General features: G+C 37.5%; 2 protein-coding genes and 1 non-coding gene across 4 annotated transcripts; 2 read left to right on the top strand and 1 right to left on the bottom strand.

Annotated features, from left to right (window-relative positions):
* Positions 1-10,363: 10,363 nt before the first annotated feature.
* RABL3 (RAB, member of RAS oncogene family like 3) lies at positions 10,364-57,243 on the bottom strand. Its single transcript, XM_037051543.1, has 8 exons — positions 57,170-57,243; positions 52,308-52,399; positions 30,129-30,258; positions 25,329-25,443; positions 18,796-18,946; positions 15,455-15,526; positions 12,631-12,669; positions 10,364-11,869 (listed from the first exon to the last, which is right to left on the bottom strand). Exons 1-8 carry the CDS (start codon positions 57,213-57,215, stop codon positions 11,804-11,806), a joined length of 711 nt encoding a protein of 236 aa, XP_036907438.1. The 5' UTR covers positions 57,216-57,243; the 3' UTR covers positions 10,364-11,803.
* Positions 57,244-57,393: 150 nt separating this feature from the next.
* GTF2E1 (general transcription factor IIE subunit 1) lies at positions 57,394-106,699 on the top strand. 2 transcript variants are annotated; one of them, XM_037051541.1, is made up of 5 exons: positions 57,394-57,502; positions 62,412-62,889; positions 83,087-83,288; positions 88,226-88,467; positions 104,889-106,699. In XM_037051541.1, the coding sequence occupies exons 2-5, from the start codon at positions 62,442-62,444 to the stop codon at positions 105,311-105,313; spliced, it is 1,317 nt and encodes a 438-aa protein (XP_036907436.1). In that variant the 5' UTR covers positions 57,394-57,502; positions 62,412-62,441; the 3' UTR covers positions 105,314-106,699. The 2 variants fall into 2 exon arrangements, with proteins under 2 accessions (XP_036907436.1, XP_036907437.1); XM_037051542.1 differs by lacking the exon at positions 57,394-57,502 and adding an exon at positions 61,503-61,521.
* Positions 101,399-101,502, top strand: LOC118990781 (U6 spliceosomal RNA). The gene has a single exon (XR_005067294.1). It is a non-coding gene; the product is annotated as a U6 spliceosomal RNA (small nuclear RNA).
* Positions 106,700-110,548: the final 3,849 nt, after the last annotated feature.

Genomic DNA, 110,548 nt, shown 5'->3' with positions numbered 1-110,548 from the left:
AAATAAAAAATTGGAAAATAAAATAAAATAGAAATAAAAATGAGGAAAAATCAAGACTTGTAGAAGTGAAGCAATTTAAGAACATACTGGTCTTTTCAATATAATTTTCATGTTTTATCTTTTGAATTTTCTCCCCCTGGTTGTGCTTTTATGTAAATGTGATTTTACCTGAGGCTTTGTGTTGACATACCCATTAAAGTGAAGAAATAAAAGCTGAGAAATATTTTTAAACATAAAATGCTTATTGATTAGAATGATGCAATCTGGCTTTTGGTGCTTGGATTCTTGATCTCTACAACTAACCTTTCCTCCCAGAGATTAGACAGCAGGCCGGGAAGGACGCCTTTGAAACTGAGAACAAAGACCAGCATGCAATTTACATTAGTACACTGGCTCTGTGCATAGTAAGTTGCTTACAGACTTCAGCAGGATAGGATTTTAAATATAATTTATTTATAAAGGGTAAGGATGTTTCCAACCCCTGCTGAACTCCCCCATAGGATTTTCATCAGGAAACACAGTTTTTATGAATTCTCCTCTTCCAAGACTTCAACTACACTTTTGCTATGATGACCTGCCATATCTATTCTCCTAACCTTACCCACTGCCCCAAGATCTGGATCCATACATCTGACCACCTCCAGGGGATCTCAACTTGGCTCTCCCTGAAACTGAAATTTAGCTGAAACATTCTTGGACCCCAGAGCATGCGGGGCACTCTGTGTGTGCTGTGCCTTTGTACATAACCCACACATATTTGTCATTTGCACATTAAATGATAAAAAGGAATTATTTCTCAGAGGAAGTGCTAAGACTTCTACTGGCCAAGGGCTGCTGTGGGCCTCAAAATAACTGAGTAGATTAAACATATCTAATTAGTCAGCCAAAGGCAGTCCAGAAGCTGCAGCAACAGGAAGGTGCTGAGAGTGAGGGTCTGGGAGAAGAAAACACAGTGAGAAATCTACCAACCCATGGCAGGAGGGAACCCTTTTGATATCTACTGGTTCCCAAGACAATATTTGAAATGAACAAAAGCAAAGGACTGATAATAAGGGCTTCATCTCTCCCCCATCAACCTCTCCAACCGCCCCCAGACCCAGCCATGCCTATGGACACCATAGTGAAGACAGGGGTTTGGACCAGGGCCTAAGCCCTTCCTAAGGAATTCTCAGAACCTTCTGTAAGTTCTGGCTGAAGTAGCCACAGCAAACTTGGTAGCTTCTTACCTTCAGTTCTGCCATTTTCCTCCCACTGCACGTGTGGTGATTTCAGGAAACTCAAGCCCAGAGAGAGTATGAAGCCAAAATGCTTCTTCAAACCGCTCTCTGAATCTTCTTATTCTCACCACTTTGCTGTGCTCACTGGTCAGCAGGTCACCCACACTAATGACAAGAATTGTCTAACTGACAAAGTAGGGAGAAAGTCCAGCATGTTTATTTCCAACTAACTGCTTACACAATTGTCTTTGTTTACTGATCTCAGGCTGTTTCCTGAAGTGTCTTCAGAAGCCTGCCTCCTCTTCTCCTGATGTTAAGATTGGCTAAGGATTTATTCCAGTTGAAAAAATGCTTACTACTAGTGGCAGATAATTTACTGTAGTAGTTAGCACCTGCTGTGTGTGACAGAGACTTCTCTACTCAGTCCTGACTCAAGCTGGGAAGGAACAGGGAAGAGTGTTCACTCTCTGAAGGGCAGTGAGAAAATGACCTGTGCTCTGACACAGGGATTTGCACAGAGCTGCCTGCAATGGCGACCGGGTCCAGACAGCTCTCCACAGGTGCCTCCCAAGGGTGAGCTGGGTGAACAGTTCAGAGCCCAAAGAACTGATGTTTACTACTATTGCTCCTCTTAATTTCTTAAAAATTTTAAAATAATCTTATTCCCTAATACCTTATTTCTCTGAGAACAGACCAACGGGTTACTTTCTGGCCACTTTTCCCATGACTCCCTTGTCCTTCATCTTGGCTATTCTCCTAAACCATGGTCGGGTATCAACTTCGTGGCTAATTGTATTCAGGAAGGAAGAAACCATATATTGAATGCGTGTTCTTGCCAAATTTTCCACAGACATTACCTCATTTAATTTCACAAAAACAATCTTGTGAACTGGGCTTTATTATTACAAACTCAACAGGCCAGGCAGGAAATGTAAATGGGTTAAGTCGTATAGGTGATTTTTCCAAATGGAACTTTTATACAACACTGCAATTTTTTAAACACTGGCAACTAAATAAATGAATGAATGAATAAGTGAATAAAACCAATGTGGTAGATTGCAAAAATGCCCACAATTCCCTTCCATCCTTGTATGCATGCCCCTTTGCAATGTGACTTTTATGGTCCTCCCATCAGGAGATTGTCTCTCTCTCTCTCTCTCTTTGATTTCCTGGGATTTTACTTTGGCTGATAGCAAACATGTCACAAGCAGAGGCACAAGATTTCTTCCTACTTGAGACAAACACACAATGGGCTAGTCTTACGAGAATGAGAGATCACGTGGAGAGAGAAGTTCAGGCAACAGCCTAGCACTAAGTACCAGGCGTGTGAATGAGGGAATCTGGCTGCCAGATGACTGCAGACACACGAGTGATCCCAGGTGAGACCAGTGGAAGAACCAGCAACTACCCTAGTCTCAATGGCTGACCAATAGAATTGTGAGTAAACAGAATGGTGTATTTTATGCTACCAACGTCTGGGGTGGTTTGGTAAGCAGCGATAGATAACTGATACAATTATGTCAAAAAACATGCATATAAGTTTGACATGGCTATGGGCTGCCAGTTTAGACCCTCTGCTTTAAATGAATGGGTTGAAACAACATCCAGAAGAGGTCCCTGGGCTCTAGCATAATGCAGTAGCAGCAGAATGAGTTGTCTGTGTATAAGGTGTTAGTACACAGAGAGCCAGACCAAAGGGACTATGGTGATGGAAACAAGTGACAGGTTGCTAGCAAACTGTGTGGATTGATACCTGTGGACCAGGCAGCGTCTAGGACATCTCAGCATACATCAGCATAAACGGATGACATTGTGGTACTACATAAACTTCTCTGGAATTTATATGCAAGCCTTTGAAAAAGGGGGCTGAAGACCCCAGCTTTACTGAGGCCGAGTTTTTATATTTCCTTTGGTGTGCAGACTCAAAAGTAAATTCAAGAAAAGCCAAAAATAAATTCAAGAGAAGTATTTGTTTCCAACTGAGTTGAGTACATTGGATCTAAGTGTAGGACCTCTATTGATCCTAAAAGTTAGTCTTCGGTGGTTAGAAAAATAAATGGAAGACAATAAAAGACAGAGGAAAAGCTTTTCTGCTTTATTTTTCCTTAAACTTTCTCTGCTTTATCCATTGACGCAGCTTTGAAGGCAGATTTCAGAGGTGTTTCAGTTCCTCCTAAGGTGTGAGAAATTTCCTGAAGAGAGTGGTAACACATCCTTGACTGGATGAAAATTACTTAGAGGGGCCTGAAAACACTTAAAATTGAATGAACCTGTCATGAAACTTTAGGGGTTTCTTCCAAGTGGATTAACTATTTCTTGTCTTTCTCTTTTTTTATAGCAATGATTCAGTAAAACGAGCATTTGCTTTGTAACTACCATGTGCCAGGCCCTGTGCTAGATATGCACAGGGGACATAAGAATAAATATTAAGTTCTGATTGGCTTTCCATTTTTATGTAGTCACACACTTATTTCTTTATTTTACAACTACCAAAGACCTGCTATGTGCCAGCCTCTGTGAGATGTGGGGGACACAAAGATGACCTTGTCCTGTTCTCTAGCCGACAGTGTACTGGTGAAACTGACTAATAAATGGGCCATTACAACTGACTGCCACAAGCGCTGTGACAGGTAGAGGCCGGGGTGCTGCAGGAGGGATTGGGGGGCCACCTAGTCCTGACCAGGGGGGCACAGAAGGCTTCCCAGAGAAGATGCCTGAGCCAAGTCACGTGGAATTAGAGTTGGATGGGGCACTGAGCAGAGGGAAGAGTGTGAGTGAAGACAGAGGGGAAACGTGGTGCATTTGAAGAACTGTGTTCAGGGCCGTGTAACTGAAATAGTAGGGTGGAGGGGGCAAGTGAGGGAAAGCTTCCAGGAAGGGGAGAGTTTGGGCAGACATTTGAAATAGGGAAATAAGGACATCTTCTGGCCTGGGCATGTCTTTTGGGGTTCAAAGACACCCTGTGGAAGTCAGTTGTATGTAGGGGCAAGGCAGACATATACTGGACCAGAACGGAGTCACAATATCAAAGTGTTCAGCAGAAAGAACAAAGATCCTAAAAACCAGGCAGAGGAGAATGGATTTGGTGAACTGACATGAGGAACATGTGAGGTGAAGATTNCATTTGAAATAGGGAAATAAGGACATCTTCTGGCCTGGGCATGTCTTTTAGGGTTCAAAGACACCCTGTGGAAGTCAGTTGTGTGTAGGGGCAAGGCAGACATATACTGGACCAGAACGGAGTCACAATATCAAAGTGTTCAGCAGAAAGAACAAAGATCCTAAAAACCAGGCAGAGGAGAATGGATTTGGTGAACTGACATGAGGAACATGTGAGGTGAAGATTTTCAAAAAGACTAGGAATTGGAGATACCAGATACCTGCTTCTCCCAGATTCTAGCACAAGATGGGTTTACTGTTCACAGGAGCTCTAGAAGCAAAGTCAGAGAAGTTTCAGACACACAAACACCAGGGAGTGGGGACTAACCAAGTGTGACAAGTGATGATGAAACCGCCAGCCTCCTCTTCTTGGTGCCCTTCCAGCATTCTATCAGCAAGTGTTTTACTGCCCCCAGGCAGGAGACTGGAAGACTTTTCTCTAGGAAATGGTCTATAAATGCTATACATTTTTAAAAGTGATTTGAGAGACATGAGGGGAGGCATCAATTTGTTGTTCCACTTATTGATGCATTCATTGATTGATTCTTATATGTACCCTGACTGGGGATCAAACCCATTACCTTGGCGTATCATGATGCCGCTCTAACTAAACTGAGCTATCTGGCCAGTGGCTATGTTTTGATAAGTAATTGTTAAGTATAAAAGATTAAGTATTATAGTTAAGTATAAAAGTTAAGTATTAAGTCTTTCTGGAAATGATTCTTTTAATGAGATGGATGGCTCCCTTCCCCCATTAAGCCATATATCCATGAATAATTATTTTTAGAATGAGATAGGAGTCATCATCATTTAATCATATATTTTGGTTTTACAAACATAAGCACTGAGATTTGTTCACACAGTAGTAGATATGCCTAGAAGAAATTTTACTATGGTATCACTCACTTCTCCTCCTGAGTTAAAAACTAATAAACACAGTGTTCTATCATTAAACATTATTATTAATGACCTCTATCAATCAACTCAGTAAGGTTCTCCTTTAATTTTGTTGCAAGGAAATAATTGGAAGCCTGATTGGAAAAGGGTTGGCTACCTAACTATTGGAATCACTGACTGAGGTGCTTTGTCTAACTCATTACTTAGAAAGAGTTGGGAAACTAAGAATTTTAATTTTGTACACCTTTGTTTGTATAATTATATTTGATAAAAATGTCATTTTGAGATTTTGATAGACCAAGCAAGAAGCTGTGCCATGAAAGAATGTGTCACAGCCTTGGGTATTTCTTACCAGAGTTCTTTGCTTTGTTCTCAGGAACTCTTCTTTAAGAGCTTCGTATTTTTAAAAATAACTGTAAGAAGGGGGAAAACATCCTTTAAATAAAATGAATATTCAGAATTGTTCTTTTGTTGGCACCCTTAAGACATTTACAGCTTGGGGCAATATATCATGCTTCTATTGTACTACTAGTAAGATGTTCCTTTTCTGTAGCGGGGAAGGGAGATTCTAAAAGTAGAGGTAGAGGATACGAACTAGCATTGATCTGCATTCGCAAGCATTTCAATTTTAAAATTGAAATGCTTGTGAATGCAGATGGGAATTGATGATCTGGAAAATGATTCCTGTGAAACTATCTGTGCCCATGTACCTCCTGGAGGGGGTATTTGAACTCATCCCAGTTGGAAGACCACTGATCCACATCAAGAAAGTAGACAACATGCCATCCAGGAAGCTGGGGATTGTCACGTAAAGGAGAGTGGGATAGGCTTACAGAGCAATCAGGCCAGAATGGAGTTAGAGAATAAAGAACTCAAGGACAGATGTCTCCAAGAAAGGGATGGAACTGACAGATTGCCTGATGTACTTGATGGCATAGAGCAAGATTTTGCCCCTTTGTTAGAGTTTAGGGGGTTTACTTCTTCACCATTATTTACTGATGATCTTGAGAAAGCTTAGCAGTTAGCCTGCTGAGAACATAAATGTGGTAGTGTTCGTTGAAAAAACCCATATAAGTGGACCCATAAAGTTCAAATCTGTGTTAAGAATGAACTATACAAAATCCTGGCCCTATTCTACATACAAAGAATTGGGAGAGGGGGTAGGGTAAGTCTTGGAATTTGAATTAAAATTTTTTTTTTATTCTTACCCAATGACATTTTTTTTCACTGCTTTTTTTTAGAGAGAAGGGAAGGGAGAAACGTCAGTGTGAGAGGGGAACATCAATTGGTTATCTTCTGGACTATAGATCAAACCTGTAAGCTAGGTATGTGCCCTGATCAGGAATCAAACCTGCAACCTCCTTGTTACTGAAAGACACTCCAAACAACTGAGTCACACTGGCCAGGGCATGGAATCTGCATTTCAAACAAACACTCATAGAAATTCAACGTATTTTTGAGTTTGAAACCCATTGCTTCAACTCCTTAAATGGAAATGCTGAGTAATTGTAACTGAAATTCAGAGCCTTTTCCTACTCTCTGGAGCAGCCCTGGTGGGTTCCAGCTACAATACTGCATCAGGAATATCATGGAATATTTGAGGCTCAGGGTTCTCCCAGAGCTAGACTTCCTGGAACCCTTTCTCTCCTACCACAGTGATTTAACTCAGTCTTGGGACTATGGGGAAATAAATTTTTTATTTCACTCTCTTCGTTTCTCCAAAACACTATCCTCCTTTGAATTTTAATAGATATTAAATCAATGCAGACATCCGGTTAGACCTTTAATCTTCTTCAAATAGTTGTTACCTGTACTTTGGAATTTTCAATTAAACCAATATATATATTAAACACCCATTCAAGGACATACCCAGGTTGGGTGCTACAGTCCACACTATTGAAATGCGGGCTCAAAAGCTCTCATTATGGCAGCAATTAGAAGCTCCTCATTTCAGTCCAATGGTCTTAGCACATACAGTCCATTTTCAGAATGGACAGAAAAACATCAGTATCAAGGCATTTGGGTTATATCACCCATGTTTCTTTTTTAAAAATATATTTTATTCATTATGCTGTTATCCTACTTTTTTCTCTCCTTTATTCCCCCTCCACCTTGCACACACCCCCCACCAGCCAACCCCTCCCCTCTTAGTTCACGTCTATGGGTCGCACATATAAGTTCTTGGGTTCTCCATTTCCTATACTATTCTTAACCTCCCCTATTTTGTACCTACCATTTATGCTTCTTATTTCCTGTAGTTTTTCCTCCATTCTCCACCCTCCCTCTCCCCACTGATAACCCTCTCTGTGATCTCCATTTCTGTGGTTCTGTTCCTGTTCTAGTTGTTTCTTTAGTTTTTTGTTTTTTTTTTTAATTTTAGGTGTGGTTGTTAGTAATTGTAAGTTTGCTGACATTTTAGTGTACATGTTTTTTATCTTCTTTTTCTTAGATAAGTCCCTTTAACATTTCAGATAATAAGAGCTTGGTGATGATGAACTCCTTTAACTTGACTTTATCCGGGAAGCACTTTATCTGCCCTTCCATTTTAAATGAAAGCTTTGCTGGATAGAGTAATCTTGGATGTATGTCCTTGCCTTTCACTACTTTGAATACTTCTTTCCAGTCCCTTCTTGCCTGCAGTTTCTTTTGAGAAATCAGGTGATAGCTTTATGGGCCCTCCTTTGTAGGTAACTGTCTCCTTTCTCTTGCTGCTTTTAAGATTCTCTCCTTATCTTTAATCTTGGCTAATGTAATGATTGTGTGCTTCCTTGGGTCCAACTTCTTTGGGACTCACTGGGCTTCCCGGACTTCCTGGAAGTCTATTTCCTTTGCCAGATTGGGAAGTTATCCATTGTTTTTTTCCGGCAAGTTTTCAGTTTCTTGCTCTTCCTCTTCTCCTTCTGGCACTGCTATGATTCGGATGTTGGAACATAGAGAGTTGTTGTGGAGGTTCCTAAGCCTTTCTTCATTTTTTTGAATTCTTGTTTCTTCATTCTGTTCTGGTTGAATGCTTATTTCTTCCTTCTGTTCCAAACTGTTGATTTGAGCCCTGGTTTCCTTCCCTTCACTGTTAGTTCCTTGTATGTTTTAATTTCATTTTGCATAGCCTTCACTTTTTCCTCTATTTGGTGACCATATTCAACCATTTCTGTGCGCATCCTCATTACCAGTATTTTGAACTGTGCATCCGACAGGTTGGCTATCTCTTCATTGCTTAGTTGTATTTTTTCAGGAATTTTGATCTGTTATTTGGGCCATTTTTTTTTTCTGTCTCTGTATGCCTGTTATGCAGTAAGGGGCAAAGCCTTAGGTATTTGTCAGGGCAAGGCAACCCATGTCACTGCATTGTGGTGCTGTATGTGGGGGAGGGGTATGAGAGGAAACAATGCCACTTGCTCAGCTCTGCCTGCTTTCAGTCACTTCTTCCACTACCCACAGCAAATTAGGGCCTTCTCGTGCTGATTCCTGGGTGGGTGGGTTTGTGTATTCTAGAACTCTGTGGGTCTCTCTAACAAACTCTCTCATGAGGCTGGGAGTCTCTCCCAACACTGCAATCTCCAGATTTTTACAGCCAGAAGTTCTGAGGCTTTATTTCCCCATGCTATAACCCTGGTTTATGCGGTCTATCTTGCTCCCCAGTTGTTCCTTCTGGTTTATCTGCACACAAATATGGGGACCACCCAGTCGGCCAGCTACCACCTTGCCCACCCGGTCCTCCAGGTCCCACCTTGCCACACATCCTCTTAGCCCCAGCTGCCTGTCTCCACCCTCTTACCAGCTAAATGAATGTATCTTCTTTATGGTTGTTGGACTTCCATACAGTTCAGTTTCTTGGCAGTTCTGGTTATTTTTTTGTTTTTTAATTTGTTGTTGTCCTTCTTTTGGTTATGTGAGGAAACATAGTATAGTGTATCTACCTATGCCTCCATCTTGGCCGGAAGTCATGACTATATATCATGGATGTTTCAATTTTAGGGACTTCTGAGAACCCAAAATAAAGCTGATATAAATCAAACCTTTTGAGAGAAGCTTTTCTGAGAGAACTCAGGTGAAGATACCAACCCAAATCCTTTCCAACTTAGGGTTCTGCCACCTGAGGGGCAGATGACTGGCCATATGCTTCCACATTTGGTTGACTCCACAATGAGTAAGAACATTGGCTAGACATCTAAATCACAAGAGAAAAAAAATCTTTCTATTGCTAGCAACTTATTCCATCTGAAAGAAAATGAAAGACTTAATTAACACCTTTTAGAAAGTATTTGGTATTTACACTTATTTGTTACTTAAAAGCCGTTTTTATGTGCAGATCTGAGGAAGACTCAGCAAAAATTATGCTTCAAAATATTCTTTTTGAAGAACTCTGGCTAATAACATTCATTTTGGAAAACAGCCTTACTTTGTTGTTATTAATACTTGCAACAAACAGGCTATTAAAACTTTTTTCTTAGAAAACTGTAATTCAGAGAGTCAAGCTTGACCGCAAAAAGAAATGGACTTGAGGAGTGTCAGTTTTTCAAAGTTGACCCTGAAGCCAAGAGTGATGGGTTACTTTTATTTTTTAATAAGGAAGAACATAAAGAAATTGGAATAATTTAAAAAAATTTTTTGAAGATTTTATTTATTTTTAGAGAGAGGGAAGGGAGAGCAAGGAGAGAAACATCATTGTGTGAGAGATACATTGATTGGTTGCCTCTCATACACCCCCAAACTGGGGACCTGGTCTGTAACTGGGCCTGTGCCCTGACTAGGAATCAAACTGGTGACCTTTTGGTTTGCAGGCTGGCATTCAATAGACTGAGCTATACCAGCCAAGGCTGGGATAGATTTTTTTTAACTAAGGGAAAGAAAGGAAGACAGGGGGACAAGGCATAAGGAAAGAGTTACTGATTTATTTGTAAAAGGAATACAAAGAGCTTTAGTTGGTTTATTCATTTGGTGTCTACTTCCTAACTGCACAGCCTCTGTCACAATGCATTTGTGCCAAATTCCACATACAGATCCTGATTTGCATAGCTCTCTTAATGTCAAAAAAGAAATCAGAACTAACTCTTGCGGGGGAGGATGCGAAGAAAGACTGAAGAATATTCTAGCTGATGAAAAGTGCTTTAATCATCCTTTTCCAAATTCCAAATACTGCCTTTCTAAAAGCACTCTCTAACATTGTTATTTGAACATCCTCTTTCAGCATATCTTGATTTCCACAGTACTTTTGAAATTTAATTAAATAGAGTAGAAAGTGAATTTATTTTTCTTTCCCCTGGTTTTAAAATGAGTAGCTGAAACTCTGTATTATTATTATTATTATTATTATATTTTAATATGGAGCAAAATCATAAGTACAGAGATCCACAGGAGAGCCAGAGAGAGAATATGGGTGGAAAGGTGTTGCTGAATAAGGCAGCAAGTTACAGTTTTTGGAAACTAGGTTTATATATTTAAGAATAACCATGATAGAATTAAACAAGCAAAAACATGACTAAAAAAATAACAATTATGCATATACACACACACTACACCGCCCCCCAAATTTTGTCTTATGAAATCCAAGAATTCTAGTCCAAAATTCATGTATAAATGTGTTGCTGTGGAACTTATTTTTACTTTTATCCATAAATACATTGTTGACACAAAAAATGTTATTCTTAGTTTATAGACTACAGTTAAGAGTCATTTCAGGAGTTATCTTTTCCTTCAAAAAAAAAAAACACAACATGAAGAGGTTGTAAATCTTTCTTACTGCCTTTGTGCAGGTCTTAGATTTCATCCTACCCATTTCCAAAAAGAAAACAGTAAGAGAATGCAGACAGCTGTAACCTAAAGAGTGAAGGATTTAGTGAGCTGTCAATTTCTTATAGAATTCTTCTTTTCTGGCACTGCTGTTCTCTATGTATTATTAATCTATTTATGTTTAACTCCAGCCATTAGTCCTCTTCTTCCAGCCACTGAACTGTTTATAAAGGAGAGGCGAGGGAACGAACGAGGGTTGCTATTATTAGGCATCCTTGTGTGTGACGTGAGCGTGGAGACAATTAAATAACACCATTTTGCTGCTTTGAAAATGAGAGAGTACTTCAGATGGACAACTCAGGGCTGGTTAACATAACCTTTCCCCTCAAAAAGGTAAAACAACAGAGACACATTTTTGAAGTATTTAATTAAGTCTTCAGCAAGGAGTGCAGGAAAATTACAGACCCATTAAAAACCCTCTCTGTTCTAGGCAAGAGTAAATTTTCTCTGCAGCACTCTGTCACTGCTCATTTACTGCATCATTTTGACAACATCTCTTATTTCCGCAAAGCCTTTACATCATCTATAAACAGGAACAGAAAGGTGAGGACAGATAATGGGGACAAAGTTTGGACCTCCCACACTGTCACTTTCTTTTGGTTTTCCATTGAAGGGTGAGGGTGCAGGGTGGCATTTTAAGGTGATCATTAAAAGGCTGAGACACTAGTAACTGACGCAGCAAGAAGAATGCTGTGAAAAACTGCCACCTCTTGCTCACTCTTCCAAAGAATGAGTGTAATTCAGTCATAATGAAGGTTCTTTAATGTTCCTCCCCCAAACCTCTTTCGATCAGGAAAGCCTGGAATCTGTAGGCAAGAAAGATAATCACATTAAGTCTCAAGTAAGCAGAGTTCAAATGCTAATAACCTTTATTTTTTTCCCTTTAAAATGTCAGTCAGTTGTTCCTGAAAGAACCACCATTCTGTGGTTTTACCCAGAAAACCACAGCAGATTAAATAATAAAAATAAATTCTACCAAAATAAAAAACATTTGTAAACAAATTGGTGTTATCTAAATCAGAGAGGATGAAGGTAAAAGTGAATCTCATAATATTCAGCTATTGGACTTTGTATGAATTATTTGCTTGTGATAGACTTTAAATATATACCTTTGGATTCTCAAGCAAATGCTTTTCTTTTATTATTTTATAATGTAAGCTTATCCCTGGATTTTTTTTTCTCTTGGACCCTTACTTTCCCTTGATCTGACTTTCTTTTGTATTTAACAGAAGGATATCAAAAGGTTATGCCTACAAAGGGACTTACTCCACTTTTTTTAAGCCCTCTAAAATTTTTTTTATTTATTTTTGGAGTGAGGGGAAGGGAGGGAAAACGAGAGGGAGGGCCTGTCACATGTCCCTCACGGGGGATCTGGCCCACAGCCTAGGCATGTACCCTGACTGGGAATCAAACCAGTGACCCTTTGATTCGCAGCCTGAGCTCAATCCACTGAGCTACACCAGACAGGGCTTACTCTACTTTTTTTTAACCACTTCTGAAAATAAATTTGTCAATCATCTCTCTATAAATGTAAGAACTCATTTTATGAAGAAAAAATAGTACTGACCTGATTACTGTCTCTTAAAAAGTATCTCTTCTCTATGACCTGTGAGAAACAAAGATTTTAAGGGTTTAGCACACGTAACTGGAAAAAGTGGCTAACTGTAATGTGGCTAAGTGCCACTGGGGCTAAAAGGCATATATCCAAATTATGAGTCTTTCCAATAGCTATAGACATCTGGTACAATGAGTTGAATTTGGTGCTAATGAGATCAGGATTGTGAGAGTATTTCCATTAGAGCCTGCTTCATTCCAGAAATCAGAGAATGACATATAATCCCATGCAACTCTTAGTATGTAGCAGAAAATTTAGCTTTAAATTGTCCTAGCAGTCAGCCCAAAAGGTACCAAACAGAATCCGTAAAATAAAAGCAAAGCACTTGCCTTAACAGTACAGCTATTCCTTAAAGAGGAGTCTGTGTGATGCAATGAACCACACATCCCTCTAGTCAACATAGTGAAGTGAGAAATTCTGTAGGGCCTCTATGGAGACAGATGACATAACATCAAAAGTAGTCAATTAGATTTTTTTAATGGACTTAATTTTGGTTCAGCAGTCTTAGAACTGTCTGTATTTGGTGAGTCGGAAAAACACAGCAGTGGACGTATCTGTACAAATCCATCCCCACTATCACACAGAAGCTCTCAAATGACTTGCCTAATATAGTGGATTTAAGGAGCACCACATTTTCAGATGATGAAAAATGTTTTTTAAAAAATAATGAGTTCTGTTCTAACATTGGAGAAACAGCAATGATTGCAAAGACAGTACTGTTTTCTTTATATAGAACTGTTGTGACTGAGAAAAGTTAATCACGTAAGAATACACAGAGATTAGCTGGAGATTATTTCTAAGACATTAGAATCTCAAATTCTGAAAATAAAAATTCCTCTGAATGAGCAGTGAGCTTCCAGGACTGTATCAGCTTACTGTCAACTGCCTAACAGCCAAATATCTGGATTTTTCTATCTTTAAGAACATAGCTGGGTTGCTGTTAGCTACAAGAGATCTGGGGTAGGGTTGCATTCACTGGTCCCAGAGGTAGAAAGCTGGTTCATGATTAATATACGTGTACATCTCAAAATACTTGGTCTTACAGAAAGCAAGAAGGGACTGATTATCTTTCCTCCTTCCAAGGAAGGACAGAAAAAATCCTATCATTCTAGAGTAGGGACAAATTAATGCTAGCCAAGGGAGTCTGGAGGAGTGTCCGATTCGAAGAAATCTTTACATTAAATTCTTGCAGATATGATGTATAGAAAACTGGATGATATTTAACTGCTACTTCCCTTGGCTTCAGACAGCCATCTCGGTCTGGAAGTCTGGCCAACCTCCCAATGTACATACCTCTCTCTGTGTTTAGGCAATGGAAAGAGAAGTTACTTTTTTGCTTTTGCACATAATTCCCTACCTTCAACTTGTAATGTCTCCATACTAAATCTTGCTCTCTTCTTAAAGCCAATCAAGTTCGCTCTGATACATTTTAAAAAATAAAACCTTGACTGACAACTTGGGTCACACTAGTCTATAACCCATTGTTTTTCTAGGATATAACTTATTACATTTAACATTTCAATTTCAAGATTAAACTATTTAAAAATTTAAAGTATACTGTGGGATTTTTCCATGTCAGACACAGATCTATAAGATGTGGCTTTCAGGGGATAATAACATTTTGTATGAGATGGGATCAGGGATCTAAACCAAATGAAAGTTCTTACATTTTAAGTTTGAAAACAATATAGACAGAAAATGTGGTTCCTTGCAGTGCATCCCATTTACAAAATGCTAATATTTGTACAGCACACTGGGGTAAATGGAAGAGGCTGCCAATCACCCAACCCCAGGGGCTCCAGCTGCTCTGAGAACTGAGGGAAATCAATATCTCAGCACACCTGTTTGTGACACACCAATTGGGAAGTTCTGGAATGAAGCAAAAATTTCCCAGTGATCTCATATTAAATAGGGAGGGGTGTGGGGCTGATCTTCTTCTGACATATTAGATAATGAGCTAAATATCAGATCCCTAAATTGCTAAAAAAATGATTCATAAGACAGACCTATGAAGAAAGAAATGTTTTTGGGAGGATTACACTTAAAAGGAAATATAATACAGCAATTAATCTTTTTCAATAACACATACAAAAATGCATCCTATTTTACTTTCCCTCACGATGTCATTGTCATTGTGAGGGAAAGTAAAAGCATTGGGCAAGCAACTTAAACTTGGTCAATTCTATGTGCAATGCAGCTGTATAGCCTTGTGAAGGAAAGAAGAGTGCTCTAATTTACTAGCACGCTGAATCATTCTACATCTTCATTCTATAATAAGATTATGCTAGCAAGAGTCAATAATTGAAATGCAAAGGTTTTTAATAAGGAAACAACAGGGAAGTGAGAAGATGAAATAACCTTAAAAATAACAATGACAACAATTAATAGCTGGGAGAGCAAAAAAAACAAAAACTCAGGGCTTTAAGCAGAATCTCCTCAGTTCAGTGTCTTTTGTACGGGTTAGGGGTGAATGAATACAAAAAGAGCTAGAAAGTTGGGAAACATAAATGATTTTAAGGAGGGGAATTACGTATCTTTAAAAAACTCCCATTTCAATCCAGTAGCTTTCATCCTTTGCTGAGAGAACACTGGTAATACAATAAATACCCCAGCAGGCCTTGAGCAATTATACCAACAGATAAGAGAGATCAAAACAAGTATTATTCAGTCTGTGACGTTCAGGATGAAGGCTTAAAAGAATAAAGCATTCTACCCAAAATTTAAAGTCTCATAATATATAAATTAAGTTTAAAAATAACTTAATGGAGGCCATTACCTTATCAAAAAACCTACTGAGCTTGACAGCGTTGGAAGAACCGGCAGCAAGGTACCTTGGATTTGTGCAATCCTAGAAGGTAAAACGTAGGTCTGCAATTAAAAGTCAGGGACCGTAAGCTCCTTGTTAGTATCACCGCTCCTGTTGCACATTTCTACACTAAAATACCAGCTATAATGCTCTCATAAAATATCTGTGTAATTTTCAAATTATGATGCACAAAGCAAAGAGGAAAGTGCTAAAGGAGGGTAACTCACCTTTTTGTTATTTAAGCAATTTTAGAGGACACTGAACCAATGTATTCATCATCCAATAATTCGTAAGGGAAGACGGGACTGCTAATAAACACTAGTAAACACTTTAAAAGACTTACTATACTTTTATTGAAATTCCAACGTCGTGATGTCTTTGCTTATCATTACTGATTTGCCACCTCAAGAGATAAGAATACTTTGACTTTTACCTCAGAGGGCACATAAGACCAAACTACGACAATATCGTGTAGACTCCTTGCAAGAATTATGTTTGTCTTTCAGGCTGTGTCCCCTGGGAAATGACTGAAATTATTGGTGTTGCATTTATTGTTTTGTAATCTATATGCCTATATGATTCCTTTCCAATGCATTTTACAGTCCCTTATATTTTATCCATATATAACATTTCATGGCCCACATTTTTATTTTTATTTTTTTAAGTATATTTTATTTATTTTTTAAGTGGGATTCAAAAGGTAAATCTATTTATTTATTTATTTATTTATTTATTTTTTAAGGCCCCCATTTTTAATTTTGGCTAGAATCTACAATACATTCTCAAACACGCACACACATACACACACACTGAGACTACAACAAACTTTTCAAAGATCACAGGATACTAGAAGCCAGCAAGCTCTGTATGTGTAAGAACATTTCTAGATTATGTGACATTGGTTAGGTTATTAAATCTTTAAAGTGGAGCTCCTTTATGAAATGGGGTAATGATACTTATCTCATAGGATTTCTGTGAAAATTAAATAAGGTAACATATATCTGGAAAATAGCAGGTACTGAAATATTAGTTCCCTTCTCTCTTCATCCCAAGAAATGCTATCAGGCTGAATTTTCAGACACAAAACACCTACCATAAAATATAATTCCATATACAAATCAAATTGACTAAAATATCATTGTGGAAACTACTGTATTTGAAATAATGTGTGAGTACATTTACACAGCAGTTGGGACCTACGAGAGATAAACCTTAGATGGACCTGTGTAGACATTTTACAAAATGTTACTGCTGACACAGTTATCAGAATTGCGAAAGTACTTCACAGACCATTCCAAATAGAGCTAAAGTACTAAATACCAAGCAGCAAACAAACAAAACTTCCCAAAGGTTTAATTCTAAGGTTGCACAATTTCAGCTTGACCACGCTAGAAAAGTTCTATGATTTTCAGAATAACAATTTTAAAACTGAAAAAGGTCATCTGTTATTGCTCATGGCAGAGGGCAAAGCTTGAAAATTAATAGCTCTAAAATGCTTGTCCAAACTTGAGAAAGGAATAATAACTAGAGAAGATGCTTCGATATGTTTGGTTTAAAGTACATGTATGACAGAAAAATTTGTTCTAGACACAATAAGCCTAACATGATTTAAAAAAATAAATATGGAAAACTTCAGTATGCTTGGCATAACTTAGGTATGTCAATTGGCTTTTTCAAATGTAAATTTTATGAAATCTAAATACAGAGCAAATATTTTGAATGAAAAATTAGTATCTAATTAAGAACTAGAGTGTAAAAGACACACCAAATTTTGAAGACTTAGTATTAAAATATTTTATTAATATTTATGTTATTAATGCTTTTAAATATTGATCACGTTGAAATGGTAAAATTTGGATATACTGAATAAAATATATTTAAATTAATTTTACCTTTCCCTTGTTACTTTTTAAAATATATTTTATTGATTATGCCATTATAGTTGTCCCATTCCCCCCCATCCTGCACACCCCCTCCCCTCCATTCCCCCTCTTTAGTTCATGTCCATGTGTCACAAGTTCTTTAGATTCTGTATTTCCCACACTATTCTTGCCCTCCCTCCTATTTTCTACCTATCATCTATGCTACTTATTCTCTGTACCTTCTCCCACCCCCTCCTCCTCCCACTCCCCTGTTGCTAACCCTCCATGTGACCTCCAATTCTATGGTTCCACTCCTGATCTAGCTGTCCTCTTTGTTTGCTTTTGTTTTAGGTGTGGTTGTTAATAACTGTGAGTTTGCTGTCCTTTCACTGTTCATATTTTTTATCTTCTTTTTCTTAGATAAGTCCCTTTAACATTTCATATAATAAGGGTTTGGTGATGATGAACTCCTTGAACTTGACCTTATCTGAGAAGCACTTTATCTGCCCTTCCATTCTAAATGAAAGCTTTGCTGGATAGAGCAATCCTGGATGTAGGTCTTTGGCTTTCCAGACTTGGAATACTTCTTTCCAGCCCCTTCTTGCCTGTAAGGTCTCTTTTGAGAAATCATCTGACAGTCTGATGGGAACTCCTTTGTAGGTGACTGTCCCCTTATCTCTTGCTGCTTCTAGGATTCTCTCCTTCATTATAATCTTGGTTAATGTAATTATGCTGTGCCTTGGTGTGTTCCTTCTTGGGTCCATCTTCTTTGGGATTCTCTGAGCTTCCTGGACTTCCTGGAAGTCTATTTCCTTTGCCAGATTGGGGAAGTACTCCTTTATTATTTGTTCAAATAAGTTTTCCACTTGTTGCTCTTCCTCTTCTCCTTCCAGAACCCCTATAATTCGGATGTTGGAACGTTTGAAGATGTCCTGGAGGTTCCTCAGCCTCTCCTCATTTTTATGAATTCTTGTTTCTTCGTTCTGTTCTGACTGGATGTTTCTTTCTTCCTTCTGGTCCACACCGCTGATTTGAGTCCCAGTTTCCTTCCCATCACTATTGGTTCCCTGTACATTTTCCTTTATTTCACTTAGTGTAGCCTTCATTTTTTCATTTAATTTGCAACCAAATTCAACCAATTCTGAGAGCATCCTGATTACCAGTGTTTTGAACTGTACATCTGATAGATTGGCTATCTCTTCATTGCTTAGTTGTATTTTTTCTGAACCTTTGATCTGTTCTTTCATTTGGGCCATTTTTTTTGTCTTGATGTGCCTGTTACATAGTGAGGGATGGAGCCTTAGGTATCACCTGGGCGGGGTAACCCACGTCCCTGTGTTGTGACGCTGTATGTGGGGAAGGGGTCTGAGATGTAACAATGCCACTTGAAGTCTTAGATTTTGCTTTCAGCTGATAATAATACAAACATGCAGTAGTGAAAATACACACCAAATTAATCTCTTCTGCATTGAAATCCTCAGCCAGGAAAGCAGTCCTAATCAAAACTTCATGGCGCTTGGTTTCATGAATCTGGTCCAATTTAGTCCCTATTACCAACAATGGGATTTGGTTTTCAGCAAACTGTTCCCGGTCATAATCCCTGTAAGAAATAATGAAGAGGTGAATAGAATTTATTCTTTTGATGTAGATATGTAAAATAGCTTATACTATTTTACTGATAATTCACTGACTCTTGTTCACCTACCACCTATAAAACTACTTTTTCCCTAATTTCTTCCATCTACTTGTTTGTCAATCTATCCTCACCATTTATAGAGTTCTAACTATTCATCTAATCTCAAAATTTGTCCCCATGAGTCTTTATAGACTACTTGAATAACAGAGTGCCTACCCAGTATTACAAGGTGAGTTGAGTTGACTTCTCCCAAAGCTTTGTCTTTTAAGGCTCAGGAATTTTTTTGTATAGTTGCAAAGAGTGGACTGAAACCTCAGCGGGGAGAAAACCCTGGAACCTAGCATGGCACTCAAGCCTTGAGTCAGAGCGGAAAATGACAAGCTTCTGGGTGCCTTCAGGGACATGCATGTGCTCTATACTTCCATACACATTTCTGTTTAGGAATAAATTATTTAAGGAAAATAGGAAATAGGGACATTAAAGCCAGAATAAATCAACCATAGGTGATGCTATAGCCTAGGGAAAGGTGGATTCAACAGATGGAAAGGGAAATAAACAGCTGAATCACAAAGTGAATAGTAAAAGGAAAGAATTAAGTACCAAATAGATGTCTGTTTGGAAACGTGTGCTGTGGGAGACAGAGGACAGGCAATACAAATCCCTCAGGGTCACTGGCCATTACAATTCTTTTTTTCTATTTCTATCCAATTGATAGAGTGGTATTCCTTTTTTACTAAAAGGAACACAGAGCCCAATGAATGTTGTTGAATTAATTTAAATTCTACTCATACATGAGAAATAAAAGGTTTGGATTTTGGACACATTATAAGCTCAATTTACAACAGTCAGCAAAATCTGGTTTCAAACACTGTATGACAGGGAATCAATATTGCATAATCCAATCAATACAACCCAGTTGAGGATAGCTTTTTCTCTTCTTTTGACATTACTTTCTTTCTCTGTGAATAACCTACATTGGGGGTGTGCGTGCAAATTATCAAATCGTTTTGCCCTGCATAAAAACCCTACAGAGCCTCAGTTATTGTTCAGCCTTGGCACACAATTGCTTTGAACAATGTAACCTCCCATTTTATAAAAATATTATCACTCTTTGTTTGCATCAAAGACAATGAAGCTTCAGTTCAAGGTCTTTGATTCTTTTTACCAGCCTCAACCCTGATTTAGGAGAAACTATCCAAAACTGAAATTTGCTTTATTAGAGAAAAAAGTGTTGAGAGTGACCTCCTTCAGGACTATTTCCTTTTCTTATACTCACTAACTCTGGCTCACATAGAAATTCTTGTATACAGTTTATCAAACATCATCTCTGATACACATATATTTCTGTCACTTGCAGTCTTGCATAATCTCTTGCATATCAACATATATATGTATTACATATATTAATAAAATATATATTGCAATATACATATAATTTGCTCTCTCATATGTCTCCTAAGTTTTCTTTTTACTCTCTTTCATTAAATATTACATCCCATTTGACTTTGGCAAAAACAACAACAAAAACACCTTGCATCAGCCCTGGCTGGCATAGCTCAGTGGATTGAGCACAGGCCTGCGAACCAGAGGATCGCAGTTCAATTCCCAGTCAGGGCACATGCCTGGGTTGCAGGCCAGTTCCCTGCAGGCCAACTCCCAGCAGGGGATGCATGAAAGGCAACCATACATTGATATTTCTCTCCCTCTCTCCTTCTACTCTAAAGATAAATAAATAAATAAAATCTTAAAAAAAAACTTGCATCTTTCAGACCACTATTTTTAACTACCATTTTAGAGAAGACTTAGGATTCAGAGAAACAAATTTAACAGCACTAAAGGCATAAAATCACCAAAGGCTGGAATACAGGAAACTCTACAGGACAAACAAGCCATCTATTTTTCACAAATAAACTGCTACAGGGAAAAAAATAAAAATGAAGAAGGGAACGGGAAGTTAAGATGAAAAGAAATCAAACACAATGAGTGGACCTTATTTAGATACAGTTTTGAATATACCAATATTTTGGAGAAATTTGAGAAAATTAAAGTAAAATTCCACATTAAAGAATTATTGTTCATTTTAAGTATGACAATATATTTAGGTTATGTTCAAAAAGTTTTTAACCTTTAATGTTTAACATTGAAGTACTATATATCTAGACGAAATGATATCATGTTTACGATTTTCTTCAACATAAATGAAGAGACACACTATATTCATGGATGGGACAATACAACAGAAATTCTCCCTGATTTGATCTGTAGGTTTATTGCAATTCCAATAGAAATTCAAGCATAATTTCTGTTAATATAGACAAGCTGATTTCAATTTTATATGGAAAAGCAAATAAGATGAGCTAAACCATTTTGAAAAGGAATAAAGTGGAAGGAATCACACTGTCTAATTTTAAGACTTACTATTAATGCTACAGTAATCAAGACTGTAATATCAGTGAAGGGGCAGACACACATATCAATGGAACAGACCTAGAAATAGACCCATATAAATATGGTCAAATTATTTTTGGCAAAAGAGTAAAAGAAATTCAATGGAAAAGGACAATCTTGTCAATAAATGGTGTTAGAGGGAAGTTCATAGAGATACAGGCCTACCTAAGAAAAGATGGAAACATTTCAAACAAACAAGCTAACACTACATCTACAAGAACTGGAGGAACAACAATAAACAAAGAGCAGAGCAAGTAGAAAGAAGGAAATAACCAGGATCAGGACAGAATTAAATGACACAGAGACTAAAAGAACAATTCTAAGGATCAATAAATCCAGCAGCTGGTTCTTTGAAAAGATAAACAAAATCGACAAAGCCTTTAACCAGACTTATCAAGACGAAAAGACAGAGGACCTGCCCTGGTTGGTGTAGCTCAGTGGATTCAGCATGGGCCTGTGAACCAAAGGATTGAGGTTCGATTCCCAGTCGGGGCATATGCCTGGGTTGCAGGCTGGTTTCTGGCAGGGGATGCACGAGAGGCAACCATACATTGATATTTCTCTCCCTTTCTCCTTCCCTTCCCCCTAAAGATAAATAAATAAATAAATTAAAAAAACAAGACAGAGGACCCAAATAAATAAAATTAGAAATGAAAGGGGAAAGATTAAAACTAATACCATAGAAATACAAAGGATTGTAAAAAATTACTAAGAACAAATATATGCTAAGAAATTTGCAAACCTCAGTGAAATGGACAAATTTCTAGAAAAATATAATCTTCTAAAACTGATTCGAGAAGCAGCAGAAAGCCTGAAAAGAATGATAACAGCTGGTGAAATTGAAGCAGAAATAAAAAAAAAGTCCTGGCACACAAAAGCTCTGGACCAGACTACAAAGTTTAGCAGGGGAAGTTTACAAAACATCTAATCCCTATCTTTCTCAGACTATTCCAAAATACCCAAGAAGACAGAAGACTCCCAAGCTCTTTTTATGAGGCCAGCATCACCCTAATCCCCAAACTAGATAAAGACACAACAAAGAAAAGTACAGGCCAATATTACTGATGAAAATAGATGCTAAAATCCTCAACTAAATACTGGCAAACTGCATAGAGAAATACAGTACAAAGATCATACACCATGATGAAGCGGCATTCATCCTAGGGATGCAAAGATGGTACAATATTCTCAAATCAATAGAAGTAATACATCACATAAACAAAACAAAATAAAAAATCATATGATCATCATTATCAATTGATGCAGAAAAAGCATTTGACAATGTACAGCACCCATTCATGATAAAAACACTCACCAAAGTGGGAGTAGAGGGAGCATTCCTCAATATAATAAAGGCCATATACAAGAAACTTACAGCCAACATCACATTCAATGGGCAAAAACTAAAAGGTTTCCCACTAAGATCAGGAACAAGACAAGGATGTCTTCTTTCTCCACTTCTATTCAACATAGTATTGGAAGTTTTAGCTACAGCAATCAGACAAGAAAAAGAAATAAAAGGCACCCAAATTGGAAAGGAGGAAGTAAAGCTTTCACTGTTTGCAGATGACATGATAGTGTACATAGAAAATCCTATAGACTCCACGAAAAAACTACTTGACCTAATAAGTGAATTAGGCAAAGCAGCAGGATACAAAGTCAATATTCAGAAATCAAAGGCATTTTTGTACACCACCAACAAAATATAAGGAATAGAAATGAGAAAAAATCCCTTTTGATATAGGAACAAGAAAAATAAAGTACCTGGGAATAAACCTAACCAAGGAGGTAAAAGACCTATACTCAGAAACTACACAACACTGAAGAAAGAAACTAAGGAAGATACAAACAAATGGAAGCATATACTATGTTCATGGATTGGAAGAATTAACATCATCAAAATGTCCATACTACCCAAAGCAATTTATAGATTCAATGCAATCCCTATTAAAATACCAATGACATATTTCACAGATATAGAACAAACATTTCAAAAATTTATATGGAACCACAAACAACCCTGAATAGCTGCAGCAATTCTGACAAAGAAGAACAAGTAGGAAGGATCATAATTCTTGATATCAAACTATATTACAAGGCCTCTATAATCAAAACAGTCTGGTACTGACATAAGAATAGATACAGAGATCAATGGAACAGAATAGAGAGACCAGAAATAAAAAACTCATGTTTCTATGGTCAATTAATATTCAACAAAGGGGGCAGGAGCATAAAATGGAGTAAAAATAGCCTCTTAAACAAATGGTGTTAGAGCTACATGCAAAAAAAAAGAAATTTGACAACCACTGATACCATACAGAAAGACAAACTCAAGATGGATAAAAGACTTAAATATGTCATGACAACATAAAAGTCCTAGAGGAAAACATAGGCAGGAAAATCTCAGCTATTCCATACAGCAGTATATTCATTGATATGTCCCCTAGAGCAAGAGGCATAAAGGATAGAAAAGCAAATGAGGCACTTCATTAAAATAAAAATCTTCTGCATGGCTAAAGAAAACATCAGCAAAATGAAAAGGGAATCAACATTATGAGAAAATATATTTGCCAATAATATCTTAGACAAGAATTTGATCTCCAAAATATAAAAAGAACTCACATGACTCCACCTCAGGAAGATAAACAATCCAATTAAAAATGGGCAAAAGACCTGAACAGAAACTTCTCCAAGGAGGACACACAGAGCCCAGACACATACGAAAGGATGCTCAGCATCACTAGCCATCAGAGAGATGCAAATTAAAACCACAGTGAGATATCACTTCACACCAGTAAGAATGGCCACCACTAACAAATCAACAGACAACAAGGGCTGAAGAGGATGCGGAGAAAAGGAAACCCTAGTGCACTGTTGGTAGGAATGTGGACTGGTACAGACAGTAAGGAAAACAGTCTGGAATTTCCTCAAAGAACTAAAAATGGAACTGCCTTTTATTCTGGCAATTCCATACCTATGATTATACTCTAAGAATCCTGAAGCAACAATCCAAAAGAACCTATGCACCCCAATGTTCATAGCAGCGCAATTTACAATAGCCAAGTTCTGGCAGCAACCTAAGTGCCCATTAGTCAATGAGTGGGTAAAAAACAGTGGTACATTTACACAGTGGAATACTATGCAGGAGAAAGAAAGAATGAGCTCCTATCCTTTCTGACAGCATGGTTGTAACTGGAGAGCATTATGCTAAGTGAAATAAGCCAGGTGATGAAAGACAAATACCACGTGATCTCACCCATAAGTGGAACCTAATCAACCAAACAACAAGCAAGCAAAATAGAACCAGAGACACTGAAATAAAGAACAAACTGATAGTAACCAGATGGGAGGAGGGGGTGGGGAATAGCGGGGGAAAGAAGGCAAGGATCTTCAAGGAACATGTATAAAGGACCCATGGGCAAAGCCAAAAGGGGGTAGGATTGAAGATGGGAGGTTGGGGTGGGTGGGGTGGGAGACAGTGGTGGTGGTGGGGAAATGGAGACAACTGTACTTGAACAACAATAAAAAAGTATAAATGGTGTTAGAACAATCAGACGTTCATATGCAAAAGTCACCCGGCAACTCTCTCACACTATAAGTAACTCAAAAAGGAGCAAGATCTAAAAGTTAATCTGAAACTATAAAACTTCTAGAGGAAACATAGGAGAAAATCTTAATGTTCTGGAATTAGGCAGAGTTCTTAGGTATGATACTAAAAGGTATAATACACAAAAACCTGAGAAATTAGACTCTATTAAAATGCAAAACTATTGCTTTGTGAATGAGACTGTTGGGAGGATATTTACACATAAAACATCTTACAAGGTGTTATTTTGGAGGGTGTATTCCTGCAATTGCTGTAACATTTCAAACCAACTGTGAACTAATCTGGGCTTACCCATTTGTTACCAAGACTCCAGTTGGCACCAAATCCCTATTGAGAGCTTCTGATGACCAACGATTCAAGTTTTGGGATGACTTCTTATTTGTTAAGTCGTGTACTAAAATAATACCTAAAATAATCAGAGAAAATAATGTCAATATGGAAACAATTCTTCTTCATTTCAGAATTGGCAAAGTGAGGCTTAGTAAAAAATAAGCATTGAATTGTTTAGTGAACCTAACATTCTAGTATGATTAATAATTATTTTAAAATTTCCTCTAACCATACAAGAGGCAAAGGTCAGTACACAATACTTAATGGAGTATAACTCTTGCAAGCATATATGTACCCAATATAGGAGCACCAAAATATATAAACAAAATCTTGGAGGACTTTAAGAAAGCAATAGATAGCAATACTATTTTGTAGGGGATTTTAACACCCCAGGGTCAACAGTGGATAAATCTTCTGAACAAAAAAATTGACAAAAATATTGCAGAATTGAAGGACATTCTAGATCCAGTGGGCTTAATTGATATTTATAGAACATTTCACCCCAAAGAAGCAAAATACACATTCTTCTTAAAAACACAGGGATCATTCGCGATCTCAAGATAGACCACATGATGGACACAAAACAAGCCTCAACAAATTCAAGAAAACTGAAATCATATCAAGCATCTTCTTGAATCACAGTGGCTTGAAAGTAGAAATGGACATCAAGAAAGACACTAAAAACATTTAAATACATGGAGGCTAAATAACATGTTATTAAATAATGAATAAATTAACAATGAGATCAAGGAAGAAATCAAAAAGTACTTGGAAACAAATGAAAATAACTACACAACAACCCCAAACCTATGGGACACCGTGAAGGCAGACTTGAGAGAGAAGTTCATAGTGACACATGCCTACCTAAAGAAGATAGCAAAATCTCAAATAAACAATCTAACTCTACATCTAAAAGAACTAGAGGAACAACAACAAACAAGGCCCAAAAATAACCAAGATGAGAGCACATTAAATGACATATAGACTAGAAACACAATTCAAAGGATCAATGCATCCAGGAGCTGAAAAGATAAACAAAATTGACAAACTGTTCATTATACTCATCAAGAAAAAAGAGAGGACCTACAACAAATAAAATCAGAAATGAGAGAAAAGTTAACAATTGATACCACAGAAATACAAAGGATTGTAAGAAATTACTAAGAACATGTATATGCCAAGAAACTGGACAACCTGGGCAAAATGGATAAATTTCTAAAAACACATAATCTGAATCAGGAAGAAGCAGAAAAACTGAATAGATTGGTAACAACTAGCAAAATTAAAGAAGTAATCACAACACTACCAGCACACAAAAGCCCTGGACTGGATGGCTTCACAGGCAAATTTTATCAAACATTTAAAGAAAACTAACTCCGATCCTTCTCACACTATTTCAAACTACTCAGGATGAGGAAGATTTCCAAACTCTTTTTATAAGAGGAGTATCATCATAATCCTCAAACCAGGTAAAGACACAAAAGAAAGAAAATTACAGCCCAATATTTCTGATGAACATAGATGCTAAAATTCTCAACAAAATACTAGCAAACCAAATCCAACAATACATTAAAAAGGTTATATAATATGATCAAGTGGGATTTATTCCAAGGATGCAAGGATGGTACAATATTTGTAAATCAATAAATGTGATACTTACAGAAACAAAATGAAAGGCAAAAATCACATAATCATATTATATACAGAAAAAGCATTTGATAAAATCCAGCACCCAGTTATGATAAAAAACACTCAGCAAAACAGGAATAGCAGGAGTATACCTCAACACAATAAAGTACATACAAGAAAAATCTACTGCTGACAGCATCTTCAATGGACAAAAACTAAAAGTGTTTCCCTTAGGATCCAGAACAAGGCCGGGTGTCCACTTTCACCACTCTTATTCAACATAGAACTAGAGGTCCTATGCAATCAGCCACAGCAATCAGCCAAGAAGAAGAAATAAAAGGCATCCAAATTGGAAAAGAAAAAACAAACTCATTATTTGCAGATGACATGAGAGTGTACACAGAAAACCCTATAGGCTCCACCAAAAGGCTACTCGACCTATGAAATGAATTAGGCAAAGTAGTGGTATACAATATCAATATTCAGAAATTGATGGCATTTTTGTACACCAGTACTGAACTATCAGAAAGAGGAACTGAGTAAAAAATCCTATTGACTGCAGCAAACAACAAAGTAGGAATAAACTTAATCGAGGAGGTAAAAGACCTAAACTCAGAAAACTACAGAACACTGAAGAAGGACTGAGGAAGATACAAATAAATGGAAGCATATACTCTGTTCACTGATTGGAAGAATTAATATCATCAAAATGTCCATACTACCCAAAGCAATCTATAAATTCAACACAATTTCTATTAAAATACCAATGGCATGTTTGACAGCTCTTGAACAAATACTTCAAAAATCTGTATGGAAACAAAAAGACCCTGAATGGCCACAGCAATCTTGAGAAATAAGAACAAAGTTGGAGGGATCACAATACCTGATATCAAACTATACTACCTGGCCACTGTAATCAAAACAGTCTGGTACAGGCATAGAACAGACACATAGATCAGTGGACCAGAATAGAGCCCAAAACAAACCCGTTGTCTCTATGGTCAATTAATATTTGACAAAGGGATGATGAGAATGCAATGGAGTAATAATAGCCTCTTCAATAAATGATATTGAGGGAACTATACTGATACATGCAAAAAATGAAGCTAGACCATCAACTTACATCACACACCAGAATAAACTCAAAATGGAAAAATGACTTAAACATAAGTTGTGATACTATGAAAGTCTTAGAAAAAGAGCAGTAAAATTTCAGATATCCCATAAACCAGTATTTTTGCTGACATAGGTTCAAGAGCAAGGAAAATAAAGGGAAAAATAAACAAATGGGACTATATCAAAGTAGAAAGCTTCTGCGTGGCTAAAGAAAACATCATTAAGATGAAAAGGGAACTGACTCTATGGGAGGACAAATTTGCCAATGATACACGTGACAAAGGTTTAATCTCCAAAATATATAAAGAATTCACAGGACTCAACACCAGGAAGACGAACAATCCAATTTAAAAATAGGCAAAGGACCTGAACAGACTCTTCTCCAGAGAGGACATACAGATGGCCCATAAACATACGAAAAATACTCATTGTCAATAGCCATCAGAGGGGTGCAAATTAAATAAAAATTAAATTAAATTAAAACCACAGTGAAGTATCACCTCACACCTGTCAGAATGGCCATGATAAATAAATGAACAAACAACAAGCACTAGCGAGGTTGTAGAGAAAAGGAAATCCTAGTGCACTGTTGGTGGGAATGCAGACTGGTGCACCCACTGTGGAAAACAGTCTGGAATTTCCTCAAAAAAATTAAAAATGGAACTGCCTTTTGATGCCTTTTGAACCGCTGGGATTATAACCTAAGAGCCCTGAAACACCAATCCAAAAGAACCTATGCAACCCAATGTTCATAGTAGCACAATTCATAACAGTAAAGTGCTGGAAGCAACCTAAGTAGTGCCCATCACTAAATGAGTGGATCAAAAAACTATGGTACATTTACACAATGTAATTCTATGCAGCAGAAAGAAAGAAGGATCTCCTACTCTTTGCAACAGCATGGATGGAACTGGAGAGCATTATGCTAAGTGAAATAAGCCAGGAGGTAAAAGACAAATACCACATGATCTCACCTTTAACTGGAACATAGTCAACAAAAGAAAAAAGCAAACAAAATATACCCAGAGACATTGAAATGAAGAACAATCTAACAATAGCCAGAGGAGAGCGGGGAGAGAACAATGGGAGGTAAGGGTTTTTAGGAACTACTATAAAGGACACATGGACAAAACCAAGGCGGAGGGTGGAAGCAAGGGCAGGAAGTGGGTTTGGCTGGGGTTGGGGACTGTGGTGGGGGGAAAATGCAGGCAACTGTAATTGAACATTAAAAATTTTTTTTAAAAAGCAACGAAGAAAGTACTTAGCAATTGCAAAGCTCACTTAATAGTGAATGATAAATGCATATACCAGGAGGAAAGGGGTGAGTTGAAATTACATTTCACAGTAGAAAAAGGTTTAACAAATTAACTTTAAAAAGAGAAAAAGATAAAGAAACCCTATTGGTAAATCCTATGTGTCAGTGGTTTAGTCTATTGACACAGAATAGGCCCTCTATTAACTGCAATTATGTCCTCTATTACACGCCTCTATTTGGAAATCTGCTCCAAGTTTCTGAATCTTTGTAACTGGAGAAAATTTTTGCACCCCTAAAAACATCCTTAGTCACCTCTTCATAATTAATTACATAAGACGCCCTCTAAGGGGCAGATGAAAGAAATCTCTGTAACTCTGTGACATCTGGCTTAGACTGTGGGATTCCTAACAGTTCTATTGTACTTTCTCAACTTACTGGTGAACTAGGACTCCCAGGGGGCAGTGATTTGAATACTCCATGGTTAATGTCAAGTACCCCAAATACAATTTTATTTCTTAATATTTATTTTACAACATTAATATCTAAACAGAACACTTAGACAAAGCAAATATTCAATGTTCTGAATTACATGGTTAGAATCTAGAAACACAAACTGGAATGTGATATGCAGATTTAAATAAGAGTTGTGAGTAACTGAATCTTTCTTAAATTAAGACGAGTCCAGCATCTCACAGCATTGCACATTAGAGAATCTGTACTCTTAGACCATTAATAAATGGTAGAAATAAAAAATGCTTTACCATTTACAGAGTTGTAGAATACTGCTCTTGTGCTTTTCACACTGCTGGCACTGCCCACAGAGCCTCCAACATCCCATAATTCTATATAGTAGGTCTTCTCTTCTGGGGTTCCTTCTTTGTAGTCATGAACCTAAAAAAAATCAATCCATAAAAATAATTATTATACCCACTGAGCAAACTGGTAAGCACCCTCATTCTAGTGTAAAGCACTGGACATCACATATCATTACCTCAAGCTTTCTCCCTCTAATACTCCAACACTAATTATAATCTTTGACCTCGCAGGACACTATATGTACTTAATTGATCCTAACACCTTTCATAGCTTCCCCTTCTACTTCCAAATCCTCCTTTCCCAACTAAGCATAAATTCCATGATTTGTCGTTTTAGTCACTGCTTTGCCCCCTCTCACATTGTATTCACCTGATAAAATATCAACCCTAATTACATCCACCTTTTCTGATTTCCTTATCTATAACCCAGAAAGCGGAATGTGAAGCTCAGAAAAATACACATTCAAACTGACTGAATTCATTTTAAACTCAAGTGTACCTTTGGAGCTGTCTTTCAGTCATTGCATATAGTTCATTTCCTCTTTTTCTCTCCTAGATATGTCTTCTTTTTTTAGAATTTTCAATATTTCTTCCTTATCCTCAAACACAGCTAATTAACTTGCTTCCTGACAGAAACAATCAGAAGAGGACTTCTGCAACCTGTTCGTCCCATATCTGTCCATCTCCTTGCATTTGTACCTATATAATCCACTTTTACTCCAGCTGTGAGAGATAGGCTGTCTCTGTCCCTAAGGCATACGATCTTGTCTCATCTTTCTGGTCAAAGTGGAGCTCCTCTCATGACCAAATTGTCCCTTTCAGTTGGGTAATTTCCACCAGTGTATTAACATGCCATAATTTTCATGTAATTTTTTAGAAAAAATAATCTTCTACCTCCTCAAACTACTATGCCACTTCTCTGTTCCACTGTTTATTTGTTTGTTTATTTATTTACTTTGTATTGTGTTTTCTTCTCCCCTCCTCTCCCCTCCCCTCCCCTTTCCTTTATACTGTATATATTCACCACCCAATGTCAAATTTCTTTCCATCACCATTTATCCCTCCTTTACCCTTTTCTTCTACCTTTCCCTCTGGTAATCACCATACTGTTGTCTATGTCTATGAGTTTTCTTCTTCTTTTTTTAATCCCCTTCATCTTTTTTTAAATCCCCTTCATCTTTTTCATCAGCCCCTTAGACCCCTCTCTTCTGACAACTGTCAGTCTGTTTTCTGTATCTATGAGTCTGTTTCTATTTTGTTTGTTTGTTTTTTGTTCATTAGATTCTACATATAAATGAAATCATATGGTACTTGTCTTTCTCTGACTGGCTTATTTCACTTAGCATTATACTCTCCAGGTCCATCCATGCTGTTGCAAAAGGTAAGAATTCCTTCTTTTTTACAGCTGAGTAGTATTCCATTGTGTAAATGTACCACAGCTTTTTTTATCCACTCACCTACCATGGACACTTGGGCTGCTTCCAAATCTTGGCTATCGTAAATAATGCTGCAATGAACATGGGGTGCTTATATTCTTTCAAATTAATGATTTGGGTTTCTCTATTTCTTTTTATAGTGAAAGTCCTCCAAAGGACTTTTGAGTCTATTCTCAACTGTCTCTAATTCTTCTCCTTACATTCTGTTTTGAACTCACTTCTGTCACACTCTTGCCCCAATCACCTTACTGAATCATTCCTTATCAGGGTCACCAACGGCTTCCACATTGCTAAATCCAATGATCAATGAACAATTTTCAACTTACTCTACCATCTGACACAACTAATCACTCCTCTGCCTTGCAATACTTTCTTCATTTATCTTCCAGGATGCCATACTCCCCTGGTTTTCTTCCCACCTCACTGGCTAATCCTTTTCAGTCTCCATATTGGTTGTCCTTATCTCTCTATTCTCTAATTGTTGGGGTGTCCTAAGATTTAGTTCTCAGATCTCTTTTCTTCTCAGTCAACACTTGCTGTTTTGGCAATTTCATCTAATCTTATAATTTTAAGTGTCATTATTATGTTGATGAATTCCAAATTTTTATCCATCTTGGACCAATTCCTTGAATTTCAGACTACCACAGCCACCACACTACAATTTGGATATTTAATAGATATAATATAGCCCAGAAGTGATTGGCATGAAACACTGAAGTAGTGAAAAGCAACAAGACTACCCTACCCAACAAGGCTCTCATTTAAAATGGAAGGCAATATTGGGTCTAGCATATAAGACCTGAAACCATAAAAACCATAGAAGAAATAGGCACTGGGCACTGCAAATAGGAATATTTGATTGGATATATCTCTCCAGGCAAAAGAAACAAAATGAAAAATAAACAAATGGGACTACATCAAACTAAAAAGATTTTGCACAGCAAAAGAAAACATCGACAAAATAAAAATGGAAAGACAACCCACAGGATTGGAAAACATATTCACTGATACATCTGACAAAAGGTTAATATCCAAAATTTATAAAAAATTTACAAAATTCAACATCACAAAAACAACCCAATCAAAGAAATGGGCAATGGGCCTGATTAAACACCTTACCAAAGAGGACAGATGGCCCATAGACATATACAAAGATGCCCAATGTCACTAATCATCAGAGAAATGCAAATTAAAACCACAGTGACATATCACTTCACACCTGTCAGAATGGCTATCATCAATAAATCAACAAATAAAAAGTGCTGGTATAGATGTGGGGAAAGGGGAACCTTTTTTTACTGTTAGTGGAAATGCAGATTGGTATAGCCACTGTGGAAAGCAGTATGGAGATATTTCAAAGAATTGAAAATGGATCTGCCTTTTCATATAGTGATCCCACTTCTGGTAATACATCCAAAGGAACTCAAAACACTAATTCAAAAGAACATAGTACCACTATGTTCACTGCAACATAATTTACAATTGCCAAGATATGGAAGCAGCCCAAGTGTCCATCAGTAGATGAGGAGATAAAACAACTATGGGATATTTATACAATGGAATACTGCTTGGTAGTAAAAAAGAAGAAGATTTTATCCCTTGTGACAGCATGGATGGACCTGGAGAACATTACACTAAGTGAAATAAGCCAGAGAAAGACAAATACCATACGATTTCACTCATATGTGGAATCTAATTAACAAACTGAACTAACACGGAAGACAGATTCATAGAGAGCAGGATGACAGCGAAGGGTGGGGGAGCTTAGGGGGTAGAGGGATCAAGCAAAAGGGAAAAGGACTCATGGACAAGGACAATCAATAGTGTGGTGACTGTAGGGGTGGGGAGGGCGTATAAGGGGGCTAAATGGTAATGGAAAAAATACAATAAAAAATTTAAGAATACATGTCATCACAAAAAGTTTTTTTAAAATGGAAGAAATCACTACAATCAATTATATGCCAAGGAATTGAACAACCTGGGTAAAATGATAAATTTCCACAAAGATTCAATCTTCCAAAACTGAATCAGGAAGAATTAGAAAACCTGAATTGAGTGATAACAAATAGCGATTGAGGAAGTGATCAAAAAACTCTTGGCACACAAATACTTTGGGCCACATGGCTTTACAGGCAAATTCTACAGATCATCTGAAGAACTAATACATATCCTTCTCAAACTATTCAAAACAAATTCAAGAAAAGGGAAGATCTTCACACTTTTTACCAGGCCACTATTATACTAAATCCCAAACCAGGTGAAAACACAAAGAAAGAAAATTACAGCCAATATTGCTGATGAACACAGATGCCAAAATCCTCAACAAAATATTAGATACCTGGCTCCAACAATACATCAAAAAGATCATACACTATGATCGAGTGGGTTTTATTCCAGAGATGCAAGGATGGTACAATACCCACAAATCAATAAATGTGATACATCACGTAGATAAAATGAAAGACAAAAATCACATGATCATATCAATAGATGCAGAAAAAGCATTTGATAAAATCCAGCATGCATATATGATGAAAACACTCAGAAAAGTTGGAATAGAGGGAACATATACCTAAACAAAACAAAGACCAAATATGAAAAACCTACTGCCCAAATCATAATTAACGGGCAAAAACTAAAAGTATTTCTCTTAAGATCAGGAACAAGAAAGGGGTGTCCACTATCACCACTCTTCTTCAACACAGTGCTGGAGGTCCGAGATACAGTGATCAAACAAGGAAAAAAAAGGCATCCAAATTGGAAAAGAAAAAGCAAACTGTCATTATTTGCAGACAACATGACATTAAACACAGAAACCCTATAGGCTCCACCAAAAAACTACTAGACCTAATAAATGAATTTGGTGAAGTAGTGGGATACAAAGTCAATTTTCAGAAATCAATGGCACACCAATAATGAACTTTTATTAAAGAGAGACTAAGAAAATAATCTCATTTACTATTGCAACAACAACAAAAAAAGTACTAGGAATAAAGTTCATCAAGGAGGTAAAAGACCTGTACTCAGAAAACTATAGGACACTGAAGAAAGAAAATGAGGAAGACACAAGTAAGTGGAAGCATATATTCATGGATTGGAAGAATTAACATCAATAAAATGTCCACATTACCCAAAGCCATCTACAGATTCAATGCAATTCCTATTAAGATACCAATGGCATATCTCACCAATCTAAAACAAATGTTCCAAAAATTTATATGGAACCAAAAATGACCCTAAATAGCCTCAGCAATCTTGAGAAAGAAGAACAAAGTTGGAGGGATCATAATATCTGGTATCAAACTATACTACAAGGCCACTGTAATCAAAACAGTCTGGTACTGGCATAAGAACAGATCCAGAGACCAATGGAACAGAATAGAGAGCCCAGAAATAAACCCATTAATTGTCTTTACAGTCAACTAATATTTGACGAAGGAGACAAGAGCATAAAATGGAGTAAAGCCAGACCCTTCAATAAATGGTGTTGGGAGAACTGGACTGATACATGCAAAAAATTGAAACTAGACCATCATCTTACATCATATACCAGGATAAACTCAAAATAGATTAAAGACATAATAGTAAGTCGAGATACTATAAAAATCCTAGAGGGGAAACACAGGCAGCAAAATTTCGGATACCCCAGATAGCAATATTCTTGCCACTGTATCTTCTAGGGCAAGGTAAATAAAGGAAAAAATAAACAAATGGGACTACACCAAATCAAAAAGCTTCTGCATGGCTAAAGAAAACATCACTAAAAATACAAAGGGAACCAACTGTATGGGAGAACATATTTGCCAATGATACATTTGACAAGGGTTTCATCTCCAAAATACATAAAGAATTCATAGGATTAAATACCAGAAAGACAAACAATGCAACTAAAAAATGGGCAAACGACCTGAATAAACACTTCTTTGAGGAAGACGTGCAGATGGCCCATAGACTTATGAAAAAATTCTCAATGTTAGTAGCCATCAGAGGGATACAACTTGAAACCGCAATGAGATATTTCCTCACACGAGTCAGAATGGCCATCATTAACAAATCAACAAATCAACAAACAACAAGTGCTGGAGAGGATGTGGAGAAAAGGAAACCCTAGTGCACTGTTGGTGGAAATGCACACTGGTGCAGCCAATTTGTAAAACAGCCTGGAATTTCCTCAAAAAACTAAAAATGGAACTACCTTTTGACCCAGAAATTCCACTGCTGGGAATATACCTGATGAATCCTTAAACACCAGTTTAGAAGAATTTATGCACCACCATGTTCTTAGCAGCACTACTTATCTATAATAGCCAAGATTTAGAAACAGCCTAAGTGCCATCAGTAGAGTTCATCTACACAATGAAATACTATGCAGCAGAAAGGAAGAAGTAATTCCTACTTTTTGCAACAAAATGCATGAACTGGAGACTGTTACACTAAGTGATGATCTCACTTATAACAGGAATCTAATGAACAAAATAAAGAGCAAAATAGAACCAGTGGCATGGAATCATGGAACAGACTGACAGGTATAAGAGGAGAGGGGGAAGGTGGGGACTGATTGAAGAAAAGTGGAATGATTAGTCAAAGAACATACATGAAGGACCCAGTGACATGGACAATGGTGAGGGAAATGTTTATGGAAGTGGGGGTCAGGCTGAATGGAGGAGGGGCAAATGAAGAAACGGTAGGGCAACTGTAATAGCATAAAAATACTTAAAAAGTAAAAAAATAAAAAAGAAAGAAAACATATATTTTAGCAGGATTTCTAAGCAAAATCATTGAAACAAAATACAAAGTGTGATAAGGAGTCAGTTATCTGTTATCAAAAAGTTTAGTCACATTAGTGAGGCTTTTATGATCCTGTCTCCCTTCCCTCCAAGACCTAAAACCAACTAGGGAAGTTTAGGTACTCCTATTTGCTCCCCTAAGATCCTGTACATGTCTCTCATTTCTAACCATACTGTTTTATTTATCTGCCAATATCTCTTCTATCAGACTCTGAGCATAAGGACAGGGATCATGTATTATTCATCTTTGTAGGCCTAGAAAACAGCATAGTACCTAATACATATTAGATGTTTGGCTATGTTTGTTCAAATAGATGAATAAATTTAGAATAGCTCATCCTCCAAAGTTTTATTATATTCAGTTGATTATTTTACTGAATACCATTGCTTCTCAGGTATAGTTTTCAGAACTAATAGGAACTTGATAAAAACACAGACTCTTGGACCACTCCTGAAGCTTCTAGGATGGGGCTCAAATATCTGTATTTTTAAAGAAAGCTCCCTAGGTGATTCTGTTACATAATTAAGTTTAGCAACTATTGCCATACATCACTTTCATCTCTAAAATTATTTCAAATGTCTAAGGTTACCTGCCTAAATGACTGTAATTCCTCAAAGAATAGCCACCATGTACTACAATTCCCAGGTGGCATGCCCTCTTAGCTTTGCAATGACCAAGTCTGCTACCCAGATCCATTTTGACTATATACAGTTCCAACCCAGATTGACAAAATACCTACCCTAATCAAAACTTCCATTGCTTTTCTCTAGAATTAGAAGAGAAGGTGTCCTTCTTCCTTTTCAGCTTGTTCAATTAATACTGTGTAACTTAATTCAAATGGAACAAGTCCAAAGAACATTAAATCAGTGGCTTATAGCTTGTAGCTATGACAGTGTATCACTTACATGGCTAAGAGATCTCCAAGTCAAAGCTTGAGATTATCACAGGTATTGCTCTTGATACAATAAGAGGTTCCTTGGTGCTAAAGTAAGAGCCCAGCATGATGGGGTGGGGGTAATGCCAAATTATAAGCAATATATTTTATATTTAAATAGGTTATCAAGGATTTAATACTTAAAGTCATTACAAGGCTTTAGTTATAGAAGGTAGCAACAGTGTCTGATGATCATCATATGGGAAAAGGAACCACACTCCTCAATGTTGTGGTTGCCTTGGTAATTCTCATATACTTACTCTTGATTTTTTATGAAACCCAAATCAAGACAAAGTATAAAAGGTTTTGTCTCACTTGAAGTTTATTTATTGTTTCTAACTTTAAAAGAGCATAAACAACTTTAGTAAAGACTATCATCCACACCAAGAGAGAACACTGGCCCCTATTGATGCTAATAAGTTTGGTTTAGTATATATGCCTGCAGAATTATTACTAAAGAGAAGCAGATCTGGAAAAGATGGAGGCATAGGTAGATACCCTGGGCCTTCTCTCACAACCAAAAGAAGGACAATAACAAATTTAAAAACCAGAAAAATAACCAGAACTGCCAGATAATTGAACTGTATGGAAGTCCAACAACCAAAGGGTTAAAGAAGAAACATTCATCCAGAATGGTAAGAGGGGTGGAGACAGGCAGCTGGGTGGAGAGGACTTGTGGTAAGGGGGTGGCTGGAGCACAGGTGGTCTCACTTTTGCATGAGGATAAACCAGGAGGAACAAATGGGGAGAGAGACAGACTGCGTAACTCAGGGTTATGGCATGGGGAAATGAAGCCTCAAAATCTCTGACTGTAAAAACCTGTGGGGGTTGCAGCGGCAGGAAAAACTCCCAGCCTCACAGGAGAGTTTGTTGGAGAGACTCACAGGGTCCTAGAACATATACAAACCCACCCACACAGGAATCAGCACCAGTAGGGCCCAATTTGCTTGTGGATGGTGGGGGAAGTGACTGATACCCAGCCTAGAGCAAGCAGCATTGTTCCCTCTCAGACCCCTCCCCAACATACACTGCCACAACACAGCCACATGGGTTGCTCTGCCTTGGTGAATATCTAAGGCCCGCCTCTTATTATGTAATAGGCACACAGAGACAAAAAATATGGCCCAAACAAAAGAACAGATCAAAGCTCCAAAAATAGAAATAAGAGATTAAGAAATAGCCAACCTATCAGAGGCACAGTTCAAAACACTGGTAATCAGGATGCTCACAGAAAGGCTGAGTATGGTCACAAAATACAGGAAAAGGTGAAGGCTATGAAAAGTGAAATAATTGAAAATGTACAGTGAACCAACAGTGATAAGAAGGAAACTCAGAATCAAATCAATGGTTTGGAGCAGAAGAAAGAAATAAACATTCAGCCAGAACAGAATGAAAAAACAAGAATTCCAAAAAATGAGGAGAGGCTTAGGAAACTCCAGGACAACTTTAAATATTCCAACACCCAAATCATAGGGGTGCCAGAAGAAGAAGAGGAAGACCAAGAAACTGAAAACTTATTTGAACAAATAATGGAGAACTTTCCCTATCTGACAAAGGAAATAGACTTCCAGGAAATCCAGGAAGCTCAGAGAGTCCCAAAGAATTTGGACCCAAGGAAGCACACTCTAAGGAATGTCATAATTACATCACCCAAGGTTAAAGATAAGGAAAGAATCTTAAGAGCAGCAAGAGAAAAGGAGACAGTTACCTACAAAGGAGTTCCCATTAGACTATCAACTGATTTCTAAAAAAAAAAAAACAAAAAACAAAAAAAACCACCGCAGGCAAAAGGGGCTGGAAAGAAGTATTCCAAGTCATGAAAGTCAAGGACTTATATCCAAGATTACTCCATCCAGCAAAGCTATCATTTAGAATAGAAGGGCAGATAAAGTACTTCCCAAATAAGGCCAAGTTAAAGGAGTTCATCATTGCCAAGCCCTTGTTATATGAAATGTTATTATATGAAAGGGATTTATCTAAGAAAAAGAAGATAAAAAATATGAACAGTAAAATGATAACAAACTCACAACTATTAACAACCAAACCTAAAACAAAAGCAAACTCAGCAAACAACTAGAACAGGAACAGAATCACAGAAATGGAGCTCACATGGAGGTTTATCAGTGGGAAGAGGGAGAGGGGAGAATAAGGGGAAAGGTACAGGAAGTAAGAAGCATAAATGGTAGGTACAAACTAAACAAGGGGAAGTTAAGAATAGTATGGGAAATGGAGAAGCCAAAGAACTCACATGTATTACACCTGTACATGAACTAAGATGGGGAAATGCCCTTGGGAGGGGGAGGTACAGGGTGGAAATGAATAAAGGAGAAAAAAAAAAGGACAACTGTAATAGCATAATCAATAAAATACATTTTAAAAAAGAAAAGCAGAAAGGTAGGTGGTCTTATAGAGTGCTGAAAGAGGACAGCAAAGAGCAATTAGGAAAGTGTGCCACAGAGCAGGAACTGAATTTCTCTCATTCACTGCTATGTGGACATACCTCAAAGATACTGCAGGTTTGTTTCAGACCACTGCAATAAAGCAAGAGTCATACTAAAGAGAGTTGTAATGTTTTCGCTGCTAAGAGGGTCTTGCCTTTAATTTGTAAAAATCATAACATCTGTGAATTACAATAAAGCAAAGCAATATAAAACAAGACATGTCTGCACTTCCAATTTCTTACAGTGTCTGATACCCAGCAAGTAATACATGCGTTAAATGAACAAATTAATGGATGACTATTATAGAGTTTGCTGCTAATTACCTCTCCTTTCCTGTAATCTGATTTAGCCCTCGGCCAAGCTCATTTCCCCCTTTTTAAAATAACTATCACTTTTCCATTCTATTCTATATCTTTTCACTCCTTTGCAAAAGATTGATTTAAACCTTTGTCTCTATTTCCTTTCAGCCTATTCACATCATTTGATTTCTGTCACTAACATTTTTCCACTTTCGAAGGTCAGCACTGACATCATCATCGCCACATTCATTTTTTCCCTGTCTGCGTATTTACATCTCTGTAGTATTTCATACTAAAAATCAAACCCCCCCTTTGTGAAATTCTCACCTTTTTTCTCTTGTGGTGTTTCCTCATCTTAGCTATCCTCCCATTTGATCAATCTTTCTTTGACTGCTCTTTTACTTTCAGCCTTCTAAGTATACCCCAAAGTTCTTCATTAGCTCTTCTCTTTCTAAATGTTCTTTTTTTGAAAACCTCAGCATCTTTCATGGTTCAGGATTATCTCTATACAGATGATTCCAATTCATAATTTTCTCTTGAGCTTCAACACCTCATTTTCAAATGCTTTCTGGATAGTTTCAGGTGGATAACTCAGATATGGCCATTCATCATGTCCAGAACTGAATTTATTACCATCGCCTCTTCTTGCACCTATATAATATATATATATCCCCCATTCATCCATTGCCCACACCACCCATTCAACCATTAATACGCTATATAATTTCCCATTCTTCATGAACATTTCACTTTCTCCCTTGAATTGCTGTAACACTAATTTTCATTTAAGTGCTATCTATATAAAAATTTTCTGTGGTGATAAAAATATCCAATACAGTAACCACTAACAACATGGTACTACTGAGCAGTTGAGATGTGGCCAGTTCAACTAAGAAACTAAATTTTTAATTTTAGTTAAACTAAATTTAACACATGAGTCTGGTTGTTACTATATTTACCAGCATTAGAATACTTTTTTCCTAACTGTCTTTCCTGAACAAGAGGCAGAAGAGAATAGTGATCAAGAGGACAGGCCCTTACACTATGCTGTCTGGGTCCGAATTCCAGCTCCACCCCCTACTAGCAATGTTCCCCTGGACAAGTCACTTAACATCTCTGTGCCTCAACTGCTTCATTGGCAAATAGGGACACTAACAGTAACTACCTTGAAGGGTTGCTGTGGGAATAAAAGAAATCAGTATGTAAAATAGGTGCCTAGTCTAACTAAAGTGTTAGCCATTATTCATTATTATTGTAATTTTAAAGAGCATTTACCTTACTATAGCAACGAGAAAAATAAAATACTTAGGAATAAACTTAACTAAGGAGGTAAAAGACCTGTACTCAGAAAACTACACAACACTGAAGAAAAAAATGAAGGAAGACACAAACAAATAGAAGCATATACCGTGTTCATGGATTAGCAGAATCAACATCATCAAAATGTCCATACTACCCCAAGCAATTTACAGATTCAATGCAATACCTATTAAAGTACCAATGGCATATTTCACAGACATAGAACAAACACTTCAAAAATTTATATGGAATCATAAACTACCCCAAATAGCAGCTACAATTTTGAGAAAGAAGAGCAAAGTAAGAAGGATCACAATACCTGATACCAAACTGTATTACAAGGCTACTGTAATCAAAACAGTCTGCTAGTGGCATAAAAACAGGCACATAGACCAAAGGAACAGAACAGAGAGCTCAGAAATAAACCCAAGTCTCTATGGTCAATTAACATTTGACAAAGGGAGCAGTAACATAAAATGGAGTAAAAATAACCTCTTCAACAAATGGTGTTGGGAGATCTGGACAGCTACACGCAAAAAAATGAAACTTGACCACCAACTTACACCATACACCAAAATAAATTCAAGATGGATAAAAGACTTCAATATAAGTCATGATACCATAAAAGTCCTAGGGGAGAGAATAGGCAGGAAAATCTCAGATGTCCCATGCAGCAATATTTTCACCAATATGTCCCCTAGGACAGGGATATAAGGCAAAGAATAAACAAATGGAACTACACCAAATTAAAAAGCTTCTGCATGGCTAAAGAAAATATCAACAAAATGAAAAGGGTACCAACCATATGAGAAAACCATGCTTGCCAATAATACCTCAAACAAGGGTTTCATCTCCAAAATATATAAAGAACTCACATGACTCCACACCATGAAGACAAGTAATCCAATTTAAAAATGGGCAAAGGACCTAAACAGACACTTCTCCAAAGAGGACACACGGAGGGCCCAGAGATATATGAAAGGATGCTCAAGATCACTACCCACCAGAGAAATGCAAATTAAAATCACAATGAGATACCACTTCATACCAGTCAAAATGGCCACAATTAACAAATCAACAAACAAGTGCTGGCAAGCTTGTAGAAAGAGGGGAACCCTAGTACACTATTGGGAATGCAGACTGGTGCAGCCACTGTGGAAAACCATATAGAATTTCCTCAAAAAACTAAACATGGAACTGCCTTTTGAAAAAATTGTTGTTCAAGTACAGTTGTCTCCATTCTCCACCCACCACTCCCCCCTGCCCCACCTTCAATCCTACCCACTTTGGCTTTGTCCATGTGTCTTTTATGTATGCTCCTTGACAATTCTTCCCCCTTTCCTCCCCATTTTCCCTCTCCCCGCTCCCCTCTGGTTACTGTCCATTTGTGAAACTGCCTTTTGATCCAGTGATCCCACTGCTGGGATTATACACCCTAAGAATCCTGAATCCCCAATTCAAAAGAACCTATGCACCCCAATGTTCATAGCAGCACCCTTTACAATAGTTAAGTGCTAGAAACAGCCTAAGTGCCCAACATAAATGAGTGGATCAAAAAACTGTGGTGCATTTACATGATGGAATTCTACACAGGACAAAGAAAGAAGGAGCTCCTTACCCTTCTGACAGCGTGGATGGATCTGGAGAGCATTATGTTAAGTGAAATAAGCCAGGTGGTGAAAGACAAGTACCATATGATCCCACCTAGAAGAGGAACCTACTCAACAAAACAAATGAATGAGCAAAAGAGAACCAGAGACATGGAAATAAAGAACAAACTGACAGTGACCAGGCTGGTGGCAACAGGAGGATAATGGGGGAAAGAAGAGGAAGGGTAAAGCAAAGGAACAGGAATAAAGGACTCATGGGCGTGGACAATGCGGGGGAGATTGACTGTGGGAGTTGGGGGTGAGGGAACAGGGGTTAGCAATGGGGAAAAAAGCCAGACAACTGTAAATGAAAAAAAAAATCTAAAAAATTAAAGAAAATAAAGATTATTTATGTATAAACTTTGTAGCACCTACTAGATCCCACTTCATATTCTTACTGAGGATAGACTGCTTTATAAAAAAAATTTATCCCCAGTGTTTGCCCCTTGTTATGCTGTCCACATTCAATAAATACTGATTATATGCAATGTGTAAATTAGAGTTAAAATCCCATTAAAGTGAACTAGAAAAGACAAATCAATTTCCTTATTTATAATCTGTGAAAAGATTAAGTTCTGTAAATCTTGTCATAAATAAGAGTATCCATACATTTATATTAGTCCCACTAGACTTCTCCAAAATTAGGAGACAGGAATGAATAATAACACAAAATAAAACTCTTCTGCCTTCCATTGAGTTATGAATACCACTGCAGGGGACCCTAAATCCAAAATGTTAATAATTACTGAGTACATACATTAAGCTCATTAGCTTCATCTAGTACTTGAAATTAAACAAATACATTATTACCTTATCACTGCCATTTTTAGTTGGCTCTTAAACAAATATGAAATGAATTAAAGGAGGCAACTGGTTGTGCATTCATGGGTCTAGGCGGATTCTGGAGATCTCCTTTCACATGTGTCAACAACAAGGACGCTATAACTGCAATATAAAAGTTGCTAGGAAGAAAGTATTCTTACAAGTGCCCTATCAGATTTAATAATTCCCCCTAAAGGGAAGAAATGTTCACTTTATTACAACAACAGTCAAAAGCATTTACATTCTATGACAACTTACTGAAGATTATAATTTTAAAATACCTTTTACTTATGTTGTCACTCAGGAAATGCATTCTCCTCAAAGACTGAAGACAGAAGATAATCGGCCTAGATACAACGAAGAGTTTTAAGAGCAAAGTCACTTTCAGTCCCACATGCTCCATTGTTCCAGGCTAGGCTGGCTTTAAAGGAGTCAGTTAGTACCATACTCATTACAGGAAAATCAGTCACATTACCTGACATTTGCCTTTGACTACTGTAGCCTTTAGTCAGTGTTCCTTGGAACTATGGAGTGAGTTAAAAAATCTGAAGTCTAATATAAGCTAAATAACTAAAGGGAACTCCAACTTCACTTCTTCCAAAAGCATAGTTTCCAAAGGGAATTACTACTGTTACTTTTGAAACTTGTATGGAGTCTGGAGAACTAACTAATCTTATGCTGGTTTGCTCTCTGGGACTTACATAGAATCAAGTCTCCACCTTCGTATACAGTGGACTGTTGGGACAGTTTCTTCTGGAAATCTTGCCACCAGCTACACTCAAGGCATTTTACATCCCTGTTATCTTCATCTATCATATATTTTGGGACTTAATTGGTTTTCATATGCTCACCCCCAAATTGCATTCTGCTTCCCCTACCCATCATTCAACCCTCATTTGTTTTCTCCTTTCCACTTTTCTCCTGGAATCTTACTCCATGGTTACAAAATTCCAAATTATTCTTACCCTTAACTTCACTGGATTAACTAATGCCAGCCTCTACTCTGAACATACAACTTCTCCCACTGCCCTCTCAAATGGATGCTGTTCTCCTTCTTGTCCTAATTACCTTGGAATTGAAAAGTTAAAACAAATGCCTGGCTTACTCTTCAAAGTTATTTCCAGTACATTATTAATCTGCCCTTATATTTTTAAAAAACTTTATTATTTAGAGGCTTTGTACCATCCACCTGTACCATCTTCCCTCTCTCCTTGCCATATTAATAGCTACTTGCTTCCTATCAGTGAAAGATTCATACCTTTATGCCTCTTGTGCTACAAATCTTGTCATTAACCACTTCCACTTCCTAGTAGACTGATTCTACATCCTAACCAGTGCTCCTCAAAATACTATTCACCTATACATATCAGAATCACCTCAGATGCTTTTTAAAATGCAGATTCCTGGGCATCATGTATAACTCTGAATCAGAATGCCTAGAGGCATGGCCCAAGAATCAAATTAAATGACTGTCAGAGTGGTTATCAAAACAAAATTTAACTACACCCTACTTACAAGAGATACATATATTTATGTGCATTTGTTGTTACAAGTGGCAGGATTTCCTTCTTCTATGGCTGAATAATATTCCATTTTATGTGTGTGTGTATAATCTTCTTTATCTATTCATCTGTTGACAGGCACTTAGATATTAAAAGTTCTCCTCACATAATGTAATTTTAAAAAATTTCTAAAAAGTTCTCATCACAGGCCCTGGCTGGTGTAGCTCAGTGGATTGAGCACAAACCTGCGAACCAGAGGATAGCGGTTCGATTCCCAGTCAGGGCACGTGCCTGGGTTGCAGGCTGGTTCCCTGCAGGCCAGTTCCCAGCAGGGGATGCACAAAAGGCAACCACACATTGACATTTCTCTCCCTCTCTCCTTCCCTTCTAAAGATATATAAATAAAAAATCTTAAAAAAAAAGTTCTCATCACAGAAAAAAACTGTAACTATGTGATGTGATAGCTATTAATTAAGATTATGGAAATCATTTTGTTATACACATATTAAATCTTTATACTGTATACCTTAAACTAATACAAAGTTATATGTCAATTATAACACAATAAAACTGGAAAAAATAAGTAAGTTGGTTTAGCTATTTTATCATCAGAGAAGACAAGACTTTAAGGCACAATGTTCTACCAGATTTGGAGAGGGACATATCACAATGAAACAATGTTAAGTCCTTCAGGAGGTTTTAAACATTCTTAAATTAGTACATATCTAGTAATAAAACCTCAAAATATACAAATGAAAAATTAACAGAATTAAAATGAGAAGTGGACAAACTGACACTAATAGCTGGAGATTATAACACTCATTCCTTAGCAACTGGTAAAACAAGCAGACAAAAATTTAGGTTTGAACAAAATAATTAACAAACTTAACCTAACTAGTATAGCTGAACACTGTACTTGACAACTATAGAATATGCATTCTTTTCAAGTACACATTAAATATTTACCAAAATTGACCATATAATGGGGCATCAAGCAAATCTCATCACATTTCAAAGAATGAAATCAGTGTGTGCTCTGAAGACAATGAAAATAAACTACAGAGAAACAATTAAAATAAACATTCTCAAAAGTTTGGGAATTAAGTAGCACATTTCTAAACAACTCATGAGTCAAAGAAGAAATCACAATGGAATCAGACAACATTTTGAGCTGAATAAAAATGAACAAACCCTCAGAGATACAGCTAAAGCTGTGTGTTGTTAAAAATTAAGAGCCTTAGAATTCTAAAAGGAAGCCTGAAAAAAAATCAATGAAAACAACCATCCATTTCAGAAAGTTAGAAAAAGACAGCAAATGAAACCTCCAAAATGTATAGATATCTTAAAGTAAAGAGTAGAGATTAATGAAATAGAAAACAAATATATAACAGAGAAAAACCCACAAACCCTAAAACTGGTCCTTGATAGACCTCCAGCAAGACTGAAAGAGACAAACCACAAATTACTCATACCAGAAATGAAAAAAGTAATATTACCAAAGGGCCTACATATATTGAAAGAGTAGATATAAAAAAATTTTGACAACTTCTTTGAAATGGACAAATTCTTTCAAAAACATGTTACCAAAATTGACAAAAGGAGAACATAGTCATTTTCACATTTTCTTTAATGTTATTTAGAAACTTTCCACAAAGAAAACTTTAAGCCCAGATGGTTTCATCTGTGAATTCTTTCAGGTTAAGTAAGAAAAAAATCACAGAAAACTTAGATAAATTCTTCCAGAGACTAAAAACATAAATAATTCTTCCCAACTCATTTTATGAGGCTAGCATAACCCTGATAACAATATTCCACAAGACAATAAGAAAAATGACAGACTAATATTTGTGATGAATTTAGATGCAATTATTTGAAAAAATATTAGCAAACTGAATCTAATGATATATGAAGACATACAAGACAAAGTTGGATTTATTCCAAGAATGCTAAGTAGGTTTAATATTTAGAAACCAATCAATATAATTTACCACAGTAACAAATTAAAGCTGAAATATTAGGTTTATCATAAAAAACTGATAAAATACAACACCAGTTCATGATACAAATTCTCATCAAAATAGGAACAGAAGGGAACTTCTGTATCTCATAAAGCATATATACAAAAAATCCTAGAGAAAACAGCAGACTTAAGAGCACACTGAAAGTTTCCTGAGATGGGGAATGAGACGAGGATGCTCACTGTCACCACTTCTATTCAACATTATACTAGAGGCTTAGCCAATTCAGGAAGTAGGGGGAAAACCCAAGAGGTAAATGATGTGAGCAGACTGAGTTCTGGGTGGGAATAAGAGGGTCAAGACAAGGGCAAAGGGACAGGGAGGGAGGGGCACAGGAAACTGGACTAAAATTCAATTTTAAATTTAAAGCACTGCACCTTAACTTCACATTTAAGCTTCTCTAATCCTCCCTACAAACCTATAGGCTAGAATCAGGAGTGTCAAACTCATTTTCACAGCGGGGAGGGGGGGCCACATCAGCCTTGCAGTTGCCTTCAAAGGGCCAAATGTAATTTCAACTCCTTAACTGTTAAGGAGTAGTTACATTTATACAGTCCTAAAATTATTTTGGCCCTTTGAAGGCAACAACAAGGCTGACGTGGCACCCAGTGACATGAGTTTGACATCCCTGGGCTAGATAAAGAAGGTATTATTTACCTCTACTTTGCAAATAATAAAGCTCAGAAAGTAATCTGATTAGTCTAAGGTCACTTTTTTAAGAAGTAAAAGGTAATATGAGGACTGACCCAGAAAATAGGGGTTTAAGTCTAAGGTTTTTTCATAGATTTTTATTTTTATGTCATTTTTAAATTGTTGTTCGCCCTGGCTGGTGTAGCTCAGTGGATTGAGCGTGGGCCTGCGAACCACATGATCGCGGTTCGATTCCCAGTCAGGGCACATGCCTGGGTTGCAGGCCAGTTCCCAGCGGGGGACTCACGGGAGGCAACCGTACATTGATGTTTCTCTCCTTCTCTCCTTCCCTTCCCCTCTAAAGATAAATAAATAAATAAAATCTTAAAGAAAAAATCTAAAAAAAAAAATTGTTGTTCAATTACAGTTGTCCCAATTATCCCTTTGTTGCTCTCCCCTGCTCTATCCCCCCTCCACTCAATCCCTACCCTGTTGTTCACGACCATGGGTCTTTTATACATGTTCCTTAACTTGAGTCTTCCCCTTCTTTCCCCCATTATCCCCTTGTCCCTACCCACCTGGTCACTGTCAATTTGTTCTTTATTTCCATGTCTCTGGTTCTCTTTTGCTCATTCATTTGTTTTGTTGAGTAGGTTCCTCTTCTAGGTGGGATCATATGGTACTTGTCTTTCACCACCTGGCTTATTTCACTTAACATAATGCTCTCCAGATCCATCCACGCTGTCAGAAGGGTAAGGAGCTCCTTCTTTCTTTGTCCTGTGTAGAATTCCATCATGTAAATGCACCACAGTTTTTTGATCCACTCATTTATGTTGGGCACTTAGGCTGTTTCTAGCACTTAACTATTGTAAAGGGTGCTGCTATGAACATTGGGGTGCATAGGTTCTTTTGAATTGGGGATTCAGGATTCTTAGGGTGTATAATCCCAGCAGTGGGATCACTGGATCAAAAGGCAGTTTCACAAATGGACAGTAACCAGAGGGGAGCGGGGAGAGGGAAAATGGGGAGGAAAGGGGGAAGAATTGTCAAGGAGCATACATAAAAGACACATGGACAAAGCCAAAGTGGGTAGGATTGAAGGTGGGGCAGGGGGGAGTGGTGGGTGGAGAATGGAGACAACTGTACTTGAACAACATTTTTTAAAAGGCAGTTCCATGTTTAGTTTTTTGAGGAAATTCTATATGGTTTTCCACAGTGGCTGCACCAGTCTGCATTCCCAATAGTGTACTAGGGTTCCCCTCTTTCTACAACCTTGTCAGCACTTGTTTGTTGATTTGGTAATGATGGCCATTTTGACTGGTATGAAGTGGTATCTCATTGTGTCTTTTTTAAAAAGATTGTATTTATTTATCTGTAGAGGGGAAGAGAAGGAGAGAAGGAGAGAAATATCAATATATGGTTGCCTTTTGTGCTTCCCCTCCTGGGGGAAAACCAGGTATGTGCCCTGACTAGAAATCGAACTGCGATCCTCTGGTTTGAAGGCTCACACTCAATCCACTGAGCTATACCAGCCAGGGCTCATTGTGGTTTTAATTTGCATCTCTCTGATTATTAGTGATCCTGAGTATCCTTTCATATGTCCCTGGGCCCTCCATATGTCTTCCTTGGGGAAGTGTCTGTTCAAGTCTTTTGCCCCTTTTTAAATTGGATTGTTTGTCTTCATGGTGTGGAGTCATGTTGAGTTCTTTATATATTTTGAAGATGAAACCCTTGTCTGAGGTATTATTAGCAGGCATGTTTTCTCATATAGTTGGTACCTATTTCATTTTGTTAATATTTTCTTTAGCCATGCAGAAGCTTTTTAATTTGATGTAGTCCCATTTATTTATTCTTTGCCTTATATCCCTTGTCCTAGGGGACATATTGGTGAAAATATTGCTGCATGGGATATCTGAGATTTTCCTGCCTATTCTCTCCCCTAGGACTTTTATGGTATCATGACTTATATTCAAGTCTTTTATCCATCTTGAGTTTATTTTTGTGTCCAGTGTAATTTGGTGGACTACTTTCAATATGTTATCTCACAGAAGGGGAGCTAGAAGAGTGCAAAGGGAAATTCTGTCTGGAACTTGCCATTGGGTCTCTCAAACTTAAATAAAGTTGTCATTGAACTCATTATCTAGAATTTGCTTTTCTTCCAGATCTAAGAATTTGGAAACATGGTAGGCTGAAATGGCAGAAAAGTTCCCTCTGACTTTACATGCACAGAAATCATAAAATGTTAAAAAATAAGGAGGACAAGCTCAAAGAAAGGAAAATCCCCAGATGCTAGAAATGAAGAAAGAACTTAAAATCAGAGTGGTAAGTGGGAACTGACCTAGATTCAGATATAGCTTCAGGGTCTGGTCCCTGGAGCTTTAGTGCCCATCTGGGAATAGAGATTTTTTTTCCAGTTTTAAGGCAAGAGTATATGTGGGTGAGTGACAAAGACCAGACTGCAGTTTTCTGTATGAAGTCTGGACTTGGATGAGCTGCCCAGTCAGAGAGAGAGACTTGGAAAAACTATCCAATGGTCAGGAAAACGACAAACTTTCTATCAGGGACCTCAAGTAGGGGTGGTAGAGAGTAGATAAAAAGCCCCCCAAAATGGAAACCATAGGCCCATGTTGTAATTATACATTAGGTAAATTTATATGATGTAGCATGGAAACTCCTATGTGAACAATTACAAGGACCATTGAAATCGCTAGGGCTGTGGCAGCAGCAGAAATGAAAAGCCACTGTCACTTTCATAACACAGCACACAGGACTTCCACAGGGTAGAGGAAACAAAATTCCACTGAAGATGTAATCATCTTCAAAAAATCAGAAACCGTACAAATAGATACATTTTCATGGGGTAGAGTCAGCATACAAGGTAGGATATCTATCATCCGCCCAGAAAAAACACATTTCAAGAGCAACCACAAAATAGCACGATTAAAATGATTAAAATAAAAAGTAAAACCATAATGAAAGATTAGAATATTTTGAAAAATTTTGACATCTGTAAAAGAACCAAAAATAATATCTAAAAACTAGAATTACTAAAATGATAATTGAGTGGACATATTAAAAGCAAATTTGACATAATTGAAGAGACTCTTAGTTAACTGGGAAATACATAGGGGTACATCATCCAGAATGAATTAAAGAGAAATAAAAATTAGAAAATATGAAGGTTCAATTAAAAAATACAGAAGACAAAACTCTAATAGAAGTTCAAAAGGTTTGAGGAATGAAGAAAAACAGATAATGGCTAAATTTTTTGAAAAATGAAGAGAGCTGTGAGAAGCACAACTTCTGAACAGAATGGCTAATAACTAATTCACATGTAGACATAGGTTAGCAAAACTACATAACGTCAAAGATTTCAGATGTAAGATTTCTAATCAGCAGCAAAATAAGTCACAGCCTGTGGAACAACAGCTTCAAAGAACTAAAGGAAAATAACTGTCAATCCAGCTAATTACCATTCCTCCCCTATTTATTTAACTCAATGGAGAGATATATGCCTGCAGAAGAGACACTTGCAAGGGAGAAGGTGGAATTAGCAAACACCAACAATATATGGGTAGATACTCAATCCAGTGGACTCTGCCCCTGTGTTTCTGAAATGTGAGGTGGAACAGATGACCCAGACATAAGGCTCCAGAAACTTTTGCCTTTGCACTATTTCTAGCCAAAAGTTGGACTTCTCAGTGGCAAAGGCTAAGGCAGAATTATTTATGAAGCTGTAAAGTGAACTTTACATAAAAAGCATAGTAATTAAAACTGAAGTCTCTGGAATCAGACTAACGGGGATCAAAACCTGACTCTCCTTGTTAAGCACTGAGTGAATTTGGTCAAGTTATTTTACTTCTTTATGCTCTGTGTTCTGCAGCTATATCTAACAAGTTAGAAAACATTTAATAAGCAGAGACATGTAAAGCATTTGGCATAGTATCCAGCACAGAGTAGGTGCTTTATAAAGCCCAGTTACTATCATAACTTAATTTTGACCATAGTACTGCAATTTGATTACATACAAGGACTGGCAGAAGTAATACCTGCTTGAGTGTGTGGCTGGTAGGGTAATAATATGGGTGTAATAATTTATAGTTTTAATTTGAACATTTCATCACTTAAACTGTCATATGCTGTGGTAGAGTGTGATATTGTTATGTTACAGAATTACATGTTTATGATTTTGTAATAAAAGATTTTGTATAAAAGGGGTGTTATTTCTGTTGGACTGTGTAGCTTGAACAAGCTACACAGTCATATTTCAAATATGACTACTAAAAACTAAAATATAGGAAACATACTCTGACATCTACGGAGCAGCCCACAGTCCATGATGGATTTCCCAGCACTTGATTTTGGCATAGAAGATGAACAAGTGAAGATTTCCCAACACCTGTAAAAGATACAAGAACTGTAATCACACAAGAGACAAGCTGAAGTTTATTATGGCAAAGGTATAACTGGGAATATGCAGTGTTAGTGGTATGTAAAATACAGTTGTTTAAAGGGTGTTCACACCATAGCAACCATTTAATAAGCTTTATCAGTAAATAGATGGTCAAGGAAAATGCTCTCTAAAATTCACTTAATAAGGGGTTGTTAAAACACAGAATGCTGGGTCCTGCCCCCAGTTTGCTATTTAGCAGGTCAGTTGTGGAGCTCAAAACTGTTGCACTTCTAACAAGGTCCCTGGTGACGCTGACGCTGCTGGTCCAGGGGCCTCCTCACTTTGAGAACTACTATTCTAGGGCAATTTCATATTTACTAATCCTTTCCTTTCAAATGATTTCATCTGTTCAGATTATTTTTTAAATATTTCTTTTATTTATTTTTAGAGAGAAGGGAAGGGAGGGAGAAAGAGAGAGAGACATCACTGTGTGAGAGAAATATTGATTCGTTGCTTTTCCCAAGTTACCCAACTGGAGCCTGGGTCACACCCCAGGCAAGTGCTCAGACTGGGAATCCAACCAACGACCTTTTGCTTTTCTGGACAGCCCTCAACCAATTGAGCCACTCCAGTCAGAGCATATTCAGCCTATGTTAGAATTGTAGATTAACATATCCTGAAGGTATCCTCTATCCTGATCACCAATGGAGAGGTCCCTCCATGTTAGGTGGTCTTCCAGATTGTGCTGGAAGCACTGAACACTGTCAGTGATAGGGACTTATTTGGACACTCCAATTCTCCCTCAGTAAATTTTATTTTATTTTTTTAGATTTTTAAAATTTATTTATCTTTAGAGGGGAAGGGAGGGAGAAAGGGAGAGAAATACCAATGTGTGGTTGCCTCTCACGCGTCCCCTGCTGGGAACTGGCCTGCAACTCAGGCATGTTCCCTGACTGGGCAAACTGCAATCCTTTGGTTCGCAGGCCCGTGCTCAATCCACTGAGCTACACCAGCCAGGGCGCTCCCTCAGTAAATTTTAAAATGTAGCCAACCACTTGGCCCAGCTTTACCCTTTGGGAAAAAAGAACAATTCTACTCCCTCTTCTACATCACAGCACTTTACCTTAAAGCAGCACTTTATTTTCCTTTAGTTTTCCTGGGTTTAGAGCAATCTGTACGAAGGGGAAAGAAAATGAGTTCTCCCTGTATATTGGTGGAGTCAGTCATTCAATTAACACCATTTTGATGCCATTATTTCAAGCATGGTTGGTGAATCTTTATGCATCATTAGTTGTATAAAATATTTAGATGCCAGGGCAGAGTGGCTCAGTTGGTTGGAGAATCAGGGTACACACCTAGGTTGTATGTTCAATCCCTCAGTCAGGGTGCATACTGAAGGCACTATCAATCAATGGTTCTCTCACATCGATGTTGCTCTTCCTCCCCCTCCCTTCCTCTCCAAAATCAATAAACATATCCTTGGGTGAGGATTAAAAAGAATTTAGACCATTTCTTTGTGTGTTTTCTTTGTATTTTTATGTAGGAACTTATCATGTGGGTTTTTTATTACGTAAAAGTTATATTTAAAGACAACTGGAAAGTATTTTTAAAAAGGGGTAAAAAAAATCACCTGAAGAGCACTACCATCAACATGTAGGTTTAATTCCATAAGCAGGGTTTTCTATAAGCAGATTGTTATTGTGAATATAGACATGGTGTACTTAAAACAATAAATCCTAAGCTTTTGTTTATAGATCTGGTTCTGCCTGGAATATACTACCCATTCTCTCCCAGCCCTTCCCTCCATTGGCCTAATGAATTAATCTGTCAACAATCAGCATCATTCTACTTACAAAGTCTTTTCTGACTCCACACAGAGAGAGCTAAGTACATAATCCACCATCCTCTGGGTCTCCAACTGTACCCTGTAAATTTTTTACAGAACGCTTGAAACATTATGACACTTTTTTGTTTAAAAGTTTTAGATTTTATTCACTTTAATTTCTTGGAGGATTGGGATTGGGTTTTACTCATCTTCCTCCCCGCCATAATCTCCAGTACTCAGAACAGGTTCTTGATTAGTATTTATTTAGTGACTAAAGTTTTCCATTAATACAGAATTTCTCTAACATGTGCAATGTCTCCATTGTAGTTCAGAACACTGACATTACAATTTACTTAACCATTCCCTCATTATTAATAATTTAGGGTGTTTTGAAATTTTCACTATGCTAAGAAAAAACTTGTTTAAACTTTTGTTTACAATTAAAATTACTTCCTTGGTGTATCTTCCCAGAAGTGAAATTCACATGTAATAGGAAATAAACATTTAAAGTTCTTAATATATATTGACGACTTTCATCTGGTTACTGAGCCACCAGCCATACACATAAGCCTGCAAGTTTTGCTGCACCTCAATAATGTTATGTAGCTGCTTAGTGTTATTTTCATAATCTTTCTCTATTAGATGTCTCATGTAATTGAATCAAACATTTTCCCAGGTTTCCTTTTTATTCCTTGCATAGACATTTATTTTTGTCACTTAAGCTTAGCTTTTGTCTTTGTATTGATTGTACTGCATCTGTGATTTCTGTTGATTTTTGTGATGGAATATTAGTTTATGTTGGAGGCATATATATAGGCAGTTTTCAGTTTAATGGGAGGCTTGAGCTTCTAGTTAAGCTTAACTGAGTAAATCGGAGTAAACATTTTTATGCAGTAACACATATAGCTCTCTATGAATTAACTTTGGGTGATAAGAGTTAATTAACACTGAATGAATTCTAAACAGTAAGAAAAATTCACATACCAGAAACAATGGCTAACTATTCATTTCTTTAAGAATTTTGGGAAGTTCTGAGTCTACATTTTCACTATTAGGACTAAATTAGATTTAAAAATTCATTGATTAGTTGGGGAGAGGGAGGTGGTAAAAGGCTCAATACAATTAAATACCAGCTCCAAATATAGTTGTTGGTAATGTACTTAAGCGTGTCCCTTATGTCTGAAAGAACAGAGTCAGTGTGTGCCTATTAGTGGGACTTTCAGAATTCCTTACTAAATCATCAAATATCTCTATGACACAAAACAAAATCTCTAAATCCCTTTGTATATTTGTGAAATCCTCCAAGTTTCACGAGGGAAATAACCCTTTACTCCAAAGTAAACTTTGAAGTTCAGGAAAAAAAAGCCGGTGAAGTGTAAGGGGTATATTCTAACTCGTCCAATAGCAAATCACGGTTAAGAGGGAAATGATACAAAAAGCAGTTAACTGGCTGCACACATAGCCTAACATCACTTGAATGTTTAACAAGATCCATCACTTTCCTGGGTAGGCATTCTGTCTTATGTTTTACAATTGAGTTATAATGAACAACAATGAAAAAAGCTTACTAATTTCCTGTTGACTCTTCCTCATTTAATACAGCAGCCCATGCAACTCTGTTATGTAATGCACTGATTAGTTATAACCCTAGCACCTAATACAGGGCCTGCTCTGCAGTACATATGTAAGTGTTATGGGGGAGAAAAATGTACTATTTCCAACACTATCTAACATGAAATCATTGTTTGATGCAAATACAAAAGGGAATTATAAGAGACACCTACTTCAAATATCACGAAACTGTGTAGCTCTGTATTTCAGTTGTAAATTCTATTTCAGTTGCTGATTCTCTTGCCAATTAGACCATCTTTACTTTCTTTGTCTGTGAAACTGCGTGATTTTATCAAATTAACTTCAGCACGACTTCAAGCTAAAGAACTGGAGCTGAAATAAATGTTTTATTTCATAATGTAACTTTCTTAAGAGAATTTAAGAAATGCTCTCTACAAAATATTTTATAATGTAAGAAATCTTCAGCCAAGGTGAAAATGTTTTTGACCTCTTCCTTTCTCCAGCTTTGCCGTTCAGTTCTGTAAGGGTAGTTTTCAAGCTCTGTGGGGTATGTTCTGTCCATTTCCAAGCACGTGGCACAATGTCTTTGCTCACAACACATATTCAAAGGTCAACTCCTGAAAAGCGCATCTAGGAAATGCAAGGTCAGCATTTATTCCCAGTTCGTGAGAAGCGTAGGAATGGAGGTCATGGTGAGAGGAAGGATAGTGAGACGGGAGGGAGAAATGCAGACTTTCTCAATTTGAGTTCTCAAATGTCCAAGGTATCAAAAGAATTCTAACACTAGGATTAAACTGGGCTCAGCATTACGTCTTGAATACTTCATAATATGGCCCTTACCTTAATATCTCAATTTCTTACAACCTAGTACCGTAATAGGTTTTCAATTAAGATCAGCGAGAACAAACAAATCAAGCCCAATTCAGAGTAAAAGAGGGCAATCATCCAATATTTCATTTCATAATATAGCTTAGTATTTAAGTAAGCGGACACTGGGTTCGAACCGGTTCTGTCAGTTACAAGCCTCCGCAACACTTTTCTCTTGAAGGCACGGTCCTAATATCTTAGCACCGCGCCCAACAGAACACGCAAAGTCTGCAAATCTTTTAAAACAAAGGAATTGATCACTCGCGCCAAATTACGAACGTCCAGGAGATCGACGTGGAAAGCTGCGGAGAAGGGCCGGCACTCCGCGCCCCCATACGCGGGAGGCCACCGCTTATTGAAACATAGCAAAGTCCTCTGGGAAGTGTAGTCTTTAGGCTTTCAGAAAGATTTCAGCCTGGGGCCGGAGCCTGTCATTTGGCGGAGGGAGGGAGTGGTAGTTACGGGATAATTTAAAAGTATCGGGAGCCCAAGAGTTGGGTTAAGCAGCTCACCTGAGTCTCCCAACACCAGTACTTTCACCCGATCCAGGGACGCCATCTTGCCACTGTCTTTTCTGTGGTTAACGCCCTTCCGGATTGTAGGCCAATCAGAGCTGGGTTTGGAGGGCAGATCCTTCGATTTCATTGGCCAAACAGAGTTTAACGGACTTCTTGACGGCTTCACTGTGCTGATTGGTCGACTTGGTTAAAAATAGGGCATGGTGGTTCAGAGTTGGTCGCAGGAATAAGACGTTTTTCTTTGTCGCACGAGTGTCGAGGCCCGTGAAAGCCGGCAGTTGAGGCGCTGAGGCAAGCTGTAGTGCGAGGGTTCGAGGATTCTCTTTGGTAAATCTTGTTCTCTGTTCCTTGTCTGGGTTCTCTGGCCGGGAGTCGCATTTAGGGTTTCTCCTCCTTTTCGCTGTTTTCCCTTTAGCTACCCTTGTCCCCTTAGTTACTCTTTTGACTCGGTCCACCAAAGAACCATTGAACCCGAGGCGGCCCGTGTGTTACCTCCGGTATGACGAGCTCGGTTCCACCGTGTGTGGTCCTTGGACTCAGCTGGCAGAATCCGTGTGAACTGGGGGTCTCGTAGTGGAAAGGAGTGAACATTACTAAACTGGGCTCGTGGAGAGCAGCTGGGTCCAGAGGTTTCACGGTGGTATGCAGCTTTCTTACTTATAAAGGCGTGGGGAGTACCATGAGTAAAACATGGTAACTGAGAAAACTACAGTTAAATGTATAGGGTCCACATTCTCATAGAATTGGAATAGTAGTATACTGAAATAATCTACTGGATTAATAAACTGGACCGCCGCATCCTCTCTTTTATTTTATACCCGGTAGTCAGCATAGTGTTTTAAAGTTGGGAATTTGAGCCTGTTGCTGCCTGCTTAAAACCATTTGGAGTTTAAGAAGGTTTCCAATAGCTTGTTTTTCTATTCTGGAAGCAGCAGTGAAGGGAAGTAAATTGCGGGGAAGCTGGCAGGGTATGCATGTTGGAAGAACACGTGCTTAGGAGATCTATTGAAAGTTTTATGGAAGTACTTGACTGGCCATGCTCGATTCTGCAAAGTCAAGATGAACACGATATCCCTGTTCTCAGGGTTAGATATGGAGAAGTTCAAGTCTATTTACTGCAGCAAAGAACGTTGGGAAAGAGCTATGGGAACTTGTTAAAGCTATTAAGGGGGAACTGGAACGGTCTTTCTAAGGAAATATCCTTTGAGTTCCGAAGATTAATTAAGAGAAAAGAGTTTGGGCAGAGAGAACGGCATGTGCAAAGGTCTGGAAGTGGGGAAGGCATGTTTGGCTGATGGAATCGAGAACATGGCAGTGTGGCTGGAGATAAGACTGACAGGGATGGACAGTGCAGAGAATTCTTTCATTGCAACTTTGTTTCTCCAACTCTGTGCCTGTTACACAGTAGTTCTTCAATGTTTGTGGGATTAGAGTACATAGGATTTAAAAACAAGATCTTTCCGGGTCTGCACCGTGTAGGAGGTAGGTGAGACTGGGAGGGATTTAGACTCTCAGGCAAAAAAAAGGAGGGGGGCGTACCCTTAGAAGTTACACACTTAAAAATTTCCAGAGGCTAACCAGTTAACCAGTCAAGCTCTTTCCCTGTTTAAAAGTGACAGATGCTTTTCAGCTTATTTTTTCCATTTGGAAACTTGGTCTTCAGAAATTTCCAATTTTCAACAGGAGCTGAAAGTCGAGATTTTTATGGAATCCCACTACTTTTAAATGTTGACACCTAACTCAGAAAAGTTTCAATACATTCTTTTGATCAGACTGTGTGGCAGAGGCTGCCTGTTTGGGACCTCTGACCTAAATAATCTAAAAAAATGCAGAGATTGAGTAGGAGATTGAGCATATGTGAGGAAGTAGAAGTGATAGAGGAAGGAAGACAGTGATCAAGAAGAGTGATTTTAGAAGGAAGACATTGTGAACAGAGTGGCGTGACTTCTTCCCGAGCTCCAGTCTCACTTGTTCAGCTACCTGCTGGACACCTTCACGGGAATTCTGTGGTAGTTCCTCAAAGACAAGCAACTATAAGTGAATACCTCATTTCTTCCAAACCTGTTCTTCAGGCATTATACTATTTTTCATGGTAGTGCTTTTCCTAGTAACACTGTTTAAAACAAATAGCTGAGTCTTACTGTTTAATGAGTATAGCGTTTCAGTTTTACAAGGTGAAGAGTTATGGAGATGGATGGTGGTGATAGTTATACAACGTTATGAGTATATGTAATACCACTGAACTATACTTAGAAATGGTTAATTGGTAAATTTTGTTGTGTGTATTTTACCTCAATAAAACATTTATTTAAAAAAAACCAAATAACTATCAATATTTAAAATTTTCCTACTTTTTTACTCCATTTCCAATATATTATTTTGTCCTTTTGATTTTGTTTCTTTAATAAGTTTCATTCATCCTGTTCTCTTCCAATTTTTTGCTTTCTTTCTTAGTTCAGGTTTGATTCCTGTAGTTCCTAATACTTTTACCTCAGTCCATTCCTCATAGTGTCATAAGAGTCACTTTTCTAAATAGGCGGTTGTATTATAAATGCCAGTACGTAATGGAACTCATGGTACCAACTCTGTAAGCAGCATATTTTACATGAGTTATCTCATTTAATCTGTATAGCATCACCTTTATGAGAAAGGCACTTGTTAATCACTTTTTATGCATGCAGAAACAGACTGAGAATTTTCAGGACCACAAGCTCAGAAATGGTGGAACTGGGATTCAAAACCCAAAACTTTGGTCTGCAGAGTCCTCGTGTCACTCCCTTGCTCAGATCTTTAAGACCATCTCAGTTGTTTCAGGAAATGGAAGCAGACTAAATAAGGGGTACAGGGTCATGCAGGATGTACATTGGCAGGGTATGTAATAGCCAGTAATCAGGTTTGTCTGGTACAGTGGTCAGGGACTTATTTCTGTTTACTGGAGTCACCTAAAGAGCTTTTAAAATAAGATGATGCCTAATCTGACCCTCCCAGACCAGCTGAAACAGAATCTCTGGGAACGGGGCCCAAGTGTGCATTTGAAAATGTTCCCTAGATGATTGTACTTTATAGCCAGGGTTGAGAACCATTGATCCCAGATATGGAGTGTATATGGCGGGAGTTCGGGGAGGGGAATACAATAGTAGCAAATAATATTAAAGAGTAGGTTATTTAGGTTATTTTGTCATTTGTCTGCCACTTGGTCTGTTGGATGTTTCTGAAGCCATAGTTTGTGTTTTGCCAGTCGTGGAGCATGTTAAAAAATTGTGTCAACCATATTGGAAAGGAGAACAAAATGCGTTTGACAGTATGTTATGATACTACTTTGGTGTTGAATCCAGGCATTCGCCTGGCACCCGTGAGCCTTGGGATAATAGGAAGGCTGTAGGACCACAGGTTTGGATGTAGGTGCTACTTTGTTATCTCTTGTATAGTCTTGCCTGAGTTTTTACAATATGAAATATATACAGGGTCTGGCAGAAGTAACACCATTGAGAGTGGTTGGTAGAGTATATGAATGTCTTGCACTAGATGAACAGCAATTTAAACATTTCACCTAAAATGTCATGTGGTATGCCTGAGTGTGATATTGTTATGTTACAGAATTACATGCTTATGATTTTGTAATAAAAGATTTTTGTGTAATTAAAGAAGGTATTATTTGTGCTGGACCCTGTATTTTTTAATTATAACTAACTTCCCATTCTCGCCCCAGTTATGTGTATAGATTGGTTATTTAGGAATATCTTTTTAGTACAGTGCTGTGGATATAAAAATATCTCTCAAAGATATTATATCTGATAGGGTTGATAACCACAGATTTAAATAAAAGGTTCAGTAGAAACTGGTGCTAATAACAGAATATGATTCTTTATTGGAACAGTTCAATGGATGTCTACTAAAAATGTCTCTATGGTATATGGAATTTCATTTGACATAGTGTGTGTGGATAGCCTGACCATATTTAGTTTGGGACATATTAAATCAATATGGAATCTTATTAACAAGAGCTTCACAAGCACATTACATACATTCTCATTTATTCATCACAACAACTTCATTGAGGTAATTAATATTGTTATTTCTCAGAGACTAAAGTATGGCTGTGGTGGTTCATGGGATTTGTTCAGGATCACGCAGCTACTAAAACACAGGCTCTCTGAATCAGAAACCCAGACCGTGCTTTTTAACAATTACATGACTAGTCTGCCCCATGCCATTCTGGGTCAAGACATAAGAATTGGGTACAATTGCTTTGTTCTGCAGGGGTTCTAGTATTTAAGAATATTTTGGGCCTTTTTTTTTTAAGTACTGCATGGTATTTAATTGGTCATTGGATTTAACTTTGCAAGGTTGGTAAAGCTGTCTGGATCTAAGTGTTCATTTCTTTCATATTTATAACAGTACTTTTGTTAAACACCTAGTTGGTGATTACTTATGTGTTTATTGATTTTTTTTTGTTATTTTATTGTGAGAACATGACTGCGTAAAACATTCTAAAATCTATCTTGGTAGGAAAATTTTACTCAAGAAATAAAGACACTCTAAGAATATGCTAACTACTAGGCTTCTTGGGGGGTTTCCAACAGCCTCAAAGATGTACAGCAGTGATTTTCAGCTGGTTTGCAGCAATAATATTTAAAACATGCCATACCTGACTAGTCAGGGGTACTGACCTCTTTTCCCTTAGATTGTCAAATAATAAATGACAACAGCCAATGGAACAATAGCTGTCTGGTGTGAATGAATCAAAATTTTACCTATTTTTTTTCAGACTGGCAAAAAATATGTATTTTTTGGTATGTGGTAGAATTTTAGTAATTAGTTTATGTGTGCAGTGAGATGAAAAAGGTTGAAAATTCAAAGCTCTGCAATATTAAAACTAGTGTAACTTCATTTAGTTTTTTTGTGTTTCTCTTTCTGAAATAAAGTGGGTTTGATATGTATCATTGCTATAAGTAGTAAGTTAATTTTTTGAACCAAGCACATGTAGATGATGAAAATAGCCATTTAAGAAATATGTCAAGCTTTTTAGGTGTAATCTTTTGTGTGTTCTTGAGGAGAATATTGTTCTCTGTCAAATGCTTAGGCATTATAAGTCTTATAAAACAATGATTTGAGTGCCTTTGTGACACTCTAAGAGTAGTGGTAGCTCCCTAATGGGTTGATTAGTCTAGATTTAACATGATTACTGTGTCCTTATTATATGCCTAGGTAATCTTTTCTTTTTTTCTGAATTCAGTACATTTAAAGTGAGGTTTACTGCTAAAAGATGGCAGACCCAGATGTCCTCACGGAGGTTCCTGCAGCATTGAAGAGATTGGCCAAGTATGTGATCCGGGGGTTTTATGGCATTGAACATGCTTTGGCCTTGGACATCTTGATCCGGAACCCTTGTGTGAAAGAGGAGGATATGCTGGAGCTGCTCAAGTTTGATCGGAAGCAACTTCGGTCAGTTTTGAATAATTTAAAGGGAGACAAGTTCATCAAATGCAGAATGAGAGTAGAGACTGCTGCAGATGGGAAAACCACTCGCCATAACTACTACTTTATCAATTATCGTACTCTTGTTAATGTGGTAAAATATAAATTGGACCACATGAGAAGGAGGATTGAAACTGATGAGAGAGATTCCACCAATCGGGCTTCCTTCAAATGTCCTGTCTGTTCTAATACTTTTACAGATTTAGAAGCTAATCAGCTCTTTGATCCTATGACAGGTAAGGCTTTTCCAGTTTATGAATCTTTAGTAACTTATAAAATATGTACCCTTTTTCTTAAATTGTTTCATTTAATTTTTAAGCCAATTATGTATGGCATTATAAAAGTAAATGGATATATAAAAGTAAATCAACATATGGTTTTTCTTTTACTGTCCTGTTTGACTGTCATTCTCCTTCACAAGGGAGTGTGCTCTTCCACCCATGGCCTTCCTGCCACTGCTCCCTCACTTACAGCTACGGCCTGATCTGAGGGGTGGACTTCTCTACCACTTTGAGGCTATTCTGACAACTTTTATTTTTGACCTCTTCTGTTCAACAAATATTTGAGCACTTACTTGTCCCAGTCACTGCCAGATGGTTACGATACAGTGTATATAAATGTTATGTTGGTGGAAGTTTAAAGTGCTATCAGGAGTACTTAACTAGGGCATCTAATCTGGAAAGGCCTCTGGGAGAGTTTTAAGTAACAGCTGAGACCTGAAAGGTAAGAGCCAGATGAAATAAGAGGGGTACCCTTTCCAAGATAACAAGTGGATAGATCTATAATAATCTCTTGGCCATTCATTAGTGGAGGGGAAATGTCAACAAGATATATAATTTGCTTCACTTAAATACTTTAATTTTAAGGATTTTTTTTTATCAACCAGAATTAGAAGACACATTTTCCAAAAGTATAGTATAGCTAGCATTAACACGAAAAACTTTAAAGTGCTGGGTTATATAGTTATTTTGTCTTGTCACTTGTAAACGTGTAAAGAGATTAGTAAGAAGATTATAGTTTTGCTAATTACTCAATGGATCAATTAGGTATTGTTTTTTGAGAGGTAAAAAATCTATAGAAAGAGTGATGCTGTTAAGTTAGATTGTCCCTTTGTTACAGCTGAATTCAGGAATATAGGTTCCTTCTTAGTTCATAGATCTGCCTTTTTAAAAAACTATCAAAATGTAATTTAAACTTTTATACATGAAATGTTTTATTGTAAGAAAATTAGAGATTTGTGTACTGTTTAATTTTCTAATTTTAAAATATATATTGTGCATTTTAAAAGATTTAATTATTTTTAAATGGGGAATAATCTCAATATCAATTAAGATTATTAACAAAAGAGCTAAAGATAGACTATGGCTTTTTTTGCTTATTTACTGTGAAGTAGTCATTTTGATGAAAAGTCATTTAAAGAATTCCAATTTGTGTTCAGTGTTTATTTTGTCCGAATTATTTGTCTGAACCTGTTTACCTTGAACAAACAATTAATTAGAAAGAATCTTGGTATAACAAAATCTTAACCATCTTGAGTATAAGAATTGCTTGAGGGTGCTATAGAAGAAATCTGTAGAGTATATCTGGTGCTCTTTCAAAACAGATTAGGAAAACCTTGTGATTTTTGCTGTTCATTCTGACATTTCTTTAAGGAGTTCTGGGTTTTGGCTCTGTGGTCTTCTGCAGATGAGAGGCGAAGAAGTGGTCGTCTTCACCTCTCTTGACTACAGTGGAAGGTGTTATCCAGTCCCTCAGAGAGGGTAATCTAAAGTAATGTGCTTCTACTACATTTATTCATCATTTGATTCTTACTTAATCTCATGAACCTTTCTAAAAGGAAGTTGTTCCACTACTTATACATCATTATTTATGAGACTGATCCATGATGCTCTTTGAATTTCACTTAAGGTCAGTGTCTGAATGAAGCTAGTTATAATTGACTGATGGATGGCCTGTGGAAAAGATGGCCTAACACCCAAATATAGTCACGTTGTTTGAATTAGGGAGTTGAGATAGGGTAGGGGGCATGACAACATTTTATGGAATAGAGCTAAAACTGAAATAGTTGCTTTGTGGTCAGTCTGAGCAAAGAGTATTTTTAATAAAGTTATGGTCAGGGTGAAGGTGGAAAGAAGGGATTCAAGGAAAGCAAGAATAAGTCATTTTACCTTTTGATTATAATTTGGCTTTTCATTTGGACTTTCCTTTAAGGAGAGAATGTGCTGATTGGGCGATATTGGGACCCAGCCTACTTGTTAGTTTTGTTTTGTACTATTAATAACTTGACACTCTCTTCTGGTCTATACATTCCCTTCAGAAACTTTGGTCTTTTTTTTTTCTGCTCTCTTCCTGTGTTGCTCGCTATTCATTCCCTTTCCACTCATTTTAAGAAGATGGGAAATAAACATTTAGTATATGTATCAGAGGAGGAGGGGACTTTTTCTGCTGTAATACTGTAATATTTATGCTCTGTTTAAATTAATAGATTACAGTCTTCATTCTAAGCCCAGACTTATATAAAGCTATTCTATTTCCTGGCTGCTTTTAGAGAAAGATATTTCCGACCAAATAATGGGGATATCTGGTGGGCTATCTCCATTGCCATCTCAACAGTTACTAGGTTTGACTGTTATTTAATCAAATAAGGGGGGTATTCAGGAATTAGATTTGAAGCCTTCTAGACTTTACAGCTTCCCTGATAAAAGTTCTTAAATCATATGTATGGGCAGCTTCTTGCTACTGGCCAGAGGGTAGTGACTCCGAGATGAACATCTGGAAGCTCTGGACTCAGGAAACTCTGAGTCCAACAGGAGTTATTTTATCAAGGTTAATTCACACATAAGCCAGAGATCTTACTATTCAGATTACAGCTTTTCCCTACCTCATCTCTCTTTTCTCAAAAGATGGTAGGTTTTACCCTGTCCAGTGTGACTCAGTGGTTTGGGCATCGTCCCACAAAGCAAAAGGTTGTGGGTTCTGTCCTCGTCAGGGCACTTGCCTGGGTTGTGAACCTGGTCCCCTGTTGTGGGCGTGGGAGAGGCAACCAATAGACGTTTCTCTCATACATTAGTGTTTCTCTTCCTTTCTTTCTCCCTCCCTTCCCACTCTCCAAAAAAAAAAAAAAAAAAAAGACTGTAGGTTCTCTCCATACTTTCCATTAGGTTTTGTCTTTGTTGTTCTTGGGTCATACTTTCTCCAGATGTTTGATGGTTGTATATGTGACGTAATAGATAATATATATTGGTCTCTGCCCCGTTCCTTGGACAGCTCGTAAAAACCCTTGTAATTTCTTAAGCAATAAGAACACTAAAACCATTTTTTGTACTATTTGGCCTTTGACTGCTATTCCTGACCCAGGGCTCCTGAAAAGGAATCTTTGTAATTTCATGGGTGATAGAAATGTCTTCTGTTCTAATGAGGCAACTGGTGGGCTGCTGGGTCAGGGCTGGTCACCAGAAAGATCAAGTCATGATTAGAAGTTTGGAATCTTCAGCCTTATCCCCCTATCTCTAAAGACAAAGGAAGACTGAAATGGAGTTAATAACCCATTATGCCTATGTGAAGAAGCCTTCATAAAATCTGCCAAGTGTGACGTTTAGAGGGCTTCCAAGTTGGTGAACCCATGGGCATGGAGGTGCTGGGAGTATGGCATGCCTAGACAGAGGATGGAGGCTCTGAGCCCCATCCCACAAACCTTGCCCTACACAGCTCTTCCATTTAGATACTCATCTGTATTCTTTATCACATCCTTTAAACATTTTTTTATTTCATTTTTTTAAAGATTTTATTTATTCATTTTTAGAGAGAGGGGAGGAAAAGGAGAGAAATATCAATGTGCGATTGCTTCAGTTGCCTCTCCCGTGCCCTGTACTGGGGACTTGGTCTACAGCCCAGGCATGTGCCTTGACTGGGAATCAAACTGGCAACCCTTTGGTTCGCAGCCCATGCTCAATCTACTGAGCTATGCTAGCCAGGGCTATCACATCCTTTAATAAACTGGTAAATGTGGGTGTTTCCCTGAATTCTGCAGTTGCTTTAGCAAATTAATTGAACCCAAGGTGGAGAGGGTTGTCATTGGAACCTCTAATTTGTAGTCAGTTATTCAGAAGAACAGGGTAACTTGAGCTTGCAAACTGGTTTCTAAACTGGGAACCAAGGAGCAGTCTTGTAGGACTGAGCCCTTAACCTATGGAATCTGATGCTTTTCTAGGTAGGCAGTGTCAGCATTGAGTTAAATGGTAGGACACACAGCAGATATTACTGAGAATTGGTTGGTGTGGGGCAAAACCTCCACACATTTGGTCACCAGAAGTGTCAGAAGTGAAGTGTTATGTGTGACGGGTAAAAGACAGTGAAGAAACACAATTTAAGAACTGGGTTTTTCCCTACACAAAAAGGAAAAAAGACTTGAGGTCTTTCCATTACAGTATGTCGAGATACTTTTATTTTGTTAAAATGGAATTACCTGGCCTTGTCCACTAGTCTCTGGTTTCAAAAACTTAACCAGGCAAAACTAGTTGTTTTACTTGGTGAAATATCGGGGTTTAAGTAATCAAAACAAAGACAACATAACATGAAATTCCTCAAATCAGCAAAGTAGCATCTTGTGGTTCATAAGTGCATGCTTTTATATTTAGTGAGCTTTCTGACATGTAAGTAGACTTAGTATTTCTACTTCAGCAATCTCAGCCATGGGTAATTTAGTTAGTGGCACTTCTAAGTTAAATTCAGCAACATGGCTTCCCCAAAAGGGGAGTGTGTATTCTCTTTATAGATGTTAAGGCCATCTATATGTATTCTCATATAGATGATATGGAAATGGCTTTATATTGTCCATTTTTATTTAAAAATTGTGCAGCCATAAGGCCAGAGATGATTTTGAAGAGAAAATATTACCCACAAAACTACTAACTTGCATATTAACATAATTACGATCATAGCTAAAAATAGTTTGTGATCTCTTGATTCCTTAATGTACCAAGCTCTTATTTCTTTCTTTTTTTTTTTTTAAATATTTTATTTATTTATCTTTAGAGGGGAAGGGAAGGAGAGAGGAGGAAACATCAATGTATGGTTGCTTCTCGTGCATCCCCTGCAGGGAACTGGCCCCTGCCGGAAACTGGCCTGCAACCCAGGCATGTGCCCTGACTGGGAATCGAACCACGATCGTCTGGTTCCCAAGCTCTTATTTCTATCTGTTGTTTAAAAAATGTTTTAATAGGTGAGATTCCACCTCCCTCCCCCATTTTCCTTTCTGCATCTTTTTAGCACTTTGATTTTATCAGATTTTTTCTTAGTGTCGATATAATGCTTGGAATATTTTTGTATATATACTGTTTTGTTCCTCTTCAAGTGTTTTCTTAAGAATTTTCAGCAATTGGAATACAGGATGAAAGAATATAGTTTTACAGCTTCTGTAAAGATATATATGTTTATTGTGAATAAAGATAAAGTTGTTTATTGTGAATAGGATAAGGTTGTTTATTGTAAATAGGATAAAGTTGTTTATTATAAATAGGATAAAGTTGTTTATAATGAATAGGATAAAGTTTTTTATTGTGAATAGGATAAAGTTGTTTATTGTAAATAGGATAAGGTTGTTAGGTGTTTGAGACAGATAGTTTGGGAGCACCTATTGCTGAAATCATCTGGAGACCTGGGCATCCCATTTTAAATAAACTTTGAAATAAGTTAAAATTTATTTTATTTTATTTTTACTTTATTGATTATGCTATTAAAGTTGTCCTTAAATTTTCCCCAATGCCCCCCTCCATCCAGCACTGTCTACTCCCTTCAGTGGTCCCTCCTCCTTTGTTCATGTCCATGGGTCATGCATATAAGTTTTTTGGCAATTCCATTTCCTATCCTTGTTCTTAACATCCCCAGCCTATCCTGAAACTACCAATTCTAACTTCTTAGTTCCCTCACCTTTCCTCTCATTCCCCAAGAGCCTCTCCCAGCTGTTCTCCATATCTATAATTCTGTTTCTGTTAAGCTTGTTTGTTTTGTTTGTTTTTTAGATTCAATTGTTGATAGTCATGTGTTTATTGCCATTTTAATGTTAATAGTTTTGATCTTCTTTTTCTTAAATAAGTCCCTTTAACATTTCATATAATAATGGTTTGGTGGTGATGAACCCCTTTAGCTTTGCCTTGTCTGGGAAGCACTTTATCTGCCCTGGATTCTACATGATAGCTTTGCTGGATAGAGTAACCTAGGTTGTAGGTCCTTTTCATCACTTTTCACCTTTTTGAATACTTCTCGCCTGTCCCTTTTAGACTGAAAAGTTTCTTTTGAGAAAACAGCTGACAGTCTTACGGGAACTCCTTTGTAGATAATTATCTGTTTTTCTCTTGCTGCTTTTAAGATTCTTTATCTTTAACCTTTGGCATTTTAGATGTGTCTTGGTCTATCTCTCTTTGTGTCCATCTTATTTGGGACTCTGCTTCCTAGACTTGTATGCCTATTTCCTTCACCAAATTAGGGAAGTTTTCTTTTATTATTTTTCAAATAGGCTTCCACTTTCTTGCTCCCTCTCTTCTCCTTTGCCACCTCTATCATGTGAATGTTGCAGTGCTTGAAGTTGTCTCAGAGGCTCCTTACACTGTCCTCAATTTTTAGGATTCTTTTTTCTTCTTTCTCTACTTATTGAATGCCTTTTTCTTCCTTATGTTCCAAATCATTGATTTGGTTCTTGGCTTCATCCACTCCACTGTTGATTCCTTGTAAATTGTTCTTTATTTCAGTTAGTGCCTCCCTCATTCCTGATTGGATCATTTTATGTTGTTGAAGTACCTGGTTTTTATAGCCTGAAGTTATGGAGATTTATCTTTTTGGCAGTGGAACTCCGGGCTAGGTGGTGTGATGTGGGGTTGTGATCCCTCACTCTCGACATATCCCTCCATTTTTATATCCACCACACATGGGTTTGGGACCAACCCATTCTGCCCTTTCTACCCATATGGACGAAGGTGGTTTCTGTAATTCCTTTGTAGTTGGACTTCCATACAGCCTGAATATCTGATGGCTCTGAATGATAGATGGTCTGTAGTTTAGTTGTAATTTTGCTGTGATTGTGCAAGGAGGTGAGCTGCATTTACCTATACCTACATCTTAACCAGATGTCTCCTGAAAAATAAATTTGTAAAAAATAAATCTTATAAGTGTATATTTAATAAAATCTTAGGGGTAAGAATTTAGAGATTATTGCCCTGGCTGGTGTGGCTCAGTGGATTGAGTGCCAGCCTGTGAACCAAAAGATCTCTGGCTTGATTCCCAGTCAGGGCACATGCCTGGGTTGCAGGCCAGGTCCCCAATAGGGGGTGTGCAAGAGGCAACCAATTGATACATCTCATGCACATCAGTGTTTCTCTCCCTCACTTTCTCATTCTCTTCCCCTCTCTTTCAAAAAATAAATAAAATTAAAAAAAATAATTTAGAGGTTATTTTATTTTGTTCAGCTCATCAAATTGTGTGTGAGTGCACATATACATGCCTATGTTTAGGATTTGGAGTATTCTTATAAAGTTAAACCTAGGGCTATATAGATTTCTGGGATGTTTCAAAATGAATGTTAGGGAAGCATATGATAGCTTTTGTGGAGATTCAGCTTATGTTGTGTGGCTCCATGAAAATTACTTAGAGACAGATTTTAGAATTAGTGTAAAAGAAGTCTTTAATAACTAACTCTTAAATTAAAGAGATACAGTATCTATCTAATAAGTAAGTCTTAAAAATAGCCAGTAATGGAAATTGTTGTAATTCTAGTGGTTAGTTCTGAGTCACTTGGAATATTCAAGTAAACTTCATATGTAGAAATTTGGCGTTATGTTATATGAGCCTCTTCTTGCCTTGTGACTACAGGAACAGCTTTTTGATTTATAGACAGATCAGTTTCCTGATTAAAATTCCTCTTCAGTTCCCTTAACCCACACAGATGGCAAATACAAGGGGCTGAATCCAGCTCTCCACCTTGTTTTTACCCAGCGGCCGTGCTGAGCTCTTGCTTAACTGTTAGGGAATAGTTACATTTATACAGGCCTAAAGTTACATTCGGCCCATTGAAGGCAACCTCAAGGCTGATGTGGCCCCTGGTAAAAATGAGTTTGACACCCCTGCCTTAACCTAAGAGATTTGTTAATGTTACCTTCACAGAGCAGGCTACTTTTCCTTTATCTCCTTCTAGTTAGGACAGGAGATAGCTTATAAAAGCAGTGCTTTCAGTTCCTAAAATGCTAAAAATGCAAATACAGAAAGAAATCTTTCTATGATTATTTTTTCTCAGTTGCTGAGTGGAATCTTGCCCAGGGCAGGTTCTTTAGGAAATGATACTGGAAAGCTCAAAGGTGTGGATTTTGGGGGGAGGAGGTGATAATTAGAAAAAGTTAAATAAAAACAAGTATGGAAAGAGTATGGAACAAGTGTTTTCCCTTTTTTACCTTCTCTCTATTCCCGGCCTGCCTGCCAAAATACTTTAGGGAAGACTTTTTTTTTCTTTTAATTTGCTGTGTTTGATCTTGAAGATTTGAGAACTTAAAAAAAAAAGTCATTTGCCTTTTCTTTGTTGTGTGTTGATATTGATTATATATGAGCTAAGTTATTTGTGCAAAATTGCTTTTAGTTTTGATGCTGGCATGCAATATTCTATTAATTATTATATTTCAAATAGTTATATCATAACCACAGACTTCTTGCCTGTTCACTGCTTGTTGAGATTAATTTGATTTAGGCCTAATTTATAGAACTTATTGTTAGCTTTAATATTCACCAAACTACCACTTAAGAATATTGTCTTCCCTCCCAGGCACCGTATATTTTCCCCCTATATGAGAAGACTTACAGAGTGTAGAAATGATGCATAATTATACCAAATCTAGATATGTCTCTTTAAGGAAGGACAGAAGCCTAGACTTGTATGGCTTTATTTCATTCATAAATTGAGTTTTGGGGTGTGGAGTTTTATTGTGTATATCATTAATATATTTGAGATTTTCTGAATTTAAAAATACATTAAACCTTATTGTTTTTCTTTTGCATGCAAGTGAGTATTTTACAGAGTTAGGTGTTGTGCAGTGAGTTTTTAAAGTATGATTTTTAAAATTTCTTTTTATTATAGGTAAAATAATATATAACTATGTATCTGTCATGTCTGTAACTCTTTTAGAATAGCAATTCCTTTTTCTAGCCATTTCCCCTCGCCCAATTATACTGAAGAGATTTGTTTTATCAAATAAAGTTTGGAAATTAGAATAAAAGGTGACTTTGAGACTAGCGTTTTAATATATATGCACCTTTAGAGTTATGAAAGTTATAGCAAAGGACTTGATAATGCTTTCAAAGAATGGCCCAAGAATGACTGTGTAACTTCTTCATGTCAATTAAGAGGGAGTTGAGTACTTTTGAAGGATTCAAGATAACATTTGTTTTCCTTCTAAAAATATGTAAGTAATATGTGAATTTAAATTTAGAAAAATATGTACAATAAAATGGCAAACCTAATTTTTCCTCTGGGTTCTCCCATGCAACCCAGCCCCCACTCTCACCACCTTTCAGTGTGTTAACAACTATTTGGTTAGCTTCCAGCCCTTTCACCTTATATCCCCACCCCCGCAGCCCTTCTGAAATCTGAGAAAGCAAAGTGATTCTTAATTATTTTGTTGTTACAACACTTACGGTTATTATATTGCTTGGTCAAATTTTATTAGTATTGTCAGGGTTTTTAGGGCACTTACTACTATATTGAGTCCTTTTGCTTAGTTTGTATATTCAGTTAACATGTCATTTCTGGAAGGGTTTTTTGTTTTGTTTTGTTTTGTTTTGTTTTTTTAGGCAGTAATTATAAGACAGTGACAGTGCATTATAAGTAAAGTGACAGTGCATTAGGATCCAGAGCCCTGACTTCTAGTCTTGAGTTATGTTAGTAACTATTACCTTGGAAAATCCTTTAAACATTCTAGACCCTTTTTTAGCATGTATAAAGTGTTGAGTTCAGTCTGTTTTATAAATATATGGTTTCTCTCAACTTTAATTTCATAACACCCTTTCATTTGGAGAATAGTTGACATTTTAAACATATAAAGAAGCTTGGGGTTGTTTTATTGCTGCTCTTAGAAGATGATGTTAGTTACCTTTAAATAATGTGAAAATCTTGGTTAGGAGTTGAAACTCGTGGTTATAGTAGTGTTCATATAGAAAATATGTGCTGTTGAATTATGCTATCTTCAGAAACACATTGTGGCATAGTGGAGAACAGTATTTTTCAGCAGTCTAATTTTCCTAAGCTTCCCAATTCATTCCCTTTCCCCATATATACATGATCTATAAAATATTCAGTGGGAGGCAAAACTATCTCCATATATGCTTCCTAACTTGTATATGGTGATTGGTAACATTAATCACATATGTTAGTGATATGTCTTTGAAGTTTTATGGTTTCCTCCTTATCTCACTAAAATCCCAGGAGATCTGATCCTGGTTACTTGGTTTTAACATGGAACTAACTGTTCATCATTTGTTTTATTATTTTTCCTGGAAACTTGTTGAGTGAAGGTGAGTTTATTCAAAGTTTGTTTTTTTTTGGTGTAGGGTTCTCCAGAAAAGTTATCTAAGCCATAATCTCTTGCTTAGATTTTGCACTACTGTCTTAGCTAGCCTCCTCGCTTTCAGTGTTGCTTCTTCTATAGACTGTTTGTCACGGCCAGTGCTCTTCTGAAAAGCACGTCAGGTAATGTCATTCTTTTTTCCCAAAACTTTCCTAAGGTTCCCCCTCTCCCCCCTTACTCAGTCAAGTCAGAACTTAACAGAACTTACAAGGTCTTTTATCAGTGCTCACCTCTTATTTCAGAGGCTTTTGTTCCACCACTCTCTCCCATGTTCACTCCACAATAGCTCATCTTTGCGTCTTGCATGCACTAGGCATGCCTTTGCTTTACCTGCCTTTTACATGCTGTTTTCCTTTTGCCCAAATGTCTCTATACTGCTCTTTTAAGTCTTTGTTCACTCATTGCCAGATCAGAGAGGCTATCCCTGAGTTTCCTATATATAGGGTGGGGGCAAATGTAGGTTTATAGTTGTTTGTAAGAAAGATAATATAAGAATAAAGTCTGTGTTTTGCATACTCACAACTGTAAACCTATTTTGCTCCATCCTGTATAGTAGAGTAATATACCTTTCTATCACCTTTTTTTCTTCATCCTCTTTCACTACTTTGTATTTCTTTTTTATACTTATCAACACCTAATGTTACGTTTTGTCTTGTTTACTCCCCCACTAGAACATGAGTTCCACCAAAGTGACTCAGAAGATGATTGGCTAGACTTAGGAAGGCAGAATGGTGGGAAGTCCTTGGGACATCAGTCCCACTGTGCTGGTGTCAGGGCTCTGCAGCAGCAGACATTTGATCCTCCCTGGCTCCTTAGTCAGCCTTGAGGACTTGGCTGCGATGTGACCGCCACTGCAGCACCTGTGCCATATCAAAAGAATTGGGCTTGTTTTGATTTCTTATTCTCCTTCTCATCCTCCTCCCTCTTCCCCTCCTCCTCCTCCTCCTTTTGGTGGGTAGATGGCTGAATAATATTCTTGTTGCAACTAGTACCTCTGACAAATGTTTGACAGTGAATTCTTGACATTAGCTGATGACCTATTCATTGTATTGGGTTGGCCAAAAAAGTCCATAAAATAAGACACATTTCTCATTTTCGACAATAACTCTATTGATTTGGATATTTTGAGTATGTTGGCTGTCTCCATGTAACGTTGATTGTTCTCAATTAATGTCTCTACTGGATTGCTATCAACTTGAGCTGCTCTACCCAACCATGGGACATTGTCCAGCGAGGAAATCTCTAGCACAAAACTTCACAAACCACTTTTTCTTCTTCTTTTTAATTGTTTTGAAAGTACAGTTGTCTCCATTTCCCCACCTCCACTCCTTGTGCCTCCCACCCTCGATCCTACCCCCTTTAGCTTTGTCCATGGGTCCTTTATATGTGTTCCTTGGTGACCTTTCCACTATTTTCCCCATTATTCTTCTCCTCACTTGCCTCTGGTTACCATCAATCTGTTCTTTATTTCAAAGTCTCTGTTTATTATTTGCTTGCTTGTTTGTTTTGTTGATCAGGTTCCACTTATACGTGAGATCATGTGGTATTTGTCTTTCACTGCCTGGTATATTTCACTCAGCATAATGTTCTCCAGATTTATCCATTCTGTCTCGAAGGGTAGGAGCTCCTTTTTGCTGCTGCACAGTATTCCATTGTGTAAGTGTACCACAGTTTTTTTATCCACTCATTTACTGATGGGCACTAGGCTGTTTCTAGCACTTAGCTATTATAAATTGCACTGCTATGAATATTGGGGTGCATAGGTTCCTTTGGATTGGTGCTTAGAGGTTCTTAGCCTATAATTCCATCAGTGGAATTGCTGGGTCAAAAGGCAGTTCCATTTTTAGTTTTCTGAGGAAATTCCAGACTGTGTTCCACAGTGGCTGCACCAGTCTGCATTCCCACCACAGTGTACTAGGGTTCCCTTTTGTCCAGTCCCCTCTAACACTTGTTGTTTGTTGATTTCTTTATGATGGCCATTCTGACCAGTGTGAAGTGGTATCTCATTGTGGTTTTAATTTGTGTATCTCTAATGGCTAATGATTCTGAGCATCCTTTTGTATGTCTCTGGTCCCTCTGTGTGTCCTCCTTGGAGAAGTATCTGTTCAGGTCCTTTGTCCATTTTTTAATTGCGTTGTTTGTCTTCCTGGAATGGAGTCATGTGAGTTCTTTATATATTTTGGAGATCAAACCCTTATACAAGGTATCATTTGCAAAGATGTTTTTTCATATGGTTGGTTCCCTTTTCGTTTTGCTGATGTTTTCTTTAGCTGTACAGAAGCTTTTTATTTTGATGAGATCCCATTTGTTTATTCTTTCCTTTATGTTTCTTGCTCTAGGGGACATATCGGTGAAAATATGCTGTGTGCAATATCTGAGATTTTCCTGCCTATGTTCTCTTCCAGGGCTTTTATGCTGTCACTAGTTATATTTAAGCAAATCTCTTTTGATGTAATTGATCAGTCACAGTACCTTTTCTATATACTGCACAATTTTTTTTGCATTTCAGTTGTTTGTACCTTTCTTGAAATAATGAAGTAAATATGCCAAAAATGTTGCTTATTTTCTTCCATCTTTAATACTAAAGTGGCTATACAAAAACTCACCAATTTTGATGTTTTTTCAAAAATGCACGCTTGCATGACAGCTGTGACAGTACAATCTAACAAAATTGTTTCCAATGAAGTTAAAGGCAACTAAGCAGTTCTAGAGCCTCTGTATGGAAAAAACCAAACAAACTTCTCAGCCAACCCAGTATATACTGCAGTTAAGAGGGAAAAATACGGTTCTAAACGGGATTTGTGTTTTTTTCCTCAATTAAGATTAAGTTCCAAAGCATTCTTTCTCTTTTCAATCTAAGGAGAACTTCATTTCTTTTCTCATTTTGGAGATACATACTTTCATTGGAAGAGTCCCGAGTTACAGAATTCAGACTTTCATATATTGAATACTACTAAATAGACAACCTGCACAGAGTTTTGAGATATTTATTTGTATAAGATCTTTTCTCCCTATTTTCAATGCCTGTTAGTTACAACTAGATCAATTTTGATCCTCTAGAAAACTTGCTACATTAAGGCCAGCTTAAAAAAAAAAGCCTCAGCTGAGTAAATGCCAAGTATGTGATAGGCACTTAATGTTTGTTAAATAAATTCTTTGTTACAAATTCTTTCTCCCTCTGTTTTCTGTTTTAAGAAATTAGAGCCTCTGTGTATACATGGGCAGGCCTCATTAAATTGTATGTGGCAGGGATGATAGTTGTTGGGAAAGTGAGGTGTGATTCGGGACAGTCCTGTGAATTTAGTCCTTTGAGTCAGAAAGATTTGTATTTGCATCAGATGTGTGATTTTTGTTTTTAGTTATGACCTAGTAAACTTAACCTCTCTGAGTCTTCATTCCCTCGTATGTTAGATTTGGATGATACTGTTGACACAGACTTGGCTCTGATGAACGTACGAGAATATCTGTGACATAGCTTTCTTATTTCTTTTGTGGTTTGTGAATGTAGATGATCAACAAATGTGTTATCATTGAACTTTTTTTTTCTTACTCCCATCATTTGTCAAGCTTTGCCTAAAGAATCTTTCTAGTCTTTGTTTTTCCCCCGGCTGTCACATTCTTGGATCTAACTTGCATGTTTTCCTTGGCTTGGATTTGCTATTTCCAGTTTTTGCCTACTTGGTTTAATGTGAGGGAAGGGAAAAATGACAAGGAGCTATGAGCTTCAATTTCAGTTTCTTCTCTCATGTATTCTGTGCACACTACTTAGTGCAAAGTGGTCCATTTACAAGAAGAGTTGGGATATTTATCATATTGATTATTGATCAGCAGCTCTCCACCAAGGGTATGCATTAGAATTCGTTGTGGAACTTTGAAAATTTACACCCTGGGCCCCACTCCAGAACTATTGAATCAGCATCTCTGGGGTGGGGCCTGGGTATTAATTTAAAATTTCACTAGTGATTTTTATGAAAACACTGTTAAGAACTGACTTATTGGAAGACCATCTCAAGCCAGTAAGGCAGGTCAATTTTAATAAATACTAGTTTTGATTACCTCATGTTCTTTCCCAAAAGCCTTCAATTACTTTTCTGTTACTCAAGAATAAAAGTCAAAATGAAGCCTGACATTCAAGACCCACTTATGGCCACTGTAGTTTATCTGTTAATTCTGGGGTTTTTTTACCATTCTTTTTGATAACTGTATTCCTAGAAGACTGAAATTACAGTTTAGTGTTTTTTTCAATTACCTGTTTCTCTTATGATCTAGAACGTCCTGTTCTCTCCCCTTTTTCCTTGATCTCTAATAACTACTTTTCTTCTAAAGTCTACCTCAAAAGGCATACTTTTTCCATAAACTTTCCCTAGTACTCTCAAGCTAGAAGTTGTATTCCTTCTTTTATCTCTAAAATGCTTATGTGCTTTATTTTTGCACTGATCCCTGATCATGCTTATCTCCAGATATCTTTCTTCTCTAGTAAACTTTAAGTTTATTGATGGCGATTCTATTTGTGCTCCACCGCTCACTCAGTAGAATGGTACTTTGTACATAATATGTGCTAAGTTTCTTACCCCCACCTCTGGTTTGGGAAAAGCTTATTTACATTTTTTAATGTTTAGTGAAATTTATATAAGTGCTGCTGGTATGTTAAGCTAGTCTTAAGTCATTTCCATAAAAATGTAGAAATTCCTATTTTTCTTGTTAGACTCCAGACCTGGCTTTTGACAGGCCTGTTCCTGTTTACAACTGGTGTGTGGTGAATGTAGGTTGCAGAGATGTCAGGCCGGTGTTACCTCCAGCGTGGTTTTGCCAGACGTGGTAACTGTTGGGAGATGAGAGTTCTCTGTGGGTCTCTCACACGTTTGTATGTCTTGTAATAAGAGGTACTATCTGATGGCCTTTTTTGTAGACTACATTTTTTTCAAGGGTATTTATATAGTGAGCAGCTTGGAAGATACAGATATTTTTTCAAGAGCAAAGAGCAAGTTTGCTTACTGTTTAGTGTAATAAAAATATACTCCCCCATATATGAAAAAATGCTTAACATCACTAATCATCAGAGAAGTGCAAATTAAGACCACAATGAGATATCACTTCACACCTGTCAGAATAGCTGTCATCAATAAATCAATAAACAAGTGTTGACAAGGACATAGAGAAAAGAGAACTCTCATGCACTGTTGATGGGAATGCAGATTGATGTAGCCATTATGGAAAACAGTTTGAAGATTCCTTGAAAAAATTAAAAATAGAACTGTCTTATGACCCAACGATTTTACTTCTGGGTATATATCCAAAGAAATTTGAAACACTAATTCTAAAAGAGATATACACTCCTATGTTCACTGCAGTGTTATAATAGCCAAGGTATGGAAGCAACCCAAGTGCCCATCAGTAGACGAGCATATAAAAAAGTGGTGGGTCATATATACAATGCAGTATTACTTGACCATGAAAAATGATGAAATCTTAGCATTTGCAACGGCATGGATGGAATTAGAAGGTATTATACTAAGTGAAATAAGTCAAATAAAGACAAGTATGATTTCATTTACATGCAAAATCTAAAGAACAAAGTAAATGAACAAAGTAGAAACAGGCTGATAGAGAACAAACTGAGGGTTGCCGGATGGTAGGCTGATTGGGGGATTGGGTGAAAAAAGGTGAAGCAATTAAGAAGTACAAATTGGTAGTCACAAAATAGTCACAGGGATGTAAAGTACAGTATGGGTAATATAGTTAATAATATTTTAATAACTATGTGTGGTGCCAGGTGGGTACTTGAAATATCAGGGGGATTACTTTGTAAATTATATGATTGTCTAACCACTCTTGTCTTGCATATTGAATGTCTACTGTAATTGAAAAATAAAATTAAAAAAGTAATAGTCTCCCTTCAGCGCATGTTTGCCCAGTTCAGTGTAGGCAAGATACCATCACTGTCCAGAGCAAAGGATGGGTATATTTATGCCCATTATGAAAGACTTGGGTTCCTTCATATCAGAATTTTCCTCTTGTAACATATCCCACTATGTGTACAATTGTCACCGGGCTCTCTGTGTGTCACTGTATGGGAATTGGGGGCTTTCAGAGCTGTCACAAAGCTGACAGTGGCCTCTGCTATTTTTGTGAATAATAAATGCTCCTAGGGTCTCTGACCCTAGGAGTCTTGTGTCTTTCTCCAACACCCATGAAACTTGCAGGATAATTTGTTAGCTTATAAGTAGAATAAAATCTCAGATTCTTTACAGTTCTTGATAGTAATATTTAAGCTACTCTTTTGAGAGCTACAAAATGGGCCTTTATACAAATAATTGTTAGTAAATCTTAATCTAAATTAAACCTGGGTCTTTGGAAAGCTACTTGAATGAGGTTAGAATTCAGGACCCTGGTGATTTATACTGCTTTCCCGCTATTTTTGCCCCCACAAAGCCAAATTTATTCAAGTAGAGGACTGTTACTCTAAGATTACTGTTCTACCAAATGATGGTGTTAACAGAGATCTCTTTCACTCTTCCCAAAATATAAGCATGCTGTTTTATGTGGATGAGTAACACTAACAAGCGTGTTTGTTTATTTCAAGTTGCAGTTTGGAATGTATCTTGTCTTCAAAGGAGAAATTGGGTATTTGGGAAGGCATTTTAAAAACACTGGTATAACTTAATTTTAATGACAATCTAATAAACTAGATAAGTGATAAAACATAGTATGTTTAATAGTGACAAATGTTAAGAAACAAGGGAGGACAGGATGGTATTGAAATTTTAGGTAATGTTCTTTAGGGAAGGCCTCACTGAGGTGACTTTTGAGTAGAGAACTGAACTAAGAAGACTAGCCATTCACCTATCTGGAGGAATAGCATACTGGGTAGAGGAAACAGGCAAGTACAAAGGCTCGCAGCAAACTACAGCCAAGGCAAGACTTTGAGGAGCCCAGCTTGTAATGCTTTGGAGACATATGTGGAGAGGATTAGAGTGTTGCCCTTTGTCTTGGCTCTCTGTGCTTTAATTAGAATACTTGTATGTTTATATATTAGTTACTTCTTTACTTGTAGAATGGAATTTCTTTCTTTAAATATAATTTTGAAAAGTATTGAATTAGATAGTTTTGCAGTATTCTCCAGTTGTCTTTGACAGTATTTGTAAGCACCCATTTTTCACCATTTAGTGTAAGTTCCACATTACTTTTTTTTTAAATTCAGCAGGTATTTGAGAGCTGATGTAGACCTTATTTTATATGATCCCACATGGATTATATTCTTTCTATTTCTGTTGAAGAGAAGAGGCTGAGACAACCTGAAGTAGTTAGAAAATAATCTATGATAGCATACCAAATAAAACCCACTAGCCAAGGTCACTAATTTTTAATTTTTAACCTTGATAAATGAACACAAATCATTTCTTCCCTGAAATTCCATCTGGTTAGGCCACTTCTGTCTTAGGGATTCCTCTTTCCTTGGATTTATGCCTTGACTGCCTAATCTTTCTCACTCTGCTTGATCTCTTTTGATGTTCTGATCTGTTATGGCTTCAGTTACCATTTATATCTTGTTGATTCTCATGTCAGAATTCCTAGTCTACTTGAATAAAGGACTTATCTCGCTTACGAGCTTTAAGTAGTTGTAATAAGTTGCCTTCTAACATACATTTTAATAACCAGTGGGCAATGTGGATTCAGATATTTTAAGCGAATTTATATCTTTTCCCCACAAAGAAAAAAGGACTTCTTGCTCTCTTTATTTTGGTAAATAGTATGCTTGTCTAGTTGGTTAAGCTGGAATCTTTGTTGATGCCCACTAGTCAAAGACCATCGGTAACGTACCCATAGATAAACAGAGTTGGGTTTATCAATGCTTTCTGCAAAAAGGGAAGCCACTTGCCACAGGGAACCGTGGAGGGTCACAGTAAGGCCCGGCTGGACAGAGGATTTGGGCTTTTGTTAGGTAATTTGGGGGAGGATTCAGGGAAGTGGTGGGGGTTTGCTCTGGATTGGGTGCTGTCAAGAAGTGGGGATAATTCTATGATTGGGTATCTTAAATCTTATCTACGAGGTGAGAAGCACAGGGCCAGGCTAAAACTGTAATTGGTAAAGAAGCAATAGTCCCAGTTAGCTGAGACTTTTACGTTTTTGGACAGAGACCTTGCCTTTGTCTGTACTCGGACTCAAACAGACTTGGCTTTGCATCACTTCCTTAATGGTCACAAAGGACCTTCCTTATCTGCCGTTGGTATAATCTGTGAGATTCTGTTTGATAGAGATATATCACAACCTAACTGTGAGTGCTGGGCCACCTTTTATCTTCGAGGGGTGGTTTTTCTCTCTCACTGATTTGGAGTTGGTGTAAAGAATTAGGTGCCATTTGGACAGTGGGAAGATGGATGAAGAGTGTTGTAGAGAGGATATATGGACAAAGAATTTACATGATGTTGGTTGTTTATGTGTAAGAAGCAGTAAAAAATTTTCTGTTTGAAATAATCAGCAGGCTTTACTGTTGTGTTGAGACAGAAATGCCTAGTTTGTTTATTACTTACCAGGGAAGAGGGGTTAGGGGTGGGGCTATGTATCAGTCACATGTGTAGGGTGTGAGTTTCAGCAAAATAGTGTGGGTTTGATTCTTGCCCCCTCCTCACAATTAGTAGTTAGTTGTATGACCTTGAGTAATTTACTTAACCCCTTTGAACCTCTGTATTTTATAGATCTAAATGGGCAATATTCAGAGAGTTGGTGATACTTGGTAAACACCAGTATACAACAGCTGCTGTTAATGGTTTTCTTTTACTGGCTGTGTGACTTCAGACAAATCACAAAACTCCACAGAGCCTCAGTTCTGACATCACTCTGTAGGATTGGTATAAGGATCAAAGAGTGTATGTGGCAGTGTTTTAGAAACCAAAATCACTATACAAATGTGTATCTTAATGTCTAATATATTTTCTCTCAAATGTGAGAATTTACTTGACAAGTAAAGGACTGTGGTTGGGCTGTGTGTTTAGTGTCACATCATACAAGATCTTGAATGTTAGTATGAAAAATTTAGATTTGATGCTGTGGGCTTTAGAAATCCAGCTATTAGATACACTTCAGAGCAGGGTGAGGAGGCAACAGCAGCAGTGGCACAGACCACGTGGGGCTGGAGAGATGGGGCTGGAGAGGGAGAACCTAGAGGTTCAAAGACCAGAGTTAGGACGTTGTTTCCTGCTGAATAGTGGCAGTCGTGGCTAGTGACATGCCAACAGAAGTGAAAAATCTTAGATGTGTCTAAGGAATTACTGCAATTTAGTTATCAGTTGAATGTCAGGGATATAGAAATAAGAGCAATAAAGTCTTCTTGAACTTTAATTTTTAAAATGATTGGTTAAATAGTTTATATATAAATGGCTAATAAATTTGAAAAAATAGCCTTGTAACAATGTACAGTATGACTAGGAACTTGGTTTCAGGTATCTATATTAGCCAACATTTATGTATAAAAAAGGCTTTTCGAAAAGGGCACAGGTTTCACTGGTAAGCTGAAAAAATTTCGATTTTAAGTTAAAATAAATTTTTAAGAAATATAATTAAAAACTGCTATGCTGCATTTGAAGGTTAGACATTACTTTGAAATACACTAAAAGTGAGAGATGGATAGAAACATCATAAATAGAGCAAAATGTTGACTTTAGAGTCTCAATGGTGGGCATGTGGATGTTCACTGTAAAACCCTTTCATCTTTCCTGTGTAAATGAAAGTTTTAATAATGGCGTGGTAGAGGAGTTGTGGAGGTACAAGTAGTTTGCTAAAGGCTAGTCTTGATCATTTCTCTTGCCTGACCTGAGCCTTGTTTTCTCTGTAGGAACTTTCCGCTGCACTTTTTGCGGCACAGAGGTAGAAGAAGATGAATCAGCAATGCCCAAAAAAGATGCACGCACACTTTTGGCAAGGTTTAATGAACAAATTGAACCCATTTATGCTTTGCTTCGGGAGACAGAGGATGTGAACTTGGCCTATGAAATACTTGAGCCCGAACCTACAGAAATACCAGCTCTGAAACAGAGGTGAGGGTAGGCCCTGTGCTCAGGAACAATTTTAAGCTTGCCCGTGTTTTAACTACCTGTGCTTGGAAAAGAAAGAGTGGGTAATTAATTTACCAGAAGACTACAGACTAATTTTCATAGATTCTAAGCTCTGTTAACTTGTCTTACCAGCTTGTGCCTGTGATGAAGTAAGTGTGTACTGAATGCAGAACAGTGTGGGCCTCAGGCAAAAATCTTTAGGTAGTCAGGTCTGGTTTCAGGTACTCACTCTGCTTAGGACTGCTGCAGCTCAGCTAGTTGTTAGCTAATCCTAAATTAGTTGTACCTTTGGGGATATTTTAATTTTCCTAGCCAAGTTCTGAAGGCTGAAGTTCTTTAAGGAATGCAGCATTTGTTCTTTTGCAGCACATTAATCACACCTTTCTAGCCCCCCTCAGTTTTCAGTGCAACTTCCTTCAGAGTGAAGTCGGTGTTGCCTGTGGGTTAGTACTTCTTACCATGGCTTCCTATTGTTTTAGTGTACCCTAATATTTGAATTGCAGAGTTAACCTTAGTTTTGCATAAATGAGAATTGGGGTCAGCGAGTGTTGTACTCTGCCGCTTTTCTTTTTCCTCCTAGTATCAAACTAAGGAAAAAGCTAAGAGCTTAGATTTTATACCCTTTCATAGAACCCAGCAGTCCAAGTTGTAACTGTATTGTTTTTAAGAGCAGTCTTCGTATTTTATACCCTCTGGTACCAGTGTTACGGAAAAGCCAGTTCTGGTCATTCCTGAGCAAATTGAGTTTCTTTTGGGTGGTTAAAACAATCCAATTGTACAGAAACAAATTTTATACTCTAGTGCTGTGAATCAGTCAGGCTGCCTTTACATATGATCATTGAAAACTGAAACAGAAGTAGCTTAATAACCTAGTTACGTTCTCAAGAATCTAGATTTTATCCATGTTTATAACCTGCAGAATTCAGCCTGTTGGTTGTCTTTTTTGGAGCACAAGAGAATCTAGCCTAAGATGGTCATGTTTTTCTAGGTATCACATGTAGACGAAACTGTCCAAATGCAGAAAAAGTAGGCCATCCCTTCCTATATCTTATTTTAGGATTGAAGACCTTCCCAGAGGGCATCCTTCATCCTACGTTACTCCTCTGTGTCTCACTGGCCAAAATTACTTTATATGTTTATTTCTAAATCAGCATCTGGCAAAGGTTATGAGATCACATGATTGGTGCTTAGATAGTTAAGGTTTACCTCCCATGGCTGGGGAAAGTCCCAGAGTCCTTTGGAGCAAATAACCATCAGTATTTGAATAAAATCAGTAAGCAAAGAAGGAGAGGAGCCATAGTTGGTAGGAGCCAATATCATCCACGTCACAGATAGTATTAAATTTCTATTACTGGTCATTTGGTCTCTTATCAAGGATACATTGTTTATATCTTTTTCTGTCTACATTAGTAATACTATAACCCTAACATAAGAACCAATGAGGCATAGTAACTTTATAAAAACACATACTTTTCTAAGCCTGTGGGTTATTTCAGGTTGAAGTATGTTCTAATATTCTTTCTGGTTGCCTTCTACATAATATAATACTATCCATGAATTATTCTTGTGTTTCCTCTTCTAACTATAGTTATTTTGCTGTTTATCAAGATGTTTTCCCACTACAATAGTATTCTTTCACCATCACTACTGGCATCTGGCTCTGATGTTCCCACCTGCCACACTGTCCACCTCCCATTCCAGATCTTTATTTAGATATCCCTTGCTCCATGCTGGAGACTGGTCTGAGTCATGCAGTGATGCCTGAGGCCCTAGCAACTCACTGTATCAAATAACCTGACTTCTTAGGAATGATGGTGATTGACTCCAGAGATGAAGAAGAATCAGGAAGTAGAAGAAATAAACAGCAAGAAAGCTGTTCAACGGGCTGGTCTCTAGGAAAGAAAGGGTGAATGGAGGCAGGCAAAAGAGAGAGAAAAGAGTACCTGGGAGTGCCAGCCAGAACAAAGCACAACTGCTTCCATGAAGTCAGGGGGAAAACCACTGGAGCTAGGTTGTAAGGTGTGACCTGGCTGAGATGGTCTCACCAAGCATTTGACAAGCTCTACTGCCTGAATATAACATCCTGAAAGTGGTATCGATTTAGCCTTTCTCTACTATAGGGTCTGTTTCACAGCGTAACAAATCTGTAATAGCCATCCTGCCCCAAATACAAGAAAAGAGACTACAGTAGAGGGGAATGGGAGCTCGGGGATGATGGTGATTCACTGACGATTTTTTAAAAAATAAGTGGCACCATTGTTAGTTTGGTTACTGATCTGGAATCAATTAAATTCTAGCTCATCCCTAGATCAGGAATCAGAACCTGCCTCTGCAGAATTAGTAGACTTAACCCAAGAGCTGGTGGACAGTTTTCAGCTTTTCAGCAAGTCTTTCTTAAATGGCATTCCTTGCCTGTAGCCTCTCCTTTTTCATCATGGCTTTTTAACACTCACCTTAAAAAGTTTTAAAATTTTAATTTGAAATAATATTCCTCCCCCACTCCTGAGCAAGAGTTATATCTTTTTAAAGTTCTAAAATTTCTTAACATAAAAAGATTCAAAACTGAATTGTCCCTATCATCTTTAAGTAAAATATGTACATTCCCTCCATAGAAGACATTTAAATATGTAGGAGTGAACTTACATGTCTCTCATCTAGATTTTTATTGTCATATTTGCTGATAATTTAGTTTGTCTTTGTCTATGGTAAAGGTAGATATAAAACCTGTGTAGTCAACACTTGATGGTTAAAAATATCTTTAAAAAATTCTTCCAAATTTTAAAATTTGTATGACTTGTGGTCACATCTCTTATATTTCAACCTGGAATTAAATCAATTTTCGGTTTCTGCAATGGAATACTAAAAACAAGACATACTGTCTTTTATAAAAAAGTAATCTCATGCTAATATTTATATTAGTTATCCTGTTCTTTTCCTCCCACTTACCTTTCTTGTTCTTCTCTACTCGTTGACCTTCAGAGTTAATGCTAAAGAAAGAGCAGAGATGAAAGCTATATTTTCAAGATTATATATAGAGAAACAATAGCTTCAGAGAGAGTGAGTGAAGCATTTAAGAGTCTGGATAAAAGAGATACAGAAAAGGACAGGGGTGTAGTTGGCCAGGTCAGAGTTAGAGAAGCATTGAGTGTATGGAAAGAGACAGAAAAGGCATATGGGCCCTGGCTGTCCTGGCCCAGTAGATTGAGCACTGGCCTGCAAGGCACAAAGTTGTCAGTTGGATTCCTAGTCACGGCAAATGCCTGGGTTGCAGGCCAAGTCCCCAGTAAAGGACATGTGAGAGGCAACCACACATTGTTGTTTCTCTCCCTTTCTCCCTCCCTTCCCCTCTCTCTCAAAATAAATAAGTAAAAATCTTTTTTTAAAAAGGCATATGGCTAGCTCAGGGAGACACATTTAGGGGCAAACAGGCATGTAGATTAGGCTCATTACAAGATAAGGATGTTGGCTGGGGATAAAAGGGACATTCAAAGGAGTCACAGGGACAACTGGGTGAGAGGAGAGACTCAGGATATAAAGAGAACATATAAACATATAAACATGGATTAGGTCAAGGGAGAAGAGAAAGAAAAGGTGAATGCTTGAGGGAGACTAAAATTCAAAAACTCAATTGACACCAGAGTAAATGGAGTCAGATTAAAGTGATGACAGAGATGCAGCCTTTTAGAAGACATCAGAACTGTTAGGAGATGGAAGGATAATGACTGAGGACAAATAAAGATTAAATTGAGACAAGCATAGTAAATAGTGCAAAAAATAACATTAGATAAATGCAATAAGAAAAGAGAGAGGAACCAGTTATTTGCAACTGTAGCATAAGACTTTACAATATATTAAGACAAATAAATTTGGTGTAGAGAGATACCTAATAAGCCTAGAGAGGACAGCAAATAACTGGTATAAAGGCTATGGGAAAGGTTTATAGCAGACCTAGGTGTAGCTAGAGGCAGTAGCTAGAGGCATTCAAACTGATTCAGTCATTTAATCCATTTAAGACAAGGATTAAATGACTGAATCAGTTTGAATTGGACAACCAGAGAGAGCACATTTTTGTATAACAAAAGTGGCAGTGGGCCTGAGGAGAGCAAGAGGAAGGGAGAACCAGAGGGATGGGATAAGCTCAAGATAACCTCCAAAATGTTATCAGAAACGGAGTGTTCTGAGGGAGAGATGTAATGACCCAATCAGATACACTGACAGAGCAATCCATCAAAGAAACTTAAACTAAGCTTGAGACAAAAAAGCTCAAGTAGATATAAGTGGGCCTGGGAGGAGATGAAGAACAATGGAATAAGCAGAAATGAAGTAGGATCAAAGATGAAAAAATAGTGAGTGACTCATGAGAGAGAAGTGGTACAGGACATAAAGACAAGTGAAGTATTGGTTAGGCTTAAAATGAGGCAGGACAGCACACTAGATGACAGTTCAGCTTCCCTGGGAAACATTTAGAGAAAAATGGGAGAGAAATAGAGGAGAAACACGGGGCCAAAGGAGTCGGGCAGTAGACGCTGAAAGGAACACAGCAAAAGGTATGGAGAAAGGTACATGGAAGATGTACACGGGAGAGATTTTTGCCAGCTAGTGTCTTTCAAGTATATTATTCTGCCAGACTGTCTGTCCCCTTCCTAAGTAGATTTATTGCAACATCTTAAACCTCAGTCATTTATATACACCAGATGATCTGATCCACTGTTTAAAGAACTTAAACGTAAATATGATGTGTTCTTAAAACCCATGCAACTTTCACTGTGAAATATGAGTGGTTTCTCAAAATTGTTAAAGCTTGTATACATGATTGCTAGCTAGCATTCATTCAGTAACCACATGTGCAGCTGCCCTCCTTTTCCAACACCAAGATTTTAATATTTTTCCTCTTGTCATCCTCTAATCTTTTTATATAGCAAGGACCGTGCAGCAGCTACAGCTGGAGCTGCTGGCCTGGCAAGTGGGCACCACCGGGAAGCATGGGCCACCAAAGGTCCCTCCTATGAAGACTTATATACTCAGAATGTTGTCATTAACATGGATGACCAAGAAGATCTTCCGCGGTCCTCACTGGAGGGGAAATCTGCCAAAGAGAGACCGATTTGGTTGAGAGAGAGCACTGTCCAAGGAGCATATAGTTCTGAAGAGATGAAGGAAGGTAAGAGAAGTCATTAAAATGAGCATGTCTGGGTTCAGTAGAAAATGAGTTTGATTTAGTGGGAAATTGTTTAGGCAATTCTTAGTTTTATTGGTAGTCCACTCTATGTTTTCCAAAACAATTGCCTTATAGCAAGAAGTAGGAAATTAAGTAATAAGCATTAAAACCAAACAATATATACTTGCATTATTCTTTCACTTAGTTGAAGAAACAAATAGACAGCTTTTAAACCTATCTTTATTTTTAATTGAGGTAAATTGGTATATAGTGTTAAATATTTCAGTGTACAACATTATACTTCTACATATGTATATACTACAGAGTGATCACCACTGAAGTGTAGTTTCATCCTTCACTGTACAATTGGCCTCCTCCACCCATTTTACCTGCCCCTTAATCTCCTTCCACTCTGGTAGGTAACTGCCAGTCTTTGTATCTGTCAGTTTGTTTTTGTTTTATTTGTTTGTTTTTAATATTTCTCATATGAATGAACTCATACAGTATTTGTCTTTCTCCTGTTGCAAATGGCAAGATTTCATTTTTTATGGCTGGGTAGTATTTCATTATGTATATATGCTATTCATCTGTTGCTGGATACTTAGATTGTCTTAATTTCTTGGCTATTTTAAATAATGCTGTAGTGAACATAGGGATGGATATATCCTTTTTTCCTTTTTATTGATTTTATTGGGGTGACACTGGTTAACAAAATCATATAGTTTCAGCTGCACAATTCTATAATACACCATCTCTGCACTGTGTTCACCACCCCAAGTCTCTGTCGGTCACCATATGTTTCCCCCTAAACCCTTCTCAGCTTCCCCTCACCCACATTCCCCTGTGTCATTTTGAATTAATATTTTTGTATTCTTTGGATAAATATTCAGAATGGAGTAGCTGGATCATATGGTAGTTCTAGTCTTAATTTTTTGAGGACTCTCCATACTGTTCTCTGTAGTAGCTGCACCAATTTACATTTCTACCTACAGTGTACTGAATTCTCTTTTATCTACAGTCCTTCTGACACCCGTTATTTTTTTGTCTTTTTGGTAATAGCCATTCTAACAGGCATGAGGTGATGTCTCATTGTGGCTTTGATTTGCATTTCCCTAATTATTGGTGAAGTTGAACATATTTTTTTTCCCTGTTGGCCATCTGTATGTCTTTGGAAAAATGTTCAGTTCCTCTGCCCATTTTTTAATTCGATTTTTGTTCTTTTGTTGTTGAGCTATATGAATTCTTTGTATATTTTGCATATTAACCCTTTGTTGGATATATGATTTGCAAATATATTCTCCCATTTAGTAGGTTGCCTTTTCATTTTGATGATTTCCTTCATTGTGCAAAAGCTTTTTACTTTGATGTAGTCCCATTTGTTTTTGCTTTTGTTTCTGTTGCATTTGGAGTCAGAGCCATGAAAACATTGTTAAGACTGATGTAACGGAGCGTACTATTTTCTTCTTGAAAGTTTATGGTTTCAGGTATTATGTTTAAGCCTTTAACTCATTTTGAGTTAATTTTTGTGTGTGGCGTAAGATAGTGGTCTGATTTTTACTCACATGTGGCTATCTAGTTTTCCCAACACCATTGTTTGAAGAAACTGTTCTGTCTCCATTATATTTTTTTACTTCTTTGTCATAAATTAACTGTCCATATATGTATGTGTTTATTTCTGAGCTCTGGATTCTGTTTAATTGATCTGTGTATTTTTTTTGTCTGAATACTATATCATTTTGACTACTGTGGCTTTGTAGTGTAATTTGAAATCAGGAAGATACCTGATCCCTCCCTCCAAGTTTGTTTTTCTTTCTTGAGATTGCTTTGTATTTTGGGAATTTTTATGGTTCCATACAAATTTTGGAATTATTTGTCTTATTTCTGTGAAAAATGCCATCAAAAATTTGATAGGGATTGCATTGAACATGTAGATTGTTTTGAATAATATGGACATTTTAACAATATTAATTCTTCTAGTCCATAAATACAGAATGTCTTACCATTTATTTGCATCTTCTTTATATTATCAGTATCTTAACTTCTCAATGTATAGGCCTTTCACCTCCTTGGTTTAAATTTATTCCTCAGTATTTTATTCTTTTTGGTACAGTTGTAAATGGAATTATTTTCTTAATTTTCCTTCCTGATTGTTTATTATTAGTGTATAGAAATGTCACAGATTTCTGCACATTGATTTTGTATGCTGCAACTTTACTGAATTTATTCTAATGGGTTTTAGATGGAGTTAATAGATTTTTCTATATTCAGGATGGGAAATAGGTTTACAGTTGTTCATGTGAAAAAATAATACAATATGGGATAGGAAAATGGCGGCGGAGTAGGACGGAGCGACTCCAGTTCTCCTACTCCTGGGAGAAAATCCTGGTAGATCTACTGAAGAATGGCACAATCAATTCCCCAACCAACAATTCCCCAGCATTTATGAAAATAAGAGACCAGAGATAGTGATGAACCAGACAGCTACAGGTCGTTGGGGTCTCAGGGATGCAAATAAGGACCCTCAGCTGGTGCATAACGGCCCTGGAGCTGGGGCTGCCACAGTGGTCGGGGCCCAGGGGCTTCCACCTGCGCCCAGAGACGGACGTCTGCCACAGAGGACTCATTGGGACCTTGGCACCTGTGAGTAAAGACAAAAGCGGCAGCAGCAGGGCCGGCTGCCCTCAGGAGCCAGGCACCCCAGAGTAAAGTCAAAAGCAGCAGCAGTGGGGCCACCAGCCATTGGCCGGCACGTAAAGACCTCGGGGCTGCTGCTGCCGCAGCTTCCAGGGCCCAGAGGCTTCTGTCTACAGCCAGCGTCGGGGCATCTGTCACAGACGACTCATTGGGAGCCAAGCACCTGTGAGTAAAAACAAAAGTGGCAGCGGCAGGGCCGGCTGCCCTCAGCCAGCCCATAACACCTCGGAGCCGCCGCTGCTGCCGCATTAGGGGTATAGAGGCTTCTGTCTGCGGCCAGTGCCACAGAGGACTCATAGGGAGCCCAACACCCAGTGGAGCATTGGGCTGGCTGTGGGGTCCTTGGAAGAGCTGGCTCCCTCCCTCACCATCTAGGCAGGGCTGGGTGGCAGAGACCTGTCTGCCTAGGTGTGCAGGGAGGGTGGCAAGGACAAGGGGCCAGGTTCAGTTGCAATCTCTGTGGTCGCCAGGCCACAAACCTGCCAGCCCAGGAAATTTGAGAGGAGCATTGTCCTAACCAGTCAGGTTGGGGATTGGGCTGGGCTGGGAGGCACGCTTTCTGGAGAAGTTTTTACTGGAAAGTGGACTGAGGTGTTCTCCTGTGAAGGCAGCTTGACTTGCTTCTCACCCAGCCACAGGACTGGGAAGGACCAGTATCAGATCGCGTGGGACTCAGGCAGCCTATCAGGTGGGCGGGCGCCCGCACCCCAGTCTGGTAGCCTGGCTGGCGGGCGGGTGTGTGCCTGGGCCTACAACCCAGCCCACAGAGGGGTCCTGCTGAAAACAGAAAAACCGGATTGGACAGTTTGAAACCAACAAGGGAGAGGTTTTGGTGGGGGGGGAGGGTTAGCTTTTTTTTTTTAACTTTTTTTCAGTAATCGTATATTTTTTTAATTTTATTGTTGCTGTATCTTTCAGTACTCTGTTCCTCTCCTTTCTTTTTTCCTGGTTTAGTCCTTTTACCCCAAACTTACTGCTTTTTCCTCACTTCTCTTGCCCATTTTTTGTGTGTTTGTTTGTTGCTTTCTATACCACTGTAAATACTTCACAACATATCTCTCGGGTCTTAGCCCGCTTTACAGGTTCCTGAATTCTATTACTGTAGTGATTAACTCTACTTGCTCACAGGCTACACCTATTTACTATTCTTTACTCTTGCCTTAATCTCAAAATCTGACCAACCGCAACCTCACTGCTTTCTAGATACAACTCACAAGCCTTCCCTCCCCAACAAGAGACTTATCTTTGGTTTATCCTTTCTTAAAAGTGGCAAATTGGGTTGAAGATTACACTTAACACTATATAGAGCCTAAACATCTTCTATCTCTTCTCTACCAGCTGTGACTGTAAATATCATAAAGTACTCTCCTGCTGTCATAAACCATTTTGCCTCCCCCTCCAACTGATCACACACACAAAGAAAGGAGTAGGTTGAAGCAGAGAACATCAAGATACCTGCAGGAGACTGCACCACTGAATTGCACAGGTATTCTACCACAGAAGTTCACACCATAAACCTAGGGAGTCAGAACAGATCAATTTAAGAAGCTGAGGCTAACAAGAAGAGTGTCATAAGCAATGGGAAGACAAAGAAACAATGCCCAAATGAAAGAAAAGGTGGAAGTCTCAGAAATAATGTCAGATGAAAGAGAGGCAAGTCAGCTATCAGATATTGAATTCAAAGCACTAGTTATCAGGAAATTCAAGGAGCTCACAATGAGCTACCAGAAACTAGAGGGGAGCTACCAGAAACTAGAGGGGAGCTACAATGAGCTCTCCGCAAACTATATCAACATGGAAAAGGAAATAGAAACTATCAGCAAAGGCCAAGAGGAAACAAAGAATACAATTTCGGAACTGAAGAACACAGTAGAAAGAATGAAAAGCAGGATTGATGAGGCAAAAGATCGGATCAGCGAGTTGGAGGACACAGTAGAAAGAATCTCCCAGAAAGAGCAAGAAAGGGAAAAGAGGCTCAAAAAGAATGAAGGGGGGCTAAGAAATGCAGGATAATATGAAACGTAATAATACCCAAATAATAGGAATACCAGAAGGAGAAGAAGAACAAGGGATAGAAAACCTATTTGAAAGAGTAATGATGGAAAACTTCCCTAATGTGATGAGAGAAAAAGTTACATGAATCTAGGAATCACAGAGAGTCCCATTCAAGAGGAACCCAAAGAAGCCCACTTTAAGACACATCATCATTAAAATGGCAAAACTCCAAGACAAAGAGAGAATCCTAAAGGCAGCAAGGGAGAAAAAGGAAGTAATATACAAGGGAGCCCCAATAAGGTTAGCTACTGACTTCTCAATGGAAGCACTCCAAGCAAGAAGAGAATGGCAAGAAATATTTCAAGTAATGTCAACCAGAGGCCTACAACCAAGGCTACTTTACCCAGCAAGGCTCTCAATCAAGATAGAAGGCCAAATAAAGAGCTTTCAAGACAAAAGAAGTCTCAAAGAATATGCCTTCACCAAACCAGCTCTACAAGAAATACTAAAAGAACTGCTTTAAGGACAGGAAGGAAAAGAGAGAGACAGAGAGGAACTGTGGTACAAAAATGGCAATGAATAAGTACCTATCAAAAATAACCTTAAGTGTAAATGGATTAAATGCTCCAATCAAAAGACATAGAATAGCTGAATGGATAAGAAAGCATGACCTACACATATGCTGCCTACAGGAGACCTACCTCAGGACAAAAGACCATCACAGAATAAATGTGAAAGGCTGGAAACATATTTTCCAAGCAAATGATCAAGAAAAAAAGGCCGGGGTAGCAATTCTCATATCAGACAAAGTAGACTTCAAAAAAAAGGGCCATAAAGAGAGACCCAGAAGGTCACTTCATAATACTCAAGGGAAGAATCCACCAAGAAGACATTAACATCATAAATATATATGCACCCAACAGAGGAGCACCCAAATATATAAGAAAGATCCTAGAAGACTTCAACAAAGATATTGACAGCAACACAACTAACTATAGTAGGGGATTTTAACACCCCACTGTCAAAAATGGACAGATCTTCTAAACAAAATATCAATAAAGATATAGCTGCACTAATCAACACCCTAGATGAAATGGACTTCACTGATATATATAGACCCCTTCATCCCAAACAAGCTAAATACACATTCTATTCAAATGCACATGGAACATTTTCAAAGGTAGACCACATGATAGGACACAAAACGAGACTCAGCAAATTCAAGAAAATTGAAATCATACCAAGCATTTTCTCTGACCACAAGGGACTGAAATTAGAAACCAACCCCAAAGGAAAAAACCCAAAACACCCAAAATCATGGAGACTGAATGGTATGCTATTAAACAACGAATGGGTCAAGATAGAAATTAGGGAAGAAATAAAAAAGTTTCTGGAAACAAATGGAAATGGACTCACAACAACCCAAAACTTATGGGACACGGCCAAGGCAGTCCTGAGAGGGAAGTTCATAGCAATACAGGCTTACCTAAAGAAAATAGAAACATTTCAGACAAACAGCCTAACCCGACGCCTGCAAGAACTGGAAGAACAACAACAAAGACAGCCCAGAGCAGGTAGAAGGAGGGAAATAAGCAAGATCAGAGCAGAATTAAATGACATAGAGACTAAAAGCACAGTTCTAAGGATCAATAAATCCAAGAGTTGGTTTTTTTCAAAAGATAAATAGACAAGCTTTTAAGTAGGCTCATTAAGAAAAGAAGAGGACACAAACACAATAAGAAATGAAAGAGGAGAAATTACAACTGATACCACAGAAATAGAAGGGATTGTAAGAAATCACTATGAAGAACTGTATGCCAAGAAATTTGAAAACCTAAGTGAAATGGACAAATTTCTAGAAAAATATAATCTTCCAAAACTCAGTGAAGAAGAAGTAGAAAGCCTGAACAGACCAATAACAGCAGATGAAATTGAAGCAGTAATCAAAAAACTCCCATCACACAAAAGCCCCGGACCAGGAGAATGGTTTCACAGGAGAATTCTACAAAGCATTTAAGGAAGAGCTAACCCCTATTCTTCGCAGACTATTCCAAAAAATCCAAAATGATGGGAAACTCCCAAACTCTTTTTATGAAGCGAGCATCATCCTAATTCCAAAACCAGATAGAGACACAACAAAGAAATAAAACTTTAGGCCAATATCACTGATGAACATAGATGTTAAAATCCTCAACAAAATATTGGCAGATCCTATCCAACAATACATCAAAAAGATCATACACCACGACCAAGTGGGATTCATCCCAGGGATGCAATGATGGTTCAATATCCGCAAATCAGTAAATGTAATACACCACATAAACAAAAGCAAAGACAAAAACCACATGGTCATATCAATAGATGGGGAAAAAGCTTTTGATAAGGTACAATACCCGTTTATGATAAAGGTACTCAGCAAAGTGGGAATAGAGGGAGCATTCCTCAGTATAATAAAGGCCATATATGAAATACCTATAGCCAACATCATACTCAATGGGCAAAAACTAAAAGCTTTTCCACTAAGATCAGGAACAAGACAAGGTTGTCCACTTTTACCACTTGTCTTTAATATAGTATTGAAAGTTTTAGCCTCAGTGATTAGGCAAGAAAAGGAAATAAAAGGCATCCAAATCGGAAAGGAGAAAACACTACTGTCATTGTTTGCAGATGACATGATAGTGTACATGGAAAATCCTATAGACTCTACCCCAAAACTGCTTAAACTAATAAATGAATTTGGCTAACCAGTGGGTTACAAAGTCAATATCCAGAAATCAAAGGCATTTTTGTATACTAACAGTGAAACAGCAGAAGCAGAAATCAAGAAAAAAATCCCATTCGATATAGTAAAAACAGAAATAAAATATCTGGGAATAAATCTAACCAAGGAGGTGAAAGACCTATATGCAGAAAACTACACAACACTGAAGAAAGAAATCAAGGAAGACACAAACAAATGGAAACATATACCGTGTTCATGGATTGAAAGGATTATCATCAAAATGTCCATACTACCCAAAGCAATTTACAGATTCAATGCAATACCTATTAAAGTACCAATGGCATATTTTACAGACATAGAACAAACACTTCAAAAATTTATATGGAACCATAAAAGACCCTGAATAGTAGCTGCAATGTTAAGAAAGAAGAACAAAGTAGGAGGGATCACAATACCTGATATCAAACTGTATTACAAGGCCACTGTAATCAAAACAGCCTGGTACTGGCATAAAAACAGGCACATAGACCAATGGAACAGAATAGAGAACCCAGAAATAAACCCAACTCTCTACAGTCAATTAATATTCGACAAAGGGGGCAGTATCATAAAATGGGGTAAAGATAGCCTCTTCAACAAATGGTGTTGGGAGAACTGGACAGCTACATGCAAAAAAATGAAACTCGAGCACCAACTTACATCATACACCAAAATAAATTCAAGGTGGATAAAAGACTTAAATATAAGCCATGACACCATTAAAGTCCTAGAGGAGAACATTGGCAGGAAAATCTCAGATATTTCACGCAGCAACATTTTTACTGATATGTCCCCTAGAGCAAGGACTATAAAGGAAAGAATAAACAAATGGGATCTCATCAAAATAAAAAGCTTCTGCGCAGCTAAAGAAAACAGCATTAAAATAAAAAGACAACCAACTGTATGGGAAAACATATTTGCCAATGATACCTCAGACAAAGGTTTAATCTCCAAAATATACAAAGAACTCACACGACTTCACTCTAAGAAGACAACTAACCCAATTAAAAAATGGGGAAAGGACTTGAACAGACACTTCTGCAAGGAGGACATACAGAGGATCCAGAGACACATGAAAAGATGCTCAATATCGCTAGCTATCAGAGAGATGCAAATTAAAACCACAATGAGATACCACTTTACACCGGTGAGAATGGCTATCATAAACAAAGCAATAAACAACAAATGTTGGAGAGGTTGTGGGGAAAAGGGGACTCTGGTCCACTGTTGGTGGGATTGCAGACTGGTACAACCATTATGGAAAACAGTATGGAATTTTCTCAGAAAACTAAAATTGGACTTGCCTTTTGACCCAGCAATTCCACTGCTAGGATTGTATCCTAAGAACCCTAAAACACCAATCCCAAAGAACCTATGCACCCCAATGTTCATAGCAGCACAATTTACAATAGCCAAGAGTTGGAAGCAACCTAGGTGCCCGTCAGTAAATGAGTGGATCCAAAAACTATGGTACATATACACAATGGAATTTTATGAGGCAGAAAGAAAGAAGGAGCTCCTACCTTTTGCAACATCATGGATGGAACTGGAAAGTATGCTGAGTGAAATAAGCCAGGTGTTGTAGGACAAATACCATATGATCTCACCTTTTATAGGAAGCTAAACAACAAAACAAACAAGCAAGCAAAATATAACCAAAGACACTGAAATAGAGAACAGGCTGACAGTGACCAGAGTGGAGAGGGTAGGGAATTTCAGGGGAAATAGGGGAGGGATAGAGGAACATATATAAAAGATACATGGACAACAACTGAGAATGGTGGAAATGGGAAGGGGGGGAGCTTGGGGGGTGGGATGGGATGGGAGTAATAGACAGAAAACTGTACCTGATAAATAATTAAATAAAACAATTGGGAAAAATACAGTAATTAAAAATAATAATACAATAACAAACTCTTTGTTTCATGTGTTCACAATTGTAAACCTATTTTTGCCCTACCTGTATTATCATGTTATCTGCAGATAGTGAGACTTCTACTTCCTTTCTGATTTGGATGCCCTGTATTTTTTCTCTTGCCTAATTACTGTGGCTAGTACTTCTAATACTATGTTGAATGAAAGTAGTGAGAGTGGGGATCTCTGTCTGTTTCCTTTTGTTTATGTGGAGTATCACATTGATTGACGTGCAGATGTTGAACCATCCTTACATCTCTGGAACAAATCCCACTTGATTATGGTGTGTGATCCTTTATATGTATAGTTCATTCGGTTTGGTAATATTTTGTTGAAGATTTTTGCATCTATGTGGATTAAAGATATTGGTCTGTAAATGGTTTTTTTTGTGGTGTTTTTGTCTAATTTTGGTATCAGTGTAATTCTGATTTCATTCAATGAGTTTGGAAGCATTCCCTCCTCTTCATTTTTTTGAAGGAGTTTGAGAAGGACAGGTATTAAATCTTCTGTGAATAATTGATAATTCACTAGTTATTCACCAGTGAATCTTGTACTTGGACTTTTGTTTGTTGGGCGTTTTAGAGTACTGATTCAATTTCCTTACTGGTAATCAGTCTACTCAAATTTTCTATTCATGAGTGAGTCTGGGAAGAATGTGTGTTTGTAGAAATTTCTTCTGGATTGTTCATTTTGTTGGTGTATAATTGTTCATATTATTCTCTTATGATCCTTTGTATTGTAGTATTAGTTGTGTAGTATTAGTTGTGACTTCTTCATTTCTGATTTTGTTTATTTGAACCTTTTTTGTTTTATTATTGGTTAATACAGCTAAAGATTTGTCAATTGTTTATCTTTTCAAAGAAGCAACTCTTAGTTTTATTGATCTTTCTAATTTCTTCTTGTTTCTATTTTACTTATTTTCACCCTGATCTTTATTTACTACTTCCTTATTACTTCTGCTAACTTTGGGCTGTGTTATTATTTTTCTCATTCTATTAGGTATAAACTTAGTTTGTTTGTTTTGAATTTTTCTTATTTCTTAAAGTACGCCTTTTTGCTATGAAATTGCTTCTCAAAACTGTTTTTGCTACATCTGTAGATCTTTGTATGTTGTATTTGTGTCTTCTTTTCTCTCTAGGTATTTTTTTTTGTTCTTGATTTTTTTGTGATAACCATTTGATTATTCAGTAGTGTGTTGTTTAATCTCCACATTTTTGTGGCTTTTTCTTTCTTTCTTTCTTTCTTTTTGTAACTGAGTTCTAGTTTTATACCATTGTGGTCAGAGAAAATACTTGATTTGATTTCAGTCTTCTTGATTTTATTGAGGCTTATTTTGTGGCCTAATGTGATGTTTTGGAGAATGTTCCAAGTACACTTGAGAAGGATGGTATTTTGCTACTTTTGGATAGAGTGTTCTGTATATAGTTATTAAATCCATCTGATCTAATGTGTCATTTAAGGTCGATGTTTCCTTATGGATTTTCTGTCTGGATGATCTATTCACTGGCGTAAGTAGAGTGTTAAAGTCCCCTATTGTTACTGTATTGCTATTAATTTCTCCTTTTGGTCTGTTAACATTTGCTTTGTATATTTTGTTGCTCCTGTGCTAGGTGCATATAAATTTATAAACATTGTATCTTTTTGCTATATTGACCCCTTCATCATTATGTAGTGTACCCTTCTTTGTCTTTTATCACATTCTTTGTTTTAAAGTGTGTTTTTCTGAAATGTATATAGCTACCCTAGCTTTCTTTTCCTTTCTATTTCCATGGAATATCTTTTAAAAATTTTTTATAAGAGTTTGAGTCAAACAGAATATGCCGGAAAGCAAGATCTCAACGAACAGTAATATACTTTCTACATGGAATATGTTTGACCATCCCTTCACTTTCAGTATCTGTGTGTCCTTATTTCTGAAGTGCCATGGTGGAGGGTAGGGCTATCAGATACAGGCCTGGCTAAAACATGTATCAGTTGCTGCCTGAGGGTAGGTGGGGCTCTCATGAAGGCCTGCCTAACTGTGCTAACACGTTAGAAAGAGAGTTCCAAAATGGTGCCTCCCGGTGCCAACATTTGCAAGGTAGTAGGAAACTACAGAAATGGTACCTACCGGTGTCTCCATTCCCAAGGAAATTTACAAGTTTTTCTTTTCCTCTGGCAGATGTTTTACGGTTAGTAAGTAGGTTTCCTTCCTGTGGGGTCTAGATACTTTTCGAACTGGTAGTTTTGCACTGTTCCCAGGGCAAGTGAGTTTGCACACAAGTCCTTTAAGTGCAGGTTCTCTGTTCCCCACAGTTCTGTGGATTTCCTGGATGTACTCCCCATTGGTTTTCAAATCTGTGTTTTGTGCAGGATCAGGGGGTCTCTCCCAAATGTGGATATCTGCTCCTAGGTGTTTTTCTGTTTTTGTTTGTTCGTTTTTTGTTTTTGCAAGACCTTGTCTCTGCCTCCCACCCATCATTTTTTTAAAATCCTTACCCGATGATACGGTTTTATTGATGACAGAGAGGGAGGGAGAGGGAGGAACATGAACGTGAGCAAGGAACATTGATTGGTTGCCTCCTGTTTGCACCCCAACTGGGAATTGAACCCACAACCTAGGTATGCGCCCTGGCTGAGATCAAACTCATAACCTTTTGTTATACAGGACGACTCTTACCAACTGAGCCACCACACCCAGGGCCTGGGCTACCCCCTTATCCATCTTGATGCTGTCCTTTTATTCTTCATTGTAGAGGCTTTATTCACCTAATTTCCAGGTCTTTGTCAGAGGATATTTTCCAGATGTAGTTGTAGACTTGTGTCCATGGGAGGAAGTGTAGTCAGGATCTCCTATACTGCCATCTTGAACTGCTCCTAAATCTCCATTTGTAGATTTAAGAAATAGCCATCTCTCTTAATTTTTTCTGGACAAGTGCTATTGTGTTCAAGGTGGCCAAATTCATCTCTTTTTTCTCTTGTGGCCCTAATTTATATGCACTTCTATTTTTCTGAATTGGGAGCAATAACTATATGCTAGCCCAAGATTTTCATGTTGTGTCATAAATACCAAGAAGTTTGTGCTGTCTAAAATTCCTAGTAGGGCACCACCTGAGTAAAGGATCAAGGATACTCACCTTCGTGAAGATTGATGCGAATTTGTACTAGAAGATTTTAGAAATCTCTGTGAGCACTAAAGGTTTAAGAATTACATAATAAGGGGGACTGGATGAAAGAAGGCGAAGGGATTAAGAACAAATTGGTAGTTACAAAAGAGTCATGGGGATGTAAAGTACAGCACAGGAAATAGAGCAGCCAAAGAACATACACGCATGACCCATGGACATGGACAACAGTGAGGGGATTGCCTGAGGGAGTGGAGGTGGGTCAAGGGAGAAAAAGTGAGGACAGCTGTGTGGCATGAACAATAAAGTACAATTAAAAATAATATAAAAGTAATAAAAAAGAATTGCATAATAATCATAAGTCTGAAAACTGTAAGATTTTACTTTTTAAATTTTAGTTTTAAGTTACAGGATTGAAAGATTTTGGGGGAAGAGGATTTAGAAGTACATGGAAAATGGGAGGTTAGTGCTTGCTTCGGCAGCACATGTACTAAAATTGGAATGATACGGAGATTAGCAGGGCCCCTGTGCAAGGATGACATGTAAATTCATGAAGCATTCCATATTTTTAAAAAAGAACATGGAAAGTTAAGACTATGAACAAAGTTTACTCAGGAACTGGGAAGCAGAGATGAAATGGGCTGTGTACCTCTGGTTGGAGTTTCGCAGCGTTCGCATCTGCGTGCCTCTATGTATCGTTATCAACATGTCAGCTGAGTATGGTTCTTCAGTAGTAAAGAGTTATCAGTAACTGAAAACCACTTTATTTTTTGGCCTTTCTTCTAATCTCTTTTCCCTTCACAATTAGCCTTTCTTTACTGTGGATGCTAAGAGTTGTAAAAGTAGTGTGGAATTGAGTAGTTATAATAAAATCACGTGTTACCTCTTTGGTGTTTTTATTCTGATCAGAAAAAGAAGTTTGTTTTTGGCAACCATACTTCACAAACTTCCTCCTTCCCACTGATTAGGTTGGCTATGATGCACAGCTATTTTGATTCAGTTGTTCTAGATTATATAGTAATTAAGCTGTCAGCTGTTTAATGGGCTTGTTTTCTCCACCCTGGCTTTTTGTCTATTCTTGAAACAACCAAACCTTCTTTTCTTTGAACTTAGAAGCAAAATTGAATAAAACTATTGTTAGCCAGTATTAAGATGACCTTAAATAAGACATCTAGCCTACCCAATTAAATTTTGTGAATATTACTTTCTGTATAAAATAAGATAATAAGCTGTCATATCTAAATTTGTCTTTGTTTAGTTTTATGATAATATAATAGGCTCTATCCAGTGAATGTATGAATTGAGTTTTACAAGTCTTATTTGTCTACCCTTAATTTTCTTAAGATGTCAAGTCATTTTAATGTCTTTTAGAATTTTATAGACTTTAACCATGTCCTTATCACTATACAGAAAGTTCTCATTTCTTTTGATTCTACTCTCCTTACAGATAAGTCCTCTTCCCCCAGTTACCCCCACCTATAGTTTTGTTTAATTTTAGTCACCTTTTTCTGGACAGTCTCCAATCATAATGTATGCTGCTTGAGACCTACTGATCAGAAGAATACATGTTGTTCATACATGGATTCACATCAAATGATTTGAATTTTATTTCCAGTATCCTTCTGGTTTTTATCTGAAAATTTGTTTTGCTTTGGTTTTGGAAGTGTTTTAAGAATAACAGCTTTAGAAACATATGCAGGGTTTTTTTGAAAAACTTCTTCTGCCCTGTGTCTGACAGCTTGGACCGCATCTTCCAGTATGTCTGAGGTTACTTTAACTAGAGGCAGATTTTCCCACCCTTGTCAGTGTGGAACTAGATCTGCCACTTTTCCATCGTATATATAGGACCCTTGACAGAAGTCTTCTAGATAATAATTTTATTTGGTTCACAAAGATAAATTGCTCTCCCCCTCATTTTATATTTTATTCGAAGAAGCAGTGATTGCCTTAGAGACTCATATATATATATATATATATTTCTTGTCTTTTTTTTCTTTTTAGTTCCTGCATTGGTAATAAGGGCTCTGGGAAGAGGTTCAGTCTTTGGTAGTGTTTTAGAGTCGTTAGGTTAGATTTCGGTTCTCAGTTTTACATCTATGTTGTTAAAAGCCTGTTTCGTCTGACCTAAAATTTTAACTTTGCAGTTCCTGTTTCCCATTCTCTTATCTGTCCAATATTTCATCTCAGGAGTTACACACTTTTTTTGAATGTCCAGGGTTGCAGCTGATTCATTCTGATATGTTAATGAGAAGATGCTTTAATTTCACCTGTAGCCAGGCTTGGTGATTTCTGAGCCTTCTCTTGACGGTGATGATGATAGATTGATAACACGATTCTAAGGGCCAGGCCTATTCTGAGCACTTCACAGAGATTCACTAAATCTCACAGCAGTCCAGTGAGATGGGTACTTTTTCCCCTTTTGTACTTGAGAAAATTGAAGCAGAAAGAAATGAAGTAACTTGGCCAAAATCACACAGCTAAAAAGTGTTGAGTCAGAATTTGAATCAATGAGCCAGTTCCACATAACACTTTTAATCCTGTTATATATTTTAAATGGCAGTATGTTTGCTGTTATTTTCTGACTATAGAATGCAAATGTTTCTCTAATTTTGTCATCATCAATATATCAGGCAAGATGTGTATAAAAAATGATAGATAGGAGGTATGTGGTGAGAGAAGCTTCATTCGTGATACCAGATTCATTTTTATAAAGCGTTCAAAGTGTGCTTAGTTTGTTTGCTCCAGGAGACTAAAACTGCTATATATCCACTCATTCATCAAATATTTATTCAGTGACTAACAAGTGATAGGCACTATTTTAGGTGCTTTGGATATATCACTGAATAAAAAAAGATAAGTTTTTGTTGTGGAGAACCTTCATGCTGGGAAAGGGTACCAAAGACAATAGACATAAGTTATTTATTATGTTAGAAAGTCATGATCTCACCTATAAGTGGAACCTAATCAACAAAACAAACAAGCAAGCAAAGTAGAACCAGAGACATGGAAATTAAGAACAAACTGATAGTAACCAGAGGGGAGGTGGGAGGGGATAATGAGGGGAAAGGAAGGAAAGGTTTTCAGGAACAACTATAAAGGACTCATGGACAAAACCAAAGAGGGGTAGGATCAAGTGTGGGAAGTGGGGATGGCTGGGGTCAGGGAGAATGGTGGAGGGAAAATGGAGACAACTGTACTTGAACAACAATAAAAAAAGTTTTAAAAAAAGAAAATCAGTGCTATGAGGGAAAATAGAGTACTGGGAATAAAGAAGTAAATTAAAAGAAGGTGAAAGATTTGTAAGACTTGAGGCAGATAGATGTAAGTATCCCAAGTAGAGAAAACAGGCAGTGCAAAGGCCCTGAGGTGGGACTGTGTGCAGTGTGTACAGGAATGCCATGGAAGCCACTGAGGGTAGAGCAGAATGAGCAAGAGGAAGGAAAAGACGTGTTGGTGGGAGAGAGGGGTCTCACATAGTGGAGGACCTTATATGCCTTTGGCTTTTATCCTGGGCAAAATGAGGAGCCATATTTTGATTTCCTATTATGCAGCTACCATATGTGGTCTTTCCATAGATATTATTTTATATGCTCTTCTCCAGAGCCCTAGGAGGTCGATGCTTGAATCACCACATTTTATAGAAACAAGTACTGAAATTTCGAGGCTAAATATCTTGACTAAGGTGGCATGGCTTACATATGAAAGAATCAGTATTTAATTCTAGGAGATATTCTTAAAACCCATGTGCTTAACCATTATGCTGTTTTAAGTTCCAGTTTTTGATAACCATTTTGAATATATTATGGACAGCATCTCTGAAAATAGAGTTAATGAAGTCTTATCAGTGTTATTTTATATTATGGTATATTTAAATATAATGTATTAAATATTTTTTTATTATAGGAGAATATCTCTTATATTTAGAGGATATTGATTTTCTGGATTTTTCCTCCCAGGTGGCATAGATATAGATGCATTTCAAGATCGTGAGGAAGGCCGTACAGGGCTGGATGACAATGAGGAGGTTATGCGAGCACTGCTCATTCACGAGAAGAAGACCCCCTCTGCCACCGCGGGCTCGGTGGGGGCTGCTGCTCCTGTGACCACTGCCAATGGCAGTGACTCAGAGAGTGAGACCAGTGAGTCAGATGATGACTCTCCCCCTCGTTCAGCAGCCGTGGCTGTGCATCGTCGAGAAGAGGATGAGGAGGACGATGAATTTGAGGAGGTGGCAGATGACCCTATTGTCATGGTGGCTGGTCGTCCATTCTCCTACAGTGAAGTGAGCCAGCGGCCAGAGCTGGTGGCACAGATGACACCAGAGGAGAAGGAAGCATACATAGCAATGGGACAGCGCATGTTCGAGGACCTGTTTGAATGAGCTGTCTCTACCCTTTCCTGCTTCCTGTAATGTTCATTTCAGAAAGAAATTTCTTACCTTTGAAGAAAAGTATTTAAGTGGCTTTGTGCCCTTCTTGACGTAAAGTGACTGTTAATCTTGCGCAAAAAACAATGGGAGATAAAGATTGATTTTTATGACAGAAACTTTCCCAAAAGATGGGTTGGCTACAAGTATTCCCTTCCCCGGTATTGCTATAGTATTAGTATTTTACTGTATTTTTTTAATTGAATCATTTTCCTTTTTTTCTTAAGACATATCCTTCCTCCTTGTGAAATAAGTGAGGGGAGTCTGTAAGGTAGATTCTTCCTTCCTGGCTGCCTGCAGAAGCCCACTATGATGGGCTTGCAGTGATTCACTGATCACATTTTTTGAATCTATCCTGAGCAAGCATTCTGAATGGTTCCGAATAAAAAGCAGTTTGCCAACAGTAAATCATTTGATGAGGGAAAAGCAATCTTAAAACATCATATATAGCCTCACAATTGAGGATGGTGTCAATAAGTAAGGGGAAGCGGGAATGTGTGCCAAAGAGGGATGGGTATGCCTAAATCTCATGATTAATATCTAAACCAAAATTTGTGTGTTTAGAACTGACCTGACTGGTAGATTCTGTTGTTTTGCTTATTGCCTCTTGATTTGTACATTAGATGATATAAACAAAAGGTGTGCTTGGTAAATGCTTATGAAGAAATTAGGAAAAAACGTGGATATAGGACGATGAGTCCATATAAAGTGTTGAAAAACAAAGAGCATTTGAAATAGTACCTTTTAGAATTGCTGAGTTTGTGCTGATTTGGAAATCCTTTATAGAAAGCTGTGACTGGTTCCTTTCTTTTTTCCTTCTTCTACAGTGCTATAAATTGTTTCATGAGGGCATTTCAGCAGAAATCAGCATATAACAACTGATTACTGCCCTCTTTTTCTCACTCAACACCATGGGACGCCATCTTTGCCTCTCTCTTGATTGGTGTCAGACAGTGGTGTTTAGAGTAAATCCGGTATATTGTTGAGCATTGTATCCTCAACAAACAGTTTATTTTCAGTTCTGATATATAATATATTATTCCCTAAAGCAGAACTTTAAAAATAAGGAACTTTCATACAAGGATCTATAGCAATTGTATATTTTGTAATATTTCCCCTTGCATTGTAATTTTTAAGTATTTATCATTTTATAGTACATGTGTGAATTAAGATAGATTTTAGAGTTATCTGAGCCTTGTATGAAGTGATGTTTCATTTACCTGGGTTGTATTAATGACTGCGTATTGACAAACTATTTTATACTGATTGAAATTTATTAATTTCCGACTCTGTAACATCTTGGAGCATAGTTAAAACGAATACTCATCCCATTAAAAAAGAGTTTCAGACTTTTTTCTCTTATTAGTCATATTTTAAATAACAGATGCAGTTGTATGTGGTCTAAACTTTTTTCTGGCAATAGTTGACTTAACAATGACTTCCATGTATATACCTTGTACACATGGGCTGTTCAGCTCTTCAACATTGTTTCTTTAAACTTTTATAGTTCTAGAATGAAGTTCATTTAAATAAAATAGGAACCAGATGATAAGTATTAAAACAGTTGCAGGTTGACTGTCAGCTCTTTAAATAAATAAATATTTCTCACTATTTTTTCTTGGATGTGACTTGCATGAGTTCTATTTCATAAAGTTACTGTTCTGTTTTTCTTTCCCGTTATCTCCTGGCTTGTTAAAGAATCATCTAGACTAGTTACGTACTTCTTTCATCTCCATCTTGCAGTCTAGGTTTTTGCCCCATTCCTACGATGAAGTAGCTTTCTCCAGTCCTAATTGTCCAACCTTTATTCTTCATTTTCTTTGGCGGCTCTTCATTATTTGGTGCTGTCAACTCATTCTTTCTCCTTGAAACACTTTCATTTGGTACCCTCGCCATGACACTAACTGGTTCTCTTTACCTCTTTGGCTATTCCTGCTCAGTCTTTAGGCTTTCTTTTTTCTTCTGCCGTATGTATCCGCACAGCTCAAGGCCTAGCTCTTTTTTCCTTTCTTTCTGTGTGTGTATGGGTGTGAGGTTTGTGTAATGGAAAAACATCAGAAGTGAAGACAGAGGTATGAATAAATATTCGTAGCAGCAGTGTTTCAAATAGAATAGATTCATAGGTATACTAAGTAGGCATTAATCAGGAATTCAGTTATTTTCCCATAGAGCCATTTAGAAGACTGTATTGATAGGAAAAGATAACCATAATTTATTAAGAGGGATTCTGTTTTTCTACCTGTGTATATGTTTGTGTATGTGTGTAAAGAAAAAAAGTAGTCAATATACGTGTTTAGACGCTAACTTTTTACATATGTTGACTCATTCTTTATAAACTGAGGTAGATATATGTATACAAAGATATAGGATTACAGTGGTCTTAAAATGTGCTGTAATGGAAAAGATATTTCCGTTTTGAAGAATACTCAAGTAGACATTTAAAGAAGTTCATGTAGAAGCTACCTGCCAGAATTAAAGAAAAAGAGTGACAAAGAGCAAGCCTTTTATATTAATGTTAATGCTAGGATTTTAAGGTATGCCTTTTTTTAAAATCCTGGATTTATCATTTCCTTAGATACACATCTCTGAGTTTATTATCAAAATTAGTAGGAAAGTACTAATATATAAAACTTTGTGCACTACAGCACATTTCAGTAACATATCTAGTGACTCAATAGAGTTTGACCGTACTTTACCCAACAGGTTTATGTCTGTTGAGTGGCACAGTAATCTAATGAAAAAAGCCAGTCAATGACAGAATGGCCAGAAATGGGAGCCCTGCTAATTGACAGCCTCTGAATCTCTCAGAAGGGCAGACTCACACCCCAGGTTGGTCAGTACACGTGGTCACAGTGTCTGCCAACCTCGGGATGCCTGGAGTTGTACCACCCACAGCCTATATATGGCCAGCACTCCTCTCTGAGTGAGATGGGCTGTGTTAGTGTAACCCCAGTGTCCTTTAAGATTCAGATAGAACAGTTTTACCCTGACATCATGGGATACTCCTTCAGTATTGATTTTTTTTGTGGGGGGTGGGGAGGATTTGCAGAAGGGGTTAGTGATTTATATCATCTTGCTCTGCCCTCCTGCTTTGGCTTCTCCACCTCGGCACCACCTATACTGGCTCCCAGACTGGCATCAGTGGAAGATCTTCACTGAAGTTTTTATAGTAATGAGCAGGGACAGGTGATGAGAGGGGGTTTTGCCTCAGTATTGCATGGTCTAGGAATATAAGAGTGGATCGTATACATTTTTGTTCTTGGGTCTCTTAGAATTCTCACAGGTTTCATCTCAAGTAAAATCCTGGCTTTAGTTAAATCGTGCTAAAATTTCAACTCCTTTTTTTCTTTTCTTCAATTACCCCTTTCTTAACGCCTGGGAAAGCTATAAATGTATTAGAGGAAGTAACTTTGTTCATCATTTTATTCCTGTTCCAAATAGTGCTTTGAAAGCTCCTGTCACATCCAAAGTGCCTAGCAAGGTGTTTACCTAATCAAGGAACCATCTTCTCACCTCTAGGAGGTTAACTGTGGCTTTAAAAGGAACTTTATTTTCTTCCCACTGCACTAAAAAGTATTACTCACTATGCCATTATAAGTAAGATGATCTATAAATAGCCCTGGCCCCAGGTGATCCATAACCTTGTAAGTTGGTAGAAAACTACTTTTTATGCTATCTGCCTTTAAAGTTGAGGCCTTTATATATATATATATATATATATATATATATATATATATATATATATGATGTGCCTTTTTCCTAATACTCCTTAAGGAGTATTCATTTTAAATGATTAAAAGAAAATATTCTGTTTGGCATAGCCGGGAAGTCAGGAGACGAAATTCTAGTCCCAGTCCAGTTAACTAGGTACTTGCCCTGTGACACCGTTACCCGACATAATCTTTCTGGGCTGGTTTCTGGGCTGTTAGTAATGAGAGGATTATGCTGGGATCACTAATGAGTCCTGCTCTGATATTTTATGGAGGGAATACTTACTGAAATGAGGCCATATAATAATAACCAAACAAGAAAAACCATGTCTTCTGATATGCTACAGCAATTTGAAACAAGTGAAGGATATTTTAGTTGAGGGAGTAGTGTAGGTTGCAGGTTTAAGATTTAGAATGTAGCCAAGCACAGAATAAACAATTGCTAATTAGATTTCTCCTTTCCTATTTGACAAGGTACTTGCCTCAGGAAGACATAATTGAATGCTTCATAACTTTTTGGTACTGTTTTGAGAGAATTGGACACTGGATGGGAAGAAGACTGGAAAAAGCAGTTCATTTTCTTTTCTACCAGTTGGCTCTGTGGCCAGGACTACAATAGAAAGACTTAACATATGTACTTCCTTTTCCCTTTATTTCTAAATTTCAGAAAGTAACTAAGAAATGACAATCAAAAAGCAAATATGAAAGTCTTTAGAATTTAGAAATTGGTATTCTATTTGTTTAGTATTTTGTTTCCGCTGAAGCCTATTTCATATATGTAATCTTAGTCGAGCTGGGCTATTATAACTTTAAAAAAATATCTAAAAATCTCTTGGAAATATTAAAAAGATTTTCAGAAAGACACTGCCACTATGGTAAATTTACTACCTATTCTTTTGTTTTTTTATATTATAAAGGGAGCAGAATAGACTAAGTACAGCTACTTTCAAAACATGTAAAGCCAAATGGGCTGAGAAGGAGAAAAAGTCGTGCAGTTTTACTCCTTTCTTTGAAGAGCTAAAGGAATGAGCTGATTCTGGTGTGCCCTCAGAGGAATGAGTGAGTTCCCTTACCTGTGCTTGAGAAGAGCTTCATGTCCTTCTGGGAACCAGAGGCTGTATTTCCTATTCCAGTCGCAAAACAGATAGGCCTAGTACATGACCCAGTTTCAACAGTCAACCCCACATTTTCTGTCAACAAAAAGAAATGACTGCCTACCTAATGTAAGTCAGTCCGAGAATTAATCTAGATAGAAGGCTGGTGCCAGGTCCTAAAGTGCGTTAATCATGTTAAAGCACACAAGATGGTCATACAGTTTTCTGGTGGTGGTTATATGCATATTACTTTTAAGAAAATTCACCTAGTAAAATATATGTAGTAAAAAAAGGAAAACTCTTTACACAGCCCATTCCTATCTCACTACCCTAAGGTAACTTGTCAATATTAAGTTTGAATGGGTGTCTTCCCAGGCCTTTTCTGG

Source organism: Sturnira hondurensis, unplaced genomic scaffold, assembly GCF_014824575.4.
Source record: "Sturnira hondurensis isolate 20B ecotype Veracruz unplaced genomic scaffold, ASM1482457v3 Scaffold0007222, whole genome shotgun sequence".
In the NCBI taxonomy this organism is placed as follows: Eukaryota; Metazoa; Chordata; class Mammalia; order Chiroptera; family Phyllostomidae; genus Sturnira; species Sturnira hondurensis.
Note: the sequence above shows the minus strand (reverse complement) of the source record. Positions and strands in the feature narration are given on the sequence as shown.

What these genes read in the sequence shown, in the direction of transcription:
- GTF2E1 (XM_037051541.1), top strand. Translation starts at nt 62,442, where the DNA reads ATGGCAGACCCAGATGTCCTCACGGAGGTTCCTGCAGCATTGAAGAGA. An exon ending in GCTCTTTGATCCTATGACAG is followed by an intron (nt 62,890 to 83,086) that starts GTAAGGCTTTTC and finishes TTTTCTCTGTAG; the next exon opens with GAACTTTCCGCTGCACTTTT. An exon ending in TTCTGAAGAGATGAAGGAAG is followed by an intron (nt 88,468 to 104,888) that starts GTAAGAGAAGTC and finishes TTTTCCTCCCAG; the next exon opens with GTGGCATAGATATAGATGCA.
- RABL3 (XM_037051543.1), bottom strand. Translation starts at nt 57,215, where the DNA reads ATGGCGTCCCTGGATCGGGTGAAAGTACTGGTGTTGGGAGACTCAG. An exon ending in GCTGCTCCGTAGATGTCAGA is followed by an intron (nt 30,259 to 52,307) that starts GTATGTTTCCTA and finishes GATTTTTTTTAG; the next exon opens with GTTCATGACTACAAAGAAGG. An exon ending in TCAGTAGGTTTTTTGATAAG is followed by an intron (nt 12,670 to 15,454) that starts GTAATGGCCTCC and finishes TGTTTCTCACAG; the next exon opens with GTCATAGAGAAGAGATACTT.